The sequence below is a fragment of the Thamnophis elegans genome, chromosome 15 (assembly GCF_009769535.1).
Source record: "Thamnophis elegans isolate rThaEle1 chromosome 15, rThaEle1.pri, whole genome shotgun sequence".
NCBI classification, from domain to species: domain Eukaryota; kingdom Metazoa; phylum Chordata; class Lepidosauria; order Squamata; family Colubridae; genus Thamnophis; species Thamnophis elegans.
In genome coordinates, this window is record NC_045555.1 from 27,951,779 (window position 1) to 28,073,674 (window position 121,896).

At 43.3% G+C, this 121,896-nt stretch overlaps 2 protein-coding genes across 2 annotated transcripts; one reads left to right on the forward strand and one right to left on the reverse strand.

Moving 5' to 3' along the window:
• Nucleotides 1-7,875: 7,875 nt before the first annotated feature.
• PHYHIPL (phytanoyl-CoA 2-hydroxylase interacting protein like) lies at nucleotides 7,876-52,363 on the forward strand. Its single transcript, XM_032232347.1, has 5 exons — nucleotides 7,876-7,981; nucleotides 37,041-37,237; nucleotides 47,216-47,390; nucleotides 50,224-50,341; nucleotides 51,829-52,363. The coding sequence occupies exons 1-5, from the start codon at nucleotides 7,876-7,878 to the stop codon at nucleotides 52,361-52,363; spliced, it is 1,131 nt and encodes a 376-aa protein (XP_032088238.1).
• A 1,167-nt stretch (nucleotides 52,364-53,530) lies between these two features.
• Nucleotides 53,531-109,047, reverse strand: FAM13C (family with sequence similarity 13 member C). Its single transcript, XM_032232315.1, has 13 exons — nucleotides 108,634-109,047; nucleotides 98,040-98,220; nucleotides 94,374-94,495; nucleotides 92,001-92,064; nucleotides 87,154-87,241; nucleotides 80,334-80,544; nucleotides 78,724-78,862; nucleotides 76,377-76,458; nucleotides 74,580-74,782; nucleotides 64,474-64,569; nucleotides 63,539-63,717; nucleotides 62,336-62,437; nucleotides 53,531-59,212 (listed from the first exon to the last, which is right to left on the reverse strand). The coding sequence occupies exons 1-13, from the start codon at nucleotides 108,693-108,695 to the stop codon at nucleotides 59,089-59,091; spliced, it is 1,653 nt and encodes a 550-aa protein (XP_032088206.1). The 5' UTR covers nucleotides 108,696-109,047; the 3' UTR covers nucleotides 53,531-59,088.
• Between the last annotated feature and the right edge of the window lie 12,849 nt (nucleotides 109,048-121,896).

Consider the following 121,896-nt stretch of genomic DNA (forward strand, 5'->3'; position numbering starts at 1 on the left):
TGATCTGCATGTATTGATTTTTAATTAGGAGACTAAAATATTGCATCATGGGTGAATATCTATTTATGTTTTTAGCGGTCAAACTTTATTTGTGCTCTTTTGTCCTTGCAATTTCTCCTAGAATTCTATCATCACTTTTCTTCAATGCAAGCCATAAATAAGTAGCTTTGAAACCGGAGATGCATTGTCCACAAAAGAATGTAAGAATCAACACAACCTTTCCTTGCAATCATATTCTGCTGCTTGCACACCTCCTGTTTTGTAATGCAATATGTTAAGATATGCAAATTCCAGTCAAATCTATACTCATATGATTTGCATAGTAATGCATCTGTCACAGTTGTTTATGTTTATGTTCTTGAGTATGTTCTTAATTTTTTGTGTGTGGGGGATTTTCTTAGCTTTATTCTTCCTTAGCTTTCCCACAGTCACCGTCTTTGACATTTCTTCAGATTCATGGATTAATTTGTGCTTGTAAGCTTTATAGATAATCATCTGACATCTTATTTCTCTGGTTTTCAGTTCTGGATTTGATGCATTTTCCACAAAAATTCATCCAGGCAGTTCTGAAAACATTGATGCGTGGAGATGGAAATAGCTTATCCTAAACACCATTGGTGGGCGTGACATGGCTTGATGGGCGTGGCTTGGTGGGCATGGCAGAGGAAGGATACTACAAAATCCCCATTCCCTCCTGATCAACTGGGACTCGGGAGGCAGAGAATAGATGGGAGCGGGGCCAGTCAGAGGTGGTATTTACCAGTTCTTTGAACTACTCAAAATTTCCGCTACTGGTTCTCCAGAATTGGTCAGAACCTGCTGAATACCACCTCTGCATCATTCCATCCATGGGAATCACAGGTAGTGGAAATTTTGAGTAGTTTGGAGAACCGGCAAACACCACCTCTGGCTGGCTCCACCCCCATCTATTCTCTGCCTTCTGAGTCATAGCTGATCAAAGTCCCAGATGATCGACTGGGTCTTCTTCTGTTGCCCTGCACAGGAGAATGGAGCTGGAAAGCAGGTTAGTGGGGTGGGGAGGGAATGGGGATTTTACAGTATCCTTGCCCTAGAGTGGGGTGGGAATGGAGATTTTACAGTATCCTCCCCCTGCCACACTCACAAAGCCACGCCCACAAAGCTATGTCACACCTACAAAACTGGTAGTAAAAAAAATTGAATCCCACCACTGCTGGGAATCCTGAGATCATTCTTTCGGCCAATATAGCATTTTGGAACATTTGAAGTTCTGCTTCATTTTCTAGTTATTGCCATATTTTGAAAACCACCAATGAATCTCTTCCAATCTGTCACTTACTGGAATTACGAATCCATATGGAGTTTGGTGGAATCAACATAAGGGGTCAGATGCTTCTACATTATATTTCTATCTGTGACTCTCCAGAGCACTTAAGGCACCTTGTTTGTAAGCTTCCTGGATACGTTTTATGGAAAATTACAGCAAAGACCTTACACAGTACCGTATTTCCCCGAAAATAAGATGGGGTCTTATTTTCTTTTGACCCCCAAAAGAAGCGCTTGGCCTTATTTTCAGGGAGGTCTTATTATTTTTGAGGTGCAGGAGGCAGCGAGCATGGTCACCTCATGACTACTGCTGCATTGCAATATTTTTGGGGAGGGCTTATTTTAGTGCATGCGCTCAAAAGCCCAATTAGGCTTATTATTCGGGGGGGGGGGGTCTTATTTTCAGGGAAATAAGACCCTGAATTTTTTTAAATATTTTTTATAATTTTTAATTTAAAACAAATACAACATCCTTCTTTACATGCTATAGAAAGTGTATTAGTTGGTTACAAAAAGACTTTTGTGCATCTCTTCCACAGTCAACAAACATAATTCATATTAACTCAAGCATTTTAACTCAAATATTTGTACATGTCACCATCATCATATCTCCTTTTCATTTGACTATAATTGTTTAAGCGTCCTTCATCATAAAATATACCAAAATTTAATGCATAACCACATACTGGCCTTTCAATTACTATTTCTAAAATCCTCCACTAACACTAAATCCTAATGTCCTATTCTAGCTAAACACCCATAATATTTAATAACAAAGTTTTCTAATCCACATTTCCAAATCACTGTTTAAAGTTTACATCCAGTTTCTTTATGTTATACCCATATCTTTCTATACATTGTTATTCTTATCCCTCCTTTATTTGACTATATCCTGTATCATAACATTTCCCCCTAATAATCAAAGCTTTAATTGTATAGTTCTTTTTTTTCCTTTTTATTATTATTATTAACCTTTATATATAATCCAAAGGGATTGCTAATCTTCCTTACATGGGTACCATTCAATATTCATATCCAATTATACTCATCATAACACCACACATTGTATACATTAGTAACATTATCAGTTATTCAGCTTATCTTTGATTGTCAGCAGTCTTATCAATGCTTTTGCTAATAGAATTTTTCTCTTTAAATAGATTCTTTAGTTTTTTCTTCTTCTGTATCTTGCCCTCTGAAATAGATTTCCTCTCCATTTAATTTCTCTCAGTATTTCATTCTTTCCATTTTCAGAGACAAACCAATCACCATAAATATCAGCAGTTTTAATCTCTTTATATTCATTTTCCACTTCAATTTTTCGAGTTTTAACCACCCCATTTTGCATTTGATAGACATCCTCAATTTCTTCATCATATTTTGTTGTTATATGCTCTAAATCTTCCAGTTTTTTCTCTATCCTTTCATATGTATTTGATAATTTCTGAAAGTATCTTTTACAAACTTGAGATTTCTATTTTCTTTTCAAATTGTGCCATTCTAACAAGCACAGCTGCTCTAGCTTGGAAGGTTAATAAAATTAAAGCATAGATTCACAAAGAATGTTTGTTTTCACTTTTCTCTTATTAAAAATATACTTCAAAGGAACATCTGTGTGCTTCCCTTCTTATCACTCTCTGTAGCCAAGCAGTGAAACCTTGTAGTGCCAAGTCAAAACAATCAGTGGAGAAAAAAGTGTTCCATTTTCAATACACAAACTCCAATCAACAAACCCTCCCAGCCTTCAAGCAGCAGTAATACTGTTGAAAATCTAATTTCTTTTGTATCTTTTTTGTATTTCAAGTTAGAAAAAAGAGTCCAATCTTTAAATGAGTTAGAAAAATACCCACAGCAATGAAAGAGGAAAACTTTAGTCCATTGGTTACCAAGAACAATAAAAGAAAAAATAGAAGAAAACTTAATCCATCCGTTTCAAAAGGCTTGCATTCCATCCATGAAGATAGCATTTAAAAAGTAAGATAACCACTGTCCAAAACAATCCAAATTTAATTCCACCGCTTGATTCTTCTGTTCTCCAATTTAAATTAATTTTAAGTTTTTTATAGGCAGTCTCTTTTTAAAACAGTAAAAGTCCCTCACCAGCTGGAAACACTTTCTCTTTCCATATCCTTCCATTATGGAGCTGCCCCGACTTCATCAGCCTTGGCTGGATTTTTTTGTTGCTGGCTTGAAGAACTTCTCTTGCTTCTATCAGGGACTTTGCAATGTCCCTGAGGTCAGCAAGACATATTCTTCCTGTTCACTGCCTCTTTGGGACAGTTTAGGTCCGATTGGACCACCCACTGGCAAAAGTATTAGCTGTGGTCTCAGAGCATCGAGACCGCACATCCATATCGTCACGACATTGGCCCCTCCTCCTCAAGACCCTGAATTTTTTCAAGTAGAAAATATCAGAGAATAACTTGAAAAGTCACCACTGGAATATCTGATTCCATTAGAAATGTCACCACTCAATAACCTGATTCAATTATTGACTTTAGTTGATTTTGGAAACTAAGGTTTTGGAAGGAGGGGTTTGCTGGTAGTACTACTACTACTACTTCCTTTGCTAGTTTTTGAATGGTGGGTGGCATTTAACCCAGTGGTGGGTTGCGGATTCTGTTCCAACCAGTACGGTTGGAATGGGCTTGCTGGCATCCATGTGGACGCGCACAGCGTGCACACACATGCACATATGTCTTGGCACTTCTGCGAGCCTCCGCAACGCACCAGCTGCTCAGTGGGGCATTGCACAGTCTCTGTATGTGCTGTGCACTTGTGCGGAAGCACTGAAGACGTAAAAGGATGGTAAGAAGCAAGAGCAGGCCGGTGGGCCCTCCGGAGCACTGTACCGGAATGGTATCCGGTGCTCCGGCTGGCTCCGGTACGCCCGTACCGGGGCGTACTGCCTGCAACCCAACACTGATTTAACCTGAGAATCCCAGGGCTATAGGTGAAACTGGGAGATTAAGAGGGAAAAGGAGAACAAGGAGGAATGCGAGAGACAAATCCTTTTCTCAGCTTTTGAAGAAAACTACATGGATGAAATATATTAGGAGTTCATCCAAACAGGAAGACATCTTTATTCTTAACTTTACATTCCCATACATATTTAAAGGTAAAGGTTCCCCTTGCACATATGTACTAGCCGTTCCCAACTCTAGGGGGCAGTGCTCATCTCCGTTTCAAAGCCAAAGAGCCAGCGCTGAAAACATCTCAGTGGTCATGTGGCCATCATGACTAAATGCCAAAGGTGCACGGAACCCTGTTCCCTTCCCACCAAAGGTGGTTCCTATTTTTCTACTTGCATTTTTACATGCTTTTGAACTGCTAGGTTGGCAGAAGCTGGGACAAGTAACGGGAGCTCACTCCGTTACACAGCGCTAGGGATTTGAACTGCCGAATTGCTGACCTTCTGATTGACAAACTCAGCATCATAGCCACTGAACTACCGCAACCCTTCACTTGGGTATAAATCCCATTGGATTCTCTTGCAATCTCTTGTTTTTTAACTGATCTGTATAGGATTACACCATAAATTGATTTCATATATTAATAATATATAATGTACAATAACATTAATAAAGGAGAATATTTATAACTCAGGATTGAAATGAGAGATCCTTGGTTTCAGCATCAGCAAGAAATGTTGCAGAAATGTCTGCAAGAAAACAACCAAACTCCAAGAGCACCAAGGACCCCCCAATTTCAAATATATGTTCTGAGCAAGGAAACCTACCTGCTTTGTTATGTTTTTACACATATTACAATGACTTGTCCTTCAAGGACAGACACTGAAGTCCTGAAAATATCTGTTCAGTACAAAATCCTATTAAACTAAAGGATTATTTTAGCTACAGTTAAGTTGGAAATAAACCCATTTGAACTTAGCAGGCCTTATTTCTGTGAAGTGTGGAACTCTATCTGACATTATTAGATGAGCAATTAATACCAGCATGGCCTCTCATGGTCAATTGCGATCGATAAAAATGCATCTACGCGGAGAAAGACTGACAATATCTGTGTCATAGGAAAGATGAAGCTGCAAAGAATTAGGTCCACTCTTTTAGGCCCATTGTTTTAGGTGAAGGAGGAAAGTGATGCTTGTGGAAAGCAAAACATTAGCATAGGGTTTATTTTACTTCAAGAGCTGCATTACAGATGATTAAATAGATAACAGAGGGGGGGGGCAGGCAGGCAGGTGGACAATGAATGGATGGATGGATAGATGATAGCTATCTAGATACCTGGACAGGCAGACAGAGGTAGGTAGGTAGGTAGGTAGGTAGGCAGGCAGGCAGGCAGGCAGGCAGGCAGGCAGGCAGGCAGGCAGGCAGACAGGAAGGCAGGCAGGCAGGTGATGGATGGATGGATGGATGGATGATAGATAGCTATCTAGATACCTGGACAGACAGACAGACAGAGATATGTGGGTAGGTAGGTAGGTAGGTAGGTAGGTAGGCAGGCAGGCAGGCAGGCAGGCAGGCAGGCAGGCAGGCAGGTGATGGATGGATGGATGGATGGATGGATGGATGGATGATAGATAGCTATCTAGATACCTGGACAGACAGACAGACAGAGAGAGAGGGGGGGTAGGTAGGTAGGCAGGCAGGCAGGCAGGCAGGCAGGCAGGCAGGCAGGCAGGCAGGTGATAGATGGATGAATGGATGATAGATAGCTATCTAGATACAGAGAGAGGGAGGGGGGAGGGAGGGAGGGAGGGAGAGAGAGAGAGAGAGAGAGATGATAGCTGACTGGATGATAGACAGACAACCAGACAGATGGATGGATGACAATAACTGGATAGCTAGATAGCTAGACAGACAGGCAGATGCCTTCATAGAGAATACAAAGAAAGCTACTGTATGTTTCTAAAGGAACAGCTTGGCTTGGCTCATCTAAAAGATAATGTGAGAAGGTATATAAGTGTATTATAAATATTTTGGAAATGTTATTTAACTCATGTTTTTTTTAAATGACAAATTATATCTTCTGAAATGAAGGACTTTGTTCAAAAAAGTTATTAAATCATTAAAATTGAGGATATTGTTGGGCTGGATTCCTACTTCCTTGTTTCTTAAAGGATTTTAGCAAACAATACAAACTCAGATCCAATTCAGATTTAGCATGTTCTTCAGTGCGTATGGATGCTTGTGGGTGCTAACTCAAGATTCTAAAACAAGATGGGATGATATGTTATATGTATATTAGAACATATAATAAACAGTATATGTTCTAATGGATTGCCTTCAGACGTTGTGGGTGCATCCCTGGAAGATTTTAAGAAGACACTGGACAGCTGCTTATCTGAAATGATTTAAGGTCTCCTGCTTGAGCAGAGGGTTGGACTAGAAGACCTCCAAGGTCCCTTCCAACTCTGTTATTCTGTATTCTAATAAAATTAACTGGGTGAATGAGTGTGTAGTGTAAAAGGTTAAAATTGGGTAGAGCCAGCCTACTACATAAAACTTTGGTGGGAAATCTCAAGGAGGGGCTGAAGGGGGCATGATTAACTAACTTCCTGGACTGAAGCCTCCAGCTTCCAAATGATAGTTATAATGAGGCCACCAGCGAAGTTGAACCTCTCAACTTCCCAGCTGGACAACTGTGGAATTCTGAGCTGCCACCAAGGAACTAACTCTCTCTTCGAAGGAGCTGAAGGGAAGACAAAAAGGATCTTCACCATGCAGTTGGTGTTTTGTTTTTCTTACTGTTTGCCCAGACCTTGGATTTCAGACCCAACTCCACTTTTTTCTCGAATGGGGATTTGGGCGTGCCTGGGAGCCCCGGTGCAGAGACACTTGTTGGAGAAAGGCTGGAGATGAACTTGGGAGTCCAAAGACCCGGACGGAGTCTCTTGAAATGCGCCGCGTCTCCACGGGCAAGCTCAGCACCGACCCAAACATGAAAGCGTATCCGGGCTGAAAGGGTCCGGAGGGACGCTTTGGGGGGTGGGCAGCAAAAATAAGGCCTGGAGGGAGCCTCTACCTACCGTTCAGCGGCCGGTAGGATCGCCGCAGCCCAAAATGGCAGCGCTCCCGCGGTCTTGGGTCAAGCCTTACGTAAGCAACTGGGAGCGAGAGGAGGGGGGCTTTAGGGACTCAACATGGCCCTGCACGGCCGGTGGGGAGCTGGGCGAGCAGACGCTGGTCTGTATCTAGAGCTGCGGCGTCGTGGCAGACGCTGTTAACGGCGAGCTCCTTCCTGCAGAGCGAGGTGAGCAGCATCGGTGCCCTCCTCCTCCTTTCTCCTCCTCCTCCTCCTCCTCCTTTCCCGCGCCAGCGCAAGGGCTCGCCAGCCCGTCGCTCCTCCCGTCCTCTAATCCCCGCCCGCTGCCAGCCAGCCAGCCCCGGGGAGGGACGGCGGGAGGGAGCGCGCGCGCCTCTGCTGCACCGCGCAGTTCCCAGCCAGTCGGGGCAGAGGCAGGAGCGCAGGCAGGTTGTCGCAGAGGGCGCCCTCTCCCACCCTCCTGGCTCCCGCTGCCCGCCCGCAGCTCCGAGGGAGGGGGCGAGACTCGCGCTCGTGTCCAGCCCAGCCCAGCCCAGCCCAGGAAGGCGACGAGTCGGGAGGATGGAGGTGCCTCGCCTGGACCATCCCCGGAGCAGCCCGGCCAGCCCCTGCGAGGATGTCCTCAAGAACCTCAGCCTGGAGGCCATTCAGCTCTGCGACCGGGACGGTGAGTTGGCGCTTCTCTCGGGCCTTGCGGCGAGAGCCGATGCCAAGCCCCCCCCCCCCCCGCCCCGCTTCCCCGGCCTTCTGCGCCGCCGGCTATGGACCACCGCCGCCCCCTTCTCGGTGCAGCCCGTCCTTGCAATTCGCTGCTAACAAAAGGATTTTTTCGAGGGAGGGGCGGGCTCAGCTGGCGAGGGAGCGTCTGTCTGCCTGGAGAGGAAGAGACCGTCGCGGCCAGGTTGCCTCTGCCTCGCGGAGTCCCGCTTTGGTGCGGCGGCTTCCAGAGGCTGCAAGGAGGGGAGGCGGCTGCTCGCTGGCGCGGACCCTTTTGGACCCTGTACGGGAGTCCCGATTGCGCGGAAGCCGCGGGGGCTAAACTGGGCCCGGCCGGGGAGCTCCCGCCGATGCTCCCTTCGGGAAGAAGCCGAAGCCCCCACCGCGGACCAGCCCCTTTGCGGTGCCTTGAATGGTGGGGCGGACGTGTGCCTAGGAGGAGGGGATTCCCGGGGTGAGAAGGCGAAGGGAAAGGCGGCTCTTTTCCAGCCCCAAACCTGTTGAGGATCCGCCCGATGCGCTGCGCGGCCCCGGTGATGATCTGGCCCCTCCGAACTGGGTAGCGACCGACAGAGACGGGCGGAGACGCCGGGCGGGGAGAGGTCGCAGCTCGGCGCGGACAGCGAAAAACGCGAAGAGGGAGGCTGGGAGGTTTCAGCACCCTGGACAGGACTCGGCTCCACCGGGCTCTATTGAGGGAAGACCCACCAGATGTGGCGTTTCGGTCTGCTGCTTAGCCCTTTGTTCTGTACCCGCCCAATTCCAGATGTTGGCATCCTCTGGGAAGCTGAGCGGCTTTTGCAAGGAGGGTCTTCCCCATCCGAGGGATGGCAGCTCAGTCATCCCTTATTAATGAACCAGAAAGTTAACCATGCTTAACAAATGAAGTTTAGTTTTCACGTGTGCAAGGGTCAAACAAGCAATCCAAGAAGGCTGTCCAGTAATCAGATCTCTATCACTAATGCCTCTGTGCCCAAGGCTTGAGGTGATTATGGCACTTATTAGTTCTCTATATTTATGCTTTAGTGCACACAAAACACAACCCGTGTACAAAATTTAATATTTTAGAGGATTATCTTCCAGAGTGCGGTTTATTTTTCATTTATTTTTGGCTAATCTGCTTTCCTTCTCCTTTCTTTTTCTAAATGTACTTATCAAATGGCTTTAGCTATCTTCTGAACATGGGGCAATTTAATGTGAAATGTTTGATCTCTAAAATAGCCTATTTTGAAATGTATGCTTGAAATAGCTCCTGGGTTTTCAGGATTGCAGTCAGGCAACAAAGAAGGTTGGCCACAGCCAACAGTTTTAGAGGGAGTATCACGTACTTAAGCATTCAAAGGTTGGGCATTTATGCAGGTTCTGGGTTTAAACAGCCTTTTAAGATTTTGTACAACAGTCCACCATTACAGGGTGGATTTAATGGGATGATTACAAAGTATTTCAGATTGCCACTGCAATTACTTTAAAATCTTGGCTGGAGAAAGCTTTCTAGACCTGAGTGAGCAATGACATGGCAGTCACACTTCACCTCCATTACAGGAATATTGACCACGTAATATATTTTCCTAAATTTGATCTGATTGTTCTGTTTCCCTCAGATGCCAATTTAATGTCCGTGTGGGTGAGAGAGAGGTGTGTGTTTTTTTCATTGTTGTTGCAGTCAAGTCAATTCTGAGATGCCACATGTTGAAGGCACATGGTTCAACTTTCTTTGTCTCAATCAAAGTGGCGTGAAGTATATGAAGTTTACTGGAGTACGCTGCTAATTGGCAAGCATAGAGTCTAATTAATCAAGCACAATCACCTAATAATAGCCTTATTGATGTGTTCTCTCTTTTTGGATGAAAAGAAAAGGACAAAAAAAGACAGACAGAGAGATATCAGAGGGAATATGGCATGCTTTCTCTTGGATAGGCCTTAGATGTCCAGCTAATGCCTGGAAAGATTAAGCTGCCCTCCCTGTGATACTTCAAGAGGTTTTCCCACATCAAGCTCTTGGTCATCACATGGAGATGGTGCACTTTCTTGAGGAACATCTTCTCAAGGCTTTTCAGTAAAAGTGGGGGGGGGGGAAAGAACATGCATTTACATGTTTTGCATGGATCATTTACTACCAGAGGTGGACAGTCCTTGAAACATATTTTAGTGTTCAATAAGTGTCATTTAGGAGTCACAAATGACTCTATGGGGGAAGCGCAGAAGTGTAACAAACACTCTTTGGCAGGAAGACGTAACTTCATTTGCTCACAATCTTTAATACAACATAAATAGCACTTGTTTTTAGATAAGGGGTGCCATTTGTCAAGCATGCTCTACTACAGGGGTGTCAAACTCACGGCCCAAGGGGCAGATGTGTCATGTGCTGGCCCCACCCCGCCTGGTTTATCAAAGAGGGGAAAACTCCCAATACACCATGTGATGATGCCATGATGGCACGAGTTTGACACCTCTGCTCTAGTACAAAGAGGCTCTGCCCTGTGTGAAAACTTGATTGAAATGGAAAGTTGTTTCACATCTGCCTTTTGAATGAGGATGTGATTTGATTGGTAAAATCTATATTCCTTAAAAAAAATCCCCTGGGTGTTCAGCTCCTCTCAAACTGACAAATACTTTAATTTCACATTTTTTCAGCCAGTAAATCTATGCAAGCCTCAATGAATACCAATGCAGTCTTTATTTGGTTTTATTTTCAAGTGTCTTTCACGCAAGAGAATGTGCAGGTTTTCGAATTAACTTTTGCTTTAATTTGCACAAGATAAATCTAACCAGGCAGTGTAATCTTACTTATTGATATGGATACACAGGAAAATGTGAGTATTATCTAGAAACAGGATTGTTTTCATCTAGAAATAGAACGAACAATCAATATTTCATTTATAGATATTCTACAGTTTTGTGGTATGAATCATTCTAGAACTTTTTTTTCCACCTTAAGTGAAAAGTTGCTGGTCTTGGTGATCTAGAGATGCTGGAATCACTTCTGGAGAAATTATGTCCCATTTCTTGCTCCTCTAGAGAGTTGCCAGTTACAACTTTCATTAGAAACAGAGTAATATTTTCAATCCCAGGGCACAACAATCTTGCTTATGGAAAGTAATTTCAAATGGACTTTTTTTTTGCTCATAAAAACTTCATTGTGTTGTTTTTTTAGGCAAGACTCTAGGAAAGTGAAAGAGAAGTTGAAGCGCAACTATTCAGTCTGTCTTATATCTTCCTCCTTAATGCTCTTCTTATTACAATCAGTGAAAGTCACTGTCCTGCTTATTTTGCTGAATCCAGTCTAAAATGCTTTTATTCCATTCAACTACCCCTTCTTCTAATTCAAAGACATCCGTGGCCTGCACTTTAGGTTTCTTCTGTTGTTTATTCGCATCAGTCTTTCTAGATGCATGGAAATTGGAAATGTCTAGACAGTTTTGAATTATTCCCATTTATTTGGTTCTTTTGCAGTCTGAATATTTCTTCTCTCTCTTTTTTTTTTTTGAGATACACCCACATCTCTGAGTGCTCATTCCTGAGTGCAAGTATGTGGATCTTCTTTATAAGTTCATTTCACAGTCAGAGGGGCAATGTATCATTTTTATGTTGGGAAATGTGAATTGCAAAGTAATTTCCCGAATTGAAAATGAAATGCAAACATTTAGTGAAGTAGCATCAGCCACTTATATTTAAATGATCATTGAGAGGATACCCAACTTAACCTTATCCTGAAGGTGCAGAAATATTCAGTTATAGCATCTTGGTTTTGCTTCTGATCATAAATACCCCTTTGGGTCTTCTTTTCTTTAGATTCATAATAAATTCATCTCTAGGCACCTCCAGGCATGATTATCATATTATTTGTGCAGCACAGCTTTGCGAATGTACAGTATCTATATAAAACAGAGTTGAATTAAATATCCTAAAATGTATCAGTTGGATTTTATACGATGATGTGTGCATGAAAATACCTTTCTTGTGGAGTAACCATGGAAGTGGGGCTCTTCATTACCCATTCATTTCAGTGACATATGTTTTTAATTGCTTTTTAATTTATACCTCACTTTCCCATCAACTAATAAAATTCACAGGATTACTTCAATATGGATTTCATCTTCCAAACCTTCTTTTTGTGATGGCAATAGGTTCCCCATGGCCTCTGACAAGCAGCTTTCTATAGTTCTCCTTTTCATTTGGTGGCCAGTTTTGCCTAAGTTTTTTCCCCTTAATCGCTTAGCAACCATTCATCTCTCCTTCAGAAAAAAAAACCTTTGTATAAAATACAAATACTATCCTACTATGTCCATATTTTTGGTCTATAACCTTTTAATTGGATGAACCAGAGGCTTCAATAAAACATTTTCAAAACTTGATATATTTTCTCACTATGGAAAGTTGTGTATATGTCTGCATAAGTCTCCCATTTGGCACTGGATGCTATTCCTAATTGAACAAGCAAGTTCAGAGAGCACCAAAGACCTCAGCTGCCTCCTCTTCCTCCTCCCTGCAAACCCCACATCCTTCAAGCACTGATGATGTTAACTAGTTGGGTCATGAAACGTCTGCAAGAAAACAAGCAAGTTCAGAGAGCATCAGGGACACTTCATGTCAACCCTGAGCTACAAATAGTCTCATTTATTAAACTCATATCTGTTACACCTTGTCTGCAGACCTATCTTGGTGCCCATGTAGGCGGTGCTCATATGAAATCCTGGAGATGTCAGGGGCTGTTTAAGCCCCAGAATCTACCACCTTGCTCATTGCAGAAGATTTATTTGAAGGTCCCAGAAAACATGGCTGTCTTCCATTTATCTTTTTTGTGTCTGTTTTCTCTTTTGACTTCCTAGATTTCTTGGCTTTGAAAAGAGCAACCTATGACTGGGTCTTTAGACATCAAGGCCTGGCTGATGATAGCCTGGGTGCAAGACCCTTTGGGGGGGATTGCTTTGTGCTGGTGGGAACTCTTCAATTCTTTGGCCAAGTTTCTTCCTTTTCTTGCAACAACTCCACTTTCTCCAAATGGGCAAAGAGGCTCAGAGGCAGCCCAGCACGCCATTAGGTGTGTGGTGTGCAAAAGAGAGCTTGGCCTCTATGATGCACATGGGTACCACTGTTTCTGAGTTGCAACATCTGTTTCAGCAGGGCAGAGTGCAAGCAGCAGTGATGGGTGGGAATACACAGTTGTGTGGATCATGTAAGCTAAGCTAGCCTGCTATCTTCAGGTCAGTGCAGGATCTTGCCTCCAAGTCGGTGCCCTTCCAGATCATCGGCTTCCCTCTGAAATACAGCAGGTCCAAGTTTTCATCTTGGCTGAGGCAGGAAGATCTCTTGGGTAAACATTTCAAACTTCTGGCAGAGAAGATCACTAGGAAACTTGGCTCAAAGCAACTGTGTTCCCAAGAAAGTTCCAGTGCAAACCAGCTACCTTTGTTCTTCATTTTTCCCACACATCTCTGTAAACTGCCTTTTGAGCCTTGAATGCCTGTCCATCCCTCTGTCTCATATCCTCAACTCTCCTTTTTAACATTTTGGGTTTGTTGTGTTCCTACCCCATTAATTCTCCTTTGCTTTTTGTATCCAATGCATTTCTTCTTCTTCTTGGCATGCTCATTTAAATTCCATTACCTCCTCTGATTTCATTAACGCCATGGGAAAGTATCTTAGTAGCATGGTTGCAGGAGAGTATACTATTCCCATTCATCTGTGTCCACCAGCTTCTGACAGTGAAATGCAGTTTCATGTAACATTTCATATATTTTTGGACCCAGCATGTAGCTGTTCCGGGCTCCTCTGGGCTGATCTACGTAGAGTTGGGCCTAGTTAATATTGGGATGGGATTGTGTGGATTTCCATGACTCTTAACTAGTTTAGGAAATCAAATCTGCAGTATTAAATATCTTCCATGTCATTGCCAAGAAAACAGCATGGTTACAGTCATCAAGACTCACACTTAAGTTGAGAACGTCTTTACCATTAGCACCTGGAAGAAAAACAATGAACTGCTAGAGATAAAAGAAAAGCTGATTATGTCATAGTGTTATTTTCTCTGCCAAGGAGATCGGTCACTCAGCAAATCCAGTGCCAGTTGAGCACATCGTTTTCTTCCATGCATTTTTTTTAATTGGAAAACTAGCTTGGATTTTGTATAGTTTTGACATTTGTCAGCCCATTCGAAAAATATGTAATTAAGGAGGGAGGGCTTATATTCATATGCAACAGAAATTCAAGTACAATTAAACAAGAACAGTAACAATTAATAGATAATTATCAACATGCCTCAAAATGCAAAGTTCCTATCATCCTGGATCCCATTATCCCATTGGGTTCATCTATAGTTAGATGGAAGGATAGCATCTCTTAAAGCCAGTCATGTTTATGAGATGTAAAATTCATCATCTTTCTATTTGATTTTGAGCTATTAATCCATTCTCACTTCACTCTACCTAAGAGTTAGAATAAAACATCTTAATATTCTCATGTATACAAAAGTGAAATTCTAGTAGCAATGCTGATCTACAAAGATGATAGACAAGATTAATGTAGGGTTACCTTGAGCAGCAGGATAGGGGAGATAGTCATAGTGGAATTGAACAGGCTCTTGGGTGGTTTTCATGTTGAGAATCAGAGAAATTTTCAGACAAGAAGTCTTTGCTTTATCAACTTGGTTACAGATGTTGATCAAAGCTATGAACAATGAGAAATTATCCAAGGATTTTCTTTATATCTTTTCCACCTGATTGCCAGAAGTCTTCTATTTGACTAAAGTGGCTGCTTCTGTGGTCATTTCACAGTAGGACCATTATCATTTTAATGGTGTCTATGAAAATCTTCCTTCATGTTGGGGCAATTGTTTTAAATAATGACACAAAGTAGTCATAAATGTTAGCTCTTCTTTGGAACCACTATTTCAATCTTGCATAGTTTCTGCATAGATAAAAGCTTGGAGTACTTTGTATAGATAAATTTAACAATTCTTGGTATTCATTCATAAAAAGTTCAGGTGACATGTGATTTGTAAATCTTGTATCATAATCAATAGGATGCTGTGTTAGTGGGTAAAATACTTGTTTAACCAACATTATAGAGTTGGTTGCAAATGAATTGTTGATGAGCTCCAGTTCAGGTAACTGCAAGGCGCAAGATTTATATGATCTGAAGAGAAACCAGAGAAACCAGTTCAGGTAACCAAATGTCTTCAGCTTCCTCTGCCAATACTCTGAATTTCATGGCACCTGGAGGTTAATTACCCAGGGAAGAAGTTTCTGTTCTTGGTAGTGCTGTTGCACCTACGATACTGATAAATTGTAGAGCAAACAAGCACTGGTTTCTTGTGTGGATGGGTACTCAGGTGAGAGGAGGGACAATATTTCACTGGTCATTTGGTTTTAAGGTTGGATGCAACTGAAATAAAAAGATGCCATCTCCTTCAAGTCAAACTCTTCTCTGGTAGCTTCATGAACACATCCATACAGAGTTCTTGGCCATAATGCAGCCTTTGCCATCTTTTGAGATATTCTTTTCACTTTCCTGTGTAACCTAAAGGCCTAGCAGTTTCTGGAGGTCTTCACCATCAAGAATTCTGAAAGTAAATGGCTGTTCTGCTGAGGGGTTTTGTTGCTGTTGTCGTTCCTTTGTTTTTACAATGCTGTGTAAAATTGTGATAGACATGGATGGATGGACTGACAGACGGATGGACGGACGGATGGACGGACGACAGACAGACAGACAGATGATATATGATGGATGGATGGATGGATGGATGGATGGATGGAGGTGAGGGGAAGGGAAGGGAAGGGAAGGGAAGGGAAAGAAAGGAAAGGAAGGGAAGGGAAAGGAAAGGAAAGGAAAGGAAAAGAAGGCTGGAAGTTTATTCCATGAGCTTTGAAGCAATGTACTCTGTCACATCTCTTGACTGACCTTGAAATAATAACTTTTCACTTGTTAACTGGCACGTTGGTAGATGAATCAATTTCATTGTGGTGTTTGTAGCTGAATCATTAATCAATGTTAGTTTTATTGTTATCACAAAGTGTTCCTGTCTCTCTTCACGCTTGGATGCAAGTACTATTTTGCATAGATGGTTTTGGAAATAATAATTGCATTTAAAAAAAAATGTGCTGAAGGCTTCAGTGAACCTTGGCAAAGTTACTCCAAGCTTGGGGAAAATGTATTTGCTGGAACACTCTAAAATGACCTACTTTAGCTACTTTGTGTATCAAATATCTAAAGAAATGACAAAGTGCATTACCAAAACTCCACGGCCCTTCCTGACTGCTTGTCCGTAGATTGATCTCTGGGCTGCAGCTTTTTACAGTCTTTTATGAGAGAGAAATCTGGGTTTTAAAAGCTGTTAAGTTCTACTATCTTTTGGTAGGTTTTTTTCCCCTCTAACACAGCCATTTACTTGTGCCAAATCTATATTAAGAAAATAATTAACTGAAGGACTGTGCTAAATGTGGTGTTCCATCTACAGGGTTCATTACTATGCGCATCAGTGGTGGGTTCTGGATCCCGTTCCAACCGGTATGGTTGGAATGGGCCCAGCGTCGTCCACATGGAAGCACGCAGCGTGTGCATGCTTCTTACTGCCTCCGTGAGCCTCTACGACACTCCAGCTGCTCAGCGGAAGACTTAAAAGACCGGTAAGGAGTTCAGACGAGCGGGTGGGCCCTCCGGAGCACTGTACCGGAATGGTATCCAATGCTCCGGGCAGGCTCCAGTACGTCTGTCCCGGTGCATACCGCCTGAAACCCACCACTGATGCGCATCATATTGTGATATATTTTCAACTAATCTTGATCTGTGTGCAAATTAAAGTATTATTTTCTCTTGCAACATCTGGGCAACAGGAAGCTCCCCAGATGTTTTTGGAGCAGCAGCTCCCATCATTTCTCACTATTAACCGTGCTGAGAAGGACTGCGGACAGTTCTGCAGCATCTAGTGAACACCACATTGTTTTGCCTGGTTGCAAAAACAGACATTAAGTAATAGTATATTTTTCTTATTGAGAATATAATAGAATAGAATATGAATAGAATAGAATTCAGAATGAATGGAATGGAATGGAATAGAATAGAATAGAATTCTTTGTTGGCCCGATGTGATTGGACATACAAGGAATTTGTCTTTGGTGCATATGCTCTCAGTGTACAAAGAAGACAAGATAAATTCATCAAGAATTCTAAGGTACAGCACTTAATGATAGCCATAGGGTACAAATAAACAATCAGAAAACAATTTCAATATAAACCATAAGGATGCAAGCAACAAAGTTACAGTCATGCAGTCATAAATGGGAGGAGATGGGTGACAGCTGAGATAAAGGAATGGACATGGCAAAATGTTCAGATGTTTTTGCCATGTCTGTTCACCTGACTTTTAAATTCACAGGGAGCTGAATTCTTTATCAAATACAACCACTTATTTTGCTTTCTCTATTACTGCGGCCTTCCTCTGCCTTAAACTCACCCTAAACATCTGAATATTTGTCGCTGGAGGGTGTCCTATTTCAGTTCAACCCATTGATTCAGCTCAGATTTAAATTTGAATCAGATCGATTCAGTGTTTTAATTCAAACTCCCTAATTAGGTCACTTTGACTAAGCTGGCCAGAACAAGTTTAAAAAAAAGGTTTTGAGTATGTGAAAAAGTTAGTTCATAGAGATTTGCCTGGAAAAAAAAATTGAATCAAATCTCTGAATCAATGTCTTATATCCCCATAATTATTAGGCATCTGATCCAGTCTTGCTTTATATATTTCTTTAACACCAACAATAAAAAGATGCAGAATTTTTGAACACCTGAGATATCATCCTTTTAAACAGTGAAACATCCTTTTGCATGATGACACATCTGTCCTTTATTTCATAGCAGATGAAAGTCCAAAGACCAGCATAGTTCAACCTCTGGTGAAAAATAAAATCACAGTCATGACATCACAATGGCATTTGTTTCATCCTCACATCCTTTTTAGTTAGTTTTATGAAATCCATGCACGGTCTCCGTCCAAATGAACTCTAAGCAGTTTCTGAAGTCAGAGGTGTCCTTGGAGACTACAAATACAGACTCCTTGTCATCTGTTTGCCAAGATTTTCAGAGATAGTTTGCCCTTGCCTTCATCTTAGGGTTGGAGAGGAAGACTCGCCCAAAGGAAGGATCAGAATTTGGGGGTGGGTGGGTGTTCCTCTTGAGTCCAGCATCCTAATCACTAGACTAAGCAAGTGCTCTTCTAGGCAATTTACAATGTATGCCATACAACAGAACACTTATATCGCAATGACATTAAATCTAAACAACATATAATGCCTACTTGGGGACCCAAGCAAACATTCCCCTTTGATTTGATCAGAAAAAGGCCGTCTCTTGGATAGTCAGTCTCTGAGTCATTAACGATTTTAAAGGTAGCAACAGCATTTCAAACCTCACTCAGAAATAACCTGGCAACCAAAGCTGCTGCCACAGTAACAGGGCAGCATAGAAGCTTCAATGCTGCCCAGTAAGGATGCAGGATGCTGACTGGTCTCCAGGTGGACCTCAAGGAGAATCCTATCTACCACAGATTACAGAAATCTTAATCAGAGATGACAGTGATGAAAATGTGCCTTTTCTGTTTGCATCCTGCTCTAAAGAGAGCGGACTCTGATGCACTAATGAAGCTGAGCAGAGGACCTCCTGGCCAGACTGTCCCTCCCCCTTGCTCTCCCAGCAAGAGAAGTCCTAGATGTTGAACCTGTTGGGTCTGGAGAATACGACTCCATAGAAACTCAAAGGAAGCCATCCCATCTTGCTTGAGTCCAGTCCAAGCCTATTTCTCCCCATCCTAAGGAATATCCTCAAATTAAATTGCAAGACCAAAAATAACATTTGTGCCTGGAATCCTATCATTGACCTTCCAAACTCAGGCATGGTGACCTTGTAATGGCTTCTCATAAAAGATTCATGATGAAATTAAATCCTTTCTTTCTGAAATGGATTTCTTAGACAATATTACACTGCCCAAAATTAAATCTTACATCAGTTCAGCTCCTGCAAAGCATTTGAGGAAGTGAGCTGTTGTCCTATAATATTTATATATATTGTATATAATTGGAAAAGGTGCTACCAGACTCCTCCTGATCTTTGCTTACCATAGTCTAAAATGACTCTACTCCTACAATACATTTGAAGTCCTATATGATTACAAAGTCAGTTAAAATTCAAGAATCTTGTAGGATTTGGGCCATTTTAACATTTTTAATTTTCAAGTCTTGGCTTATATAGCGGCTCGCAAAAGCTTTTCAGTCTTGTCTTAAAGAAAAACATTGAGAATCAATGCTCTTTTTTAAAGTTGTCATGTAATCTCCATAGAGTCCCATTGTGGTTTAGAATTTCTCCTTCATACTTTCCTATTTCATAATATTTTTAATTATCTTTAGATCTCCTTTTCTGTCACAATATACCCAGAAGAGATAGTTTGGGCATCTCCAAGGCATCACTAAATGCTTATGTGTCAGAATGAGCCACTAGGGGCTGGAGAAAGCATCTTACAAGGTAGCCATTAGATTGCTAGCAAAAGGAAATTTGAGAATGGAGAAATTTCCAAGTTTGTTCAGGGAATGTCAGGTATAGAGTGAAAATTATGCCTTTCATTTCACAATAATCTATCTAAATGTACAGCTGTTGGAAAGCTGGGAATGAAATCACACTGTGTCAAAGTGTAACTCTGAACAGGTGCTCTCTCAAATCATGTTGCTTGTTCTAGGAACCATTCATACAATATTCAAAATATATATGAGCTGGAAGACTCATCTTGAAGAAATTATATATATATATATATATATATATGTGTATGTGTATGTGTATGTGTATGTGTATGTGTATGTGTATGTGTATGTGTATGTGTATGTGTATGTGTATGTGTATGTGTATGTGTATGTGTATGTGTATGTGTATGTGTATGTGTATGTGTATGTGTATGTGTATGTGTATGTATGTATGTATGTATGTATGTATATATATATATATATATATTCTTCAAGATGAGTCTTCCAGCTCAAAGAGACAAAATGTCATCCCTGCCCTGATCTTGGAGATGCTTTAGTTCAGTGTATTATTCCACTAATTTAGGTTTTCTTGACTTTCATTCCCCAAGAAATGATTATTTGAAGTTCTGCCTAGAAATGGTTTGTTCTGTTGCAAAATCTAGTTGTAAGCATTGGTCAAATGCTGGAAGGGGAAATATTAGTTGTAAGCAGATTGACCTGCATCATTGCAATAATTGCAGCAGATACACATTTCCTTGGTCAGCATTTAGATGCAAGTTTCTCTACTAATAAAGGAGAATATTGGTAGCTGCGTGTTAAAATGTAAGATCCTGAGCTTAGTGGTTTTCTTGCAGGCACTTCATGACCCAACTAGGTCACATCATCAGTGCTAAGCTCAGCTTTCTGCATTATTGCAAGCTCAAGATGAGCAAGGGTGAAGAGATGCTCAATCCATGCATTCTCCTTTCTCACACATTTAGAAGTCCATCTTGTAGGCATTTCCTGCTGTACCAGCCTAGAATAGAATTGTGCCAAGAATCCTCCTTGCTACATTTTGAAAAGGATCTAGGTAGGAGGGAGAGATTTTTGGGTATAAAGTCACCTCGTGTTCCCTCTCTAAAGGTAAGCTTTCCTTCACTTGCCATTTCCCAAGTTTCATTTTTTAAAAACACCGGAAGTCATTTTTTTTTATTTAAATCTCAGCAAAGTTTCATCCCATTTTTTAAATGTAATCTTGGGAAAGTGTGTATTAGGCCTACTTGCCAAATTGAAGCTATTAGGGACAGTTTCAGAGGTGGGATTCAGCTAGTTCAGACCAGTTCACCTGAACCGGTAGCAGAAATTGCAGATGGGCCTACCCATCCACCCTGGCTCTATGCTGTCCTATTTCCGCATGTTTTTGACGCATGGCACATGCGCAGGAGCAGTGGATGGGCAGCCAACTGGTGGTAACAAAATGTGAAACCCAATGCTGGACAGTTTCCAGCAACCAACCAGTTTCCAGAAAGGAATCAAACAATCAAAATCATCATTTTTTTAATTCTTTCTACAACATCTTAAGAGGAGTATTTTAAAACCAGCCAACGTTTTATGTGCAAATATATAAATCCAGCTATCCTGTTTTCTATTTTTCTGGACCCTATGCTCTTAAAACCATGTTTATAATATCAAGGACCATGACCTTTGCTGGTTCATGAATCACACTCAGCTATAATGTCAGTTCAGTTTCAGCTTAATGTATTAACATGATGGTTGAACCATGGTATATGGCTTCGTGTATAATGGAAACCCAGGCAACCATAGTTTTATTAAACCAAAGTTCATTAAGCTATGATGTGTGAATCCAAAAGTTCACATTGGGGCCTAGCTCTACTGTTGTGTATATGTGAAATTGTCCTCAAACTTCTCCTTGGCCTAAACAGAGTTACCCATTAAATCACAAAGCAGAATGCCATGTGGATTTGCAATGTTTGCATCACATTGGGCTCATTTTTAAATATGAGAGACAGTCTAGTATAGTAGTTAGGGTGTTTCTTTTCGACCCATAAGGGGGGCAAAAGCCTGGAATGAATACACCTCCCTTTTTACTACTACTACTACTACTACCACCACCACCACCACCACCACCACCACCACCACCATGTTTCCCTGAATGACCCTGAAATAAGCACTTGGCCTTATTTTTGGGGAGGTCTTTTTATTTTGGAGGTGGCGAGCATGGCCATCTGATGGCTGCTGCTATGTTACAATATTTTCAGGGAGGGCTTATTTTCAGGGGGGGGTATTTTAGCGCATGTGCTCCAAAGTCCAATTGGGCTTATTATCCAGGGAGGTCTTATTTTCAGGGAAACGGGGTACTACTACTACTACTACTACTACGGTACTATTCATTCCTCTTCCCTTTCTTTTCCATCTCCTCCTCCTCCGCCTGTTTGGTTTTCTGATGTTTGAATATTAAACAGAATTCCTACCGAGGAATTCTAAAATTTTCTGCCCTAAATTAGTATGAAGATGCCCCCAACAGAATGCTTAATGATGCATGCTTCCACTACGCACTTAGGGCAGGACACTTGGCTTATAAATAGAGCGATGTTTTGATTGAGCAAAGAGTTGACTGACAATATTGGCAACGGACACCTTGTTTGAGCTTGATGGCATGGCCAAGCTTTGGCCTCAAGATGCTTTTGATTTGTGTCCAGAATTGCAAGCTTTCCTGCCCAAACTTCCCAAGGTTGGCAAAGTTTGATTCTAGTCATGACAGGAACCAAAATAACAGATGTGCCGAGGTTTAAGAGAGTTTGGGGCAGTGCAACCCTGAGGCCTGTTCTATCTTCCACTGCACTGAACTATGAGGAAAAGACACCACCATCACATGCAACCAAATGCACCCCTCATGTTCATCCTGCTACCTGGAACTCAGTCTGAGTGCCCAAGTGAATCCTGGTTACTTTATTTTAGTTTTAACATTTTGGGGAAGGTTCTAGGAAAGCCTCTTAGAATGTCTCCCAGATGGGAGAACTTGTTTCCTCATCCATTTTTGCCTGCAGCATTTCTCATTCTCCAAGCACTCTCACAAAAAAGAGCTTCTCCCTCCCCTAAGAACTATGAATTGCATGGCTGAGGAAACTAATGGGAGGTAAGATACGATCCAGGCTGGCGTTTAAAACTCTGCAGGTCCATTAGGCGCTCACCCCTTTTCCAGCAGAAGTCCCTCTGAAGGATGACCTTGTCCGTCCATATTAGGCCGCTTTTGTCCAAGAAGAATTATCTAACTTGGAGGGTCATTTGAGGTGATGGTTTGTATTCCAGGTCATTTTGACTGTTAAAATTTCCACCCTGCGGTCTAGGCAGAATTTTGAAATACTAATGAGAGTTCAAAAGCCAGAGGCTGGCCCTTCAAGTTGTTTTGGTGTGGGCTGCCTTTTTTTTTGTGGGCTTGGACTGATTTAATCATTTTATCCTTTTTTATGGATTGGGTAAACTGTCTAGAGCAGTGTTTTTCACCCTTGGCCACTTGAAGATGTCTGGACTTCAACTCCCAGAATTCCCCAGCCAGCATTCTGGGAGTTGAAGTCCAGACATCTTAAAGTAGCCAAGGTTGAGAAACACTGGTCTAGAGTCTTCTGGAATAGATGCCCATGTTAAACTGAATAAATTATATTATATTATTATTATCTGTATCTGATATCAGAGGTGGGTTGTTCCCAGTTCGGCCTGGTTCAGCCGAACCGGTAGTGGAATTTAAGCCTGGAACACAGAACTGGCAGCAACCCAGGCCTGCTATTCCTCCAAACCGGTTCCCCAGTTGCCGCTGCCCTTACCAGCATGTTCTTTAGTAGTGCGTGCGCAGTTCACTGTAAATTGTTTTGTACATGCACGAAGAACAATTTACAGTAAACTGCACGCAAAGCCAGCGTGAAGCAAAACTGTAGTAAAATAGGAGCAATTCACCTCTGTATGATGTGTGTGTGTGTGTATCCATACATATATAGATATATACACACACATACATACACATACATACATACATACATACATACATACATACATACATACATACCTTATCTATCTGAACAACGTTCTGGGTACAATTAGTTTTGAGTAAAGATACAATAGTAATCATAATGAATGTCATAATATACATATCAATATTAATCGCATAGTAATAGTACAATTAGCTTTAAAAAATTCATTATATAAATAATTGTCCTTTTAATCTTTTTAGTTTCTAACCTCTGTTTCTGTTAGTTAGTCATTGGTGAAACAAGTCCCATGTTAAGAAATATTCTCTTTCTTCCTTTCCTTTTCTTTTAAGTGTTAATCTAGCCATCTTAGTACATTCTAATATTTTTATAGCACTTGCTCTTTTTTTTATAACACACCTCTGCAGGGATCTCTTCATTTTTCCATTTTTGAGTATACACAATTCTTGCTGCCATTAACCCATGTAAAATTAAATGTGTATTCCCTTTATTAAACTGTTCTGGTAAGATACCCAGCAAAAATATTTGTGATTTCAAATTTATATGTTGCTTTATCATTTTTTCTAACCATGTAATTTATTCCAGTATTGTTTTGCCTTTGGGTATGTCCACCACATATGATAATATGAACCTGATATTTGATTACACTTGCAACATTTAGCTGCAAATTTTCAAACATCTTTAATAATCTTGGTGATGGTATTTTACCCAGTTTTATGGATTGGATAAACTGTCCAGCGTCTTCTGGAATAGATGCTCATATTAAACTGAATGAATTAAACTATATTATTGAGAGCTAAAGGAAAAAGCAGAAATATCATCCGATGTTGCTTCTTGCTGATCCAATCCACTCAAGACAGCGGGTTGGGACTAGAGATATATAGATTGGTGTTCTTGCAATCCATTTTACTGCGTTCTGCATGTGTTCCTACTGCCATGAATCCATTAGAAGCAATAAACTCCAATCTACTCCCAGCAAGATCTATGGTGAAAGTCCTTTACACCCCTAATAAGAATGTAATGTTTGAATGTTCTCTTGCAGTCTTCTTCTCCTTTTAAATCTTTTTACATATTCAAAGGTAACCTGGTGGGTGAGTTGGCTAACCTAGATTTTTTATCTTAATGAACTGGGTGTAAAGCTACAGTAACAATAGCAGAGCTGGAAGGGACCTTGGAGGCCTTCTAGTCCAACCCCATGTTCAGCAGGAAACACTAGACCATTTCAGACAGATGGCTGACCAATCTCTTCTTAAAAGCCTCCAGTGATGGGGCTTGAGGATGATTTGATCTCAGAAAATAGGACTAGAAAATTGGCAGGGAGGTGGGTAGTGTGAAACACAAGTCCCCAAATGTGCTTTTCCTTTTCCAAAGTCCACATTCTGGACAGAGAGGACTGCTGGTTCGAAAGAAGGATTAAAGAGGCCAACTCCATTAAGACTGAACAGCCGTCTCTCAGCAGAGGTGGGTGAATATGACACCATCTATCTCTTGTTTACAACACGGTCCTTTCAGCAGTGCCAAGAAGATTCCACACCCTTTTGCATTCTGATTCAGGTGATCCCAGTGATTGGATTCAGCCAGTTTGGGCCAGTTCGGTTGAACTGGTTGTTAAATTGCTGGCAGGCCCTGCCCCTTCCTGCCCTGCTCCTTTCAGGAGTCCCCACGCCAGGGGTGGGTTCCTGCCTGTTCTAACCTCCTCTATAGAAAAGGTTCCACAAATCTACAGTGCTGTTTAGAACCAGTTCCAGCTCCCTCTCCCCACCGTCCAGACATCATCAAGATAAAGAGCGAGAGGAGGAATTCTGGGAGTTGAAGTCCACAAGTCTTAAAGCTGTCAAGTTTGAACACCCCTGGATTTTTTTTCTGAAGGGTTAGAGGTGCAAGGGCCTTGTAACTTGACAGCTTTAAGACTTGCATGCTCCAAATGCCAGAGTTTCTGAGCCAACATTTTCGTTGCTAAGCAAGAGCGTTGTTAAGTGAGTTTCACCACATTTTACAAGTTGGCTATGCCCACCCAGTCACATGGCCAGCAAGCCACTCCCACCAGGTCATATGGCCATCAAGTCACTCCCACAAAGCAGGGTTCTAAAAAACTTTGAAACCCACCACTGCCCCACGCCCCCCATTTCGGCTCCTAGGTGAGTGTGGTGTCCCCCCTTGTGGCCCATTTTTGCTCCCAGCAGGCTGCAAGAAGGTCTACTAGGCCCAAAACAGGGCATAGGGGGGGGGGGGGATGCAGCTCATTTTTGCTTGCAGGGGGGTGCCAGAGGCCAAGGGCTGCCTGCCACACCCCTTGGCCACACTCAACATGGCCATGGCCACCCAGCCAGTCATTAGGGTAGAGAACCAGTTGTTAAATTATTTTAATCCCACCACAGGGTGATCCTGACAGTACAGAAAGAAACCCAAGTGACCTCAATGACTCTCAGAAAGAGTGTGCGAATGACCAGAGGACTGCAAGGAATATTCTTCCACCGTCCACCATTCAGTCAGAACTGAAGAAGCCTCTTGGATGTGAAGTGAAACGTCTTTGAAGAAAAGCAAAGGAAGTCCAATTGCCTTTTGTAAAAAGCACCTTTGGGATAATCCTGACCTGGATGACTGAGAATCTCCATGGACATTTAGTGAAACAGAACTTGAATTGGCGTATCTCACTGTACTTTAATAGTCATGAATAAAATCAGAATTTGAGAAAATAATAGATATTTCAGCCATTAACGCCCTTACAGTATAATGCACCGCATTTTCTGCAGCTACAGAGTGTCCCAATCATATACACACTAACCTGATTTATTTTGCTTTCCTCAATGACTTGCTTCCCCTCCTTCTCTGCTAGGGATATTAGATGGCAGAGTTTGAGGAAGTGGAAACTTACTTGGAGAAATCTATTTTGTCACTCTTTTTTTGCACATGGAAAGTGTGCATGGCACCAGAAGCCGCTGCTCCTTTGTTGAGAACCTGGAGTAACAACTGCAGGGCCTGGGGAAATAATTCTCATCCCTGGGGTGCATTTGTCATCCTCCCTCCTTTTTCAACAAAAGCCCATAGGGCTAATGAGCAGTCACAGGCTCATAAGTAAAACCCAAGAATGTGAAATCATCAATGGGCCAAATATTATTACATCAAGGTTACATATTTTTAATGCACTAACATTTTGACACAGGGGAAGTGAAAGGGCATCATAATACATCAACGGCTTTAAATATTGTTAGTAAATTATTTTTATTACATTTTAGAATGATATTTTACCTGCAGTGGGTGACTATGGTCCTCTCCCTGTCATTTTTGCAACAGCCCCAATGAAGTAGGCTAGTTTTCTATTCAGGGATGACAACCAGCTGAACATGAGCCAGCTGTGTGCAGCAGCTGCCAAAAAAGCCAATGGAACCCTAAGCTTCATTAACAGAGGGATAGAATCAAGATCGAGAGAGGTAATAATGTCACTCAAAAAAGCTCAAGTAAGACCATACCTAGGATACTGTATCCAATTTTAATCACCACACTATAAAAAAGATGTGCAGAGAAAAATGCAGGAAAAGTGCAAAGAAGAGCAACCAGGATGATTAGGAGACTGATGACTAAAACATATGATGAACGGTTGCAGGAACTGGGCATGGCTAGTCTAGTGAACAGAAGGACCAGGGGAGACAGGATGGCAGTCTTCCAATATTTGAGGGGCTGCCACAGAGAGGAGGGGGTCAAGCTATTCTCCAAAGCACCTGAAGGCCAGAGAAGGAATAACGCATGGAAACTGAACAAGGAGAGATTCAACCTAGAAATAAGAATAAATTTTCTGACAGTGAGAACAATCAACAAATGGAACAGAAGTTGCCTTTGGAAGTTGTGAAGGCTTCATCACTTTCAAGAAGAGATTGGACTGCTATTTGTCAGAAATGGTGTAGGATCTGGGTTTGTATTGTAGAGGGCATTTTCTATATAAGCGAGGGCTGTGTTTATTATTCAATGTTATATGCCCCGGTTATGCACAGTAAACATGTGATTGTATAGAATGGAATGGAAATAAAAAAAAATTTTTTAAAAAAAAGAAATGGTGTAGGATCTCCGCTTGAGCAGGAGGTTGGACTAGATGACCTGCTAGGGCCCTTCTAACTCTGTTAATCTGTTACATTTTTATTTGAAGATCCTGAGGTTATAGACAGTAGTACTGTTGTTACACCAGATCCAATCCTAGTCTGCTTTGTGTTTAGAAGGTTAATCAAGGTTTCAGACTAGTAGGACAGAATTGTGGTCATATGTTTTGCCTTTAGAGACTTTAGGAAATTTATAGGAATTTATAGAAAAATTAGCAACAATTTATCGTTGCAGTAAACATCTATAGAAGCTTTCTAAGCATCTTCCCCTAATTCATGTAACTATTAATATGAATTGCCCTGAAACCTATTTTTAAATGTAAAATTAGACCCCACTTTAATTGCAAATAATCTTACAATTTGCTTTTATTCCCCAATTCCTCCAGCATAAATATTTCTTTTACATGTAACTCCAGCTCTTTGCATGCGACTTTCAGGAATATTCTCAATGGTAACCAAGAATTGTCTTTCAAATGGCTCTTTGTATGTTCCCTTCCCATCAATTTCATGGCAGAATTCTTTTACTTCCTTATGTACATCAACCTTATGTAGTACAGACTGAAAGGATACTGTACAGAAGGCTTCTTTCCAGAAAAAAATGGTCTTCTATTTGGTCTTCAATCCCAGAGACCCTTCAAATTTATGAAAATAATTATTGTTGTCCCACCACAACCAGTGATCCCTGGAATTCAACCAGGTGCAAACTCAGGAGATCCAGTGGTGTCTTACTGAGCTTAGTTGACTTTCCGATGGATTGGCCAATGAGTGTAGAATGGATTGCCGTTTCCTACACGCCACTTATAATTTTCTGGGGCTCCGTGGGCTTTTCTCTAACCTCTGGGAGGGCAAAAACAGTCTTCCCCGGGCTCCAGAGGCCCTCTGGAGGCCAGAAACGGGCCAGTTTCCCGACTTCTGGTAGTTCTGGTACTTCCAGTAGGCCCGTTTTTTTGCCCTCCCAGAGCCTCCGCATGGGCCCTGCACTTTCCTAGCATTCAAAATGGGCCATGTGGAGACTCCTGGGAGGGGAGGGGTGGGCAGGGCCAGCCACTCCTTTCAACTACCAGTTTGGCAAACCAGATTAAAATTAACATCCGGTTCACTTGAATCAGTCCAAACCAGCTGAATCCCAGCCCTGGTATGTATCTACATTTTGCTGCTAAGCACTGAAGGAAAATCCAGTGAGAAGTAGACTGCTGGGCAGATAACACAGGTGATGTTGTTCATGTTTGATCTATTTGATATTGCATGTGTTTGTTAATCAAATTTATATAGCCACTCATTTGACCACAAGTGATTTGAAATTAGTCAATGCTAATTTCTTTTGATTACTATGACTATTACCTTTTAAAGCAGAGGTGTCCAACCTTGGCCACTTTAAGACTTGTGGACTTCAGCTCTGAGAATTCCCCATGACCGGGGTTGAAGTCCACAGGTCTTAAAGGGGCCAAAGTTGGCCACACCTTCTTTAAAGTTTCCATGTAGATGTGTTATAACATCCACATCAGGGGTGGATTCCTGCCAACATTTTACCTTCGAGACCGCCTGCTGACACATACCTCCCAGCGACCAGTAAGATCCCATAGATTGGGCCTCCTTCAGGTGCCATCGGCCAAGCAATGTCGGCTGGCGGGCCCTCAGAGGAGAGCCTCCTCGGTGGCTGCTCCGACTCTTTGGAACCAGCTCCCCCCGGAAATCCGGACCATACCCACTCTGATGGCCTTCAGGAAAGCAGTAAAAACTTGGCTGTTCCGGCAGGCCTGGGGCTGCTGACCTCACTGTTGAGGTCCGGCCCCGACTAGAATGAATTTATGAGGGATGACTGTTGTTTTAAATTGTATTGTTTTTATGTTTTTTATATTTCTGTTTGTAAGCCTCCCGGAGTCCTTTGGGATTGGGCGGCATATAAAAGTTTTAAATAAATAATAAATAAATAAACATTACTATCAGTTTGGTGTCCAAAACGTTTTGTGTGCATGCCAGAAGCATGCTCCGCGCACATGAGCATTTGTATCTATTAATGCTGTGCATTCGCACAACATTAAAAAAGGAAAAAAATGCATTTTTCAATGGATTTTTCTGCGCATGTGCAGAACAGAAAATCAAGATGGCGCCACTGAGGGGAGAACCATTTCGGCCGTGTGTCTGGCCGAGTTACTACCTACTTGACCGAACAGGGCCGAACCGGTAGGAACCCACCTCTGATCCAAATCATTTAATCCCAAGATGTTCTTGAGAAAACACCTGGGAGGGTGGGGATGTATTCAGAAAAGCCTTAAAGTTATTTGCAGTTCCAGCTGGAATTGGGGGGATGCGTAAGATAATGTGGCTTGCAAGGCAATAAAATGAGTCAAAAATGTGCCAGGGCTGCCAGCTTCCAAAGGACTGTTCAGTTGTGCAATTAAAATTTTGTGAGGCTTTTGGCTGTTTGCTCTGCAAAGCAAGGAAGTAATGAAGAGTAGGAGTTTGCTAGCACAACATGAAACTAACCTTGTGTTTGACAACTGTGATCCTTTTTAGTCACTGCTCATATGGATAATAGTTTAATTACACAATTAGCCATTTGTGAATCAAGGCTCTGAAAGGAGAGGGGCGGAGATGGAGGAACAGAGAAGCAATTGCTTGCAGCTTTCTCCAAAGGGAAAGGAGTGACTGAGAGATTGGCACCTACAGGACTGTGGGATGGATTGTGTAGACCTGTTGCTCCTCCGAGAGTGAAGACTTTGGGTCAATCTTTTGAGGGGGTCCACACCTTGTGGTGGAAAGGCGGAATTATTTCTATTAGGCATTATAACAGAAGGCTATAGCAAAGGGTCAATAGACCCAATACTTCACATCCTAACAGCAGCAAGAATGGTGTTTGCACAGCAGTATGAAAGTGAAAACACCCCTTTAGAAAAGGGGATAATAAGGAAGATATTAACATGCACAGAAATGGATAGACTGTTAGAATTGAAAAACAAAGAAGAGACAGAATATGATGACATATGGAATAGATTTTATCAATGGCTGGAAATAGGAGGTGGGAGTCAGAACACGAAAAAAATAGACTAAGTAGACCTGAAATGAGAGATTATCTATGTATCAGAATGAATACGTTGGTCAAAAATAATGGTATAAGACTAGCTCTGTGTAAGTAGTAAATACAGTATGTTATTTGTCTTTCACTTTGGTTTCTATGGCGGATGAAACGCTAGGATTGTGTTCAATATTCTAGCTAGCTAGCTATCATCTATCTATCTATCTATCTATCTATCTATCTATCTATCTATCGAGAGAGAGAGAGACAGAGACAGACAGAGACAGACAGAGAGACAGAGATTATCCATGGTAAGAAATTGATTCAGGTTGAGAGAATGTCTGCTTTAGCTCTCAGTTGGGAAAGGGAGAAGGGTTTTGCAAAAAAAATGATTTTCTTTCTTTCTTTCTTTCTTTCTTTCTTTCTTTCTTTCTTTCTTTCTTTCTTTCTTTCTTTTTTGGTGTGATTGGCAGTAAACCCGTCAATGTTATAAATGCTCCCTCTGGAAAAACAAAAATCAAGTCCCATCTTAGGCATTCTGTTTTCTTTGAGTTGCTAAAATGGCCATTTGCATGAATCAAATCGGATTTGTGTGTGTGATGAGCAAAGAAATGGCTCATTAAACCAAGGAAGAAGAAGGCAGCCGTCAAAAGTACCAGACCATGAAAAACAGGAGCTTTCATTAAGAGGGAAATGGAGAGGGAGAGAAATGTTTTTCTTATGTTGGATAAATATGTTCCTCAGTTTGGTCTATTGGGTCAGTTGGGAATGCAGTCCTAAGATTGTAAATATCAGTTAAAGAGAAGCAAGGCAGATTTAGTGTTTAAGGAAATTAATGTCAGTCTAGAACAATTAAAATCAGTTGCCCTGGTGATTATATATCAGTTTTTGGGGTTTGAATGCCATGTCCACTAAAAGGAGCTTGTGACGACTAGAATTCATGTTCCCTTCCCAGGCTGAACAGGTAGTCCTCGACTTATAACCATTTTAAGTGACTATTCAAAGTTACAACAGCACTGAAAAAAGTGGCTTCTGTGACTTTTCACACTTATGACCATTACAGCATCTCCATACACACATTTTCTTGTGGGTTTATCAAAATATAAAATAGAGAAATACCAAGAAAAAATGAAAATAGTGGGAAAATATGGGAAGAAAGGGGGACGAGAAAAAGTAAGGGGGGGGAAGCATTGACTTGCAACTCCTTTTGACACAGTAGAATAAGGTAATAACATAAAATCAAAACTTTTTACTTTTACATAATAATATATACTAGCCATTTCTATAACAAGATGACCGCTACAGAATCTCTACGGACTTAACCTTAAGTCCCTCCCCTCTCCTTCTCCCTCCCCTTCTCTCTCCTTTCTTCCCTCTCCCTCTCCTTCCCTCTCTCTTCCTCCCTCCCTCCCCCCCTCCCCCTTCTCCCTCCTTCCCTCCCTCTCCCCCTTTCTCCTTCCCTCACTCTCTCTCTCCCCTCTCCCTCTCTCTCTCCTTTCCTCCCTCTCCCTCTCCCCTCTCTCTCTCCTTCCCTCTCTCTTCCTCACTCATTTACTCCACCTCCCTCCCTCTCCCTCCCTCTCCCTCTTCCCCCTCTCTCTCCCTCTCTCTCCTTCCCTCTCTCTTCCTCACTCTCTCACTCTCCCACTACCTCTCCCCCTCCCTCCCTCTCCCTCCCTCTCTCTCCCTCCTTCCCTCCCTGCCTCTCCACCTTCTTCCCACCGTCACTCTCCCTCTTTCGCTCCCCCCTCTCTCTCAGGCTGAGAGACCAAGCTCTATAACCCTGCAGAAGATGCAGAAATGCAGTGCACCCACAAGATCAGAGGGCCACAAGGAAGTGAGCCATCCACCAGCCATCCACTTCTTTCAGATGCAGAGAGAAGAGGACATAGATTTATTTTCAGGTGGTGTTAAAAGGAAGATGGGGAAGCAAACTTTTTTTTGCAGTAAAATATAGGCAGGGCCTTGATCCCACATTTCCAACAGCCATGTTGGCTTTTCTGACCCCCCTGATGACACACACACACACACACACACCGGCTTAATGCCTTAAAAAGGCAATGTTTTATTTCCATTGAAAAGAGTGTTCAGTTTACGAGCCATCCTAAAATGGCAGTAAAGTTAGACAATTGTTGTTAAAGCAAGAATATGTAAATCGGGGGGGGGGGGGGGAGTCAGGCACTTTTATACATTTGAAACCATTTGATTATGGTGTGCTGTTTTATTCTCCTCCTGTTTGTAAGATTTATTTTTTGTTTTGAAGTAAGGCAGTGCATTTCCATTTTGATTTGACCTGTCTCGAGGCACAGCTCCAGGCAGGGACTTTGGAAGTCACAGAATGGAGACCTCCATTCTCTTTTCTGACCCAACCAATCACCCCCATAGGGGAGGCCTTTTGAAGTAAATGCTCCTTCCTTCCTTCCTTCCTTGCTTCCTTCCTTCCTTCCTTCTTTCCATTTTTCTTTTCAATTTGATGGTGGACCTTCTTCCGTGATATGTAACATCTTTTGTGTTCGGTATGCCTGAGATCCAAAGCTCAAGTTTTTAAGTGATTAAGCCACACTTTAGTTAAAACTGAAGATATTTGAAATCTTTTGATTTCAGGGGAAAAGATGTAAGCAACAAATCCTGGTTAGTTAAGAAGATGAAGGACTCCACTCTAGCTAGATTGTGGCCCTTTTTGAATCAGGTTCAGGGATGGGATTGAACAATGTTAGCAACCGATTCTCTGCCCAGTTGTTGGGGGGGGCGTGACCAGGGTGGGTGTGGCCTACTCAGCCTCATGCACCATAGCAGGGGAGGGGGCATTTTCACCCTTCCCAGATTCCGGAGGGTTTTCTGGAGCCTCTGGGAGGGCGAAAATGGCCTCCCTCGGGCTCCAGAGGCCATTTTTTCTGGTACTTCCGGCAGGCTCATTTTTTGCCCTCCCCATGCTCTGGAGGCCCTCCAGAGATCAGAAACAGGCCTGTTTCAGGACTTCCGGGAGCAGTGGTGAGTTTCAAAAATTTTTAGAACCTCTTCTATAGGTGTGACCTACTTTGTGGGAGTGGCTTGCCAGTCATGTGACTGGGTGGGAGTGGCTTGCCAGCCATGTGACTGGGTGGGCATGGCCAACTTGTAAAATGTGATGAAACTCACTTAACAACCCTCTTACTTAGTAACCAAAATGTTGGCTCAGAAACTCTGGCATTTGAAGCATGCAAGTCTTAAAGCTGTCAAGTTACAAGACCCTTGCACCCTTAACCCTTTAGAAAAAAACCCAGGGGTGTTCAAACTTGACACCTTTAAGACTTGTGGACTTCAACTCCCAGAATTCCTCTCCTCACTCTTCATCATGATGTGCGGACGGGGGGGGGAGGGAGCTGGAACCGGTTCTAAACGGCACTGTAGATTTGTGGAACCTCTTCTACAGAAGAGGTTAGAACTGGCAGGAACCCACCCCTGTCCAGGAGGCACATGTTTTGCCCATCCAGAGCCTCCGCGCAGGCCCTGCACTTACCTGGCATGATGAATGGGCCACATGGAGACTCCTGGGAGGGGAGGGGCAGGGTGGGCAGGGCCAGCCAGTCCTTGCAGCAACCTATTTTGCAAACCGGATGCAAAATTAACATCCGATTCTCCTGAACCAGTGCAAACCAGCTGAATCCCACCCCTGAGCAGGTCCCAATTCTTATACCAAGGATTTTGGAAAACTTTCTGACTATTCCAGCCTTGCAGTAGAACAAAGTCTGCTCCAGGCCAAGTCGCTTCAGGCCAGCCTCAGGTTGCCTTCTTGGCTTTTCCATTGTCTTCACCTAGGATGTTCTTTGGAATTTCTCATCTACCCTGGGGTTTCCTGACAGTCTCTCATCCAAGTATTAACCAGTTATGTCCCTGTTTAGCTTTTCAGATCATTCGAGGTGAGCTAATTAGGGCTGCTGCACAGTAGAGTTCTGGCCTGATAGAGTGGCACCACAAAATTGTTACTTGCCATCATTGTTGCTGCTTTCAAGAAGTATTCAGAGTGGTGTGCCTCTTCTGACCCCGCCTTAGCAGAAGCAAGAAACAAAATCCTGGTCACGAAAACCCCCTCTTTATTTATCTCTTATGAATTAATTGCATTCCCCCATCGAAAAGCCCAGGCAATAGTCCTTCAAGGAGTTAACTGCAGTAACAGACTTTATCAGTTCCTTGCAATAATTGTAAGGTCACGAACTCCCAGCTGAAAGGCTGCAAATTAAGTTCTGGCAAGCAGTCTTTGTGGCACAAAATACAATGAGCAAAATCTTCAGAAATACAAACTGTTGTCTCCTAGAACAACCACTCCCCTTCCCTTCTATTTATTCTTCAGCCAGAGAGGGATCATTCAACATCCGTGTGTGCTTTGCTTCCTGAGTCGACTCCTTCTCCTCCCTTGTTCACCTCTCCTATCTGCTCTGCGCATATGTGCATCTGGAACAGGCCCCAGCTATTCTTCCTCCTCACTCAGCCTCCAAAGGCAGCAATTTCTCCAGTGGCTGGGAAATGTAAGATGGCCCTAGCACTATCTCTCCATTTGATGCAGAGTATTCATCAGAGCCTTCCCCAGACTCCAGAACTGATCCAAGTTCCTCTCCAACCTCCTCATCATCCGAGTATGCCGCCAGCTTTGCTGGCAGTGGCAAGCCACAACAATGCCTGAGCTGACCTTATGCAATGGGATATTTTAAAAGTTCCTCCCATATTTCCTGACGCCCCCTCACTTGAAATAAAAGTGGGGTGGTTGTCCAACCCTTCTGAAAAAGTTCTGAGAGTTGGTGAAGAATTTCAGGTAGAATGGAGAACTGCGTTCTCCAAGGTCCAGTCAAGAAATTCCATCACTAGATTCCGTGACTGAATTCCAGCCCTGATTATTCCTATCAAACACTGATATTGCTGCTTGTAAGAATTCAAGAACCTTTGAAGTAGCTATATTCGAAATCTGCAATTAATTCTTGTGCTCATTTTCCCAGGTTGACAATTAGTAGGTTGAAGTTAAATTAGCAAAGGAGTTGTTTTTTGAATAATAAATGTTCTATCTGACTTTAATTACTTCATCATTGTCTCTGGGTAGCTTTAAAAATCACAGTGGCTCAGCTCTGCTTTTTCTCGGTTATTTCTGAACTGGCCTGTTAAGCCTTAACCAAAGTTGAAAGGTGCTTGGAAAAAGCACTTTTGCGACAACAGGATAAATTCAACCCTGCTCTGAAATCCAGGAAAGATAGCTGTATTTTGAATATTAAATGGGACATAGTTTTATTGGATGGATGAGCCAAGTTTCACCATTGGAAAAGCGTCACTCTCACAACCACACTCACATCACCTGCCCATTTTGACCCCACCACTGCCCTTCCCTGTCACAATTGACCCTGTTCTGACCCACCAGCGGCCAGCAGAGCTAGCAGCAGAGTCGGACAGTAAGGAGATTGGGGAGCAGCATGGGACAGTCCTGGAGGCTGGGGAAGGCTCAGATGAGGGCTCTGTGTTGGAGGCAGAGACAGGACCGAGGCCATCTGGCAGTGATCAGGTGCCTATGGAGCTAGACAGCAGTGAGGCAGAGGATCAGCTGGAGCCTGTTCCAGTGTGTGCATGCACAGAGCTGCCAGAAGAAAAGAACAACTTAGAAATCAGGGTAGACTTGGGAGTAAAGTCACAGGTGGGAGGTGATTGGCCCCTCCCATAGGAAATAAAAGAGGAGTGAAAGGAGAGTGGGCTTTTGCAGGAAACAATTTGTTCATTCGGTCATTAGATTCATTTCAGGAGTGTGAAGATCTCTCCGTGAATCTCAGAGACTCTGCGCCCAGTCTTTCCTTGCACAGCACCTCATTTGGAAAATATTTACTTGGCAGCTTTCCAAGATAGATAAGGTCTGTAGTCATAAATATTCCTTTGAAAGACTGTTTGTCAGGCCTTTGCTGAATGTGAATGAGAGGAATTACACATTCATTTAATAAAATGGAGTTTTGTCAGGACCAGGATTCTGCCTTGTGCTTTTTGGGGAAGCCTAGGTCAGAACAGACCCCAAGATGCTCTGCTATGGGGAATGGAATAGCAATAATGTCCACTCCAGTTACCGACCTACTCAATGTCTAAATTACTTGATCCGGTTCTATAGTTGCCTCGTCTCTTCCTTGGCTAAAAGAATCTCAGCTGTGAGACAGGATACAATTAATGTGCTGCTGCGTCTCCTTGAAACCCCAAATATGCAAGTTTGCTAGGGGGACATGGCTCCGCCTCCCAATCTCTGTTGGGTTTTTTTGGGGGGGGGGGGGTTGCAACACTTTTGTTCACCAACTTAGTCTTGGGTCTTTACCCCATCTATCTATTCCCTCTCATTCCCCTGAGGAGTGCATGCCCAACCATGTTGTCCAGTTCTGCTTCTGCTAACTGGGGCTATGTTTTATCCACACATCTGCAGGGAATAAATCACAAGACAGTGGGATTGCTGAGATGGAAGAACTCCCAGTGCCCCATAACATCAAGATTAGCAACATCACATGTGATTCTTTCAAGATTTCATGGGACATGGACTCCAAGTCAAAGGAACGTATCACCCACTATTTCATTGATCTAAATAAGAAAGAAAACAAGAATTCCAACAAATTTAAGCACAAGGTAAGGTCTTCCATTCCTATTGAAGCACGGAGCAACAAAGAGTTCTGATTTCTCTACTCAAATCCACATATCTCTATTCATAGTATTAGGAAGAGGAAAATCATTATAAATTGCTGAAACAAAAAGGGTTTTCCCAAAGAAAGGGAACCCCAAGTGTAGGCGTCTATTTCAGACTTAATTTTTTCTAATATCCTTGCAGTGGTTTGGTATTTCTGTTTAATCCAGACCATTAAATGTTATTATTCATCAGGGGCTTAATAGACATTTGATTTAGTTGTCTTTCTTGCAAAGTTGGGGAAAAATAACAATGAACATGTACGGTAAGTCATGGTGGACTGTCCCTTAAGCTTTTTACAGTAGTACTCCTTTACACATTTATCACCATTACAGCTATGGGGAATTTATTCAGGGTTATATCATTTCTATATAACCTTTGAGATGAGCATTTGCATGAAATGTGTTTGAAAATATGCATTTTCACATGCACGTCTCCTGTGTATCCTTCCAATATTATATGCAAGTTGCTTTCCTAATATGATGCGTTTATGTTTATGACATCTAGATGGATTTGAGATGCTGAGCCCTGGTTGAGCCAGGACTCAAACCAGAGGTGGGTTCCTTTTGGTTTGCACTGGTTCAAACCAGTAGTGGAAATTTGGCTTGGTTTGCAGAACCGGCAGCAACCCAGGCTGGCCACGTCCCCGAATTGGTTCCCCAGTCTCTGCTGCCATTGCTAGCATGTTTTTTTATTAGTATTTCATAGTCTTTGCACATGCGCAGAACAATTTGCAATGAACTGTGCACGCACTAAGCGAACCAGTACCAACGCAGGTAGAAACCCACCCCTAACTCAAACCATAGGTGAAACTGGGGTAGTAGTGCTAATTGACCAGTAGGAAGAATAAATACATTATTATTTGTGGGGTTTGGAATAGCATGAAGGAGGCTCACATCAAAATAACTTTAACAGGCATTAGCTTGGCATGAATTGAGCTGAAGGTCCCAGAAACAGTGGGAGGTTCAATTTTTGTCTGAACCTTCAGCTCAATTAATGCCAATCTACTTTGATTATGACTCCATAGTTAGTACATGCCACCAAGTCAACAGTAGGAACAGTAATAGTACTGACAAAGGATGGTTATTATGAACTGTTTTTAGGAAATAGTCAAACTGGCTTTGAAACTTTCTTAGATATTATCCACTTCAAATGTCTCAGCAATCCCCAGATTTACAAAAATCTATATTTATAAAAGTGTGTGTTTGTGTGTGTTTGTGTGTGTTTGTGTGTGTTTGTTTTTGTGTGTGTTTGTATGTTCCAGCATAACTCTGGAACGCCTCAAGCAATTTCAACCAAACTTGGCAGACAGATGACTTATTCTCTGGAGAAAAATACTGCGGTGGTAAGGCACCCCTAACACCCCTTGGGGCAGAGGTGTTCTGTTAAGATACAGCCTGTTGTGCCCTACTGCCTTACTGGTTTCTACTGTACAGCACAGTGGAGCTGCCACATAACAGCTTTACAGTACTCCACAAGGGGGCTCCCTCTGGCAAGGGAAAATCCAACATTAGAAATTACATTTCGTCCGGACATTTCCTCCCTATGAATAAATAGCTGGGCAACGCCAGGTTATTGGCTAGTTAATTATTAAGAGAAAGGGAATGGAAAAGCAGTTTGAACCATTGTCTTCTTCAGATTACATTTGTTTCTTTGTAAGTAATCGTTGCAATAGTAAAACAGCTTCTCTTCTTCCCTGTTATCAAGTTGTTGTTGTTTAAATGGTCAAGAACGTCACTCAGTTACTGAATCTTATTATGGATAATTTTACATTAATGTTGCATAGGTTTGTCCTTCAGACAAAGGGAAGGGTGCTATTTAGAAAGAAAGGCGGCAAATACCAAAATGTCAAGTACCGTACTTGCCCTGTAAAGTACTTTGAAAAAATGAAATATGCATTTAAAGGACAAATAAACATTTCACAGTTAATAATATGTTTTAAAGTCCTGACCCTGAAGATATGAGAAGGTTAAATCAGTGGCTGCTATAAAAAAAGCAAAAATTATTTAGCCCAACTAAAGTTGCCTTAACACATTCCCTTTTCTCATTCCAATTGTGATGTTGTTGTTAGTTGCAAAGTCATGTCTGACTGTCATGACCCCATGGACAATGTTCCTCCAGGCGTTCCTGTCCTCTACCATACTCTGAAGTCCATTGAAGCTCATGCCTACTACTTCAGTGACTCCATCCAGCGACCTCCTTCTCTGCCGTCCCCTTCTCCTTTTGCCCTCAGTCTTTCCCAGCATTAGGCTCTTCTCCAGTGAGTCCTTCCTTCTCGTCAGGTGGTCAAAGTACTTGAGTTTTCTCTTCAGGTTCTGGCCTTCTAAAGAGCAGTCAGGGTTGATCTCCTCTAGGTCTGACCGGTTTGATCATCTTGCAGTCCAAGGGACCTGCAGGAGTCTTCTCCAGCACCATAGTTCAAAGGCCTCAATTCATTGGCACTCAGCCTTTCTTATGGTCCAACTTTCACAGCCATACATTGCAACTGGGAAAACCATAGCCTTGACCATTGTGATAGGAATGTGTTAAGTCAACAACAGAGTTCCAGGTGCAAATCTGAACCTCCAAAGTCTTGGACTACTGGGTTTATATCATCTAGCATTGCAAGCCTAAATATTTATTTATATACACAACAATGTGAAGTCACGATTGCTGGTTTTTAGTTGGCATTGGCTTCATATGCATCACGTTCTTCCCAAGAACTTGGAATGTCACACCATCTCAGGGTTAGTATATGTGCAGACTACAGCGGTGTGACTTTTTGCCACAGACAGAAGTTGTGTTAATGCACAGGTTTTCTAAGTCCAAGGTTTTTTGATATTTTGGTTTTTGGAGAAGCAATGGGACCATCTTATGCCACAAACTTTCCACTTTGATTTTCAGATCTTGATACTTTCTGACCTTCTCCAATTCTTTGTTTACTGTCTCCTGATGTTGGCACATCGATTAACCACACTTCCTTCAGTTCAGCCAGTTATATCTGGTGCGTTCTCAGTCTACATTTAGAAATTCCTAGATTTTTTAACTTGTTCATTTTTCAACTACTTTTTTAATTTGTATGTTCTCACCAGTTTTTTTGGTTATTGGTCTGTGATAATTTTTACAGATGTTTCAATGAAGCATTTTGGCATCTGTGTCATCCTGGTGTTTTCTTTATCATTGTTATTAATGTATGTAGAGGCCACAATACAAAAATATATGCAGATCTCCATTTAAAAGGGACATTTAGAAGGTACTCTGTCCCTGAACAGATCAATCTTACACAGATAGTCCCTGACTTACAACAGTTCACTTAGTGACCATTTGAAGTTACAACTTCAATGAAAAAAAATATTTATGACCATTTTTCACACCATTGCAGCATCCCTATGGTCATGTGATTTCCATTCAGATGCTTGAAAACTGACTCAAATTTATGACAGTTGCAGTGTTCCAGGATCATGTGATCACCCTCTGACAAGCAAATTCAAGGGGGACATCAGATTCACTTAACAACCATATTACTAACTAGCTGGATACCCATGCTTTGTGATGAAACTATGTGATCGGGCAATGCAGGAGAAATCCAGTTCAATCCATTGGCTCATTGGTGGTCAGTGATTGAAACACATAAGAGAATATCGCTCCCGCCACCTTGAATCCAGAGCAGTTCCATAGGTGGAAGGTGTAGACATATTGGTGAAGTACCGACATTTAGTACTATAAAGGGCCCCAGACTGCTCTTGAGTGAAGGAATTGAATGTCTGCCAATTTGAACTGAGGTAACGGAATGCGAGGCAACTGGCAGTTGGAACAGCGTTCTTTTCAGGTGGGGATGGGGAGTAGAACTCCTTAGCATCAGAGTGTGTTAATTAATGTATAAGAAATACTAATGATCTGATGATCACTTCAAAAAATCCTTTCTTAGTGAGCACCTAGAAGCCAAGAGGAACATATGTGCCAAATTTCAAGTTTGTAGGCTTTACGGTTCTGGAGATTTCATGATGAGTGAGTTGTATTTGACATTTATATAAGTAGATTTAACAACCGCAATGATTCACTTAACAAATGTGGCAAGAAAAGTTGTGAAATGAGGCAAAAGTCACTTAACAAATTTCTCAGTTAGCAACCTAAATTTTGGGCTCAATTGCATTCGTAAGGTGAGGATTATCTGTATTCCTTTTGGGGAGAAGAAAGAAAAATCTCTTTTTGGGGAGAAAATTCCACAGCACTGGGACTATGACAATAGAGTTGTTTCTTTGGCTGGTAGTGATCTTTTGTTCCTGAAAAGATCCAAAGGGCATGGATAGAAGGTCTCTGGGACTAAACCTGCCCCATCAGTGTTTTGAACTGGGTGGGCAAGCAAGTGAGCAACTGGTGCTTTTACTTCTATTGCACGCCCAGGCATGTTCTCACTTCCTCCCCACCCATCAGATGTGGAAATGGCACTTGCACTGAAGTGTGATGGAATGTGAGAGATTATGTTGAAGAACAGGATGGGCTAATATACATAAACAGTCAAGAGACGGTAGTTCAGCTCAAAAACTCAGCCCAGGTGGAAAGAAGTATTTCAGATCACCCAGACACTCTACCATAATTAACTCATGGAAACTAAGAATGAAAAAAACCATCCTGCAGTTTCCAAGTTTCTTTACTTACTCTAGATCCGTAATAACGAACTTATGGCACACCTGCCACAGGTGGCACGCAGAGCCCTCTCTGCGGGCATGCAAACCGTTGACCCAGCTCAGTTCCACCATGCATCTGCGTGTGGCTCCCACTGGCCAATTGATTTTTGAGTCTCTGCTGCTCATGCGCAGGAGGTGGGGCACATGAGGGAGATGTGTGCACATGTGCAGGGGGTCATGCCCACATGCGCTGGGGCATAGGGAGCATGGGAGTGGAGATTTCCCCCCCACTGCCCATTTTGGTCCCAGGAGGGTGCAGGGAGCCAAAAACGGTGTGTGGATCGCACGCACATGCGCAGGGGGAGAGGAATGTATGGGAGTTGCACATGCATGTGCAGGGTGGTGGAGCACACGTGGGGTGTCACTCTCACATCGCATTACAGGTGCATGCACACATGCTTTTGGCACGCAATTTCAAAAAGGTTACCCATTACTGCTCTAGACTAACATTAAATTCCTTGTGTGTCCAATCACACTTGACCACCAAAGAATTCTATTTTATTCTATTCTATTCTGTGTTGTTCTTCCTTCCATGATCACATTTGCCTGGTTCTGCACACAGAGCTAGAAAAATCATTTGCCATTTTCTCCTCTTCGGATTCCCTGCAGCCCTGGGGGCTCTCCCTGACAAAGAGAATCTCTCCTTAATTATCTCCAATGCCAATAGCAGCTTCCCTGTCGATGGCTGGCCTCCAGTCCAAGCAAGTCATTCTGCTCCTGATGAACTTTCTGAACTTCATTAATGATCTCCTGCTTCTGAAGCATTGACTAGGTCCCAGAATATCTGCCAGCCTTCCCTGCCCTACTGAAACGGTGGGCTTTAACTCTTAAAAACCCCAGTCAACTTGACCCTTTGTAAGGTCTGTTTTCCCTTCACAGTTTAGCCTGCAATTCTGAGCTTTGCTGCCTGAGAATATGTCCCCTTTGATGACATTCATCCTTTGAATACAGTGGTGGGCTGCTGTCAGTTCAGACTGGTTTGGGCGAACCAGTAGTCAACCTGCGGGTAGCCCTGCCCACCTACCCGGGTGCAATCCCATCCTATATTGCTGTGTATTTGATGCCATACGCATGTGCGGAAGACGCAAGTGAGCAAATTGCTGTGCTTTTTGACACTGTGTCAGAGGTGGGTTCCTACTGGTTTGGACCAGTTTGGACCGGTTTGATTGAGTAGGTAGTAACTCGGCAGCCCACGCACCCAAACCGGTTCTATTGGTGGTGACGCCATCTTTATTTTTGGTTCTGCGCATGTGCAGAACAATCTCCATTGCAGAAATATAATTTTCCCACCCATTTTCTAATGTTCTGTGCATGTACAGACTGTTTTAGGTGTAAATGTGCACGCAAAAAAAAAAGGTTTGCTCACTGAACAGGCAGTAATGCTGGTAGCAATACAGCCCTGCACTGTATGTATGCGCAGACAGGGTGCACAAGTGAATTGCCATGGTTTTTGATGCCACAGACATGTGGGGATAGCGTGCGCATGAGCGAAGCAAGAGTTCACATTTTCGGTGCTGGGTGAACTGGTTGTTACAGTATGTGATGCCCACCTCTGTTTGAATGTATCTGAAGTATAATCTATGACACCCACGTCATGGTCTTCTTTTCCCAACATCATTTCTCTCCCTCTTCGTGATTACCTACTTAATGAATGCTTCTTATTAGTGGCTACTTATGGTCACTTCTGCCTCGAGAATTGGATATTCAGATGAAAAGGAGCTATATCTATGAACATCATTGAGTCTGTGTTAGATCGGGTAATGGATAGGCACACACAGGCTACAGTAACAACAGCTCTTTATTGCAAGTGAAAAACATCCGGCGAGGATGAGTCAGACAGCAGCCCTTTTAAAGGGGGCTGTCAGACCCTTCGATCAATAGGATTAAACCTCTGTTCCCTCCAGGACAGAGGATCTTGGTGGAAACCACTGTCGCTTGGGTGAATATCTAACACCCCTCCCCTCTTGGATGGAACAATCCTACTGGTAACGTAGTCACACAGGTAGGCGAGCCTTTGGGTAGCTCTGCCTGACCTGCGCAGTTCAGTAGGAGGGGTTTCCTTGGACAAGTCGGACGGACCTGTTTGTTCTGCAGCCCCGCTTGGTGGAAACTCCTGGAACTTTTCAAAGTCTGCGGCTGGAGCTTCTGGAGCTGGCTCGCTCGGAGCTCACTGTGGGTCTGCAACAAAATCAGATAAGTCTTCCAGTACCCTCAGGCTTGAGCTGGCCTTGGAAGGAATGAGAGTTTGCTCCGTTTGGGTAGGGCTTTGGCTAACTCATGCAGGAGTTAGCTCTGGTTGTCTAAGAGTGGAGTTGGAGAGGCGGCCACGGAGTTGGTCAATATGCCTTCTCCAATTCTTACCGTCCTTGAGCTCTACCAGATAGGAGCAAGGGCCGGTGATGCCTATCACTGTGGCAGGAATCCACAGAGTTCCCCGCCGTAGTTGTGGGCGTATACCGAATCCCCTACGCTAAATGTCCGAATCTTGCTTGTGGAGTCTGGGGGCAATGAGGCAGAATAATTGGGGTGTATCCGGTCTAAGTGGGACCTTAGTCGGCAACCCATGAAAAGCACGGAGGGGCTTCTCCCAGTGGTGGCACTAGGTGTGATGTGCTGAATTAGTAAATAGTGATCAACCCGTGTTTGCCAATCTCCCGGGCCCATTCTGGCAAGGGCCTCTTTTGCAGATCTCACCATTCTCTCCACCTGACCATTGGAGGCCGGATGGAATGGCGCGACCAGGCCATGCCTGATTCCCTGAGCTGCTAGGAAGGTCTCAAATTGCATGGCCGTAAATTGGAGCCCGAGGCCAAGATGTCGGGCAGGCCGTGCCCTTTTAAAGGGGGCTGTCAGACTCTTTGACCAATAGGATTAAACCTCTATTCCCACCGGAACAGAGGACCTTGGTGGAAACCACTGTCGCTAAGGTGAATATCTAACAGTCTGAATAAGGATGATATTTCGGTAATTACAAGATAAAGAGGTGGAAACTTAAAAGTTGACCTTCTCTGCTGAAGAGGCTACATTTTGCCCTTCTGGAGAAGGGTTGGATGCTGTCTCATTTTGCTCCCAATTAGACCAGCAAAACAAACCAGGAAGGTTCACTGAATCCTGATCTATGTAACATTACTTACAAGCCAGGCTCCATCACCTGTAGCTGTTTTAATAAATGGCTATTCTTGTTTATTTTAATTATTCTTGTATTTCTCACTTATAATTTATGTATGCAATATTACTCTAACCAGATAAGAAAAGAAACTAAAAAAGGATGGCCTTTATTCTATTGAGGGGACATTCAGATTATCTTTTATTCTTCATTTATGATACTGTTCATTTATGATACATCATTCGAGGGGAAAGTAACGCCGGCTGTATATTTTATTAATTGCAGTATTTCCTGTGTAATATTTCATTGGTTGTATTCTACATAATGTTTTAAGGCTGGTGTGAAGGCTCACTTTTCCACTGATATGTTATCCTGTATTTACCCTGATTTTCCTTAATCTGTTTAGGATTACCAGACTGTTGGCCTGCCATAAATAGCCTACAAGGAGCTTTCTTTATAATAGATGGTAAATGGCACGCTTGAAAGAACTATCTTACAATATGAAAAGCTTTAGAAATCTGGTCAAATATAAGAAAAACTCTGATAATCTCCTCTTACAGAAGCCCACCAACCAAATAGTAAACCAGTAATACTTAAGAAACTCATTGCCTATGAATTGTGGAATTGCTATAATACTTGCTATCTTATTCCATCTCTTCTGTCTATTGAGACATCTTTCTCAAGAAAACGTAGGGATATCTTAGTTTTATAACCTTCTAAATACTACAGGTATATTTAGACTGGGCTGCAGTAATTCAAATTGCCAGAAGATGGCAATACATCAGGATTAGACTTTGCAATGTTACCTTGCTGCCATCTAGTGGACTTCTAGATATTTGCTAATGCCATTCAGTCAATGCAATACCAGCTCTGATAAATAATTCTGCTTCTCCTACAACCATTATGTTACATTTGTTAGCAGGACTAATGCAGGGGTGAAATGCTACCAGTTTGGGTCACTTCACTCGAACCAATAGTAAAAAATGCTTTAAAAAGTAAAAAAAGTTTCAACGATCAGCTGCGCGACAAACAGCTTTGCCTTGCAAACTTTTCTTTACATTTTTAAAGCATTTTTACTACCTATTTGCTGGAACCGGTAGTAAAAAAAATGCTTTAAAAAGTAAAAAATAAAGTTCCGATGACCAGCTGTGCGACAATCAGCTGTGCCTGATTGTCTGTGAGATTCCTGCTTGTTGCAGGAACTATTTTATGTGAAGTCCAGCTGCTTTTACATTGTGTGTGAGTCAGTTGTGCAGTTTTTGTGTTATTTTATTGTAAAGTGTGACAGTTGGTTTTTGAGTTCTCTGTGACTCTCTGAGGTTCCTGCATGTTGCAAGGGTCATTTTGTGTGAAGCCCAGCTACTTTTACATTGTGGTGTTGACTTGGCCATGCTCACCCACCCAGTAACATGGCCACAAAGTCATGCCCACCCAATCCCATGACCAAGCCATGACCACCCGGTCATACGACCATCAAGCCACACCCACCCAATCACATAACCTCCAAACCACGCCCACCTGATCACATGACCACCAAACCATGCCCACCCAGCCATATGACCACCAGGCCACACCCACCCAATCACATGACCACCAAGCCACACCCACAAAACTGGTAGGGAAACGTTTTGAATCTCACCACTGAACTAATGTAAGAGAAGCATTCGGAAAATACCAACTTACTTACTTACTTACTTACTTACTTACTTACTTACTTACTTACTTAATTCCTTCCTTCCTTCCTTCCTTCCTATGTCATGGCCTATCTATCCCCTGAATAATTCTCTTCTATTAGTCAACTAACAAGAGACAATAAAATTTCAAAATATTTGAATTCTAGTAAGAAACTAACCTGATCCACAACCCCCAATCACAGGCATCTGGAGAAAGCCATGTTGAATATCACATGCATCATAATATCACTGTGGAAATAATATGAAGTATATAATTTGACATGCATTGTGTAATTTGCACTGTTTGTGTGGTGGTGTCCTAGCACAGGATGTTGCTTGCCCACTCCACAACTGTTCCCTATGAGAGTGGAGAACACCAAGCTGGGGAAACGAGGCTCAACAGTTGGGGGGCTGACTTATCTTCTGGCACTCTTTCTATCTTCTTACTTTTTCCTCCCTTTTTCCTCCCCCAACTAGGATGTACCTACAAAACTAGTGGCAAAAGCTGTCCCCCTGCCTATGACCGTCCGTGGCCACTGGTTCCTGAGCCCAAGGACTGAATACACAGTGGCTGTGCAGACAGCTTCCAAGCAAGTGGATGGAGACTACACGGTTTCAGAATGGAGTGAGATCATTGAATTCTGTACAGCAGGTCAGTCCTCTGCTTGTGAGAACCAGCCTATGGCCTAGAGGTGGGATTCAGCAGGTTCTGATCAGTTCTGGAGAACCGGTAGCAGAAATTTTGAGTAGTTCGGAGAACCTGTAAATACCACCTTGGGCTGGCCCTGCCCCATCTATTCTCCTGAGTCCCCCAGCTGATTGGGAGGGAATGGAGATTTTGCAGTATCCTTCCCCTGGAGTGGGGAAGGAATGGGGATTTTACAGTATCCTTCCCATGGAGTGGGAAGGGAATGGAGATTTTGCAGTATCCTCCCCCTGGAGTGAGGAGGGAATGGGGATTTTGCAGTATCCTTCCCATGGAGTGGGAAGGGAACAGAGATTTTGCAGTATCCTTCCCCTGCCACGGCCACCAAGCCACACCCACAGAACCGGTAGTTTACAAAAAATGAATTTCACCTCTGGTTAAAACAGCCAGAATTGACTGAAACAGAAATAAGGAGGTAGAGTGAGACCCAGCTAAGTAGGGCTGAGCTGCAGGGTCAGCAGTGGCGAGTGGTAAGTGAAGAGAGCCCTGGCCACTATCCCTGCCTCCTTCCTCTGTGAGTGCAGCTGGGAAGAAATCAGCTAGGTGTGGCCTGTTTCTGTAGGTGTGGCCTGTTTTTGTGGGAGAAGGAGGAGAAGGGTGAGCTTCTGCTAAAGACGGCCTTCTCCTCCCTCTCTTCTCCTGATTTCTCCCTAGACGCACTCGTGGAGGAAGGAGGCAGGGATACTAGCCAGCACTCTCTTCACTTACCACTTGCCACCACTGCCCCTGCGGCCCACTGGCTGCAACCCTGCTTAGCTGGGTGGCTGGCCAGGAAAGCGGCGAGGGGGCGAGTGCCGGCCATCATCCTTCCTCTATGAGCCGCAGCAGCAGCAGAGAAACAGAGGTTTCTTTTTTGCCAGTCTCCCAGCTGATCTAGTCCCACTTACACATATGCCTTGCATTACGGCAAGCGGTGTGTGTGTGATGTGCATGCCTTTCGTGGCGTGCCCAACACCTTCAGACTCCCACCAGATCACCCACCAAGTGGCAGAGAAATCTGGCTTCGGCAAAAGGGGAAAAAGCCGTTTGAAAGTAGACCTCTCTGGTGTTCTGCTAAAAAAGCGGGAACCAAGACCAAGAGATAACAGGATGACTAACCATATTCGGTTAACCCCCAGAGCAGTAAGAGGCTGAATTGGGAGCTTTGTGAATTGGCTTGTAGGACATAGAATGCCATGATCATAGGATTTATTGTGCACCGGTTTTAGTTCATAGAATATATCTACAAATATAATTGGAAGGGATGTGTGTGAGAGAGAGGGGGAACGGAGAGAGAGAGAGAAAGAAAGAGAGAAAGGAAGGAAGGAAGGAAGGAAGGAAGGGGAAGAGATACACACATGAAAGAAAGGAAGGAAGGAATGGAGGGAGGGAGAGTGAGAGAAAAAAGAAAGAGAGACAAAGATAGAAAGCGAGAGAAAGAGGGAGAGAGAGAGACAAAAGGAAAGAAAGAAAGAAGAGAGAGAGAGAAAGAGAGAGAGAGAGAGAGAGAGAGAGAACATGACCACAATTTACCACTGGAATGGAGATTTTGCTGTATCCTTCCCCTGCCATGCCCACAAGCCACACCCACAGAACTGGTAGCAAAAATATTTTGAATCCCACTACTGCTATGGCCCAGAGGCAGCTTGTCAGAAACAAATAGCAGTTAGAAGAAGCAGAAATGGCTGGGTGCAAGAGTGGTCATTTTGGGAGAGGGAACTGAGTACTGAGAAGGTCAGGAGAATCCCCTGGGAGTTGGGTGCTTCAGAAGATTGTGAGGAAGATAAAAAATAGGAGGTCAAAGGAGAAGGGGCACTGGGTTGTTGCAAAGATGAATACAAAAATAAGTGACCAGGATTGAAAAATTGCATTCAGGTGCTTTGCTGCTCTGTAGAGAAGGAATGAGGATAGAGCCACAAAATGGTCAGATGAAGGAAGAGTGAAAGACACAAAAGGAAGACCAAGAAAGTCACACTTGGACAGAGTTGATGAAATAACAGAATAACATAGTTGGAAGAGACCTTGGAGGTCTTCTAATCCAATCCCCTGCTCAAGCAGGGAACCTCTACCATTTCAGACAAATGGATATCCAAACCAGAGAGGGAGGGAGGGAAGGAAGGAAGGAGGGGGGGAGAGAGAGTTGAGAAATTAAGAACAAAAGGTGGGTTGTGAATCAGTGTGGGATTCAAAATTTTTACTACCGGTTCTATGGGCATGGCATGGTGGGTGTGGCTTGGTGGGCATGGCAGGGGAAGGATAGTGTAAAATCTCCATTCCCTCCCCACTCCAGAAGAAGGTTACTGCAAAATCCCCATTTCTTCCCGATCAGCTGGGACTCGGGAGGCAGAGAATAGATGAAGGTGGGGGCCAGTCAGAGGTGATATTTACCAGTTCTCCGAACTACTCAAAATTTCCGCTACCAGTTCTCCAGAACTGGTCAGAACCTGCTGAATACCACCTCTGGTATGAATCAAAGTATGGGCACGATAGAAGCGAGGCAATTTGCAACAAGAGGAAGATCTGGAGAAGTATACTAAATAATGTTCCTTTAAGGTTACCTTTTCTTTTTTCCTTTCCTCCTTTCTTTCCTTTTCCTACTATGTCCTACTCTCCTTCTGAACTTGACCTCATGTTGCTTAACCTGAAAGAGACTAACCAATGGTGAAATAGGGATGCACATATGGATAGCTGCGTTTTGCTAGCTTTGGGGTTCTAGGTGATAATATCGTAGCACCATCAATCATCCATATGGAAGCACCGGTGCATTGTCCTCAGTAACAAAAATGTTTTGTATTCACAGATTATTCCAAGGTTCACTTAACACAACTTTTGGAAAAGGCAGAAGTGATTGCAGGCCGTATGCTTAAATTTTCAGTCTTTTATCGGAATCAGCACAAAGAATACTTTGACTACATCAGGTAAGCAAAGGCAAAAAGAGCCAGCTTTTCAGAGATGCCTGACTATATGTGGAGGAGATGATAAAAGCATGGCTTTTCCCACTGATAAGTGACCAGGAAGTGCTCAACACGTCAGATCTAGGAGCAACCTGCTTCTTAATTAGCAACAGTTCCCTTTAAGTGTTATCATTGATAAGTGAATAGTAGGTTGTACCAGTGGTGGGATTCAAACATTTTTACTGTTGGTTCTGTGGGCTTGGCTTGGTGGGTGTGGCGTGGCTTGGCTTGGTGGGCATGGCAGTGGAAGGATACTGCAAAATACCCATTCCCTCCCCACCCCATTAACCGGCTTTCAAGCTGTTCTCCTGTGCAGGGCAACAAAAGAAGACCCAACCAATCAGCTGGGACTCGGGAGGAAGCGAATAGATGGGGGTGGGGCCAGCCAGAGGTGGTATTTGCTGGTTCTCTGAACTACTCAAAATTTCTGCTGCTAGTTCTTGCAGAACTGGTCAGAATTGACTGAATACCACCTCTGGGTTGTACTCTTCAGAAGATTTATTTCCAATATTCTTGAAATCTAAAAAAAGCAAAGCAGTTTTACCAGATACAGCTTTAAAAACAGGAAAGCCAAGTAGCTATGATATAGAAGTCCGATGCTCAGGAAAAATTAACTACGACAAATTGTCTTGGAGTAGCTTCATTGCTGCCCTGGGATGAGCTCCTCTGGCACTGGGGGGTGGCTGTGCTGCCATCAGGAAAAGAGTTGCTCTGCTGCACCTCCTTGTGGTCCAAAATGGTTCATCTCAACTTTAAATGATGTTCCTCTCAGCCCTCTGAGAGGTGTAAAATCCACGATCTTGGTTCTTAGAAATTAAAAAAAAAAAAACAGACGATGAACCTCATCTAAAGTTTTCTTCACCTCAATGCATGGAAGGGATAGAAGAAGACAAAGTAGAACTAGAACTCATCCTATGGCATTAAATTTTCCCCTTTGCCCTAATGGAACCCTTTGCTTTAGGGACAAACACCTTACTATTTGATGTAGCACAATCTGTAGCCTTCTCTCCAAATCCAGTGACTCTTTGGAAGGGGACAGAAGTAGGTCGACTGAGATGTAGATTGTTGCAACTTTCTAATTGTACTTTCTGTTCTCAAAATAGGAGGGCTGCTTTTGGTCTCCCATTCAATATCACACACTACCTAAAATTAGAGACCCTCTCCAATAAGATACATAGCTCCCTGATAAAAGCAGATTTGGTCTCTGCCAACATCTGTATTGTCCAGTTTCTCTGCATAAATGCAAGCAGGATGAGGGTTGAGCAATGGGGGTCTGCATGGTCCCCATGCTCTAATGCAGGGGTCTCCAACCTTGGCAAGATTAAGACTTATGGACTACAACTCTCAGAATTCCTCAGCCAAAGTCCACAAGTCTTAAACTTGTCACGGTTGGAGACCCCTGCTCTTAATGCCACTGTAAACTTAACGTGTTCCTCATCCTTTATTTCTAGAGAGCAGCATGGAAGCATCCTGCAGCCCTCAGTTAAGGATAACAGCGGCAGCCACGGCTCTCCGATCAGCGGGAAGCTGGAGGGGATCTTTTTCAGCTGCCACACTGAATTCAACACCGGAAAGCCCCCCCAAGATTCGCCTTACGGAAGATACAGGTTTGACATTGCAGCCGAGAAACTTTTCAACCCAAACTCAAATTTGTACTTCGGGGATTTCTACTGCATGTACACAGCCTACCACTATGTCATTCTTGTCCTGGCCCCCGTTGGCTCGCTGGGGGACGAGTTCTGCAAGCAGCGCCTGCCCCAGCTGAACTTGCAGGATAACAAATTCCTGACCTGCACCGAAGAAGACGGAGTCATGGTTTACCACCATGCGCAGGATGTCATCTTGGAAGTGATTTACACTGACCCGGTCAGGCTCTCCCTCGGCACAGTGGCAGAAATCACCGGGCACCAACTCATGAGTTTGTCCACTGCCAATGCCAAGAAAGATCCAAGCTGCAAGACATGTAACATCAGTGTGGGACGCTAATTTCCATCTCCACCCTCCTTAGGACCCTCCTCTGTTTGCCTACGCCCTCTCTCCACCCTCCACATCAGACGCATGACAAATGTCCTCCTACCCAGAAGCAAGCCCCCATCACCCATTTCTTCAACGGTTCCTCTCTGAGCAGAGCTACATGTTCCAGCCAAGCTAGGTCAGCCCCCTAGATGGCATCCAGTGAAGTATCTTTCTCCCCTTCCGCCCTACAGCATTGAAGCCAAGCATGCTGGCCGTTGTACCCACAGCTTATGTGCTTTCCCTGTCCCGGTTGGATGCTGCTGGTGGGGACACGGGATGGGATGGCATCACCGTGCCAGTCAGTGGGTCCCCGTGTCATGGGGGAGAAAGCAAAGGAGCCCCACATGGAGACAGTATTACCTGTGCAGCCGCCCTGTGTAACATGTAGTTCTGCCCTTTGATATTTCCCATGTTTCCTCCCCTCCTGATCCGCCACTGCTTTCAACTGTTCAAAATCTTGAGGGTATTTTAGTTTTCTTTTCTTTTTTTCCCTAGCAACCATTTATACATCTAAGTGCTGCAATTGGTGTTAATTTGTCCCTCCTCTCTCCATACTGCCAAATGTAACAAATCTATATAAACAAGCTTGAGTAAAATAAAATTTCCTGGCTTCTAAATGGTGTTTAAATATGCATTCATTTTAACCTACTGAACAACTTAACTGGAATATTTCTAAACAGCATGAACAGGTGTAATAATGGCAGCATGATTAACTCTCACAAGCCTAGGAAAAGAGAAATTGTCAGCACTTCCAATGTGTCGTTTGACAGTGTTATTTATGTTATTTATATGAGCTAACAAACAAACGGAAGACCTGTGTTTCATCATAATAGAAAAATATTTTATTTGTACTGTTGTATAAAATATTATACAATCATATAGAATATATAGATGGCATTTTAATAGCAACTGTACACATGTCATGACAGCATTTTCCCTTATCAAAGATGTAGTTTGTAAACTTCAAATACTTGTGTATCTGTTCCTGTTGCTCTGACATGAGTTTTAATTAAAACAGATTTATGAAGGAGACCATTCTGGTTCAGTTATAAATGATGCAGCCAACGACACTAAAACATCTATTGCCATAGAAACAAACAAACATACAAACAAACAAAAAAGTCCACTTAGTTTAGTTATGGGACATGGACCATTCCCAAATCATTAAAAGATTCCTCCCCCCCTACTCTTTTTTTTCTTTTTTTCTTTTTTAGAAATCATGCTTCAACTTTTACATATAGTGACCTACAGACAAGGTTGGTGGATAATGGAATTCATCCAATGCCTTCCTTGATGACCCTGTAGCAGAAAGAACAGTAGACCCTGCCCAGTGTTTGCATGAAACTCTGGTTGGAGGGATATCTCCCTGGCCTCCCTCACCATTTCTGATGTTTTGAAATCATTGCCCTCCACCCAGGAACATGTCACCTGCTCCTGTCCTCTCCCACATCTCTCTTTGCTTGTGGGACTCCTCCTTCGTCTAGGGCAGCAGAATGATAAGACCAAGGGCTCTGCCTCTCCTTTGCGTGTCATCGTTACAAAGAGATGAACCCCAAAGGCTAAAGACAGTACACTTCTCTTCCTGGAGTCTTCTTTGAATCTGCTTGACATTAAACCTGTGTTCCTTGGGATGCCTCCTGATTGTCCACCCCAGTCATGCTCCGTATAGAAGTGATCTATTTTAAGCTGTGAGAATAACTCGCTTATAAAATCTATTCCTTTGTAACCTCAATTTGGCACGAACCAGCCATGTATATATTATTCTAGCCTACAGTAAACCAAATTAGAAAACCCAACCATCCACCATTCGTAACCATGACACTTAAGATTAAATATCTGCATACATCATAATGCAATAAACTATTATCACTATAACAGAGTACCTTGGCGATCATCACATGTGAAATATTAAGATCCTACAAAGTGCATGCTTTCAAACAAGCTTTGGTAATCATAAAAAGCAACATTTTATAGTATTGTGCTACAGAAAAGTGCTACACAAATAAAGATTAGAATGGACCACCAAATAGTTTGTTTCGTTTTGGTTACTTTCAACCAAGTCGTGGAGGTTTCTTTTGAAGAGGATGGGGTAGTTTACAATTCCTTATCCTGAAATGTATTGGCTACTCTTTCCTGTTTAAGGGTTCCTCCCCCACCCACCCACTCCCACCCCGTAAATGCCTAATCTTCCTTCTTAAAAACTGTGTCAAACTGTGCCAAAAATTGATTCTCACTACTTAATTTCTGCACTAAAGTTCTGCTAAACACACCTTTTTAGCCCACAACTTTTTCCTGATTAATTTGCGTCCTTCTGAATTCATCCCTTGTGTTTGGTGGTGCATGGAAAGGTCAAAACAGAAATGCTACAGGGATTAAAATGAGAGAAGTGTTTGGTTTTATCCCCATTAATCTGATTAAAATGTCTTGGGCTGAGAGTGATCAGAAAGGACAAAGTTGCTACGGTCATCTTTTTTGTCACGTGGGAGCCTCACACAACCTTGCCACTCTTCAACGGACTTTAAACTCCTTTTATTAAGGAGTTTTATTAAACTTTTCCTACTGTCTCAGTATCTGTTGTATGTTCCTTTCCATAGCCGGAAAGTCATTCCTTTGGTGAACAGATATTCTTTTCCCATCCACAGATATGAGATAGGAAAACTGCGGTGTGGACTGCATTTATTTATTTTTTAGCTTCTTAATGCATAAGTACATTATTCTCAGAAGGGAAGGCACGTAACTCTGACCTGTGAAACACTTATATTTTCTACTCCTAAAATAAATAAGCTCCAGATATTTGTATATATCAAGCAGAGTCCCACCAAATCACTTCTCATGTTAACATTTACTTCAGAAATAGTATACAGCTAAACAATTATTTGTGTTGTTTTGCTCTTGTATTCCCTTGGGAAAGTTACTTTATCCAGGAACTCTGGATGTGACCAGTGGGCACATTATCCTGTTGGCTGTGGCAGCCCATGAGCTCACGAGCAAAGCAAGTACCACAACATTAATCAGAAAACACAAACAAATGGACAAACCCAACTGGGAGAAAGAGAAGCATGGAGAAATAAGGTCCAAAATCACAACGAAGGATAATGAAAGTGAGAACAACCATATTAAAGTATCTTCCCACTGAGTGTGGAAAGCCAGCAACTGACGTAAACACACGGCAGGATTTAGGCTCTGCAGCCACTGATTGGAAACATACAGCTTGTGAGGGTGAATTTCTCTTGCTGTTGCTTTCAGCCATATTACAATCTAAAGTACTGAAAAACTGACAATACCCGTGTCACAAACCACCCCAAGAAGGATGGAGCTTCCAACAATAAGACAGTCAATGTTGTTGCATTTTCAAATCTGTTTTCTTGCAAAGCAAGCTCAAAGCATATTTACCCACTAAACCAATTTCAACCATCGCTGGTGAGAGATTTGTTCTAGAAGATGCACGGCAATGTCTAATTTAAAAGAACTTTAAAATAATGGGGCACTAGCACTTTTGTTCTGCTCTTACAAGGCATTCTTGTCTTCATATATGAGTTTCCTCAAAGAATTCTTGCTCAAAGATGGGGAGTTTGGGCAACTGAAGATATCTGGGATAGGGAGGGGACACGTTTATTGAAGACTATATATGACTATCATGTATACCTTTAGTTCACATTGTTTTCTAGTTGATTATAATTAGTTACGGGTACCAAGTCAAACTTTAAGGCACAGGTCTAAATTTCCAAAGATACTCTACAAAAGTATCTTCTCAATATTCCTCGTCTACAACTGTCATAGGCTTTAGGGATGATGGAGTTTAATGCGACCCATCATCAAGATGCAAGAATGGGAAAGATGGTGATAATCAAGTATCACAAGCAAACTTCACCTGAAACTTTGGATTCATATCTAAAATAGCCACACTAACATGCTTAATACAGCGGTTAACTCCTCCACCCTTCACCCTTCCATATCTGGATGACCTTCTCCCAAACTAACATCAAAGGATGGCCCTGAGCCATTAAAAAGTAGCCAATAACTTAATGATTACCAATTATACAGGGAGTAACCTCCATGCCAGCATGCACAATGATAAAACAGAAGAGATTTCTACAGCTGGGGAGGGGATGAACCTTCCAAACTTGCAGGGGTTGTTTTAAAAGTCCCACCAACCTTCCTGCTTGTATGGAGCCCTGGCACTTGGAACAGGACATGGTCACACAGCTGAGCTTAGAGAGACATCATGACCCCAGGCACTTCTTTCCGCTAACAGGCGGCCAAGCTAAGTGCCTGAAGGACCCCATCCCATCGCTAATTCATATTTGTGATCCACAGGATTTAAAATTATGAATTTAGTGTTCCCTGAAGTCCGAAAGGTTGGTGACCCCTATTCTAAACAACAGGTGAGAATCCACAGTATAGTCCTTCATATGGCATTAGATTCCCTCTGGACTTTTATAGAGTGGATGGGGCTGGTGGAATTTTAACCCCTGCCAGCTTCCCATAGGCAGCTTAAACCCAAAAGAGCATAGGTCCTTCTTGGTTTTATGGAACAGATGGGGAGGTATGGTTTTTCCCAAATCCTGGCTCTGGGATGGAAGAGAATTAGTCAGCACACCTACATGCCCACTTAAACTCACACACAAATGCAAATGTATTTTTAGACACCCATAAACCCCCAAGTCATCCTGGAGGCTGGATAAACTAGTATTTTTGTTTCAGCAGAGTGGTTCCTATGATAAAGCTCAGACCAATTTTATAAAGTCAGAAAGCAGAGTTGAAGTGTCCAAGAGAGAAATTGGTCCACTTGACACTGCATTTTCCCTATGAGTCCATGTTTGTACACTCTTAGTAGACATCACAATGCAAACCGAAGAGAACTCTATCACTCAGTTAAAGGTAGTTGTACACTTCGTGCAAAATCAGGAAACTAGGCCAATCTCGTTAGCTGCCTGCAGAGTCAATAGTTCAGAAGATAACCTGTTCCTTCAGTAAGAAAGAGTACAAGAACCCATCCAGCTATTTTCCAAATGATGCCCTCCCTGTCTGAATAAAACATTCCCCTTCTCAGGGCTTCTCCATCACTTCCACAGCCTCCATCACTTCAGCCACAGGACTGAACATTCTACGTGTCTTTGCAGCATCCAGAACCTTTCCCAGAGTACATGAGTGGCAGAGCAGAACAAGGCCACTTTGGGAAGGAGACATCTCTTGAACATCAATTGACCCAAGGTTTAACTAAAATATATGCCTCTGCAAGACAGGGGAAATGCATACAGATGACTTTCCAATTGCTGGGCTTCTCAATACAACCCATCAAAAAGCTTTATGTCCTAATCCACCCAATCCCTATTTAAGAAAAGCAGAAGTGGTAAAAACACAGAACGCAGATATGCTGATGTCCATAACAGAGAGGGAAATTGCAGTATAAACACTTCAGCTGGATAAACACAAAACTGATCCAGCTTTGGGAGCAACTTCGCACCCTAAATTCTCTCTACAGCAAGCTGAAATCTGCAAACAACTGCATTTTCCCCCAAAAAATTCCTTCAATGCGCACAGAACAACAGTTCACCCACCCTTTTAAAAATTATTGCATAATTTAGTCCTGGGGACTGAGAACTGGTCTCATAGCCCAAATGCTCCCTACTGGCCCTTGAACATTTTTGTAAGAATTATTGTGAGAATTTCACTAAGCATTGCTCATGTCTTTGCATCAAAAGCACCAAATGCTGCCTTCTTGTTTACCGGAAAGAGAAAGGAAGATGGAAAAAGATGAAGATTCTCAACAGCTGAACTCTGTACTTTAGCACCATGTATTCTGATTTGCAATTGCAATTTGGGTGACTAACCCATGTTACATTATTCATCACATCCTGATGAGTAGGACATCGTGACAGCTTTCATCAGATGTCAATGCTTGGTGTCGCTCCTTGTGTGGAATTATAGCATTCTTGCCAAAAAGTGGTGAGAGGCAGGCAGTGGGTGATACCAAGATTCCTGAATTGGCCCTTTCACAAGATTACTGAATCTTGGAAAATCTCCCTGAATCTACGAATCTCGTGAGATTGCAATGCCGGAAGGGCAAACAACTCACAAGAGACTTGTCATTTTGTGGTTCTTGGTAAGATTGCTGGAATATCTCAGGCATAGGGGAGATTGTGCAATTAGTTTTGAAGGGTTAATTGAACTTGGATTTCATAATTATGAGGTTTTGCCCTTCTAGAATTCATAATTTTGGACATACCAACAAAGCTCAACTGTATACAACACATGGGCTTCCCTCTGGGAAACCCGGATCAAAGAAACACCTCATCTTGCTTACTCCTTTTCCCTTCCAATGTTTTGAGAATTGTTGTTCAAATGATGGTGGCCAGATAGTTTGGAAATCAAGTATCCAAAATACATTCCAGCAGAGCTTTCAGAGACCCAAGAGCTTCCCAAGCCACCTTCTTGAAATTGCATAGGGCTTCCCTTTAGCTCAGCAGCAGGCAAATGTCCAGGTGAAAACAGACTCTGGAAATAGGAGAGAATTCACAGGAAAGAGCCTGTCCTCGATCCAGTCACTCCTTTTTTGGGCAGTCTCACGCCTGCTCTGTGACCTTTCTGCTGTGCTCACCTGAGCATTATCACCTTAAGGAAGCGCAAAAGCAAATCACTGGGCAGAAAGAGCCAGGCATTCTCTTTCCTCACATCAGGAAGTTTTACTGGCTTCAGATGGTTTTGGGGACATCGTGTTTGCTGATGAGAACCTCCAGGAGGCGGAGTTTGGCCTTGATGTGCTTGTACTGCAAATATTCCTCTGAAACGGAGATCCGGTCTTCCTTCTGGGGAATCCTGAAAAACAAGAAAATGGGCATTCAGACCTCAGCAAGAAAGAAAGCATCAAGAATTCACAATGTCCCTCCGACCAGGAGACCAATCATGCATTGCTTTAGCCAGAGGAGTCGAGAGAGGGCAGGGGAGTGAACAAAATCTGAATTACAACCAAGGAAATATCTGCCACCCCTCCAATCCCAGGAGATTTAGATGTTTATTTGCAAAAATTGGTCTCAAGATTAACAGTAACAGAGTTGGAAGGGACCTTCAAGGTCATCTTGTCCAACCCTCTGCTCACGCAGGAGACCTATACTAGGGATTCGAACCGCCGACCTTTCTGATCAACAAGCTCAGCGTCTTAGCCAAAAGGCTATAGATATCCTGTGAGGCAGACAGTTCCACTTTCTCTTCTGGGGCTTTTCTTTAGGGCTGTCTTAACACTTGGGCTGATGGGCACTTGCCCATGGGCCCCACGAGCATAAGGGCCCCATACTGATCTGTGTCTGTTAACCCTTCAATGCACCTTGTATCATATAAATACAGCAACATATGTATTACATTTTACTGCTTTTAAATTAATACTAATATATGTATATGCAAATACATGTTTAATTTTGTTGACCATTCATATTTTTATTTCTGTGAGTAGTTGTCGTAGGGGCTCTAGTAAACTGCTTTGCTCGGGGGCCCATAATGCTGTTAAGATGGCCCTGACCTGAATGGCAGCAAGTATACATTGCTAATAAAAACTGCAAATCATCACAAGGGATGGGTTGAGGCTTAGCTAGACCCACAAGAGGACAATTCCTGGCCAAGCCTCTATTTCCTGCTCTCCTCAAGGGGGAGGGGTGAATTATCAGCTTCAGAAAAGGGAGGGGGGAAACAAGTAATGGAAGCCATCATTGCCCCAATAATATCCTCAAAGCTCATAATTCTTGTGAATTTCTCCCCCACCAGAGATGATGGTGGAAAAATAAGTTATGTCTCTAAGAACTGATGTTAAGCATGGTGCGCCCAGTGAAAATGATTTCTTTGGGGGTGAGTCAACAGAGTCGCCCACACTTTGCAAAAGAGCTACCTCTTCTAGTTATAAATGGCATGCACCCACTTGATATGATCCTTTCTAGCAGAGGTGGGTTCCTACAGGTACGGTACAGACTGGCCGGATAGGTAGTAACGCTGGTGGACATGTGACCATACCAGTTCTATCCTCCACACCGCCATCTTTATTTTCTGTTCTGCACATGCGCAGAACAACCTTTGTTGAAAAAATGTCATTTCCCCCCTTTTTTAATGGTGTGCGCATGTCAGTCCCAGAGAAGTGCCACAGATTTGGTCATTTTTTGCAAAAAAACAGGTGTTTTTCCCTTCCCCAGCCCTGCTGAAGCCTGCAGAGTGTTCCTGGGGGGGCGGTGGAGGACAAAACCTTTTTTTCTTACTGGGTAGTTTGCAGGCTCTCCCTTAGTTCCAGCAAGGTTGGAGTCTCCCTCCCTGTCAAAACTTTTTGCCACTGTTTCCATGGGCATGGCTTGGTGAGGGGGAGGGTCATGTGACTGAGTGGGCGTGAGGGACATCAAGTTGACCACACCTACTCAGTCACATGCCTCCCCATTTAGCCAGGCCCACCAAACCAGTATAAAAAACTTTGAAACCCACCCCTGCTTTCTAGGTACTATATTTGGGAAGGGGATCCTTTCTTATTTATGCCCCCAATTTTCAAAGCCCATTTGTCAAGCACACATGCATGTTACTTATTGCTGCAAAGTTAAGGAGGAGTCAAGACTGCCTCTTCTATTAGATCTTTTGAGTTGGTGGTTGATGATATCATATTATTTATGTATTTCAACCATTTTCTATTATTTTTTCCTACCTGAGGCCCCTGCAGGTCAAAAAGTAGGGTAGAACTTGAAAAAAATGAGTTGGTTTCAAAGCTCTTTTCATCTAGCTTCTTTTCAGAAGATTGCCGAAGTTGTAAGTGACATGCAAATAATCCTGCAGAATGGCAATCTCCAAAGTCTGCATTGTGACCTCAGTGCTCTCCTACCAGTTGCTCATGTGCTCTGAGGATAAAAATGTTATCATTTCCAGGAACACCAGCTGTCAGACTGAAAGAACCATTCTTCCTATTTCACACATTTGCAGATGGCTACTTTCTGCCATTATACTGTTCAGGAATCAAAATGGCTGGAATCGAAAAGTGCAATCCAGGGATGGGTTTCAACAATTTTTACTAATGGTTCAGTGGGCGTGGCTAAATGTGGGGCATGTGACTGAGTGGGCATGGCCAACTTGATGTCACTCATGCACACTCAGTCACATGACCTTCCCCCTCACCAAGCCATGCCCATGGAAACGGTGGCAAAAAGTTTTGACAGGGGTGTGGGGCTCCAACCTCACCGGAGCTAAGGGAGCATCTGGAAACTACCTAGAAAGGAAAAAAGTTTTGATCCTCCCCAGCCCCCAGAAACACTCTGCAGGCATCAGCAGGGATAGGGGGGAAAGGGAAAAATGCCCCTGTTTTTTGTGAAAAATGGGTGGAAAATGGCAAAAATTGAAAAAATATAATCCCCCCCCTTTTTTTAATGGTGTGTGCATGTCAGTCCCAGAGAGGGCCCAGAGATGGGCCATTTGTCACAAAAAGTGTGGCATTTTCCTGTTCCCCCAGCCCTGCTGAAGCCTGCAGAGTGCTTCTGGAGGCTGGGGGAAGGGAAAAACACCTCAATTTTTGCAACAAAAGGCATGGGACTGGCATGTGCACACCATTAAAAAAAGGGGGGCAAAATTACATTTTTTCAATGAAGATTGCTCTGCGCATGTGCAGAACAGAAAATAAAGATGGCACCGCCGAGAATAGAACCAGTACGGTCACATGTCCACCGGAGTTACTACCTATATGGCTGAACCAAACTGTACTGGTAGGAACTCATCTCTGGTGCAATCTACCCCAGTTTCAATGAAGAAAACATTAATACCTTTCTTGGTTATCGCAAGCCTGGAAAATACTAACAAGCCAATGCAGTGATTCTTCCAACCCATTGCAAACTTCCTGTGGTGAATCGTTATTTGGGGGAGGTTTACAGTGGCTTAAATCAGGATCTGCCCATCTGTGATTCAGATTCAACATGCACGCAGCTGTCTCACCTTCCTGTTTGTCTAAAGAACTCTTCCTCAAATTCCCGTAGTACTTTCCTTATCCTTTTCTTGTCAGCTCTAGTTTCTCTGAGATGATCCAGAAGGACAGGCCTGCAAAAGAAGAACTGGAATTTTAAGATCTGAAGGATTGGGAAACTCCTAAGGGGATGGATGGTTGAGCAAATCAGGGTCCCAAACAAGCAATGTTGCATGATCGGCTGCCCCTGGAGACGCTCCTTGAGATGGATGCACCCAACTGCTTCTTAGAAAAGATTGCCTATCTAGTTCCTAGTGAGTTCAAAACTGTGTAAAAAAAATGAGTTGTGTATTTATGATTACTTGGTAGGAGGAGGAGATGAGTTCAGAGGCATACAAAACCTTTGCCAGACCTATCCTTGAATGCTGTTCACCTGCCTGGAACCCACACTGCATTTCGGACATTAAAACATTACAGAAGGATCAGAGGTATTTTACAAGAAGAGTACTCAACTCCTCTGCTCGTCATAAAATCCCGTGTACCACCAGGCTTGAAATTTTAGGTCTGGATAATCTTGAACTACGCCATCTACATTCCAACCTGAGCTTAGTGCACAAGATAATCTGCCCCAATGTCCTGTCCTACCTGTTAATGGCTACTTTTACTTCAACTGCAATAAGACAAGAACAATCAATAGATACAAACTAAATCTAATCCGTTCTAATCTTGACTGCAGGAAAAACGATTTCAGCAATAGAGTAGTAAATGTCTGGAACCCCCTACCTGATCCTGTTGTTAGTTCCTCTAACACCCATTCCTTTGACCTTCAGCTGTCTACCTTGGACCTTACACATTTCTTAAGAGGTCTTTAAGGCGGCATGCATAAGTGCATCAGCGTGCCCAGCATCCCTCTCCTACTGTCCCCATTTATATGTACTCTTTTTATGTGTTTATGGCTATGTTTTGCTTATTTATATCCATTTATTTTCATGCATTTTCATACTTGTTTCCTTGTACTTGTTGACAAATTAAAAATAAATAAATAAAATTTACACCAATTGTGCAGATTTGTATTGTGCCCTAATGATCACTCTGAACACAATCAACAAAGTGAATGATGGCACTTCTTTTCACTACTCTTTCCTATGATTTAATAAGCTTGATTGATAAACAAACAAAATCCCCGATGCCAACCGGTGCATTGTCATTTCAACAAGGGGGAAAATGACACTCACATGGTGGCCTCATGTAAATTGGACATGAGGGCTGGCTGTTTCAGCACTTTCTTTTCACCCTGAGGTGAAACTAAGGCGGGTTCATTCTCCTCATCCGAGTGATCCATCTGTGCCTGAAGAGGCCCGTAGAGGGACCTAGTGGAACTACTCTGAGGTTCTTCATCAGAATCTTCCTCCTCCTGCTTGGAACAGGGAACAAGAGTTATCAGGGTCCCTCACTCCCTACCCACCCATCATTCATATGAAGGAGACTAGAACATTCATTCCAGAGGGTAAAAATTATATGAATAAACAGACTGGCTTGGTTTCTATTCAAGTATTAGAAATGTTGGTTGCCTAAGGCTTTCCTTGTGTTAGAAGCTGCAGGCACTTATGAAAGGTCTTAGTCCTCATTATTAGAAGTGTAAATAAATCACACTTTAGCACCGTGTCTAACACTTTCTGAGATATATGTTTGTTGTTCTCAGAGACTAATTATCCTTAATGGATGTCCCAAAGATGCTTTTCCAAAGGGAAATTGATTTTCTTGGTTTTTTTTTTACCTTGAAAATGTTTTGCTTCTCACCCAAGAAACTTCTTCAGTTCTGACTGTCTTTAATGAAATTCTTTCAGAAGAAAGAATAACTGAGCAATGGGCTTTCTCCATGCAAGTAACCACAATTATATCTACACCCCAGCGGTCACCAACAGCATGCACTATCCATAACGGTTAAGAATTGGGCAGAGATTACTTTGATACTACAAACCAGTGATCCCAATCCAGCCTTATTTGAAAGTATGTCCAAGTAAGTTCCCTGGGTTTTATTTCCTGAAGAATAAATGTAGTGACGAGACCCTTATGCATAAAACAAAAGCTAACACACAACCTGAAGAGAGCCTACAAGAAACATCATCTGATGTGGTGCATTTCTTCACACAATCCTCACGAGACTTACAATAGTTGTAATCAAAGAGGGTGCTGATAGAAGCTGCTTTATAATTCTGTATCTTTCATAAAGAGGCTTCATCAAACTCCTGTCTTGCTGGTTAACCTAGAAAGAAAAAGTAAGGTTGGCTCTGAAGAAACACCTGAAATGTCTTCTTAAAAGTCACAATCTGTCAATGGAAGTCTCTATGTCAGGGGTGTCCAAACTTGGGAACTTTAAGATTTGTCGACTTCAACTCCCAGAATTCCCCAGCCAGCCATGTCGAGTCGAAGTCCACAAGTCTTAAAGTTCCCAAGTTTGGACACCCCTGCTCTATGTGGATTTTTAAATTCCAACATGAGGAATGTGAGGCACAAAACACAGTCATACTTCTGTGCTGACGGGATATCGTTTGTCCTAATTTTAATATTGTTCTACACTTTGATAAAATAAACAGTTTATCAGAACTGACTCTATATTTCCCTTGCACACAATGATTTTTTTCCCTCCAAGAATTTAAAAAGATAAGACATAAGTTTGTGATTTGTAGTACCTTGTGTTAGAGAAGCACCACTTCCAATCAGAAGTTGGACTGCTGCTTCACCATTCCTTAGCAGCAAACGGGCATACTGTAATTCACTTTCCCTGCCTAATCTTTGCCTCTGGCAACTGCAAAAAAAAATTTATAACCAAATGTTGGTCGTGCCACGTTAAGACTGGCAGATCTTGGTCATTCCAGGCAAATCCCTTGCTGTCCATACTCTGCAATCTTAGGACATGATCCTGTACCACTTCAACATTTCAGGGGAGAATCAAAGAAGTATTATTACAAGGGCGGAGCCTCCAGTAAGATGAATGATATATTGATGCCAGCTTGATTTAGTTCATGGCAGCTCCTCAAAACTGTTGGAAGAGGTTTCAAGAAAAGTCCTCCTCTCTGACAAAAATTGCATACTCAGAGTACCAGCTGGGCTGTTCTAGGCAGAAAAAAATGGGCTTGGAATTGAGGTGAGTGGGCAGATCTCTGCCTCAAAAAAGGGTTAAAACTGAATGCTCCACAAGACATTTAATATCCCTAACAAATGTGCTAATCATATGCTAGCTATGCACAAAATCTTTCACATTTCTAAATGTTCAGCACAGTTCTTAACTGAAAGGTGTATCACAGATTATAAAACATATTTTGCAGGGAAATATACAAACATTGGGAGAAAATTCAGTAAGAGTATATTTAAATATTCAGATGCATTTTTGTATTTGAAAACATATGCATATTAATGTACAAATGAACTTATCAGTAAACATACACCAAAGGGACACAGACCCAAACCAGACTGGTATGTCCTTCTCGACTATCAACTGTCAACTATAATCCATCTTCCGTGGAGAACATACAACATATGCATTGAGAGTTGTTGCACTAAGACACACAAGCCCAAGTATTGATAGAGGAACAAGCTGTGCTAGAGAACCCATAAAAGGTCAAAATGGTATTGCAGAAGAACATAGTCCATAAGTTCAGATCCAGTAGACAAGAAACAGATAAGAGGAAAACTTAAGCTACTTTAGTAAAGGATGGGGGGAAACCATGTAAGCCTTTGGCCTGTAGGTGAGACACAGTCCAGAGCAGCCTTTATGTGGTTTGCAACGGGTGAAAAAGTATGTCAAATTCACCAAAATTTCTCCAATTGCTTTTCCATTTTTGCTAATTGCACAATGGTTTGGATGTAAGCTCCAAAAGCTGCTTCAAGGCACAAGAGGCCTTGAAGCATAAGGTGACCAGATTTTCAGATTGGAAAAGAGGGACGCCCTTGACCGGGGGGGGGGGGGGGGGGGGGGGTTTTTAAAAAAAAATTTTTTTGTCAAAAGGTCACCCCAGGACACTGAAACCAGCATAAATACGAATCTGTTGCCAAACAAAATTTTGACCACGTGACCATGAGGATGCTGCAACGGTCGCTAAGTGTGAAAAATGGTCGCAATGGTCGCTAAGTGTGAAAAATGGTCATCAGTCACTTTTTTCAATGCCATTGTAACTTTGGTCACTAAATGTTTTCCCCCTCCTCGAGACTCCTCACTTAGCGACCATCAGAAATACAAATCTGTTGCCAAACATCAACATTTTGATCGCGTAACCATGAGGATGCCACAACGGTCGCTAAGTGTGAAAATGGTCGCTAAGTGTGAAAAATGGTCATCAGTCACTTTTTTCAATGCCATTGTATCTTCCTGATTATTAAAAGTGCAAATTCACTCAGTGTCAATCATGACTCCTGAGTCCATTTCAAAGTATTGTGCATAGAAATTTTTAAAGTGGCTTGTTTCAATTTATTTTGGATAGAATCTTTTTTAAAATAGTCTAAGACAATTTAAAAAAAGAATCAACACAGAATACCACTATTTTAAAAAATCATATGCACAATAAATAACATATTATTTTAAAATACATTGAGCCTATACTCCTTACAGTAAATGACTCATCTGGAAACAAGCCAATAGCATTTTTTGTGCTTTCAAATTTACAGATTTTCCAAAATCAGCTTAAAGTCCAAATATTTAAAGACCACCCCCCTCAAAGCTATCTTACCAGAGCTTTAAATATCTTCTGGGGAGGCCCTGCTAGTAATCCCATTCATGACAAAGGTAGGGCTTTCTCAGGAGGAAGGTCTCAGCTGGTGCCCATCCTTTGGAAACCTCCTCCAGAGCAGGGAGCCCTAACCTGCTGTCCATTCAGGAAGGCTGTACAAATTATTCTGTCTTCTAGAATCTAGAGCCATTGGGATTTAATATGGTTTTATCACTGGATTTTCTTTTTATTGTTTTTGTGGAATTGTTACAATGATTTTATAATAATATAATTTTATTTGGCATTTTTGTTGCTGTAAACTGCTGAAAGCCCCTGATAGAATACAAATTATTTAATAATAAATTAGGAAATGTGTAGCTGTTTTCTACACATTGGTTTGTTTGAACAGCTGAAATCAAGCCTGTTCACCCAAGGCAATTCTAGAGTAACATGTGCTTCAGGACAACCTCCCTCTTAGACTGCTTTTTAAAAATGAATTATGCCTTGCTTTTCTATATTATCTTCACTGACACTGTTAGTTTTATTGTTTTCTTGAAGAGATATTTTATTATTCTTTTGTAAATCCTTTTGGATTTTTTCATGAAGAATTCCAGTATAAAAATAAAAAAACAACACCATAGAGTAAGCTATCTTTTTCAAATACACTTGCAGTGGCAACCTATTACATATTACCTGGCAAAAGAAATCAGTGTTTCTTAAAATCTCTCCTTGGAGTCCAGAGGGTCAGACCCAATCAAGGGTACTCAAAATTCAAATTTGCCAGCCTATGTTGAAATCCCATCAAACAATTGTGAGAATCCACAGTAGCAGTGAATACTTAGATTTCAATATTTAATGCAATACATATTGATAAATATAACCCATACAAACAAACACCATTTTGGGATCCTGAGAGAAATTTTTTAAAACAAAGACAGTAATATAGAATACAATAGATTGTATTTGTTTCAGAAGTTCCTCTTTTTGGCTTGGTTCTTTAATCCAGAGATACGGAATTTGTGGGTCCTTGATATTCTCTGTGATTGGCTGTTTTCAGAGGGCAGCAAGACCACCCAGTTCAACCCTGAGCTACGCACATTTTTTTCTATCAAATTATCTTGAACAATAGTTCAATAGAGTGCTAAGTAGGCATTCTACATGAACCTGCAATTTTATTGCTATAATATTTATTATTAATTTAAAAACTCAGCCAAGATTCAGGCGCCTAACACATACAACTGTAATGTTTTGAACATATTTTTCTCTCTACACTATACAGCCTTCTGATGCATGAAATGAAACTCTTACTCTTAACTCAGACTATAGGAACACAATCTTTCCAGTAGTTCACATACTAGTTGGTAACATCTTAATTTGAGGTTTGATTGGAACATTATACAGAAGTTATTGAAAGACAGTAAAATGGACATCAACAATCTCACACCCTGCTCAAAGTTGTGACAGCAAGTTTAAATTTTTGACCTTAACTATCAAGAAAAAAAACAATTTTAAAACTGGCATGTCAGTGACTTCTTAAAAGTCAGGATGCCTGGTCAAGATTAAATTGCAGGTAGATTTCTTATCACTTTCTAAAAAGAGAAAAATTCAGAACATAACAAATAAAAGGTTGTGAATTTCACAGATGAGACAGAAAACTACAAATGGGCAAATATGATCTAGAAAGGGATGACTCTCCCATATTATGGGAATCCCATAAACCCTGCAGATGTTCATAATGAAATTATATTTAACTATTTGGGACAGAAAGACAACACAGACTATTTTTTTAAAAAATTCACCAATATCACACCATAAGATTCTTTATCTTTTCTTTGCAACAATTCCTAATGGCACAAGAAATCTCCATCAATATCTATCCCCAAGAAGAAAACTCTTCTTTCACAGCAAAATAATGTAGAAAAATTACAAACAATAACTCTTTTCAGCTTTATGCACCACCCCAGTAAACACAAATGTTTGATCAGAAAAAATATGTCCAAGATAGGAGCAATAAGCTATACACCATGATTTAGGAGTTTGATTTTTTTCAAAAATAAATGCTAAAATACTAAACTGTATATGCACATTTAGGTAAATAGTGTTCTCTCTCAGAGGCGGCGATCGATCCCAATCACGAACGGACGCCGCCCGCAGATAACTTCCACGCGGTTCAGGGGCTTCTGCCGGGCGGCGGGACCCCCGGAAGCGAGAGGCTGCGATCCCGCCGCCCGGCAGAAGCCCCGGCGATCGATCCCAATCACGAATGGACGCCGCCCGCAGATAACTTCCACGCGGTTCAGGGGCTTCTGCTGGGCGGCGGGACCCCCGGAAGCGAGAGGAAGCCCCGGAAGCGGGAGGCTGCGATCCCGCCGCCCGGCAGAAGCCCCGGCGATCGATCCCAATCACGAATGGACGCCGCCCGCAGATAACTTCCACGCGGTTCAGGGGCTTCTGCCGGGCAGCGGGAGCCCCGGAACCGCTTGGAAGTTGTCTGCGGGCGGCTGGCAGCGCTCCAACCTCTCCTCCTGCCGCGGCGATCCATTTTGATTCATGAACGGACTCCGCGGCAGGAGGAGAGGTTGGGGCGCTGCCAGCCGCCCGCAGACAATTTCCAAGCGGTTCAGGGGCTTCTGCCGCACGGCGGGAGCCCCGGAAGCGAGAGGAAGTTGTCTGCGGGCGGCTGGCAGCGCCCCAACCTCTCCTCCTGCCACGGCGATCCATTTTGATTCACGAACGGACTCCGCGTTCCCCACGTCTCCTCCTGCCTCTTCGTGAATGGGATCGCCGCCTCCGAGAGCGTGGGGGCAGCTGCAGCCGCCCGCAGAGACTTCCACGTGCTTCAGGGGCTTCTGCCGGGCGGCGGGAGCCCCGGAAGCGAGAGGAACTTCTCTGCGGGCGGCTGCAGCTGCCCCCACCCTCTCCTCCTGCCTCGGCGAGCGGAAAATTCGATTAGAATTAGATTACTCACCAGTCAGCGCAGCTGCAACCTCTTTCGTCTTTTGGCGAAAGGAAATGGAGACTTGCGCAGGCGTGCTGAAAATTTCCCATCCCAGCCAGCTCACTGATTGGCTGGAGTCCAGGCCAATCCAATCAGTGAGCGGCAGGCTGGGCTGGCTTAAATTTGTAGGAGGTAAAAGGCTAAAAGCACGCTTTTTTTGGCGCTCGCCGCTCCCGCCCATCAGCTGCTAGCTTGCTGGGCTGGCTCATCTGGTAGGATAGAGAACAGAACGATGAGCCAGCCCAGCAAGCTAGCAGCTGATGGGCGGGAGCTGCGAGCGCCAAAAAAAGCGTGCCTTTTAAAAAGGCGGGTGGGACGCGGGAAAATGCATTGGAAAGCGGGTGTGTCCCGCCAAAAGCGGGACGTCTGGTCACCTTATTGAAGCAGCATCTGCCTGCAACATCTCAAAGGCCTTCTAGTTTGCTTGGTGGGAAGAGAAGCATCTTTCTAGACCAACAACTATATGAGGACTTAGGTATGGATGGAAGGATGTGGGTGGAAGGGGAAGATGGGAATCGTGGTGAATGTATGTCTTGATGGTGAAAAAGAGACAACTGTTTCAGACTGGGTTGTTCTGTCTCTTCACATCAAGTGGCAGTTTCTACTTGACCTTTGCTGACCTTGAAAGATAAGGTGACTGGTTAGGACTTGGACGGAGACCACCAGGAAACCCCAGATTATTGACTAAAGGAGGAAAAATTCCAGAACGTGGCAATGGCTAAGCACTTAGATATGACATTCAATGAAAGCTCAGGCTGGCTTTAATTTGTTAAATTAATTAATTAATTTAAGTGTTTTCTAGCCCTTTAATCTGGCCTATCGCTTGATGTGTTTGGTACCCCTGATTAGTGTGATGGGATATATGTATCAACTGCACAAACCAGTTGGGGGGGGGGGGATGTACTGATATGCAATGGTCCTGTACTTGTGAAACACAAGGTGCGTCTTCATGAATGTGATGAGATTGAGCAGAATAAAACACTCTTGTGTTTTGGGATCAAGGAAGGGTGCCTTCCCTTTTGCTGTACCCCTCCCACTCTGGACTAGCACCCCACTCAAGATCCATATGGCTTTCATGAATTTCAGAAAGTGTCTGAAATTATAGGAAATAATTAAATGAGAAGGCGGGGATAGATAGATGATCGACAGATGATAGAGATGATAGATAGACAACAGGGAGAATAATATATGATAGATAGAAGATAGAGGTAGAGACAGATATGATAGAACTAGATATTGTTCAGGAACCTATCAAACATGACATGGTGGAAGGCTCCTTGAAGTACTGGACCTAATTCAGACTGATTTTGATGATCTCTCTTTCTAAGAAATACTTACAGGCCGTCCATGAATGCTTTCAAAATAGAGTAGGCTTTTCTGGAGACTGAGTTTTTCCAAAGCCATTTGCTTTTTTGTCATAGCCTAATTAAAAAAGAACGATTATAGAGAAATTAACAACTGAGTGTTATCTGCTGGAGGGAAATGGGTGCATAAAATAATGTGAATGAGCTCACCTGGTTTTTTAAAAATCACAGGCGGCAATTTTTTTTATTGCAGAATCTGGATGATGCTTTGAAGCTGGCTGACTCATGATAACTATGACCAACCACTGGGTGCCTACTTGTGAAATGCATCTCACTCAGCAGCATTTTTACACAGCTGGCAGTGAGCTCTGAATTTTGGTTCTACAAGATTCATTTTCTCCCTGAACCAGACTGGATATTTTTTGCAGGATTCCTTTAGGTTCATGGAACTGGGCAGACTTAAGAAGTGCACAGGTGCCAATTACCTTTGGATATGTCACAGACCCCCAAAAATTGATCTAATCCAAGGGTGTCAAACTCACGGCCTGTAGGCCAATTGTGTCGCATGCTGGCCATGCCCACTCCAGTTTTAATGAAGGGGGGGAGTTGCAATAAGTCGTGTGATGACATGTCATCATGAGATTGACACCCCTGATCTAAACTGAAAGTAATTTTAATCGCCTACAAGGTTAAATGTGAAGATTTACATTTCTGCTTCTAAAGTGGTTTTTGAATTGACTACACCAGCCGCCCCCAAACTTTTGGGTACGAGGGACCGGTTTTGTGGAGAAAGGTTTTTCCATGGACCAGAGGGAGCATGGTTTTGTGTACTGCCTGTATCCCATGGATGGGGCTTCGCTTGTTTGTGCGGCCTGGTTTCTGGCATGCCACAAATCAGTGCCCAGGGGTGGGCTTCAAAAATTTCAGCAACAGGCCGTGAGCATGGTGGGTGTGGCCTGGTCAGCCTCCTGCATCACAGCAGGGGATGGAGCTTTCATCTTCCCCAAGCTCCGGAGGTGTTCCTCGAGTATCTGGGAGGACAAAAACTGCCTCCCCCGGACTCTGGAGGCCTCCCGGGAGGTCTATTTTCGCCCTCCTTGGCGTCCGTGTGGGCTCTGCACTTATCTTGCATCCAAAACAGGCGACATGGAGACTCCTGGGAGGGTGTGATGGACTGGCAGCAGTGGGGTATGGTGGGCGGGGCCAGCCAGGGGTGGGATTTGGAGGTTCTCCAAAATGGCCATAACATTAGCTACGGGTTCTCCCGAACCCAGGCGAAACTATAGCAGCCCTCCCCTGCCAGTGCCTCTCCATGGACCACGGGATGGGGGCCCCTGGACTACACAAAGAACTAAAGGAAGGTTGGGGGTGACTTAGACCAGAGTTCCCCAACCTTTCTGGCTTTGTGAGCTGGCAAGGTGCAGAGGGGATGATTCCGTGTGAGTGGCTGGCATTGCTTGTGAATTGGACTGTGTGCACACACGCTTGCCTGCTACTCGCACAAGTAAGGATGAGCACATGTGCTTCCCTGCCACTTCGGTGGCCTGGTTTTAAATACCATATTTTTCAGTGTATAAGGCGCACCTTTTCCTCCCTAAAAGAGCATAGAAATGTTGGTGTGTCTTATACACTGAATACAGTCATTTTTGGCCTCCTGAAGCCCCACCCACCCCCACATCCAATTTTTGCAGAAAATGGGTGAAAAATGGGCTGTTTTTCACAAAAATGGAGGCATTTTTGCCTTCCCCCAGCCCCCAACAGCACTCTGCAGGCTTCAGCAGGACTGGGGAAAGGCAAAAACGCCTCCATTTTTGTGAAAAACAGCTGTTTTCTGCCAATTTTTTGCAAAAATGGGGGTGTTTTTGTCTTCCCCCAGTCCTGCTGAAGGGCCAGGGAGAACAAAAACTTTTTTTCTTACTTACCTGTTCAAAATCTGCGTCTTATACACTGGTGCTTCTTATAGTACAAAAAATACGGTAGCTTCCGGTCCAGCAGTGGGCAGTAGCCCAGAAGTTGGGGACTCCTGACCTAGACAACTAGCTCAGTTAATGGCTTGAGAATGAAGACTTTTGCTCACTCTTTGAGTTCCAATATCCTCACCCGCTCCAGATTACAGCCATGGCTCTGATTTGAAAAGCACCACAGGATGGGCCAGTGCTGTCACATGTTATGTAGTACCATGCCACAAGTGACATGTTCACCTTTTTACGCAGAGCATGCAACATGATTTTGACCTCATCATGGCTTCTACCAGAAACCAAAGAGTTTCTAACCTAAACCTCAGAATTTCCAGAATTCACCTTTGGATAACAGGCTACAAGACGATAATTTAAAGCCCATTGTGCAGATGTAAATTGAAATTGAAATTTAATAAATTTGTATGCTGCCCAATCCCGTGGGACTCTGGGCAGCTTACAGAGATAAAATAAAAAGTTAAAAATTAAGAATAAAAATACAGTTTTTAAAATAACACACCATCCATTCTGTCTGGGTGGGGCTGGACAATGATCAACAGTCCCAGGCCTGCCGGAACAGCCAGGTTTTAGTGGCTTTTTGGAAGGCCGAGAGAGTGGAAAGGGTCCGGATCTCTACAGGTAGATCGTTCCACAGGGCCGGAGCAGCTACAGAGAAGGCCCTCCCCCTAGGGGCTGCTAGCTGGCATTGTCCAGCCGACGGCACCCAGAGGAGGCCCAACCTGTGAGATCTTGTTGGTCGTTGGGAGGTGTGTGGCAGGAGGCGGTCTCTCAGATAGCCAGGTCCTAAACCATGTAGGGCTTTAAAAGTAATAACTAGCACCTTGAAGCCCGTTCGGAGACCAATAGGGAGCCAGTGCAGCTCGCGGAGGATGGGTATAACATGGGTGTATCCAGGTACACCCAATATTGCTCGCGCGGCTGCATTCTGGACCAACTGTAGTCTCCAAACACTGTTTAAGGGCAGCCCCATGTAGAGCGCATGGGGCTGTGATGTAGTAAAACATCACAACTGCCATCTTTGTTACCAGGGGAGAATAATACACATTTGTACCCTAGTAGACCACTAATACACCGTTTTCTGAACAGATGTTTGTACCAAGTAATTTGTACCTCTTTGGTTTTTCGCTCATGCAAAGCTCATGGACACACACAGCGTCTGCAAATCAGTGTGGAAGGAAGCTCATGAAGATGACACGACAAGACAGAAGCCATCAGGCAGATGTCAAGCAAGTCAGCAGGTAAACGAGATTTGCTGGTTTAGCAGACCTAGATCGTAAGCCAGAACTGGGTACCTTGATGTTCTCAGGGAGACCGAGCTGCTGTCGCTTCTCTTTCAGTTGCTTCTTCACCACTTCCATGGTTTCCTCCACCGAAGGAGCAGTGGGAGAATCTGCTGGAGCCAGCATCCCAGCCTCCCTGGGGCTCTCCGGATAAAAGCTCCTTTGGTTCTTTCTGATGGGGAAGCTCTGCTCTTCTGTCATTTTCAGTTTCAGCTCTGTGAGAAAAGTCCACACAATACCTCCACTGCAGTGGTGAAATTCAATTTCTTTTACTACCGGTTCTGTGGGTGTGACTTGGTGGGCATGGCAGGGGATACTGCAAGATCCCCATTCCCTCCCCACTCTGGGGCCAGCCAGAGGTGGTATTTGCTGGCTCTCCAAACTACTCAAAATTTCCACTACTGGTTCTCCAGAACCTGTCAGAACTGGCTGAATTTCACCCCTGCTCCACTGAGCAAACACTTGCAACCTACAACTTCTCAGTTTGTAAAAGGGGATTACATAACCCCAGGATACTGCAACCGTCATAAACATCATTCAGTTGCCAAGCATCCGAATTATGATCACGTGACCATGGGGACGCTGCAACGGTCATAAGTGTGAAAAAATGGTCGTAAGTCACCTTTTTTGAAAGGTCACTAAATAAACTGTTGTAAGTTGAGAACTACCTGCAATATCCTGTGATTTGGGGTTTTTTGGTTTGTTTTTTTACAAAATTTTGGTGTGGAGCAAACCGAAAGGAAGTACAGATCAAGACTAGGCAAAGCAAGGAAGTAATTATTCCTGCCTGAAGGCTATTCCGCTGCCCTTCCCACCCCCAACTTCCTTCTCCCAGTGACCTCAGCAGAGTAGAGCCAATTTAGCAACACAGCTTCCAACTTTACTCATTAATTCTCTCCCTTTATCTGTTTTGCACAGGCTCTTGTAATCAAACGGAGGCAGTAATTGTATGGATCAGATTACTCAGCTTTTTAAGATTTAAAAAGATGTCATTAAAAAGTCATACTGCGTCTCCTCTGGCACACAGTATCTTAAGGAACAGATTTGATCTCTGACAGCTTCCAGTGCACTTTATCACAAAGATGTCTATGACGCCTATCGTTTGGTGGAAATCTGATACTTGGAACATATTGAATAGGGAAATAAGAGTTTCTAAAGCTAGTTTGGTATCCTAAGATCAAGCTTGGCATTGTAGGATTGATGGTTATGTATTGAATGTATATAGTTGTGTTACCTGTGCTAAAGTGAAACTAACCTTTAGATGACCCTGTGTTAACTGTGCTAAAGTGAAACTAACCTTTAGATGACCCCAACTGTTTTGGAGGGAAATTTAGAACATTTATATTTGGGCCAGCTTTTTCTAGTTCTATGGTTGGTTAAGGCCCTGTGGGCCTAGAGTATAAATCACAGGCATTTGCCCGCAGTTCCTCAGTTCCAATTTTGAGCCAATAAATGCTGTTGCAGCTATGCTGATCTGGTTCTTGCCTACTAAAGCCCACTGCTCAATAGTATTCACATAATGAATCCGTTAGCTCTGCAGTAGCTCCGTCGGTGGAGAGCTAGGCTGATCCAGGAGGACTTCATTCCTCCCTCCCTCCCTCCCTCCCTCCCTCCCTCTCTCTCTCTCTCTCTCTCTCTCTCTCTCTCTCTCTCTCTCTCTCTCTTTCTTTCTTAATGGCTCTCTTAATACATTGGAACTTTGAGGAATCTCTAGCCTTGGACCCTTAGTTTGCTAGGGATGCTATTTGGAAGTCTGACAGTAGCTTCTGGTCCTGTGAGAAAGAGGCTAGACACAGTGATGGTGCATACCTTTTAGCTGTTTACGACTTTTGGCCAGGTCATTCATCCATTTCATTACTTCGGGATTTGATATTTTGTCAGCATGGGAAGGCTGCACAGAAAAGGGAAGAAAAAGGCAACTATCAGAAAGTGAATTGTAATGTTACTCTCATCAACACCAGTGGTGTGCAGTCAGGGGAGGCAGGGGAGGCAGGGCCTCACCATTCATGAAAAGGAAAAAAATTAAAAGGAAAAAGGCTGAGGTAGTTGCTGCCAGAGTCACAGTGGATGACTCTGCTTAGTGCTTAACTGTTTAAAAAAGCCTCTAAAAAAAGTGCCCTCTACGAGGAGGCGAGAGTACCATGTGCCTCATTTATCTTTATGATCACTCGAGCAGAGTTAAGCAAGGGTTAAAAGCTGAAAAATTCCTTATGTAGATGAGGCACATGGTTCTCTCGCCTCCTCCTGTAGAGCCTGAGCATTCTCTCCTCTCTCCCGGCATGCACCCCACTGATTAAAGTGCTTCCTTTGCTGCGGGTGAAAGAAAGCGCTTTAATCAGTGGGGTGCCGGGGGAGAGGACTGCCTCACCAGCCATAAACCACACGTCACTGATCAACACCAATACTGAAATCCCACCAAGGTACAGTTTGGTATTATTTGTCTAGAGCAGTGGTTCTCAACCTTTTCTTCACCCACTTTAAATATCTTTTGTGGCCAGAGATCATGGCCACGGATCCCCGAAGCTTAACTCAAGATTTAAACGTAACATTTCTTCAACCCTTTGTGGACTCCTTGTGATGACATTGAGGGTCCATAGGGGGGTCTGCAGACCACAGGTTGAGAACTTCTCTAGCCTAGAGATGCCCGATCAACTTTCCAGGTAACATTGGAGGGTGAGCTAGATCAGATCACAACTGGACTGACCGATGTTCTGAACCTGAGGTCCATCTGGTCATTCTAAGGGTTGAAAAAAGGCTGGATGAAGATTCATTTCTTTGTCAAGGGCTAGAGCCATCTGCAAGGCCTGTCAAGGAGCCCTGGCTTGCTGGTGATGGGATCAAAGAGAAACTTTTGTTCCTCTTTCTTTCTTTCTTTCTTTCTTTCTTTCTTCCTTTCTTCCTTCCTTCCTTCCTTTTCCTTTCCTTTTTTAAAAATAAGATTTTATTTTTTCCTTTCGTATAGATTTACAAATATACATTATTGTAAATACTATTAACATATATCTATTAAGTATTAACATTTATCACAATCTTCTTACATATATAGAAACTGCAGTTGGGGTCACTTTCTTACCACTCCATATCCATCCTTTTTCGCAACAACCTTGCTCCTTCCATCTTCTCAACCTCCCTTCTCTGCCCTCTCCTTTCCTCCTCTCCTCCCTCTTTCCTTCTTTCCTTCCCTTTCCCCATTCCTCCTCTCTTCTTCTCCTTCTTACCCTCTCTCCTACTCTTACTTCCCCTCCCTACTTTCCTTTCCTTTCTTTCCTCTCTCACTTGCATTTATTTATTTATCCCATCTATGTAGCTGCCCATCTCACAGCACAGACAGTTCCTATATGAGTCCCTGCATATCACCCTAAAATCATAGAATCCTAGGACTGGAAGGGACCTTGGAGATTTTCTAGTCCAACCCCCTGCTCAGGCAGGAGTCCTTATTCCATTCTGGATAAATGGTTGTCCAATCTTTTCTTGAAAACCTCCAAAAAGCTACAGGTAATCCTCAACTTATGATCTGGCATGGTTTTATCTTGTACACAGCCAGGAGTGAGACCAATCACAATTAGTCTTTAGCAGTATCAATGCTATTTTTTTCTTCCTAGTTTAAATATACTACACTAAGCAGAAATATGAACTGTGTTTTCCCCCGAGCCCTGTTCAAAAACATTTAGTCTTACTTTACCAGATGGGTCGATACAGTCAGAATGTACTTTCCCCTTTAGTCCTCTGTAATGACTGAAAACTAATTACTGGGGGTTTTGCCCATCTCCATAGTTAATCTGCTATTTCTTAATTTTGCTGGTAGCTGGTTGTTGCTGAGTGCTTTGTTTGGTGTGGTAAGATATGCAGATAACTCAGTCTTAGGCATTTATGACATCATTGCTTCATGAAGTCAGATGCTTAGTATAAGGTTACTCATAGCCTCTCTCTGGGAGAGCTGACACACAAGCATGAATCATATCTCCCACAGTAGGTACTCAGATAATCCAAAATTCATTTGCTTTAGCATTTGAGAATATCAAGAATGGCTGAAGCCATCCTACAGTGCCTGGGACCCACCAAGCCCACGTCTTCTCCCACTCGTCGCCTTTAGAAGCAGCCCCTCGGTCCTTCTGATCTCTTGTGAGGGATCTGGCTGCTCCTTTCAGCTTCTTACCCGGTAATGCTTCTCCTCCTCAAACTTCTCTTCATATTTCCTGATTCTCCTCTTCAGATTTTGCAGGTGCTTTGTGAGTTGTACCATGGTCTGGGGCACTTTGCTGTCCTCACAGCTGCCTCTGGAAGAGCTTCTTGGCCTGGGACATTCACAAATTATGAAAAAAATCCCATTTAGAGTACCATTTCTACCAAATAAGGGCCTCTTCCAGCTACCCCAGAGTGCTATGATGTTATGGGGAGGTGGAAAATAAAGAAGAGGGAAGAAGAGACCAAGGAGAATTACAGAGGTGGGAACCTGCCCTGCCCTTGTTTCATGAAGAACGACATAATCTCTGGAAGCCAGCAGGTGATTTTATCACAGGACCAGATAAATACAATCACCCAAGGAAGAATTACTTTGCAGCTAAAGGCATAATGATGGCGGTCAGTTAAGGAATAGCCACCCCGGTCACAGATTGGGCAGCTTATGTGAAATGCTCAAAAGCTCCTCCACACCCAAAGGTTCTGGAACTGTCAAATGTAGGATGATCAGCAGAGAGCTTCCTTTGGGCTGGTGATTCTGCCCGAAAGGCTGGAACACGGATGCCTTGGCCTGAACCAGGCCCTGCTCAAATTTTCTTCTGGAGGGAACAGCCTCAGAGAGAATCCTGGAGTTGGAGCCTCCACAAGGTTCTCACAGGACTCACTGAGGGCACTTAAGAGGCCCCAGGATTTCTCTACAGAGGCCTTGGCTTTGATTACCAAGACTGGGGGAGATGCAAGTTCTAAACCTATCATCATATTTTGCACTTTCTTTACGGTGCATCATTGCAGATTCTTGTTTTATTGTCCTTTTGGCTGCAGTTACTGATTTTGCCCATGACTAAAAGTCTCCTCAGTGAAATAGTTTATAAATTCACAAATAAAAGTGCAAATATTTGGCTTAGAGTTGATTATTAATTTTAAATAAACAGTTCTTTTGTAATGTATGATTTCTGTCCCCCCCCCCCGCCCCAACATCTCACAAATGAAAATAAGAAAACCTTCCCGCCACCCTCTTTTTCCATTATTGGAGATGTCCTTGCCTGAAACTTCTAGTTCTCCGTTCTCCTTTTTCACCCTGCGCTGAGTTCCCCTTCAGGGATTTAAAATTGGAGGCACAATGGTAACTCGCCTTATAAGGTTACAGTAAGGGGGACTGTCCCTAAATCAACCACACTGAAGGAATGTTTACAGTGGAACAGCTTATTAGTTTTGCTATTATTAAAAACCTGGAGGCCATTTGCTCTCTTGAATAAACGAATTCATAACTTGTTGACTGTTAGCTGATTTAAAAAAAGTTTTTGAAGCTACCAAATAAGGGCCCAAGCAGTCACTTTGAGGCAGCAGAATCCCTCCTGCAAAACTCAGAGTAGCTTGAACGATGCATCTCATCAAGCTTTGCAGCCGTGGGAGAAGAGGCTGTGGCCCTTCACCAAATCTGGGGCACCCCCATAGATGCCAATGTCCCAGGAAGAAGGGAGCTTCTCTTTTGCCCCAAAGTAGTGTTTCCAGAAGAAGACAGCTTTGTCCTGAAAGGAAAACAAGGCGATCTGCGCTAGGAAAATGGAAAAGGTCGGTGCAGCTTACATCATGAACAGCTGAGCACTTGGTGGAGAAGGAGCCGATTCGGGATCTAAGTTAAACCTCTGGCTTTGGCTGAAAATGGAGCAGCGGGGAGACAATAGAGGATAATCTCCATCTGTGATGTGATGCAGCAGCCTGCAAGTCCCTAAAGCATCCTGGTCCTCAGGTCCATTTTCGGCCTCCATCTGACCATCTTGGTACCCCTGAGCAAGCTCTGGAAGATCAAGGAGCGAGCAAATTCAACATCAGCCCTTATTAAAACAGAACTCAAGTGCCACACCAAGGAGGAAACACTTCCATAACAGACTAGAATAAAAATCTCTCTCTCTCTCTCTCTCTCTCTCTCTCTCTCTCTCTCTCTCTCTCTCTCTCTCTCTCTCTCACACACACACACACACACACACACACACACACACACACACACACAAAAGATTAGGTCAGCTAAGGAGAGTAATTGACACTAGTGACAAATTGCAATTGACACAACTCTTGGAATCAATTTGCAGATTTGAACGCATCTTAGCTGATTCACTTCTTGCTGCTAAATATGTCGCAAGGCTAAATGCGGGAAGAAGGTTTTGCCATGTTCTAGTTTTTGCCAATGGAAAGTACCATCTGGGATGAAAAGCGATAAATAAATAACAATGTTTTTTTTTCTATTTACACTATTATCCAAAGCAGCAGCAGATGGTATTTACTGGCTTGGCATATTTTTAGGCTTAATTGTTCTCTCCTTTCTACTAATTTGTGTTGCATACAAAGATACCCAATAGCCATTGTTACTAATGTCCTCTTATTTGAATTTCCTTTCCTCTTCCTTTTCTTTTGAGCCGAAGTGGCGCAGTGGTTAAATGCAGCACTGCAGGCTACTTCAGCTGACTGCAGTTCTGCAGTTCGGCTGTTCAAATCTCACCGGCTCAGGGTTGACTCAGCCTTCCATCCTTCCGAGGTGGGTAAAATGAGGACCCGGATTGTTGTTGGGGGCAATATGCTGACTCTGTAAACCGCTTAGAGAGGGCTGAAAGCCCTATGAAGCGGTATATAAGTCTAACTGCTATTGCTATTGCTATTTTTCTTTTCCTTTCCCTCCTTCCTTTCCCATTTTTATTAGTATTGCTGCAGTTCTGCAGTTCTGCAGTTCGGCTGTTCAAATCTCACCGGCTCAGGGTTGACTCAGCCTTCCATCCTTCCGAGGTGGGTAAAATGAGGACCCGGATTGTTGTTGGGGGCAATATGCTGACTCTGTAAACCGCTTAGAGAGGGCTGAAAGCCCTATGAAGCGGTATATAAGTCTAAGTCTAACTGCTATTGCATCTTGTTTTGTTTACACACACACGTACACACACACACACACATATAAAGGAATTCTGTGGAAGGTTGGAAAGACGGACCCATTTCTTCTGATCCAATCGAAATATCAAATACATAATTATGAATTATAAGAAAAAGTGAAGCCTGTAACCATTTAACCAAAATGTATAAACCATGCAGAACAAATTGTTCGTGATATCAAATTTGTGCGCCAAAATGATTTAGTGAACCAAATAGTTAATATTTATGAAAGAAGAAGCGCTATTAATAAGTCTGATTAAAGAAACTGAAATTCTTAACATTCTGGCAAGAGTAACAATGCATCTGACTTTGCTTTCATTCGCATTTCTGAATCAATAGCTTTTATCATTTATCATCATGGATCAATCAACTCTGCACCATTCACATACAAGGTCAGTTTAAATTGTGTCAAGTTCCTTTCTTTTACATAAATATTTTCCAGTACTTAAATACCAGGGAAAAACATCCCGTTAGCAAATGGCAATCCTTAAGACTTCTGCCCAGACTTTTATTAATGCTCTTTTAAAGATATGAAGAATTGAGTGATGGGTGTTTGGTACAGAAGCATGGACTCTGCTGGAACTCAATTCTTGCCATAATTTAATTAAGCATTGAAAGAGAACTTTGCAAGCGATACATTGAAAATCAGCCTGGAAGTGATAATACATTTACAAGAAACTGTAATGTCTCTGTAAGATTGACTCAGCCTTTCATCCTTCTGAGGTGCATAAAATGAGGACCCAGATTGTTGGAGGCAATTATGCTGACTCTGTAAACTGCTTAGAGAGGGCTGTAAAAGCACTATGATATGGTATATAAGTAAATGCTATTGCCCTTCCTTCCTTCCTTCCTTCCTTCCTTCCTTCCTTCCTTCCTTCCTTCCTTCCATGGTGCACAGTGGTTAGAATCTGCCAACTGCCAGCAGTTCGATCCTGCCTGGCTCAAGGTTGACTCAGCCTTCCATCCTTCCGAGGTGGGTAAAATGAGGACCCAGATTGTTGGCAGCAATGTGCTGACTCTGTAAACTGCTTAGAGAGGGCTGTAAAAGCACTGTGAAGTGGTATATAAGTTTAAGTGCTATTGTTATTGTTAAAGGCCCAAATGGAAACCTTACGGCTACATGCAAAGTTCTCCCCTGCCATCAATGCCCTCAGCATTGCCAACTTGGCTCTTTAATAGGAAAGGTAAAAGAAAGGTCTTCAGAATCACCTAGACAGGGATGCCCACCCATTCAGTGGTAATTAGGATGTTTTTCCAGACCCCTCTTTTTCATTAAAGCACTGCATCCGCAAATCCAGTGTCCAGCTGACCTTTTGGCTTTTTATTGTTGTTATTATTATTACTTCATCTGGCCTCCAAACTGAGCTATGATTTGGAGAGCCTTCAATATTTTCCTTTCCAGAATTTTTTCTTAGCTGATAAGCCCACTAAAAAGGAGATAGAGAAGGGCTAATGACAGCAACAGGAGTAGAAATGTAATCTTAGGCCAATGCTTACCTTGAACATGTGGGATAAACTAGGATCTCCCAAATACAAAGGCAAACAAAGGATTTGAGTGTATTAATCTTTCTGTCAGGCCTGCATTTATATTCCTTTTAGAATTTTGACCTGCCACACTTTCTCTTATTTCATTATGCTGTTTCTTTAAGTATAGTCAATGGGAGGGGGGAATAGAGAGGAGTGAGATTGTGGAATGTATTGTTTTCATTTTGAGATCTTGCCCCTGTCATGGTCGGACCACTACCTACTGAGGCTTGACTTTTGGAGACCAAACCCCCACTGTAGGGAGGAGGAACCGATTAGGTGGTTCCACCCCAGGCGCCTTATGGACCCTTTGGGCTTTCAGACGGAGCTTGGTGTTGTTCCTGATACCCTTGCCTGCAGTCCGGCAGAGTCTCTGGTTGCTGCCTGGAATTCAGCAGCGGCAGGGGCTCTTAACCGGATTGCGCCTTTACGGCCGATCCGAGGCAGTGGATCCAGGAGGGCTCCTTGGTTTACTGAGGAACTCTGGGAGATGAAGCGCCGAAAGAGACGCCTAGAGCAACGATGGAGATCCAGTAAGTCCGAGTTAGACCAAGTGCTTTTAACATCCAGCATCAGAGCCTACCTTCGGGCAATTAGGACGACAAAAAGAACACACATTGCCTCTCTGATAGCTTCCGCTGAGTCGCGCCCAGCCGCCTTGTTCAGGATAACCCGTTCCCTCCTAAACAGGAGAGATACGGGCGATCCTTTGCAAGGCAGAGCTGAGGAGTACGTCCAATTCCTCGCAGATAAAGTTGCTCGGCTTCGGACGGACCTGGACTCCAATTGTGCAGAGCCAGCCAAGGCACCAGGGGATAATCTGGATGGACATCACTGGATTGATTTTCAAGCTGTTACCCCTGAGGAAGTGGACAAGGCCATGGGAGCTGTAAGTGCCTCCACATGTGTACTGGACCCGTGCCCCTCCTGGCTAGTTGCTAACAGCAGGGAGGTGACACGGGGCTGGATCCAGGTGGTTGTTACCGCCTCCCTTCGGGAGGGGTTCTTTCCCCCCGCTTTAAAGATGGCGGTGGTGAGACCCCTTCTAAAGAAGCCATCTTTGGATCCAGCCGTTTTAAACAACTACCGTCCAGTCTCCAACCTCCCCTTCGTGGGGAAGGTTGTTGAGAAAGTGGTGGCCTTTCAGCTCCGGCAGTCCTTGGAGGAAACCGATTATCTAGATCCCTTTCAGTCGGGATTTAGGCCTGGCTACAGCACGGAAACTGCTTTGGTCGCGCTGACCGATGATCTCTGGAGAGCCAGGGATGGAGGTCATGCCTCCGTCCTAGTGCTCCTTGACCTCTCAGCGTCCTTCAATACCATCAACCATGGTATCCTTCTGCGACGACTGCGGGAGGTGGGGGTGGGAGGCACTGTCCTACAGTGGTTCTCCTCTTACCTCTCGGACAGGTCGCAGTCGGTGTTGGTCGGAGGGCAGAGATCGACCCCCAGGCCCCTGAATTATGGGGTGCCGCAGGGTTCGGTCCTGTCCCCCCTCCTGTTTAATATTTACATGAAGCCGCTGGGTGAGATCATTCGACGGCACGGGATAAAATACCATCAGTATGCGGATGATACACAGTTGTATCTGTCCGCCCCGTGCCAACTCAGTGAAGCGGTTGACGTGATGTGTCAGTGCCTCGAGGCTGTTAGGGTCTGGATGGGGGATAACAAGCTTGCACTCAATCCGGATAAGACCGAGTGGCTGGTGTGTTTCCCTCCCACTAATTGGCCAAGTTTTCCATCTCTCAGGCTGGGGGGTCAAACAGTACGCCCCTCAGACAGGGTTCGCAATTTGGGAGTCCTCCTGGACCCACAGCTGACTTTCGAACACCACTTGTCGGCTGTGACCAGGGGGGCATTTGCCCAGGTTCACCTGGTGCACCAGTTGCGTCCCTACCTGAACCGGGAGGCCCTCACAACAGTCACTCGTGCCCTTGTGACCTCTAGACTGGACTACTGCAACGTGCTCTACATGGGGCAGCCCTTGAAGAGTATTTGGAGACTTCAGCTTGTCCAGAATGCAGCCGCGCGAGCGATTGTGGGTGTACCTCGGTTCACCCACGTAACACCTATCCTCTGCGAGCTGCACTGGCTGCCAATTGGTCTTCGGATACACTTCAAGGTGCTAGTCGTCACTTATAAAGCCCTTCATGGTATTGGACCTGGGTACTTGAGAGACCGCCTGCTGCCAATTACCTCCAATAGACCGATCAGATCCCACAGATTAGGCCTCCTCCGAATTCCATCCGCCGGCCAATGCCGACTGGCGACTACCCAGAGGAGGGCCTTCTCTGTGGCTGCTCCGACCCTCTGGAACGAGCTCCCTGTGGAGATTCGAACCCTCACCACCCTCCAGGCCTTCCGCAAAGCCCTTAAAACCTGGCTGTTCCAACAGGCCTGGGGCTAAAGAGTTTTTGCCCCCCTTCTCGAATGGTATGGTTGTTGTGTGTTTTTAAATTTTGTATTGTTATGCTTCGTCTTTTTATCCCCCTGTTTGTATCCCCTTCCCTGATTGAATTGTGAGCCGCCCTGAGTCCCCTTCGGGAAGGGCGGCATATAAATGTAATAAATCAAATCAAATCAATCAATCATTTTTTACTAGAAGCCAAGGTCATCCTTTGTCTCCGGACTTTCACACCTGGCCGGAAGTAGCTGAGCGTGGATGCCAGCGTGGAAGAAGAAGATTGGACCATGTGATGGATTGTGGGTGTGGGGACAAGTTCATGAACATTTTGGGTGGAATTCTGATGTCATTTCCAGTATTGGGATTAACACAGATGTGCCTAAGATGTTTGTCTTATTAAATTGGAACAAAAAGGATCATTTTGCCTTGGACTCTGATTTAATTCTGCATGATACTTGGAACGCTGACATTTTCTACAGAAGGTTGATTTAAGAAACATATTTGCACCTCATGTATGTATTTATGTATGTATATGTATATGTGTTTGTTTAATTACCGTATTTTTTGGACTATAAGATGCACCGGAGTATAAGACGCACCAATATTTTGAAGAGATAATTTTTTTAAAAAGTTTTTGCACTCTGTAGGCCTCTCAAACCTTCTGCACCCCCCTCCCCCCCCCCGTTTTTGTGAAAAGCAGGGCATGCACAGAGTTTGAGAGGCCTGCAAAGTGCTCCTGGGGGCTGAGGGGGCAAAAATGAGCAAACAATGGCTCATTTTTCATTCATTTTTACCTTCTCCAGCCCCCAGGAGCACTTTGCAAGCTACCCAAGCCCTCTGCTTTTTTCTGAAAAACGGGATGTGCGGGGGCAGAGTTTCAGGAAATACAGCCAAAAATGCTGTATTCAGTGTATAACACGCACCCAGATTTTCGCCTTCCTTTTTTTGGTGAAAAAGGTGCTTCTTATACTCAAAAAAATATGGTAAAATGAATTATTTTTTGTTAGGATGGAACTGAGCTTTCACAATATATATTTTTTCCTAAAGCCACCAGTATTTATTTGACCCAAAATAAACTTAGTTACTATTTTCCTCTAAAGTAGGAGTATCAAACTCAATTTCATTGAGGACCACATCAGGGTTGTGTTTGACCTCCGGTGGCCAGGGTGGGCATGGCCAGCTTGGCATCATTCGTGTCAGGGGCACCTGTGGTGGCCTGAGTGTTCTGCCAGTGAAAACGGGCTCCCGAGCTCCATTTTCAGCTGCAACGGGGTGCTGTAACCCTCTGCTAGCAAAAACAGAGCTTGGGAGGGCCAATCCTTTGCTGTTTCTGGTGTGGCCCCACAGGCCAGATCTAAGCACCCTGTGGGCCGGATCCATCCCACAAGCCTTCAGTTTGACACCCCTGCCCTAAACTAGGATAGATCTTATGTTCTCAAATAATGCCTGAACTCAGACTCTTTTGGCAGATTCACCAATATGCCGCATCACATTCAAAGGCTTTCAGGGACCTTTAATGATGACAACCTGAGGGCATGCATTAAGTGAACGTTTTCTTACCACCGCCATAATCTCTGTCAATGTGCATGCTGGTTGAGGCAGATGAAGAGGCTGGTTCCTCTGAAGCCACCAGCTGAGGACTGTCTTCCTAGTTTAGCAAAAATGCAGAAGAGAGGTCAGTTGCAGAACTGCAGGACAGGTTCCATTTCTTTTTGCCCTGGTGGAGATATTCCATTTTTGGAAGGGCTAAGGCGTACTTTTCATTTCCAGAACAAAACAAGCAGATTGTCATCCCTTTCTACAGGCAAGTCCAAGAAGGCAAGGTTAGTAATCTGCTTGGGATCTCTCTAACTCTCATATCCCAGGTTTCACACAGAACGTATTATTCCATCAAAATACTTTCGAACAAAAATCTTGCCTTCTTCATCTATCAAGTGTGGAGACTCATGGAGGTGACCTTGAGGAAGCCATCCAGAAGCCATTAGGACTATATCATAGAACTTACCACAGGGTTCTTAGGAGGCCCTGAATTAGGGATCTGCCTGTTTATCATCCCTTCAAAAGAAATCCAGATACTAAAGAATTCGACATAGACTGAGTGAACAGTGTTTTCCATAAAAGTGTAATCTTGTGGATTGGTCATTCCACAAAGAAAGGGTTAAGGTAAAGATAAAGGTAAAGGTAGAGGTTCCCCTTGCAGATATGTGCTAGTTGTTCCCGACTCTAGGGGGCAGTGCTCATCTCCATTTCAAAGCCGAAGGGCCAGCGCTGTCCAAAGACGTCTCCGTGGTCATGTGGCTGGCATGACGCAATGCCAAAGGCGCATGGAACGCTGTTACCTTCCCACCAAAGTGGTCCCTATTTTTCTACTTGCATTTTTACATGCTTTCGAACTGCTAGGTTGGCAGAAGCTGGGACAAGTAACAGGAACTCACTCCATTATGCAGTGCTAGGGATTTGAACCACTGAACTGCCAATCTTTCTGATAGACAAGCTCAGTGTCTTAGCCACTGAGCCACCACATCCCTATAAAGAAAGGGTTAGCTCCCATCAATCCCAAGAAAATAAAGAGAAGCAAATTCAGAAACTAACAGTAAAAGAATTGAAATAGGTGTTGTATGTAAGTTCTCCATTCAGAGAAAATACATTCCTTTATTAGATTCACTTCCTGCATCTGTCTGATCCATAATTCACTTCTGATTATGACTATGGATTATGGAGCCAGAAGAATATGTGATTAGAAACAAGGGTGGCTTTAGCAATACTAATACAGTAAAGTTCCAGTTTTTGAAAATTTAACAGCTTTGAGTACTTTTTACCCTGGTAAAAAAAATGAGAACATTGAAATAACAATAACAACAACAACACCCTGGAGTTAACAGTTGTCAATAAAAAAGACAAAAGAAGTCTGGATAGTGGATGTGGCAGTGCCTGGAGACAGCAGAAAAGAAGAGAAAGAACTAGAGAAGATAACAAAATGCAAAGGCCTACAAATAGAAATAGAGCGACTATGGCAAAGGCAAGCAAGGGTAGTACCAATAGTAATAGGCACCTTGGGTGGAGTCCCAAAACAATTGGAGCACCACTTGAATGCCATGGGCATTGACAAATTTGCCATCAGTCAATTGCAGAAGGCAGCTTTACTTGGAACTGCTTCCAATCTGCAACAATATCTGTAACACCATCAAACATCCAGATCTGCTTATCCCAGGTCCTTGGCATGTAAAGGACTCAATAGGTAGACAAAAATGCCAAGCCCTAACCCTAACCCCAGTTGTTTTTTGCTTCTGTGCATGCACAGAACAATTTTAGTTGTACGCACGCGCACACATTGTGCATCAAGCGTCCGTGCGTGCATGGCACACCCCTGAGCAAACTGGCAGTAGTCTCTGCCAGAACCCACCCCTCTGTAGCATCTTATGCTACTTTTAGAGTCAATTCTGAATTATTTGATAGAATAGATTTAAAAGGATGTTGTATCATGAGGAGTCCCATCCTGGCTCAAACACCCTCCCTCTTCAGTAAGGAGAAAATGAGTATGACATGTGGATATAATAAATATGAAGAAAGGGATTTTTAACTGCAGAATATTCTGGAGCTCTCAAGGGAAATCATCAGAATCTTATTCACAGGCCACATGGCCTTTATGTGTCTTTATTTCATAGTTCTACCTAGCCAAGCATAGAAAGTCCTCAGAGTTAGATGCAATCAGTCTAAGATTCTCAGAGTTTGTTTCAAGAAAAATATCAAAAACTTCTGTAGGAGAGACCAGGCTTAGCCTGAAGGAGGGGTCAAACGCATCATTAGTCTTGAGTTCTTTTGCACCTTCAAGAGTCCAGCACAGTTAATTCCAGGGGTGGGATTCAGAAGGCTTGGACTGGTTCAGGTTTACCGGATGCTAATTTGACATCTAGTTCGTTGAACTGGTAGTTGCAAGGACTGGCTAGCCCTGCCCACCCTGCTCTGCCAGCCCCAGGAGTTTCCATGCGGTCCATTTTGGATGCCAGGTAAGTGCAGGGCCCACCACACAGAGGCTCTGGGAGGGCAAAAGATGGCCCTCCCGGAAGTTCTGAAAGTCAGGAAATGGGCTCATTTCTGGCCTCCGGAGCCCAGGGGGTGTCATTTTTGCCCTTCCAGAGGCTCGAGGAAAGCTTCCAAAGCACGGGGAGGGTGAAAACGCCCTTTCCCCCACCCGCTGTGGTGCAGGAGGCCAAGTAGGCCATGCCCATCATCACCACGCCCACCCAGCAACCAGGCAGAGAACTAATTGCTAAAATTTTTGAATCCTACCCCTAGTTAATTCCATTAACTCTTATCTACTGCTCATTTGCCTTGACCGTGAATAGTTCAGATTCTGGTAGAAAACTAACATAAAATAAATCTGTACTCTTGACTCCCAATTTCTCGCATGGCTTCCACTTTTTAAGTCAAGAGACATGGGCTTGATCGTTGATGCCCCCTCCAAAATTTCAATCACTTAAGAACCATTTCCCTTTCAGCAGTTATAAATCTACTTGGGTGTTTTCATGTAGTTGTCCACCATTTGAACGAAGTCTACAAAACAAGTACAGGCAAATAACCTCACAGTTCATGCAAAATGCAGAACGTTTTTGTTTTCCTTGGCACAGTCCTAAAGTTACCATGGGACATACAGTGGATTTTCTTCTCAAGCCCTAAGTTCAAGAAGAATATTTGCAGCGTCATGGGGAAGAGTTTGGAGAGGAGCAAAGAAGGAGGGTTTATCCAAAGGGAACATTCAATCTGCAGCCCTCGTAATCTAAACTCATTTATCTTTGCTGTCATGAACAGCAAATTTTATCACAATAGAATTTTTATTATACAATGTGTGTTTCCCACAAAACCCTGTAGATATATTTTTATAAGCTTAGTGAGCCAATACATATCATTTATTGTCTCCACTGAGATATTTCCTCAATGATCTTCAGTTGGTTCTTTCCTATTCAATTAAGGCAGGAAAAAAATCTTTCTTGGAAAACAATTTTCCACATTTATCTTGCTGTTCTGTCAGCCAGAAAGGCTGATAATCATCTCTTCCAGTTTTGCACATCCTTTCGCCCTTCTCTAAAATTCACAAAACATTCCTTAGGCATCCCATAATATCTTAAGAGGCTGAAAACATTTCAGTCTTCAAAAGCATTTCAATATTCAATATTCAGAACAAAATGAAAACCCATCTATGGTCAAGCTAGAAACTCATGAATTAGGCAGCTTAGTCAAGTACATGATTTATACAACACACAAATACACACCCCAAAAAGGGGACCATCAATTTGGCACCCAGAGATAGTCAAACCACGATACAACCTTGCCCAATTGCACAAAAGTCAACCCATCTACCTTTTCCAGACTGTTATGACAGCATTTGCATTCATCATGTCTTATATTTATCTAAAACTATATTTCTGATATTTTTGACTCAGTACAATCTGAAAAAAAAAGCTTTTGCTTATTTGTCTATTAGTTTTACAGATTCCTCTATTATTCAGCATGAGACATGTGTAACAAACCAGCATTTTGGCTTACAGATTTTTGATTTGCCCAATTTTAGCTTTTTTAACTAGAAGAAACTCAACTAAAGGTTTAAGGTCTCTGTCTGCTTCCTACCAGTAATTACTTACTTTCTTCTACAAGTGCTTTTATGTCACTTTAGGAGAGGGGAATGAGCAGCTTAGAAAAGTGATCTATGAGAGGAGGAGAGAATGAAAGGAAGATGGGGAAAAGAAGAGGTGAGGAGAGGAGGATGGAAGGGAGAGGAAGAGAAGGAGAAAGGGTAGGAAGGGGAAGAGGAAGAGTAGGAGAAAGGGAAGGGAAGAAGGAAGGGGAAGGAGTGGAGGAAGGAAGAAAGTAGAGAAGGGTGGGAGAGAGAAAAGAAAGGGAAAACAAGGTGGTATTACAACAGGCAGAAGGGATGGTAAATAAAGCAACCCAAACTCTATATCATAACCTATTAAATAAAATAATAAATGTATAAGAATGATAAATGTAAAGAAGAAAAACAATTATGTGAATGCATAGTTAAAATGATATGCAAGAGAACAAAAAATAAAATAAAATTCTGGAGAAAAAAGAAAAGTGATCTATAATACATTACACAGTACATACAATATGACGTTAGCAAATAATATCATAAAATCATAAAACCCCAATAACTATAGCAGCATGACTGTGCCACATACATGAGTGGTATGCACAGCTGGCTGGGGAATTCTGGGAGTTGAAGTCCACACTTCAGAAAGACTGACGAACATCATCGTCATTTGTGTCCCGCTATCTTGGACAGAATCCCAGCCCAGGAAGATCATTCCCTCTTTCGTTCCTCTTATTAGCTGAAAGAAGATGCTGATACCATCTTAGGCCAAGCATCTTTGGGCTTCTGATGGACTTACCTCAGTGAGCCTTTGCAGGTGCTCAGCAGCATCATTTGATGAAATGAATGCACTTTGATCTGTCCTGCAAAATGGGATGTGGAGAAACAGAATCACAGACCCTTCAGCTCCCCAGCATCACTGGAGTGAAACACCATCAAATGAACCTATTTCTGGATTTTTGCATTAACTCATTAAAAGCAGAAGTAGGAGACAGAGGGATCTATACAAAACAATCTCAATAAAGTTTATAGAAATGTGTTCACTGTAATTATACTGTATGTTATTAGTCTAATCTTAACAAAGCTCTTACTCTATAGTAATGTCATATAGGAACTTAAGAATGAGGTAGGGAGATGTTTCCCTTAATTAAAAGCAGTAGGCCAATACTTTCCAAAAGAAATGCAAGGTTTGTGAACATCAATGTTTCAGTGAACACCAAATGAAAACTAAAAACTGCACTTTGGATTAGACGCCTCCACCAGCTAAAATTTGACCACCCGATCTGCTTTGTGATTTCTTAATCCTCATTATCTATCATGAATTAGAGTCCATGCTTCTTTCTTTTCCAGCTTTCATATTTTTGTGTGAAAACCTACCAAGAACTTCACCTCATCTGATCTCTATTTCTTTCTATCTATATCTATCTATCTATCTATCTATCTATCTATCTATCTATCTATCTATCTATCATCTATCTATCTATCTATACCTACCTACCTACCTACCTACTTACCTACCTACCTGTTGTGGCCCAGCAGGAGCTGTTGGAGCTGCCACCAGACTCCGACAGTGAGGGGCCCTATGAGTCGGCTCTGGAGGATGTGCAGGACCCTGGATAGGGTTCCAACTCTGAGCAGGGCGCATAGAGGCTGGTTGGCCACCAGGAGGCACCTGAGCCTTGGAGCAGTGGGGAGGAGACAAGGGAGTTGGTCCTGGATGCCCAGCAATGGAGGGCTAATAGGCGTAAAGAACAGTTAGGTAGTTACAGGAGATAATTGAACTCAGCTGGTGGTAATTAGGCTCCTCTCAAGACTATAAAAGGAATGACATTCCACACGCTCGTTGCAGGAATCAATGTATTTACTAGAGCTGGAGAACTCTCGTGGCTATCTTGGCAGGCTGGATTGCTGCCAAGGTTAGTCTGTGCTGGATTGCTGCCAACGTCTAGTCTGTGTGTTAGATAGATGATAGATGATAGATAATAGCTAGATAATGATAGATGATAGCTAATGATAGATGATAGATAGATGATAGATGATATGATAGATAGATAGATAGATAGATAGATAGATAGATAGATAGATAGATAGATAGATGATAGATAGATAAAGATAAATAGATGAATGATAGATATATGATAGATTAAATATAGATAGATAGATAGATAGATAGATAGATAGATAGATAATAGATAGATAGATAGATCAGATAGATTGGTAGATAGGTAATGATAGATAGATGATAGATGATAGATGATAGATGATAGATAGATTAGATTAGATAGATAGATAGATAGATAGATAGATAGATAGATAGATAGATAGATAGGTGTTCTGACCCCCCCTACACCAAAGCAATCTGAGACAAAGATATCTATCATGTATATCTATTATACATCACCTATCATCTATTACATCTATTTATCATCAATCATCTATCATTATCATCTATCTATCATTTATCATCAATCATCTATCATTAGCTAGCTAGCTAGCTAGCTATCTGTCAGCCTCGGCTTCGCTTGCTTGCTTTTGGCTGTTATGGAAACGGGGAGGGGGGCATGGTATTTGGGTGGGGAATAATTGGGACAGGAGTGATAGTTAAAAAGGGAGTTTAGTTCTCACCATCTTCTGCGCATGCTGATGGCCACTGTTTGGATCTGGTCAAGGCCAACCGTCCTGCATACCAACCTGATGATGCTACTTGGAGATGCAACCCACATGACAACTAAAGGATTTGCAGATTGGGCAATGGGATAGGGGTTGTTGGGGGGAGGGGGCTGGGCAAATGTTTGATATGTATGATTTTGCGCATTTCTGCCTCAGACTTTGCTTTACTTTGCTGCTATCTTTTCATAACCAGTAAAAGTTCTTTTAATTCCACAAACATTGGAGTGAGAGGTTTCTTTCTTGGTTGCTGAAGGAGGCGTGCTTGACTATCTATCTATCTATCTATCTATCTATCTATCTATCTATCTATCTATCTATCTATCTATCTATCTATCTATCTCCCCCACCCTTTCCTGTTTTCTCAGTTTTACCTGGGCACCAGATGAGATGATGTTCTTGGTAGGTTTCCACACAGAAATATGACATTGGAAAGAATTCTGGAAACTGGCCCTGTTTCTTGTCTCCAGAAGCCACCCGGACTCATTTACGCCAAAAGGAATACCTGGGTTGAAACTTGAGAGCTGTTTCCTGGTATCTGAGTGTGACATTCTCAGCATATTCAGTCGCTGATGTCGTTGTTTTCTTCTGGCACTCTGAGAGCCAAGACCCTGCATTTCCCATCTCCTGTTGAAAGAAGAAGGAGCAAAATAAAACTATAGGGTTGGAATTGGGAGCCAGACTGAGGTTGACCATCTATTTTAGGAGAGGGGGTGAAATGAAATGGGGAGGGGTAGGAAAAGAAAGAAGAGAGAAGTCAAAAATTCATCTTCTGCTGCTTAGGGCAGGAAGTCCTACACTTACAACAATTGGTTTAGTGACTGTTCAAAGCTCTAACGGCACTGAAAAAAGTGACATGACTGTTTTTCACCCAAACATTGCAGCGCCCCTATAGTCAAATGATCAAAATTCAGGCACTTGGCAACTGACTCATATTTATGACGGTTACAGTGTCCTTGGGTCATGTGATCACCTTTTGTGACCTTCTGACATGTAGGGTCAATGCGGAAGCGATTCACTGAACAATGGCGTTACTCATTTAACAACTGTGGTGATCCCTTAACAACCACGGCAAGAAAAATTGCAAAATGGGGCAAAACTCACTTAACAACCATCTTGCTTAGCAGCAGAAATTTTGGGCTCAATTGCAGTTGTAAGTCGAGGACTACCTGTACAAATATGAAGATGACAACATGGTGATGGGATGTGTGGGACCCTGTCAGTGCATTCTTGCATACAACGCAAGGGCTCTCTTTGTTCCTCAACAAGCTCCTCAGAACCTTTGCAGACATTAGGTAGAAGATTGTTTCCCCAAATTTGCTCAGGTCTTTTTTTGAAGCCGTCCACATTATTCATCCCATCAATCAAAAAAACCTGAGGGATGCAGAACATCCATGATGCTGGCATTCAGCAATGGGAATTGCTTGTTTTTTTCCCTCCTCTGTCTAACTTAAGATATTTCGGTTCGCCTTGCCTACACACTTGCAAATATCTCTTCATGGCCATATGGGTGTCATTTTTTTTTTTTTACATGAAGCCTGAGACTTTGAAGAAAGTATATGCTTCTCTCAGTACTATATTCGGGGGGGTTTCGACAGTTTTTCCCCTCAGAATGCTGTGCTTTAGAAAGAGCTCTTTGATCCATCTGCCTAGAACAAGTGTGTCAAACTCAATTTCATTGAGGGCCGCATCAGGGCTGGGCGTGGCGGCCATGGAGCAGGGATGAAATCTAGCAGATTCTGACAGGTTATGGAGAAATTTTGAGTAGTTCAGAGAACCGGCAAATGCCACCTCTGGCTGGTCACAGAGTGGGGTGGGAATGGAGATTTTGCAGTATCCTTCCCCTGCCACACCCACCAGGCCATGCCCACCAAGCTACACCATGCCCACCAAGCCACGCCCACAAAACCAGCAGTAAAACAATTTGAATTTCACCACTGCCAGGGAGGCATGGCCAGGTTGATGTCCCTCATGTCAGGGGGACACTTGTGGTAGCCTAAGTCCTCTGCCAGCAAAAAAAGGCTCCCAGGTTCCATTTTCAGCCACCATGGCTCCTGCAGCCCTCTGCCAGTGAAAATGGAGCTCTGTTTCCACTGGCAGATGGCTGCCTGAGGCCGACACGAAAATGGAGTCTGGGAGGGCCGCATGTGGCCCTCTTGGTTTTCACTGGCAAAGGCACTGAGGGCTGGTTCTTCGCTGTTTCCAGGGCAACCCCGTGGGCCATCATCTATCCCCACAGGCTGGATCCAGCCTGCAGGCCATGAGTTTGACACCCCCCAAGCTAGAACATCTTAACATCAGTTTTAGTGCCAAGGTTGAACTGAAAGAAGTCGAATCCTCCCAGTACACAAGAGATTGTATCACGCACCACTGCAGCAAAACTCCCCATTCCTGACTTCTAGAGGGCTGCTTCTGATGATTGCAAAAATTTCAGAGATACTGATGGGAGGACAACTGCTGGAAAGTTCAGCTCAGCCCGTAACAGTTGGAAATGTCATTTTGTATTGCACAGTAGGGAAGGCTAAGGAAGATTAGCTGTCATCAGTCTCTCTCCTTCACTTGACTAACGAAAGACAACAAGCTCCTCAGAGGTGGGTTTCAAAAAAAATTTACTACCGGTTTGGTGGGCGTGCCTAGATGGGGGCATGTGACAGAGTGGGCATGGCCAACTTGACATCACTCACGCACACTCAGTCACATTTACCCCTCACCAAGCCATGCCCACCGAAACAGTGGTGAAAAGTTTTGACAGGGAATGGGGGAGGAGCTAAGGTAGCGCCTTCAAATTACCCAATAAGAAAAAAAAAGTTTTTATCCTCCCCGGCCCCCAGGAACACTCTGCAGACTTCAGAGCTGGGGGAAGGCAAAAAGGACCCTTTTTGCAAAAATGGGTGGAAAATGGGCTGTTTTTGGCAAAAACAAAGGTATTTTTGCCTTCCCACAGCCCTGCTGAAGCCTGCAGAGTGCTTCTGGAGGTTGTGGGAAGGCAAAAATACCTCCATTTTTGCGAAAAATGGCCCATTTCTGGGAACTCTCTGGGACTGTCATGCGCACACCATTAAAAAGGGGGGGGATTACATTTTTTCAATGAAGAGTGTTCTGTGCATGTGCAGAAGAGAAAATAAAGATGGCAGTGCCCAGGACCGTGACCCGTCAAAAGCGCGAACGTCATAAGCGCGCCGACAACACCGCGGCGCTAAAACCGCGATGTCAAAAGCGCGCTGACAACAGCGCGCCGACAACAGCGCGCCGACAGAAGCACGATTTAATTTAAGGTAAGATTTACAGTTAGGTTTAGGATTAGGTTTAGGGTTAGGTTTAGGGTTAGGTTTAGGGTTAGGTTTAGGGTTAGGTTTAGGGTTAGGTTTAGGGTTGCGTTACAGCGCGCTTCTGTCGGCGTACTTTTGTCGGCGCGCTTTAGGGCTAATTAGTCGCTCATTTGTCACGCGGTTTTGTCACCGCGCTTTAGACACCGCAGTTTAGTCAGGCGCGCTTTTGTTGTGTGCGCATTTGTGGTGGAACCCCCAGGACTGAACCGGTACGGTCATGTGTCCGGCAGAGTTAATACCTATTCTCCCAAAACAGGCCGAAACGGGCCGAAATGGTAGGAACCCACCTCTGAAGCTCCTTGAATCATAACAGCAGTGATTCAACTTTAAAAAGCAAGAAAGGTTTAAAAACTACATATGGCCACATTAAGAGCAAACACTTGGTACAGAAAGAAATCAGCATCTCATGGCATCTTTTTTGCCAAGCTGGTTTTAGCAAACACACACACACACACACACACACAGAATCTCTGCTCAGGATCTTCCACCAAAAATGTCCACCCATATGCAAGTCAATGTCCAACCTGTCCAGGGACAAAATGTCTACAAAAGTCGTATAGTCTTAGTGTGTGTCTGTGTGTGTGTGTGTGTGTGTGTGTGTGTGTGTGTTTAATGTTCCCATCTCATCCCAATTGATCTGGAATACTTGAAGGTTACATTGTCTTTATTTTCAGGGTTTTTTTCAACCTTTTCAGCTGCATTTATTGCACAGTGCCCACTCCCCGCCCCTATGCCAGAGGACACCAGCCAATCTTTGAAATAAAAAATAAAATCCAATAAAAGACAATAAAATTGTCTTTTATTACTGACAAAATTGCAGCAAAGACCTGCAAGCAAATTACCTGATTTTCTTCACGGGTTTTCCCATTTTCTGTTTTTGGAATGGATGTGGGCTTTCTGGATTTTAAGTTCCCCATGCCCACTCTTAGAGTGCCATCGCAGGGGGTCAGCGTGTCTTGAAACACTGCCTGACTTTCCTCTAGGACTACAGATTTGTCTGGGTAGTTTTCCTTGTTTTCATCTCTGGGGGAGAAAAAAAAATCAATAAAAGCACATCTTAAAAAGCACTCTAAAGAATTTTAAGCCAGTAAAACAGGGAGCAAAATGGTAGTGCTCAAAGCAACACATCAATCACCAAGCTTATCTGAAAAATACGAATTTCCCTTTTCCTTTCTCCTAAGCAGATCTTCCCATCAAAATCACCAAACCACAATAGAATGTCTTTATATACCATCATTTTTACATATACGGTAAGAAATCCACCCCTTAATCCCAGACTTCAAGAATTAACTACTACAGCCCACAGATTCAAGTTTGCCAGATAAAAAAAATTCCCCAGGGTTTGCTGTTGTATGTATGTGGTTTTGGAAAACAGAATGATTTCACTCTCCAGCCTGGCGCTCAGCCTGAATGAGCTCATCCTTCCAACAGCACTATAGCACTTTGTTTTATCAACTTCCTCATGGTGCTTTACAACCCTCTTTGAGCAGTTTACAGAGTCAGCATATTGCCCTCAACAATCTGGGTCCTTGTTTTACCCACCTCAGAAGGATGGAAGGCTGAGTCAACCTTAAGCCAGTCAGGATCGAACTCCAAGCTATAGGCGGAGATAGCCTGCAATACTGCATTCTAACCACCAAGGCTCCACAGCTCCATGCCTTGGGAATGTCATCCCATTCCTGACCCCATTTGTCAGGTTCATCTCCCTTTGAACAAGATTTCAATCCATTTTGTGTTGGGGAATTGCTGAATGGATGGATGGATGGATGGATGGATGGTGGGTGGGTAGGTAAGTAGGTAGGTAGGTAGGTAGGTACGTAAAGAGAGAGAGAGAGACAGACAGACAGACAGACAGACAGACAGACAGACAGAGACAGACAGACAGACAGAGACAGACAATAGGTAGCTAGGTAGATTCTAAGATAGATAGATAGATAGATAGATAGATAGATAGATAGATAGATAGATAGATGGATGGATGGATGGATGGATGGATGGATGGATGGATGGATGGATGGATGGATGGATGGATGGATGGAGTGGATAGGTAGATAGGTAGGTAGGTAGGTAGGTAGATAGATAGATAGATAGATAGATAGATAGATAGATAGATAGATAGATAGATAGACAGATAATTGATAGACAGACAGACAGACAGACAGATGATAGGTAGGTAGATTCTAGATAGATAGGTAGATTCTAGATAGATAGGTAGGTAGGTAGGTAGGTAGGTAGGTAGGTAGGTAGGTAGATAGACAGACAGACAATAGGTAGGTAGATAGATAGATTCTAGATAGATAGATAGATAGATAGATAGATAGATAGATAGATAGATAGATAGACAGACAGACAGACAGACAGACAGACAGACAGCCAGCCGTAGGTAGGTAGGTAGGTAAGTAGGTAGGTAGGTAGGTAGGTAGGTAGAAAGGTAGGTAGGTAGGTAGGTAGGTAGGTAGGTAGGTAGGTAGGTAGGGTGAGTGAGTTTATGGATCAGAATTGTTCATGACTGCATCAAGTTCACAATTTCAGGAGAAAGAAGCTGATGTCGCAACGATACGGACATGCGATCTCGGAGCTCCAAGATCGCAGCAGATACTTTTACTGCTGGGTGGTCCAGATGGAACCGTCCTGAAGAGATGGTGACAGGGAAGAGTACATCTTGCTGATCTCAAGGACATCGCAAAGTCCCTGATTGATCCAAGAGAATCTCTTCTAGCCAGCGATAGAAGCGCAGCCCCAAGCTGCTGAAGTCAGGGCAGCTCCGCAACCAGAGGAAAGCAGAAAGAGAAAGTGTGTCCATCTGGTGAGGAAATTTTATTTTTACAAGAGACTACCCAAAAAAGATTAAAACCAAATCAAATTTGTAAAGAAAAGAAAATAAGTGGCGAATTTAAGCTATTTTGGACAGTGTGTTATCCTTTTTTAAATTGTCTTCTATGGATGAAAGTTTTGCAAACATTTCCTACTTTTTAAAGTGAAAGTATTGGCTTTTCTTCTACTACTTTTTTTTACCTATGGATTAAATCTTTTTTTTTAATTTTCACAATACTGGCTTGGATGGGGTTTTTTTTCTTTTTATTTTGTTCTATTTAAGAGCTTGTTTCTTTTAAGCTTGGAATATAAAGAGGATATAAAAGGAATATAAAGAGAGCAGTAACATCAGAGAGAAAAGAAGTTACACTGCCACTTGGAGGTTGGAGGCTGAGTTCTGGAAATATTTCTCTCTCTCTTTTCTTTGATCATTTTGACCTTGCACTTCAAAGATTTTAGCTTGCAAAGAGATAAGATGGGTTGTTCATGCAGGTGCCCTTTGGATGTCTCTTTGGCAGTGAGAGAGACGTGAAAAACAAAGCTTTGTTTTCCAACTAGAGGGACAGTGTTTATAAATTGGACAATGACACAATACCAAGAAGAAACCATAACATTACAACAGATTATGTTTGAAATTCAAAAATTATTAGAAACACCACAGAGAATTGAGAAGAAATTGGAAAATATAGATGGTAATATACAAAATTTGATGAAATTGAAGATAGCCAGCTAATGGAAAAAGTGGAGGTTAGAGTCTCAAAAACCCAAGGGAAAAATGAACAAAGAGGCAAGATAACTGTGGATATTGACAGTGATCTGTGCATGGTTGGAAATGGAAAGAATGGAACATGGAAAGGGAAGAGAGATGGAAAGGATCTCTACCCCAGATTTCAAAGTATAGAAGGAGAAAAAAGAGAAGTATTGATGGATTTAAGGAGAGGAACTTTGACAAAAGCACTACTGATAACCAAAGATAAGATGATTAAAGAAGCTGATGGAGGGTTTCAAGAATTTATAAGACATGCAACAAGCAACAAGGTGCGAAGAGAAGTCCACACAAAGTTGATTAAGAAAATAACCAGAAGATTAGTCCCACATAAGACAAAAGAAATAAGACTCTACTACTACTGGAAAGACACAGGTTGAGACATGAAAACTATTAACAAAATACTAGCTAAATAGTTAAAATTAGAGCATTATGTTAAAAATGAAGTGATAATGGATATAGCTAGATAGATAATTGATAATGATATAATGTATACATATGTATTGGTTTGACAAGAGAAAATTTGGTATAAAATTTTAAATAGTGACTATGAAAGGAAGTTTAGAAACTTAGTTATGTATGAAAGCCTATAATATTGAAATTGGATATAAATTGTAAACAGTGATTAAGAAAGGAGGTTTAGAAACTTTGTTATCAAACATAATTAATTTTTATTTAGAACGTTTCACAAAGATATAATGTTGTTGGATGATATTGAAAATAGACAATGGAATGCCATTATGTGGTTTTGCTTTGAATTTTGGAATGTTTGTTATAAAGTGATGTTAAAACAACTATAGTCATATGAAGGATGAATATATATAAATATATTTGATGTAAAATATATAATTTGATATAGATTATAGGTGATGACTGTGGAAGGGATGCACAAAAGTTCTTTGTAATCAATTGACACACTTTTTATATTTTGTAATGGAATATGTTTTTATGGTGTTTGTTGTGTCTTGTTTGTTTGTGTCTATTCAAAAAATAAAAAAAATAATTAAAAAAAGTTCACAATTCCAGATATATTTAGAAAAAAAAAGGGTTGTGATATTGTTGGGCCCAAAATGTAGATCAGCCCAAAGAAATGTATTTCATATTAAGACTATTGCTAGTCCCTTTTTACTACCCTATAATCTCTTAAGAGCCATGGTGGCACTGTGGTTAGAGTACAGTACTGCAGGCTACTTCAGTTGACTTCTAGCTGCAGTTCGGCAGTTCAAATCTCACCAGGCTCAAGGTTGCCAAACGTTTCGTTGCCAAACTAGGTAACATCTTCAATGGGGTCAAAGATGTCACCTAATTTGGTAACAAAACATCCAGGAGCTAGCAGCAAGCTCGGGAGGACGTATCTCTGCATAGATCTGTCCTTTCTCAACCCTCTAGAGCTGTGGTGGCATAGTGGTTAGAATGCAGTGTTGCAGGCTAACTCATTGCTCACTACCAGAAGTTCAATCCTTAACAGCTCAAGGTTGACTCAGCTTTCTATCTTTTTTAGGTTGGTAAAATGATGATCAAAGTTGCTGGGGGCAAGATGCTGACTCTGTAAACTGCATAGAGAGGGCTGTAAAACACTATGAAATGGTATATAAGTCTAAGTGCTATTGTTCTTGCTCTATACTCCATGTCAATAACCCAACAGGACAACTAGATGGTAACAAAGGGTTAGAAATGTATTTCTTTGCTGCCACCTGGAAGTCATCTACCTCCTTACCCCCACTAACTCCAGAAATGCCTTAAATGATTCCTGGGGAAGTTTGGTCTATTGAACTTAGTCCCTACCAAGCCATCATCTATAGTGGTTTGCATAAACAAACCAAGTTGTTTATGTTTGGTTTGGGTCAAACTGAGTTGTGTAAACTCAGCTTGACCCAAACCAAAATAGATAGTCTTGCATACACTTCACCAATAATGGGCTTTTTATTCAATAAATCATAGGCAAAACTCCATGTCTTAGCCCTGAATATGTGAATGGTGCTCATCTCAACCTTCTTCAACCCAGCTGTCTCCAGCTTCCTCAAATCTCCTGGTTCACAGCCAGTTGTGGTCCAGCTGTAGAGGTTTTGAGAGCTGTAGTCCACCCGGCTGCAGTGGACGATGTCATCCAGCCTTCTGTAATAATTAAGCCGGCTGTTTTACAATGTAAACAATAATTATTACTCATTTTTAAAATCATCTTATGTAAGAACTTGACTCTTGTTCTTTCTCTAAAATCACTTAATAAAAAGGATGTAGTCAGAATTTTGTTTATCTCTCTCTCTCCACCCAACATATTACAAACTCAGTCACTTCTTTATTTATCCTTGAAATTTAATATAATTCCTGTTAATTTATGTGGCTGCATCCTCTCTGTCTCAGTTCTTGTATTAGATGCCACTTTGCAATAGCACTTAGACACATATACCACTTTACAGTGATTTACAGCCCTCTCTAAGTGATTTACAGAGTCAGCATATTGCCCCCAACAATCTGGGTCCTCATTTTACTGACCTTGGAAGGATGAATCAGCTAGTCAGAATTGAACTCCTTGCCGTGGGCAGAGTTAGCCTGCAATGCTGCATTCTAACCACTGCGCAACGAGGGTTCTTGCAATACAGAAATTGTGATGAGCTAGACACGTGTTCAATAGACACGGAGCAGCGGTGATACTGTGATGAATCCCTCAGCTTACTGGAATCATGATTTTCTCTTTTAAAAAACAAGTGTCTTCAACCTTTACTTCCTGACCTTATAGAGCAACTGCCTGAATTCTCACAATCTCACATCCAGCTAACCCCATGCCCAAACTATTCCTAAATATTTGGGTTGGCAGCAAAGGAATATTGGAAAGGTTACTACAATTCAAGCTTGCAAATACTCTGGCACACTTGGACAGGAAGAAGCCCCAGCAGGCAGAATCTCATTTACCGTAGCTGCGTGACTCTGGAGAGTAAAATAGGTCATCAGTAACCAGAGCAAACTGTCCACTGTCCTTGAAGACATTCCCAATACGTTCTTCCCATCTGCTCCTCAGCCCTATCGCATGGGAAGGCTTATCAAATGAGTAACTCGATCACTGAGTAGGAAGCGATTCTCATCATGCCAACTGCACAATCAGCCATCCAGATGTAGTGACACATAAACAGGAAGCCAATGCTGCAGCAGCAGGTATGGCTGTCCCTGCCCTATGCTGACTATGTTGAGATTTTATAATATCATTGACAAGAAGTGGACTTAAATGCCCAACCCTTGTCCAATGCAATATATACAGGATTATCATATGCCGCCAATACTCCACTGCATTCTGTATAGAACAATAGAACAGAACATTCCAACAGAATTGGAAGGAACCTTGCAGGTCTTCTAGTCCAACCCCCTGTCCAAGCAAGGGACCCTATATCAGTGATGGCAAACCTTTTCAGAACCAACTGCCCAAACTGGAACATGTGTTTAGGTTTAGGTTTCATTTTATTTATATGCCGCCCTATTCCCGGCGGGACTCAGGGCGGCGCATAAACCCAAGGGGGGAAAGGGAAACACAAAAACTACAAATACAAGCATTTAAAAATAACCAACAGACACACAAATCGAGAGGGGAAGGGAACTCATCAACCCCAGGCCTGCCAACACAGCCAGGTTTTAACGGCTTTTCGGAAGGCCTGGAGTGTCTATGTGTCTATGTGCATGCGCTCATGCGTGTGCTGGAGCCTCAGAAACTCATGCACACTGGCCACTTTGTCTTTGTGTTTCCAGGACTCTGGCACATGTGAAGATCAGCTGGCTAGCATGCATGCGTGCACCAGAGACCAGAAGAGCAGCTAGCGATGGCATGCGTGCCCACAGAGAGGGCTCTGCGTGCCACCTTTGGCACATGTGCCATAGGTTTTCCATCACAGCCCTATACCATCCCAGACAAGTGGCCAGTCTCTTCTTTAAAAGCTTGTAGTGATGGAGCACCCACAACCACTAGTTGATTGTTCTCACTGACAGGACAATGTCAATACCTAAACCACTTTGCTGGTTCTGATAATTCCTATGGGACTTTTCCTTGAAAATTTGTGCAAATGTTGTCAAGTTCTAGTTAATTGCCACAAGCATCAGAAGGTCGAGTTTAGCTTTTACTAGAGATTGTATGGTTAATCTCAGTTACGTATACTAGATTATTTTCCTCAAAATACCATTGCACCTTTTAATGCCCACAACATCCTATTTTAGTTGTTGAATTTATTCTCATTCGGACCATTCCTTTCCTTTATGCCCACACTTATTTTATTTTCATGGTTACATGGGCTGTTGAGGTGGGAAGAAAACTAATATCTGGCTATGTGTGGACTTTTTCTTAACTGTTTATGGATTTTAACTCTGAGGTATAATATTTTTAGATCTTGAGTTCAATGCAAAAATGACTTTCTTTCTTTGTCCTTATCCCCTTCTCTTCCTGTTTCTGGAGTTTAAAATGTTTCACAGAGTCCTCAGTCTCCATTTGTTTTCAAGTTCTCCATTGTTCCTTCTACTTCAGGAGTGTATCTCAGACCCATGGTGGGACTCTGGACACAGTTTAGTCCACTGTCTGTCCTTGCCTTCTTCTGTGTGGAAAGATTAATTCCTGTGATTCAATCTAGGATAGAACTTCATGGACCCATTAAAGGTGGGTTTGCATCAGGAATCCCAGCCCCTATCTTTTCTTCTTTTAATTCTGTTGTAAAAGATGTTGCTATAAATTAATTTCCCAACCCAGTCATCTATTTTAATTTTATGTACAGACTATTGTCAAAGTCAAAGTATGTTTAGTCTTGATCAAAGAGTTGAAGATTCTATTTTGGTCAAAGTAAATTGGAAATGCATTATGCATCTGTCCCACTTCAGTAACAAATCCCTCTGGGTTGGGATGGTGAAATATATCAACCCGTGTTATGTAAGTGTTCACGAGTTCCTATAAAAGCAGACATCTTGTAGTTCCTTCCTGTTTATCAGGGCTTCCCATGAAAGTCTCAAAGATGGGCTTGTTAATGATGTAGCCTTAGGCTCAAAATAGCTATGTCCTAGAGACCACTTTGATTCCACCGCGAATCTGATTTTTTCTTTCATTAATAACTAAAATATCAGGGATAAAAATATCTCCTGAATGCTGTTCTTGATATGTCCCAGATTCCAGAAGTGTTTAAATTTTAATATAATAGAAACTATGAATTAGACCTTGGCCAACAGTTCAGTTTCCAGTTTTTCACAAATTTTTAAGCAGTGCCAAGAGATTGACTCTTTTCTTGCGATTTTTAAATCCTTCTTACGAAAATGGAATCATAAACCTTTCTACTACCCTCGCTTTTCCTCAGCAGCTCATTGGCTTCCTGGGTCCTAAATAAAATTGAGAGCTTCCATTCACCATCCCCCATTTTGGTTTAGAAGCAAAAATGAATCACTAAAAAGACTGTTGCCCAACTTTTCCAATTTTCTCAAAAGTATTTCTACTTTCCTCAACCGAAATAAAGAACTAATTGGGCGTGGCTACCAGAGGTGGCAATATGTTTTATATAATGTGATTATATCCCCCAACACAATTGTTACATAACTTCAATTAGTGTGATGCAGTTTTAAGGGGGTGTAGCATCTTGTGCTACTTTTAGAATCAATTCTGAATTATTTGTTAGAATAGATTTAAAAAGATGTTGTATCACATGGAGCCTCATCCTGGCTCAAACACCCTCCCTCTTCAATAGGGAGAAAATGAGTGTGACATACGAATCATAATAAATCTGAAGAAAGGGATTTTAACTGCAGAATATTCTGCAGCTTTCAAGGGAAATAATCAAAATCTTATCCATAGACCAAATGGCCGTTGTGTGTCTTTATTCCATAGTTCTACCCAGCCAAGCATACAAAGTCCTCAGAGTTAGATACAAGCAGTTTCTCAGTTTCTTTTAAGAAGAATATGAAAAGCTTCTGTAGGAGAGACCAGGCTGAGCCTGAAGGCAGTGTCGTCTTGAGTTCGCTTGCACCCACAAAAGACCTAAGTCCATCTCACCTTGGAATATGGGGTGGGTCTTTTTTTAATGAACTTTCAAATTTACAGTTTCCCTCGCCTGCCATGATCCTGACAAAATGCTGGGTGGGCAGCTGTTGTGTGCCCTGGAGGGAAGTTTCTGACTCTTATAACGAGATCTCCCCAAGAAGGATCCCCTTGGGAAGATGAAGGGATAAAACATCTACGGTGTTTTATCTAAGGCCATAGTGGGGAGATTGACCCTTTCCCTGTGCTGTGCCAACATTAATTCACACACACACACACACACACACACACACACACACAAACACACATCAAAATCAAGATTTCTATATTTGGGGCCCCTGAAAATACAACACTCCTGTGTTTGGATCAGCAGCATCTTCGACCAAGGCAGGAAGGTAGGAACAAGACATTCAAGGGAAATGATTCAGCTTCCCAACTTCCTCCAAAACAAATTCAAAATGGATTTTAAAAGAAAATGAGAAGCTTGGTAGAGTTCAAGTCCAAAGCTTGTGTAGAAACCTCTTGAATTTATTCTTCTTTCTCAGAAGAAAAGTTTTGACAGGCTTTTAAGGAAAGGCAACTGAGAGAGCATCGCCCAGGAGCCAAGAGGCATTAAAGGTGGATGGCACCTGAGAGAGGCTGCCACTAAATCTGGATGTTGTATTCATCCTCAGGGCTGGTACCCTTTGGCAGCCCCAGGGTGCTGCTTCTTCTTCTTCTTCTTCTTCTTCTTCTTCTTCTTCTTCTTCTTCTTCTTCTTCTTCTTCTTCTTCTTTTTTGTATCACTGCCACCTTCTGAGAACATAAAGGGGGGGGGGGCTTCTTGGGATTTCTGGAAAGTGGCTTTCACACCAGCTCCATTATTCAGAAAGGAGGATTAATTGCTTCCTTTCCACACATCAATTTTCCTAATTTGACCCTGCGGTGGAAAAACATGTAAGGAGACCAGGAAGATCTCTAAGCTTTTCTCTTAGAGACGGGAGGTGTGTGTGGCAATCCAGTCCAAGCCCTTTGGGGTCCCCCTGACCCACCCCCTCCCTTGAGCCTGGCCACATGGCCCCAACACGCAGGTCCTTAGGGATAGACTGCCTCTGAACAAAGAGGTTCTATTGGGATAGGGGCAGGGCTTGTGAGCTGCAGGTGGGCCAGAGTGGTTTGACTGATGAGATTTCTCCCCCCCCCCGTTTTCCAGATTCCTAGTCTATACAAATGCTGAGAAATAAAAAGGGGGCGCGGGGTCGTTCACGGCAGCCCATTTGATCTCTAGGAAACCATCTTTGCTTTTCTTGGCTCTTCTAGTTCCAAAAACGACCAAACGCGTTTCCTCCTCACCCCCCACCCTCCACCCCCCACGCGAGGTGCCTCCTTCGGCTGAAGCCCCCTTCCCCTTTTAAGGCTCCTGCAACATTTCGGAGCCCCCCCCTGAGCAGTTTGATCGACAGATACACATACACCCGCACTTCGCCTGCGGAGGGACCCGGGACAGCAGCCTTTGCCCCCCGCCCCACCCCCGCCCCCCGATTCTTCTCTGGTCAGGTAACTGGACCTTAAAGGAGCCGACCCGAATTGCGCCGGCCAATTAATCGCCTCTTCCTCCCCTCCCCCCAGCTCCTCCGGTCCTGCGACAAAGCCAAAGCCTGTGAGAGATGCTGGCCCCCTCATCCAGCTCCGCTCATGGGTCCCCGGTGCCCAAGCCCCCAGTCCTCCGCATCCAGGGCCGACCCCCCCCCCCACACACACATACACACTCCGTCCCCGGAGATTTTCCATTTCTCGCGCCCTGACCCACAGGCTCCCCGCCGAGCCAGCAGGCCGCTCTCCCCCCGTCCCCCCGAGCACCCCCTCCTCGCCCGGCCGCGGCACTTACTCGGGCAGCGCGGGGCTGCCGAAGCTCTGGGGCTGGACGCTGAAGCAGAAGCAGGAGAACATGGGCGCGGGCTCAGAGCGGGCGGCCGCCGCCGCCTCCCCGGCTCCCTCTCCGCGCCGGCAACCCAGCCAGAGGCATGGCCGGCCCCGGCAGAGCAAGGCTTTTACGCGGCGCTCGGCCAGCTCGCCCACCGGCGGCCCGGGACTCGGCCGGCTCTGCACATGCTCCGCGTCCTCCTAGCCGCTGGGGGGCCGCTAGGCGAGGCTCCCGCCGCCCCGGCCGGCCTCCCCCGCCCAGGAGCCCGCTGAGTCGCCGCGGCGGAGAGAGCGCCCGCCAGCGCCGCCCGCCTCGGGCATCTGGCGAGGGCCGGCTCTTGCCCGACCTCCGAGAGATGCGGGCGGCTCCCGCCTTGGGCTCCGGCGGGGCCTGGCTTGGAAGGGCGGGCCGGGGGAGGACGGAGAGGGCACTGCGCCAGCAAGGAGGGCCGCGCCCCGCCAGCTCGAAAGGGAAGGGCGGGGAAGGCGGAGGCGCCGGTGCTGCCTCCAGGGACGAACGGCGCTCTTGGCGCACACACGCACACGCACCCTAGGAAACGGCAAGGGAAGGCAACGCCGCGGTTGGCGCTGCTGAAACGCCCCCCGCAGTCGGGAAACGGCGGCCCCTGCTCCGAAAGAAGGCCGGAAAGCTCCGGTGGGCACCAGCAGCAACCGCCGTGTGCCAGGCTCCTTCGGGAGGGCGGCCGCCAGAGCTGTTTGCAGGCCGGCTCAGCCACCTGCTCTTCCTCCCGGGCCTTTGGCTCCTCCGGAAGAGCGGCGTCTCCTTCGAAGAGCCCCCAATGGGACCTTAGTAGGTGAGCAGGTGCCCCCGGGAGCTCCGAGCCTGCGGTGCCCAGGCCATCTTGAACGCCCCCCCCCCCCCTCCGCAAGGCTCCGCGCAGAGGCCTGCCGCTGTCCGCCACCCAGGTGCTGAAGGCGGGGAATGGCAAAGCGAAACCAAAGAGTAAACCCGCTCTGGAGGGATTTAGGCCACCTCTGAAGTGGGCTAGAGCAGAGATCGCGAGGACATGTCCTCTCCCAGCGGTTACTAGGACATCTTCATGCCAGGGTTACTGGGAAGGTGAGGGTGAAGCCAGTGGACACAGGATTTATATGGCTGACTCTGAAACAGATGGGTGAGGGCTGCAAGCTGCTGCCAACCGTTTCTGTAGAAAGAATTTGCCAGAGCTTAATTCGTGTCTCCTGAGTGAAAGAATGAATGAATGAATGAATGAATGAATGAATGAAAGAAAGAAAGAAAGAAAGAAAGAAAGAAAGAAAGAAAGAAAGAAAAAGGAGGGAAATTATGATAATAAAACCCTCTATGTTTGAATGATTGATTCCCATGGGTTGGACAATTCAAAGGTTTTCCAGGTTGGTTTGTCCTGATATGTTGGATCACGAATCCCTCTGAGTAACCCAGAATTGGGGTTCAGTACCCCAGCCTGGAAAAAGCCTGAAAAAATGGGTGAAGTTCTCAGGCCAGCCCACTTCACAGGATTGTTTTAAGGAAGGTGGGTTAGATATGTTCACTGCCTTCTTGTAAAAATAATAAAGTCATGATACAAATAAATCAAATCAAAGTCTGCAAAGCTCAGCTACTGTGCTGAGAACAGGTTTTTTTACTTTCAACCCAACGTGTTTGTTTCATGTTTATCCTCCTCACTTGTTCCTTCTTTCAAGAACAGCTGTTTTTTTTTTCTTGGGGAGGCAGGAAAGATGTCTACTGCTCTAACAGCAGCTAGCTTGGAGTGGCATTAGTGGAGCATCCAGAAACAATGAGGCTTTAGCAACTGTTAGAGGGCAGTTGCCAAAAGGCAAGCAGCCTAGGGCAAGGAGACCATGCAGGGGAGCAGGATGTTATTTGCATCAAAAGCAGTTCAGGGGTCTCCAACCTTGGCAACTTTAAGACTTGTGGACTTCAACTCCTTAAGTCTTAAAGTTGTCAAGGTTGGAGACCCCTGCTCTAGTTTTTCTTCTTTTCCTCCCCTCTGATGTTTCGATGGAAGATGGAGACACTTTAGAGCAGGGGTCTCCAACCTTGGCAACTTTAAGCCTGGTGGACTTCAACCCTCAGAATTCCCCAGCCAGCAAAGCTGGCTGAGGAATTCTGGAAGTTAAACTCCATAAGTCTTAAAGTTGTCAAGGTTGGAGACCCCTGCTCTAGTTTTCCTCTCCTCCCCTCCCCTCTTTCTCCTGTAGAATATATAATCTCATTGAGGGACAGATGGGCATCAGCCTTGGATGCTGCTTGGGCCCCTTCTCAGAGTCATTGCCACTTCTTCTGCAGCAGAAATGGGCCTGGCCTTGTCCAGAACCACCAAGAGGGCAGACTTACCCCAAGGAGCTGCTATGGAGGAGAGCTGCTCTGCTCTGCTCTCAAACAGCTGCTCTGCTCCAGTTGTCTATCTCTTCAGTGCTCTGTGGTCCAGTGCTTTCATGAAAAAAGGATGAGGCCACAAGGCCATTTCCCAACCCCCCCCACACACACACATACACAACATGCCAACTTCATAGAAAGCAAAGAACTAGCTTGGTTTCCTTTGGCAAATGTTCTGAGCTAACCTGAAGGGTTGTGAGGCACAGTGATGTCATCATAATCCATGACTTCTCATTGGTGAGTGTCAAAACATTGACAGGAATGGAAACAAGAGGCTGCAAACTGCTATGAATGGCAGTGAAAGAGAAATGGAATTTGTCCGTAGCTCACCAGCTCATCTTTTGTCCTCAGAGGTTCATTGTATTTGTACCACTCGGTTGAAACATCCACACACTTTTCTAGGGAACGTATTTTCTCTAAAGCAAATGAGGACTTCCGTCTTTAGCAAAAGGACATTTGCAATCAGAGGGAATTAAATATTTGCTCAGCTTGTTCAAGGGCCTCCCAGCTGATGGTAATGAAAGACATCTTCCTTGGAAAAACTTAGAGTGTGTTGAGATGGACAGACCGACTTTAAAAATAAAGGTAGCAGGTCCTCTGCTTGGCCACTGCAGTGATCTGGACTCAGTGCTGAGACCTCAGAGCAGATCTGGAGAGCCACCTCTCATACCTGGCCATGGCTATGTTCAGCTGGTAAAGAGGTGCTCACAGAAGACCTGTCGGGGAGCAGGATTCTGCCCAGTGGTGGGATTCAAAAATATTTACTAGCAGTTCTGCGGGTGTGGCTTGGTGGGCGTGGTTTGGTGGGCGTGGCAGGGGAAGTATAGTGCTAAATCCCCATTCCCTCCCAATCAGCTGGGACTCGGGAGGCAGAGAATAGATGCGGGCGGGACCAGCCAGAGGTGGTATTTACTGGTTCTCTGAACTACTCAAAATTTCCGCTACTGGTTCTCCAGAACTGGTCAGAACCTGCTGAATGCCACCTCTGATTCTGCTGCCTCCTCCTTCACTGACTCTTCTTTAAAATTGAGGAGGAGTACCTGAAGCAAGGGTGTTCAGAAATGGTAGCTGCAGATTTGTGTGCAGAAGGGAATCGGGAAGAGGGCTGCAGAGATATTCTTCTTGAAAAAAACTTGAACTTTTCTCAGTGAGGTGTGAAGCATATCCTCTGCCTGGGAAAAAAAATAAAAGTGAGAAGAGAATCCCATTTAGAAACCACCACCAGCCGCATACATACACTCCCCTAATCTCTGAGGTGCGTTATGACACAACGCCAGTGCCTGGGGAAAAAAGCAGGTGTGAAGATACAAAGCTTCCCGTAGACCTGAGTATCTTCCACCTCTGACGTTTTGATTTATTTTAGCTTCTCTTAAAGGAATCAATGTGCAAACAGGAAGACATTTCCTGCTGCAAAAGGAAGCAGTGGCTCCAAGCAGTTATATTTCCATCAAATTCCTGGGGAAATCCTTACATAAGGAAATGCAGCATAGCAGCAGCAGCAGCTTCACGCTTGGTTTGAAAGGCTGCCTACTGAGTGGAGAAAAAAAGAGAGAAAAGGGGAGAACTGTGTGGGCAGAGGGACAACATCAGTAGTTCACCTCCCACTAAAAGGGCTGTGATTCCCCACCACCATCATGGCAAATAGTTTGCAAGGGTATTCCTGAGACAGTTCCCTCATCTAAACCCCAGCCCCGAAATGTTGAAGAAACCATTACACTATTATTTACCCTTTCCATCAAAGATGAAGCATTTTGTTTACCTTCTTCTATTATAAATATTATTATTTTAAATAATATTTTAAACAGAAAACAGAACAATATTCTATTGTGCAATCCAAGATTTCCCTAAATTGCTCCCAAATCAAATAATAAAGTTTGCATTAATTTGTCGTAAAGTTGAAAGATTGGATTTTCTTAATTGAATTTTCAACTGGGAGTGAGAGAGACAGAGAGGGACAGAGACAGAGACAGAGAGAGACAGAGAGAGAGACAGAGATCCCATATTTTTTGGAGTATAAGATGCACCCTTTTTCCTCAAAAAATAGGCTGAAAATCTGGGTGCATCTCATACACTGAATACAGCATTTTTTTTTAAAAAGAGTTTTTTATTTTTAAACATAAACAGACAAAACAAAACAAAACAGAAACATAAAATCATATTCCATTACTGAATACAGCATTTTTTGCCTCCTGAAACTCCGCCCCTTCATCAAAATGGCCGTGCATAGCCTTTAGGAGGCTTTCAGAGAGCTCCTGGGGGCTGGGGAGGGCAGAAATGAGCAAAAAACAGCCCATTTGTTGCTCAATTTCCCCCTCCCCCAAGAGCATTCTATAAGCTTCCTAATGCTCTTTTTTAAAACAAAAAATGGGCGCTCCTTTTTGTGAAAAATGGACCATTTTTTGCTCATTTTTGCCCCCCTCTCCCAGCCCTCCAGGAACACTCTACAAGCCTCCTAAGGGCTATTCATGCCCTTCTTTTTAAATAGCCCTATTTGGGAGGTTTTTGGGAGGTTCTGGGAGGTTTGCAGAGTCCCAAACCTTTTTTTTTAATTTGCCTCTTCAAAACCTTGCTGCATCTTATGCTCTGGTGCATCTTATACTCCAAAAATACGGTGGGTGGATGGATGGATGGATGGATGGATGGATGGATGGAGATAGAGATAAAGATGATAGAGATCTTCTGATTATATATCAGAAAACATATTCTCCATATACTTACCCATCTCTTTATTCTGATTGTCATCTCATCCACTGAATTCCCATTTTTGACATTCATTTCTTAGAGTGAGGAGGAGCTCTGTCTGCTTGCTGGACAGTGAGGGGAAAAAAAACCTTGGAGATGTGAGCCACTTAATAAGTGAAGGTGTGGGTGTATATCGGGTGCATGCCAGGAGAAAAATTATGTTTCATTCAAGACTTGTCACTCAGAAGCATAGAGAAACATGAGCATGGGAACAGCCTGAGCAAAGGCAGCTCTCTAAAAATACCCAACAATTCGTTTCTCTCCGCATCTTCTGAGACTTTGCCACCAGCAGCCTTCTTAAGTCCCTTCATGGATTTCCCTGAAGCTCCCCTGCCCTGCCTGTTCTCAGTTCACACCTAATAATGGTCAAATCTGTTGAATTAATAGGCCTTCCTCTCAGCTAGAAGCTCCTCTGCTTCTATGTCATTTAATGCCTCATTTGTGCCAGGCAGAACTGACCTGTCTTATCTCTGTCTTGACTGTAGATGGTTTGCTCTAAGGTAAAGGTAGAGGTTTCCCTTGCACATATGTGCTAGTCGTTCCTGACTCTAGGGGGCAGTGATCATCTCTGTTTCAAAGCCGAAGAGCCAGGGCTGTCCGAAGACATCTCCTTGGTCATGTGGCCGGCATGACTAAATGCCATAGGTGAATGGAACACTGTTACCTTCCCACCAAAGGTGGTTCCTATTTTTCTACTTGCATTTTTACGTGCTTTTGAACTGCTAGGTTGGCAGAAACTGGGACAAGTAATGGGAGCTCACTCCCTTATGTGGCGCTAAGGATTTGAACTGCTGAACTGTCAACAAGTTCAGCATCTTAGCCACTGAGCCAGGTTTGCTCTAGAATTGTGCAAAACATGATCTTTCCAGACACAACGCTGAAGCTCTCTGGAGCTGCTCAGGTAAGAGGAGCTGCTTGCTGAAGGAATGTGTTTGTGTGATTGAACCCCTGTGTGTGATTGAATGGAGAAATAACTGGACTTTGTTTCTGCTTGAGGACATTTCACTTCTCATTCAAAAAGCTTCTTCAGTTCTGACTGACTGGTGGAGGATGGGAGGATTGATATTCCTTGCAGGCATCTCTTTGTTGGAGGTATCAGATCCCTAAAAGTGATACTGCCATTCAATTGGAAGAAGGGGGGGGGGCTTGGATTCGATTCATTAGTATTGCCTGTGACAACTGGTATTTTATAACTTGCATCCTGGTGCCGAAGCACCCTGAGAACTTCTCACCTCTTGGGGAATGTATAGGAGGGATGGACATGTGGGTTTTTTCACTTTGATAGCCAACGGAAGATAACCATGGGAACGTATGCTTATCCGTTTCTCAGGGCAGCTAGTAAAATAACATCTTTACACCTGTGGATCGGCTAAATCTGCATCTGCCTAAAGGGAGGAGTCTCTACTGCCTTAATTCTTAATTCTTGTCTTGCCTGAGGGTATTCAGACGCTGCTTTGAATCCATTGCTGTCACTTCTGCTTAATAAAAGTTTCCTTTTGAAATACTTTGTTTCAAGAGTCTTCACTTTCTTAGGAGGAGAGGAAATCCTTACAGGAGGTTTATCTGTCCCCTCAGGGTCACCTGTGTAGTGCAAATGGGTGTGGATCCTTCTTCAACATCTTCAAGGAAAAACAAAGTCCAGCTGCCATTTGAAAAAGCACCTTTGGGACAACCATCACCTGGATGACTGAGAATCTCCATTGAACGGGGAAGTATTTGGGAGGCAGCCTCTTCAAACACGCCATGGAGATTTAACATGATATAAATATGAAGGAAATAAGAGGATCCACTGAGGGCAAGGTCTGTGTTGTAATGGCATTGCACAAAAGATGCAACTGTCTTAATGTGCAGTGCAATCACAATCTCACCAGACTAGTCCAAAACAAAATAAGCCACATTCATAATATATGAAGCTGGCTGGAAGAAAAGTGTCTGGGGCCAAGAAACCACTGTTGCTTATGCAGCATCTTCACCCAGACAGGAAAGTTTTTATAGTTCCTGTCTAGGAATAGATGAGAGATGGACTGATGAATGGGTCCAGGCCAGAACCCTCTCCACTGCCTATGTGGGATCCCAAATTAAAATTCACTACGACCCCTGTAGAAAGAGCCAAAGGCATCAGGCTTGAGTTCTGTTGTTTCTGTCCATCATGGCAATATTTGAGGGGCTGCCACAAAGAAGAGGGGATCAAATTCTCCAAAGCACCAGAAGGCAAGACAAGAAACAATGGATGGAAACCAATCAAAGAGAGAAGCAACCTTGAATTAAGGAAAAATTTCTTGACAGTTACAGCAATTAACCAGTGGAACAGCTTGACTCCTGAAATCGTGGGTACTTCATCACTGGAGGTTTTTAAGAAGAATACCTGTCAGAAATGGTATTGATCATGAGGCTGGTCTAGAAGATCTCCAAGTCCCTTCCTATTCTATTCTAAATTCAACACAGGTCTAGGTTGCATAAACAGAGGGATAGAATCAAGATCATGATGGTAAGGCCACACTTGGAATGCTGCATCCAGTTTTGGTCACCACAATGTAAAAAAGATGTGGGGACTCTAAAAAGAGTGCCGAGAAGAGCAACAAAGAGGATTAGGGAACTGGAGGCTAAAACACATAGAGAACGGCTGCTGGAACTGGGTATGTCTAGTTTAATGAAAAGAGGGACTAGGAGACACATGATAGCAGCCTTCCAATATTTCATGGGCTGCCACAAAGAAGAGGGAGTCAAGCTATTCTCCAAAGCAGTTGAGGGCAGGACAAGAAGCAATGGGTGAAAATTAATGAAGGAGAGAAGCAACTTAGAACTAAGGAGAAATTTCCTGACAATTAGAATAATTAATCAGTGGAACAACCTGCCTCTAGAAGTTGTGAATGCTCCAACACTGGAAGTTTTTAAGAAGATGTTGAATAATCATTTGTCTGAAATGGTGTAGTTTCCTGCCTAACAGGAGGATGGACTAGAAGACCTTCAAGGTCCCTTCCAACCCTACTATTCTATTCTATTCTATTCTATATTCTATTCATTCGGGAAAGGATATTGTTTCTGGCTGAGGGTATGCTTACCAGCAAAGATTGTTTTCCCTGCAGAGTGTGTAAAATAACGATTGCATTTACTGTATCTAGCTACCGCAAATCCCTTTCAAATTGTAGGTGGCAAGTTTTAATGAAATGAGGTCAAGAGAAAATGTAATACAAGATCTGTGGTAGAACTGAATGGCCAGCTTGCAGACCAGAGGCAGTGGCCCTATCCAGATCGTTCTACCCACGGTTCAGCAATAAAACCACTGAATTTCAAGGTTGCAGTTTGGAGAGGAGGTGGGTTGGATGATTCGGTGAAAGATGGAGGCACTTTATAGCAGGGGTCTCCAATCTTGGCAACTTCAAGCCTGGTGGATTTCAACTCCCAGAATTCCACAGCCAGCAAACTGGATGGGGAATTCTGGGAGTTGAAGTCCGCCAGGCTAGAAGTTGCCAAGGTTGGAGACTCCTACTTTAGAGCTATAATGTCACAGGTCTTCTTCTGCAGTCTTCAAATGTTGCCCATACCTTCAGCAAAAATTTCAGCTGGGATTCTTCTGTCACGGACTCCAAGCCATGCAGTGTGTTTACCTCCAATCGAATATAATTCAGCTGTAACTTTAAGAGAAATTGTATCCTCTGCAAGAGAAAGGTGGAAGTGGAAGGGGAGGAGAGGAGAGGAGAGGAGGGGCAAAATGACTGCCCACTTCTGATCCATATATTATCTGCATGAACGAGACATACACACCAAATTATGTAAAGGCTGTATGGGAAGGAACGATCCATCACCTCAGCAATGCCCTGAAGAGCAATAAACAGTCTCCGCGCTCATCAATTATTTACCACATAAAAGCATGATGTTCTACCAGGCAACGTTCACTCATATTTCTTTAAGCAAAAATGCATTTTGGAGCCAGCCAGTGTCATGTTTAACCCTGCAGCTCCCAACTGACTTTCAGTAAGGCCATCACATCCACCAAGATGGAGCCATTGCCCAAATTCTGTGGTGCCAGAACTATGTTTCCAGCAGGTGCCCAGATAGGCACTTTGGGATGTTCATAGAGAGACTGACAGGATCACAGGCATCTGTTGGGAGGGCACAGCTCAGCAACATACCGTATTTTTCGGCGTATAAGACGCTATGAAGTATAAGACGCACCTAGCTTTTGGGGAGGAAAACAGGGGGGGGGGAATCTGCTTCTGCCTCCCAGCAATTTGCCTCTTTGCAACAAACAGCAAACAGTACAGACAATATACACTGTTTGTAGTGTTACATTTCAGACTATACTTGTACAGATGCTGTTAAAATTGATGTGCTTTCTGGCAGTATAGTTATTCTCTGCTATTTAAAAGAAGATACAATAGCACTGGGCCTCTTCAGATCAAGCATTTATTTTAAAAAGCTTCTTCATTTTGTTAAGATGTCTAGAATAATAATAAATCAGTCTTTAAAATAAGTCTAATAATTTGAAAATTCTATAGTCATTTATAATTATTGACTTACCTTCTTGCAGCCAACAGCAAACAGCCTGATTAGCACAAGAAAAAAAATCTGCTTCTGCCTTCCAGCAATTTGCCTGGTGGAGCAAGTTTCATCATGAGCCTCCCGATCATCAGCTGTTTCAGGCTGCAGGGATTGCTATAGCCTATTGTAGCCACGACAAGCCCCATTTTTCCCCTTTTGCTGCAAGGAGATAAATTGCTGGGAGGCAACAGCCAAAGGGTGGGGGATGGTGGGTGGGTGGGGCTACATTCAGTGTATAAGATACACCCAAATTTTCACCCTATTTTAGGGGGGGGGAAGGTGCATCTTATACTCCCAAAAATATGGTAATCTATTCCAGGTTTAATTGAGGGATAAACACCTCCATGTCCATGTACATACATGTCCATCTCACTGTTCTATGTCAGGGAAAGCCCTGTTACACAAAGCATAGAAATGCTGAGTTCAAGTACCAATCATTCCCCTAATCGTCTGCTTTCTGCCATGATTGGAAGGTGTGGAGTTGGCAATCACAGTATCCTGAAGGAGGTGGGGCAAGTAATGGGAGGATGCAGTTTGGAGAAGTTTAGTGTGTGGATTTTAAATGTTCAATGTTTCCTTCCCAGGATTTGGTCCAAATCCCACCTGGCAGTATTAAGACTATCTTATTATTCCAAAGCATGAACGAAGATTTGTGTAGGCCAAATACAGTGAATCACAACTCACAACATCCCCGGGAACAAAGCCAAGAGCAAAGATGCTGGGTTGTGCAGTTGAGCATCTTCAAGAGAATCAGACATTGCTCATCCCTGACTCAGCTTTAATCTGTATCAGCATTACAGCTGTGTTGGTAGGGTGAAGAAGCAGCTTATGTTTCCTTAGAGGTGGTATTCAGCCGGTTCGGACCGGTTCAGGAGAATCGGTAGTGGAAATTTTGAGTAGAGAACCAGCAAATACCACCTCTGGTTGGCCCCACCCTCCCACCCCCACCGTTCCCTGTTCTATACTGGTTTGTTTTTTAGCTCAGGTGATTCCCACAGCAGAGCGGATTGCCATGTTGTAGCTGAGCTAAAAATCGGCTCAGCTCACCAGCGCTGACACCCAGGGCGGTCTTTGAGTGCTGCACTCAAAGCGCTCTCTCATAGAACTAGTAGGAAAAGATTTTGATTCCCACCACTAGTTTGCTTGGCTTGGATCCCTGCAAGCAAACACATCTCTGCACATTAACAAAGAAAGTTGCTCTTATGGATCCCTACAAGAGATGGCCATTTGGGAGCCTTCTGAAGGACCTCAATGAGTAAGGCAAGGCCCCCACCTTCTTTCTTGGGTTGTTTTGTTTAGCATTTGGTTTTCTGGGAGAGAGAGAAGAACATGCAGCCTAAGTCTACTGCGTGTAAATTCTCATCAAGGAACACAAACCAACACATCAGTTAGTTTTTCAGAGCTTGATGCCATACGAAGTTCCAGATCCTATGGTGGATTCCTACCGATTTGGCCCAGTTCAGCTGAATCAGTAGTGATATGATGGCCTGGGTCACTGGAACTAGCAGCGACCCAGGCCTGCCACTCCCCTTAATCGGTTCCCCGGTTGCTGCTGTCACCACCGCTATCTTGTTTTTTAGTTCTGCGCATGTGTAGAAAAATTTTAACTGAACTGCACATGCACACACAGCGGAATTGGCAGTAAAGCCGCCCGGAACCCTCCCTGCCAGATCATCTGGTTTGCAACAATCCTTTTCAGTATGATTAGCCAATGAAGACATACCAGATCCTCTGGATTTAGAAGCAGCAAAATTCAGGACAGAGCAGAAACAGTGACGGAAGCTGTTCCATTGTTCTTTTCTTTATTTCTCCATGTATCCCACCTGGCTTATGGAGGTATTTTGCAAAGCATCAGAAAGAGAAGTAAGAATTAAGGTTAGAAATGGACCAAGTGGATTATCCCCTATCCAAAACAAGCACAGTGCCTGAAGCCTATTTTTTTTATCATCTCTAAATCTATATTATACTACAGATAATTGGATTCCAATGTGTTATTATAGGAATGATATATTGCATGCAAGTAAACTATTCATGGATTTATTTTGCTGTCCTGAAATTATGAGGCTGCCCAGGGCATGCAAGCAATTTAATCCACTTTTGGAGGAGAATATTGTGCTCCTCCAGGGTGCCAACGTCCCATTTGCAAAATACCAGCAAAGATTCAAGCCAATTCCTAATGTTGTTTCTGTGAATCAAAAATTCTGTAATTGTTGTTCTGTTGCTTCCCTTGTCGCTGCAATGTTAGGTCTTTGGGGAATCACCACTTTGCTATGCCATTAAGTATAAAATGGTATCAAAATTGTATTATTTTAAGCTTCCTTGTGGGAACAATTTCAGAGGGGAAAATAAAGGAGTAGATTTTGCCTGGCTAAAGAGCTGACTTCTTTTGCGAATAAGCACACCATTGTCAAACACTATTTTCCTTGATTTGCATAGTCATAGAGAATTAACAGATTTAAAATAATGTGATCTTTGTAACCTCTTTATCCTTAAAGGTAAAGGTTCCCCTCATACATATGTGCTAGCCAATCCTAACTCTAGGGGGCAGTGCTCATCTCTGTTTCAAAGCTGAAGAGCCAGTGCTGTCCAAAGATGGCTCAGTGGTCATGTGGCTGGCATGCCTAAATGCTGAAGGTGTATTGAACACTGTTACCTTCCCACCAAAGGTGGTTCCTATTTTCCTACTTGCATTTTTTATGTGCTTTTGAACGGTTAAGTTGGCAGAAGTTGGGACAAGTAACGGGAGCTCACTCCGTTATGCGGTGCTAGGGATTCAAACCGCCAAACTGCTGACCTTTCTGATCAACAAGCTCAGCATTTAGCCACCTCTCTATCCTTACAGCACCATGGATTAAGGAACTCCTTGTGTTCCTTATAAAAGTATATTTGTATTATTTTTCATCTTCATTTTGTGATGCATTGCAGACTACATTCTCCTGCCATATCTCTCCAAGGAATATCTGCTTTTTTTCCAATCAGTAACCAGCTGAAGAGTTGCAAAAATAAAAAAGTATGAGGCTGTGTTTTATTAGCTTCCCTCCCTATACTTATGAAAATGGGCATTGGTGTTGACATTAGTTGGTGTTGAAAGAAAATACTTGAGGATCTCAGAAAAGACGTATTTTTTGATGCTCCTACCTTGCTTTATTGCTTAAGCCATTGTAGATAAATTGAGGTGCAGATGGTCTGTTTATGTGCTATTTGATGAGACTGGATAAACTGCCAGGTTTATCTTATATGTTTGAACTTCTTTAAAACAAACTTTTACCAAACAAAATTAGACCAATTAAATGAACACTTAGCTATAATGAGCTCTGAAAGCTTGAGTTGACCCAGCCCCCCTCCAAATGAGCCCTGGAGGCTTCACTTGGCTACCAAAGACCTGTAAATGTTGACCCCAAAAGCCCTGGAATCTGGGGTTCAGGTCAGGATCATTCCAGAAGTCTGCGTTCACCCAAAATGACCTCTAGAGGCTTGAGGTGACCCCCCCAATGAACCCTGGAAGTTTGAATTGACCCCTGAATGAACCCTAGAGGCTTCAGTTGGTCACCAAAGAGCCATAGA

Coding starts and splice junctions, on each gene's coding strand:
- PHYHIPL (XM_032232347.1), top strand. CDS start 7,876: ATGGAGGTGCCTCGCCTGGACCATCCCCGGAGCAGCCCGGCCAGCCCC. Junction 7,982..37,040: donor TCAGCTCTGCGACCGGGACG/GTGAGTTGGCGC, acceptor ACACATCTGCAG/GGAATAAATCACAAGACAGT. Junction 47,391..50,223: donor CATTGAATTCTGTACAGCAG/GTCAGTCCTCTG, acceptor TTGTATTCACAG/ATTATTCCAAGGTTCACTTA.
- FAM13C (XM_032232315.1), bottom strand. CDS start 108,695: ATGTTCTCCTGCTTCTGCTTCAGCGTCCAGCCCCAGAGCTTCGGCAGC. Junction 76,459..78,723: donor AGGAGGAGAAGCATTACCGG/GTAAGAAGCTGA, acceptor TTTTCTGTGCAG/CCTTCCCATGCTGACAAAAT. Junction 63,718..64,473: donor CCTCTTTGATTACAACTATT/GTAAGTCTCGTG, acceptor TGTTCCAAGCAG/GAGGAGGAAGATTCTGATGA.